The sequence below is a fragment of the Falco cherrug genome, chromosome 9 (assembly GCF_023634085.1).
Source record: "Falco cherrug isolate bFalChe1 chromosome 9, bFalChe1.pri, whole genome shotgun sequence".
Classification (NCBI taxonomy): domain Eukaryota; kingdom Metazoa; phylum Chordata; class Aves; order Falconiformes; family Falconidae; genus Falco; species Falco cherrug.
The window spans coordinates 42,623,709-42,767,887 of record NC_073705.1 but is presented as its reverse complement, the minus strand read 5'-3'; the positions used below and the strand labels follow the sequence as shown (position 1 = coordinate 42,767,887).

At 38.5% G+C, this 144,179-nt stretch overlaps 1 protein-coding gene across 5 annotated transcripts; it reads right to left on the bottom strand.

The window, feature by feature from the left end:
- Positions 1–65,803: 65,803 nt before the first annotated feature.
- On the bottom strand, positions 65,804–139,182 carry CCSER2 (coiled-coil serine rich protein 2). 5 transcript variants are annotated; one of them, XM_055720465.1, is made up of 12 exons: positions 139,056–139,182; positions 123,316–124,792; positions 122,211–122,413; positions 105,062–105,152; positions 101,751–101,913; positions 100,918–101,113; positions 91,647–91,727; positions 89,722–89,808; positions 87,997–88,095; positions 79,515–79,599; positions 74,809–74,848; positions 70,802–71,002 (listed from the first exon to the last, which is right to left on the bottom strand). In XM_055720465.1, exons 2-12 carry the CDS (start codon positions 124,751–124,753, stop codon positions 70,939–70,941), a joined length of 2,547 nt encoding a protein of 848 aa, XP_055576440.1. In that variant the 5' UTR covers positions 124,754–124,792; positions 139,056–139,182; the 3' UTR covers positions 70,802–70,938. The 5 variants fall into 5 exon arrangements, with proteins under 5 accessions (XP_055576441.1, XP_055576437.1, XP_055576439.1 ...); XM_055720466.1 differs by lacking the exon at positions 74,809–74,848 and having other exon boundaries at positions 65,804–71,002; XM_055720462.1 differs by lacking the exons at positions 74,809–74,848; positions 79,515–79,599 and having other exon boundaries at positions 65,804–71,002; positions 139,056–139,181.
- Between the last annotated feature and the right edge of the window lie 4,997 nt (positions 139,183–144,179).

Genomic DNA, 144,179 nt, shown 5'->3' with positions numbered 1-144,179 from the left:
TATATCCATTTAATACCTCAGGCAAGTCCAACCTTTTCTTTTTTTCCACTAGTATTGCAGGTAGCTCTGCCACCTTAGTTACTCTTTTGCACTATACCTAATAGGGAGAAGACAAAAACCTGTCCATTTACCATTTATAACAGATCCTACTTTTCAACAGAAAAATTCTATGTCAGGAAATTCAGCCCTGAAAATAACAACAACATAATTTTGCAATTAAAAGGATTAATTGACAAGAATCTTGCAGAAGCAATGCCACGTGCAAAAGACAAATTACAAATAAGGGGGGGTGGGGGGTGTTGCCTAAAATTAAGATTGTTTATTTTCATTTCAAACAAATGTAATTTTATCCTATTCAGCGAGATAATTCATAAAAGCAGCAAATCTTGAAGGTGAGAAAGAAATTGGAGCAGTTTTTTTTTAAATGATAAAACACCTTTATGAATGCCACCATTAAACTTCTAATTTTCTAATCACTGTTATTTTCCTTCATAGCATAATACAGTGACTAGCATCCTGCTTCACATGATCCAAAAAAATTAATATATTTTTACCTTCTCCTCTTGCTTTACAAAGTCATTTTCTTGAAGGCATTAACTAACGTCTATACCCTAGAAATCATCAGATTCACTGAGCATTTTCCATCAGAGATCTCCTCTATCTCCAGCACTTTGTAGGCTGGTCCCTGTCAAAATTGATAAAGAAAAATCTCAGGGAGTACAAGCAACAGTAAGATTGGAGAAGATGACAGATTTGAAATTGCATCTTGGATAACAAAGCAAATTTTCTTTGTTAAAAAGAAAATTTGCTTTGTTAAAAAGCAGCTTGCAGATCAGCTAATGCTCTGTTTAAGGACCTGATCATTTACTTCTGTTATTTATTTAAAAGGAAATCAGCTTCCCTTCCACACTTTCCACCACAGCATTTAGCTTTCCCTGTGTGCCACCTCTAGATTAAACCTGGCTTTCATTTCTGGAGTGAACAAATGACTATAGATCAGCAACAGTCATGACAATCTAAGTCAAACATATTCCACACAGAATTCAATTCACTTTGTAAGACTTAAGACTGAAATTACATTTATCAATCGTTAATTTTCTCTGTGAAACAATGAAGTCTAAAGCATTTGTACTCTGTGGTAACTTACAAATTTTACAGCATTCAGTTTAACAAAGCAACTTTTTTGCTACATGTTTTCTACTAAAATTGTGCCTTTTGCTATGTATTTGTGTTCTGCTTCCTTCAACAAGAATCTTCCTCTTTCAGCAATACTAGCAAATGTCAGAGATTTTAAGCGATACTCCAAACATCATTCAGGCAGAAGTTTCCTACTGAACAGAACCATCTGACATGTCCAAAGTAAAGACATTTAAATCTCTGAGAGGGTTCTCCTAGGCCAAAAAAGGAAACCAGAGAAAGGAAAGGCTGCTGATGCCTTAGAACTATATGTCCAAAAAAGAATCCAAGAGGAAATCCAGCATTAAGGGAAATAACTAAGATGTATCTGGGGATACAAGTCCTTCGGCTACTACAGAGTGTTGGGGACATTTACTTTCAAATCACAGGATGTGCCCAGGTCTTAGCAATTTGCATCCTCTGATGTTCTTGCAGCTTCTTGAACATCTTCCTTTGACTGTCTACAACAAACCCCTTTAGTTTCAGATGAATACTAAAACACTGACAAGTATTTTGTTAGTGCAGAGTAAGCATCTCCACCTCCCCACCACTGCAGCAACCACAAAACACAGTTTTCCTGTTAATGGTGAGCATGATCAGATGGAGCTAGCAGTGCTATATACTCAAAAGACCTCAGCCAGTGTTGCTGAGTACACATTTTGAGCTTGTTTTCAGGGCCCCTGAAGTAAGTACCAGAGAGGATTTCCTGCTGAAGACAGGAAAGTTCTTCAGCAAATTCTTCCTCTCCCTGACTCATCTTGGACGATCTTAAGGGACTTTTCCAGCCTAAATGATTCTATGATCTATGGCAGGAAGGACAAGAGGCAGAGTTGCAGCAGCCAGTGCAGGTTTTATCCCACAGTTTACAAGTCATTTTGCAGAAAGTATAAAGCACTTTAAGACTGCTGTTGCCAGAGAGTCACCATTAACATCAGTTTTTAATAAATCCAGGGTTAATAGAATCAAGGAGATTTAACTGTAAAGATTTAGATATCTGCTCATTTCCAATTCAAATGCGATTCTGATGAGGTCAGGCCCTAACTGTACAAGGACATTGAGACCTGCAGAATAATGATAAAATGCCCCGATTTCTTAAGAAAAAATAACAATAACGATTAGCATTTGTATCACACTCAGTGTCAAAGTATCCCAGAACACTTTACAAAACACGTGTCGGGACTCTGCCCCATGGTGATTATTCAAAAGTCCTTGAGGTTAGCAGCACAAGTGCATTATGCACCTGCCCTTCGTCCTTATTCAAAGGCAGCTACTGACAGAGCCAGACAGCACTGGCAGAGTCATGTGAATCAGAGTAAGTGATCAACAAGCAGTATTGTGGCTTTTATGAAAAAGCAAGTCCAAGAGCCTCTGAAAGTTCCTGGGACTATCTGGCACTCCCCATACCTCCCGCAAGAGTGACTTCGTATCCCCTGTCCCTTCGGCAGTACAAGAACATCCTCACTGGAACCAGAGAAGTCAGCTAGGTCTACAGAATGGCCTAGCCATAATCAGCTTTGCACAGCTCATTGTAAGAAAAAAACAAAACATGGCAGGGATGGAGGAAAGAAAGCTTGGCTTATCTATACTGATTTTGGTGGTGTTCTGACAATTCCTGCCAACCTAAATCTTGGCCAAAATATTTTTAAATGGTAGCACAAAGCTAAAAGGAAAATGTGGTGTTTGGCCACACCAAGGGATTAGTTTTGTTAGGACAAAGCCTCTTATCGCTGACTTAATGACTTGGCAAAAGCACTGTAAATAAAGGCAACACTGAACCTGCCAATTCCCAGCTTGTCAAGCTCCTCAACAACCAACAAACCACAAAAGTAATTACAGACAGTTAAAATGCAAAGAGCGGGAGACCGTTTTCTAAAAGGCACAATTACTGTGTCCCTAGAGGCTGGGTTTAAGTCTACGCCCTGAATTAATTTCCATTCATTTCCATCTGAAATTTGTTTGGCTTTCCCAAGATCTAAGTTTGAAGTGTTTCCAATTTATCTGAGACTTCATCACAAAGGAACTTGCAGTACATATTTTAGTGACATGTTTAAGTCCCTCATTCCCATGACATTCGGCAATAGCCAGCTTTCTGTAAGGCAGGCTTCTAACCAGCCCAAAATAAAGACCTTGTTCTCAGCATCTTAATTTACAGTTTTCAGTATCAATGGGTTGTGCTTTGTCTGAAAAAATTAACTGTTCATTGCAGGGACACGCTAAGAATCCTATGAATCTGGGGGCTGCAGAGCCTAAAGATGCTTCTATGAACATCTAATCTTATTTCCTGCATTAAAATGTTAGGAATTTCACCAAATGTCCCCAAATACAAACACATATTCAGCATGGAAAAAAGTTTGACTCCAGCTACTTATATGTTTCTCGTTTCCCTCTGTTGTTGTTACAAGATGTTATAGCCCTTTCCAGGGCTCATGCAGTGGAGAAAGTGTTGAGTTTATGGCAGTGCTTTTGTTCTAAGAACAAGAAGAAACAATAACAATCCAAAAATTATTAACAATTAAAAAATCTAAATAACTATCCTTTTAATTGCTGGCTAGAAAGCCTACAGTGAGAAAGACTAGCTCCTGTCCTGATTTGCATGCAGCAGCATCTCTGTGTGCAACTCCTCTCTGTCCCAGTGCAACACCAGAGCTGCAGCCACCTTGCTCAGCCACTGCTACCATGCTGTACCTGCGCTGCTCAATACCCTGATAACTGCTGACTGATGGGTATTCACACATTTGACTCCAGACATTCCCAGTTTGATACCTCAACTCCATATACAGCTCCTAAAGAGAGAGGCAGGTTCTTAAAATGGATTCTCTGTTTCACCCTCCAGAAGCCTCATTTTCCTCTAGGGAGCCCACGTTCTTAGGAACTATTCTAAGAACATCCTTTATTGTTTCACTTTGCTGGCTCTTAGGTAGAATATGTATCATTCTTTCACAGTAGATAATTTATTCAGAAGTATTTTCCAAGTCAGAGGAACTACTCTCAGCCTCAGCTGAGCTTCTTGGTAAATTTGCCCTATGCAGAACAGCAAATACAAAGAGGACAAAGCTAAGAAGTGTTCAGCCGCAACAGTAAAGCATACTCTGGGGCTACACAAACTCCTCGGTCTCACTTGAACAAAGAGTTTAAAATTAGTAGGTGGGGAGGGGGTCTTTTCTAAATCTGGGAACAGACAGTTCCTGTGTGTACTATAATTCCACCTAAGATCTTCCCAAGACCTCAGAGGAGCCCAGACAGATGCCAATTTGGAGAAGTCCAGACCATTTCTGTCATTCATTAAAATGAACAGCACTGAACAGGGTAGCAACTACAGCCATGCTGTTTTCACCCCTAAAGGCAGGGAATACACAAATAACACATTGAATGCAGATGCTTATACGTCATCTATAGAAATAACTAGGTCATTCTCAGGAATCACTAGGAATTGCACTGCCAGTGTCACACACCTTCACAGTGAAAACTGCTTTGGGATCAGGTAACACCATGGATCACGACCAAGGTCAGCAATGTTATGATACTTTGTTTCCTACTCCAGTACATAGAATCAACCAAAGTTTCTATAAGAGCTGTCCTTTCCAGACATTCTCAAGACAACCAGAAATAAAAAAAAAATCCTGTTGCTGTTTAAGTCCTCGAGGTCAAATCCTGCTAACATTTATCTGCATACTTCACTAAAATGCTCCATTACAGCTAATTAGATTAATGTCAGATGAGCATATGACACTGTTTCTTCCCCTTATGCATCCTTACTAGAGATATACCAAGCACCTTATAGAGAAATTCGTGTTTTGCATAACTTATAAAGGACATTAGTAAAAAAGCATCTTCATTATTCACATAAGCCTATATACATTACTAGGCTAGTCTTTCAGTTATCCAGTGTTATCTTCTGCAAGAAATACACAAGTTAATATGACCTTTTACAGCATCTACCCTTTAAAATGATGCCTCCAAATACAATGGGATTACAAAATCTGAAATCTGTTGAGGCAGATTTCCTGTTAGAATCGCCTGGAAAATACAGTGTATGCCCATGTATTCCCTAGAAATTCTCATTCAGTTAGTTTCAGCATTGGTTTTTTCCCCTCTCTGCTGATTTGCAGACCCTTAAGCATTTCCCTTTGGATCCCCCAATGTCAGCATACTAGTAATATCCTTGCCTTTCTTAATTACCTTTCTCAGATCTCTTAGAAGCTGCTAATAGACCTCCAGGGATCCATAGAGTATAATCTGAAAATGATGAGTTAATAACCTTGTAAGGACAGATCCTTAAGTGATTGCCCTTCAAAGGAGGACACACTTTAATAACATTGGATATATTATACACTAGTTGCCTATTCTTCTGTCTTGCATAACAGAAATAACAACTCCAATGTCTGTAATCCTTTGAAACTACGTTTGTTTAACCTGTCACAAAACCTGCCCAAAGCACATTGGGGAAGTCAGGGTCAGCAGAATAGCAAACCTCAGGCTCAGTAATTACACACAGCTACAGTATGCAAAATATACTTGATGGTAACTTTTATTTTTATATGGCTTCCTCCATGAGGAGGGTTACAAAGTGCTTCATGCAGAGCCAATCATTCATAGTTCAAGCAACCAGGGAAGGCACTAAATGAAACCTCACTTCAAAAGGAAAGTAATATAGATTTTAGTACTAGAAGTTTTAATGGTAATGCACACTAGAGAGAAATACCACTTAGAAAAATTTACTAATGATACTGTCTTTTCAATAGAGACATCAGAGCAATGATTTCTATGGCACTTTTGATCCTGGACTCTGAAGGTGAAACTTTCTGTTCAGGAAACAATGCATAAGTTTTTATGAGGTTCTCATTAGCCTTAGCTTGAAACTTTAGGTGGTGCAAATACTTTTTTTGCTAGACACTATGAAGAGGTAACTACAAGGCAGTTTATTAAAAAATGACAAGCTACAAAACCACTCATCCAATCAGGATTTTTTTATCTGAACTTTCATTTGGTAGCTCACAACTCGTCTCAAACCCAAAGGAACACTCACCTGGAAAGTCACATGAAGTATGTTCAGACATACATAACTCTAAAATCACGTCTAGGCAAGAGACTTCGCTAACAGGCAAAATCCAGGATAGCTTCCTATAGTGTTGGGACACTGATCTGTGAGAAAAAGACAGAAAGACAGACAGACAGACAGACAGACAGAAAAAAAAAGAAAGAAACAAAGGAGAATGTAAAACCACTTCTTAAGAGTGTGCAGAGAAACATGTTCAGGTGTTAATCCTCAACACCATTCACAAGGTAATGGCTTGGTTGTGACTTTAGCACCTCAGTAAACAAGAAAAACAGTATTTGTGTTCTTTTAAGTCTTGTCCCTTCTTGTGAGGTCTGAAATCTTTAAAAAACATGGTCCCTGTTAACTAAATGAACTGTGTAATGTTGGCTATAATCTGGAGTTGAAATGTGTGTTTAAATTATACACAGAACAAACTCAAATGCCATCCATGCCTCAAAGGGTTTTCAAGAAGGTATTTAAAGATTTCTGTGAACAATTTGCAAAGTAAAAAAAAAAATCCAAACCCGGTTCAGAAGTTCTTTGACTCAGGCACCAGCTCTCTCCCTACATTAAGTTTTCATGCCTCCATGCACAGAGATAGAGAGAAAATGGCCAGTGCAGACAGGCAGTTTTCAGTAGGGGTGCCTCAGTTTTTCATAGATTTATCTGAGCAGCATGTGTCATTCCCCATTTTACAGAAACATCCTGAGCCCAAAGATCAGGATTGCTTAACTATTTCACATAAAAGATGAGGAAGAAACACAGACAATATAGTAGTTCATTGAATGATGCTATTACTGCCAAGAGTCATCTGTCGACCTGCCACTGGGATGCCTGCTGAAGAGTAACAGAAAAACACATCAGCTGCTGGATCTAAATGACAGCTGGAGGAGGCTTGGAGTTAGTTCTCCATGGAATAAACCCAAAGTATTTAAATCTTCAGCATGTATTTTCAAACTGCTCACTGGTCCCTGTGCCTCACAGTGGAGACTGTGTGGCAGCGTTCATGTAGTTTGTGGTATGTTTCATCGCCAAAACGCTACTATCATCAAGGGGGCTCCCCCTTTAAACTAGCACATTGATTTCCCTCTTCATCTAGAGTTAGGCAGTTGCTCTAGCTAAGCCGGCATTAGTACAGACAGTGAGAGTAAGAGATGAAATGGAAGCACTTTCATAGTAACTTTCAGCATTCACACCTGTGCTATTGCACCACGGGTGGTTGAACTGGGGAATAATTTCAGAAAGCTGCTGGCCTAGGCAAGGCTATAACGAAGGGACTCTCATCACAGATGTTTCGTTACCCAAGAGGCAGTTTATCATGGGTTGGCTGTCATCACTGTCACACTGACAGACAGGAACACAGGAGACCTCAGCTGTAATCTGTTTTCCCTTGCACTGAAGCATGCCAGGCAGAGCAAATAAGTATGAACTGTCCTCTGCTCAGGGATATCTGCCATCTACCATGGGTTCTTAGCAATAATGTTTTTCAAAGACATTCATGATTGTTATACTTGCCTTTTCTTCCTGTCCATCAACCTGCATTTCTATTAAGCTTAAACAGTAAGGAAAGGGGACAAGGGATAATAAAAGAAAGGAAGGGGGAATTTTGAACTTGAAGGCTGAATCATTTTCCCCCCAAATGACAGTCTCCGTTCAGAATATTGAACATCTCTCTGAACACAACACACAAGCAGAATGTACATCCCATTTTGTGGGTAGCACACAAAATCATGCCAAAATCTTCAGCTCCATAAACCCATAAACAGAGACTGACATTTAAGGGGGGGGGGGGGGGGGGGGAGAGGGGGGCAAGAAGAAGGTTCATCTGAGGAGTACTTCCTCAGTATGAATGAGAATGAAAGTACTTCCAATGGCTTCTCAAACCTGCAAAAGACCTGTTTTCACAGTCCTGTGAAATCCTGATCATCATTTGCTCTGTGCTGCACATCATGTTACAGAGCTTCAACAGCTAAAATTAGCACTTTTATCTTTCAAATTTTTCAATTGGCTGAATTCTGACTTCCCAAGCATCACTTCTCTTTGCAACTTTAACTTGGTATAACATAGACGGAAATAGCGTAGAATGTTTCAAGCTGCCTGGTTTTGAAGGAACAAAACCAACGTCATCTTGGAGGTGGGAAAGGAGGAAAAAGGAAACGCCTTGTTGCAACACACTCCTCCTTGTTCAAAACACTGTGTGACAGGACAGCTCAAGTTTTGACAACACAGCTGCATTTATATCTACTTGTGATGAGAGTTCCCATCAGCTCGAATCTATTATGCCAGACTGGCAACTCATTATAAGGTAGAAGCACTTTTAAAATTATAGCAGTTCCTTTTTTATGTTATCTTTCCCCCCCTACCCTGGACATGCCAACTAGCTTACATGCCTACGTTGGCATGTGCACACTGCTGAGCTCCAGGACAGTGTCCCCTACCTGGTGATAAGAAACAGTGCATTTATTCCAAATAGGGACCTGAGATAGATGTTCTGAATTGTACTCTGAAGCAGCCTCTCTCCCCATCCACTACAGAGATAGCCAAGATACCTAAAATGAATAATGAAGGAACAAAAGCATAAAGCAGGGCTCCATTCAAGAATTGATGTGCTCATTTTAACTCAACAAGCTCGATCTTCCCTATTTACAGCCTGAATTACCTCCTTTAACACTGAAAAAATAAAGGAAGAATACTGTCACTGCTTTATTCGTGGTAAGGAGACAAGTGCATGCTGCTTGTTGGAGGAAAACATGAGTCTCCTAATAGGATAACATAGTTTGGATTATGTTAGTTATGGAAAAATTGAGATGAGAAAGCCTCAAGGGCATAATTATCAGGAGACACAGCGCTGATTACTACAAAGTGTTCAGCATCTGCAGTTCCAGATGAAGTCATTGGGTGTTACATGTGTTTTATAATATGCTCCCTACTGTCCTTCAAAAAATAATGGACAAAAGGTAGATTTTCCTACAGCTACACATGAAAGTTTCCTTCGCTATTTGCTTAAAATATATATTTTAAAACTATGCAATTCAATTTAGCCACTCAAACCTGTATGAGTGCACAGAACGACAATAGCACAATTATTTATAATCCATATTTAGAATGTAGAAATTGTATAGCACTCCATAAACAGGTACTATGACATATTCATACAAAGCAACAAAATTATGGAAACATTTCTTGAATGAAGATCAATTCTCTTGACCAATGTAGTGGAAAGAAAATTAGGGCTAATGAAAAGATCAATCAAACAAAATTCAAAGGCTTCCAGGTATTTCTCAAATTAGACATCAGAGGAAAAAGACTTACGTTACTGAGATTTTCCAGTATGTCTAATGGACCAGAACACTTTGTACTATTTAGCAGGACCAGGGATATATTCTGATAGTGGGTTAAACGAAGGATCACGGAATACTAGCTGCACCTACCAGTGTACTTGGAAAATTATACTATGATCCTATAGCAAAAATAAAATTACTGTGATGTAAAGGAACAAGATAAAACTTGGAGATTGACAACATTCTTGAAAAAACTTTGTACCTGTGCAAAAGCAACATATTTGCCGGTATAATACCGGACAGGAGCCCAGAGCAAGCAGGATGAAGAGCAAGAGACAGACATTCTAGCAGAAAGTCCATTAATGATACTTCAAGTGACTCAAACTCTGAGCCAAGAAATTAATGAATTATAACATCAAAGACTGAACTCATATAGGTAACAGGCTGCTAAATTAATACTTGTTTTATTTTGGGAGACCTCATTACCTACAGAAATGTTTATGTGGTCTCTTGCAAAAAATGCACTTTCTTTTTTTAAATTACTGTTATTGACATTTCTACTGACAGGGAAAAATACAGAACAATGCAAAACTGCCAAAATCACAATGTAACACTTCAACGTGTCCATCAGCTAATGATAATCTATAATTGAACATTATGTAGGTACTCAGGAAATCCATGAATCTATAACAGATTGGTCCTTCAGGATCAGTGCTTCAGGTTACTTCACGTAAGGAGAGTCATTCAAGGTCTAGAACACTGTTAAATATCCCATGGATTTTCAGAAATACTAGGTATTTCAAGACAGACATCTGATAACTAGGATGCTTGATAACTTAAGAAAGAATATGCTCACTGAACATGTCCACTTAGTAAATGTGTGTGAAAATATAAAAGAACTTGATGGATTTTCAAAGTCAGTCAAAACTTGTTCAGAATTGTGATCCCAAGGTTTACCTCTAGCCATTTCTTTTCTTTACACAGATGGCACTTCTGTTCAACTGTGAAACCAACTTGGTAAGGAAGGCAAATATATTAAAACTCAATATTTTAACAGTTTTTAATGTTATTTGCTAACCATATCTACTTACCAAAATGAAGTTCTACGGTAATAACATTGAGATAAACCCAAGAAATCACCATTGAAAACAACAAAAAAGGAAATCTTATCTCTCCAGTAGAGAGGTATTACTTTTACTCCCTGAGTCGAAATGCATTGCGGTGAAGACTACAACTCCCATCCGCTTTTGATTCCCAGCATTCCACAATAAGCCAAATGTCAGAACAGGTTCAGTGGTATGCCCAAATGACAAGCACAGGTGAATAAGGCACTGTCAGTACAATTCTGAACAGACTGAAATACTCCGCAAACAGTAATATTCTTGAATTCATTGAAAACCACAATTCTTTGCAATAGTACAATGTAAGCCAATCGTTATCTTTCCCAAGGACTCCTAATTTCACAACCACTAGTTTCCTCCACCGTCCTCAGTTGTTCATATGGTTTTTCACACACACAGTACTCTGATTTATATTTCCTTATTTTGTAAAAAAGTAGAGATGAGAAGCCTTTTGAAATCTTTTCACTGACAGAAGATACTGACCGATGAGAGCATGAGCTTGGCGCCATCCCAGAGGAGAAAAGCCCTGTCTGAGGATGCAGAGAATCACGTGCATGTGTGGCAGCAATCCAACAGATTTTATTAGTGGCAACGTAAAAATTTATTGCCATGCAGCTGAGAACAGAAAGTGCTCCAGTATTTGTACACACATGGTAGTTGAGAAGAGCCTTTCCTAACATGTCAGCCAGTGCTTGCTGTGAATTGTGGGTTGCTTGTTACGATGGATGGTTCAGGCTCACTATGATAAGACCACCGGGTGGCAAACCCTACCTGGAAATCATGTAAACCACTATCCCAAGTAATATGTCTACTCTCACTGAAAAGAACTAAAGCAACTGAACTGCTGCTGCTTCTCTTGGATTATGACTTAAAGAAAACATCATGGAAACAGTTTTTCAGTGCAAGTAAAAAGATGATACCAAATCACTACCTGCCTTACAGATCCACTGAGAACTTGAGGATGAGGTCTGATAAGCAAACAGAGTTTATTTTCCTTATTAGCAGAAACTGAAAACAAGTTGGAAAAGCTATATGCCTTAAAAGGGAACCATGTTTAGAATGCCTGGAGTACAGGTGCCATAAACACACTCAAAATTGGCACCCTGAGCTAAATGAAACTCAAATTATTAGTCTGCTCTGATATCTAAAACTGATGCACTTTAGCCTAAAAAAAAAAAATACCACACAGTCTGCAGGACAAAGCTGAAGCATATCAGCAAATATTTAACCTTCTTTACACTTCTTAAGCATTTTAAGCTTTTAAAAAATAACTGCTTATCCCATGCTTTGTCTGAAGGAGGCATGCCATTTCATGAGACCTGTGCATATTCCTACATGTGTCTAAATAGCAGGAGATCTCTAGAAAATACTGTTTGTAATGGTTAAGAATGCTAGTGTGCCTTGTTCCTCTTCTGCTTTGCAGTGTTTTCAATAACAGCCTGTATCTGAATTTGATTTCCCACTTCCACTGGTCTCCTTGGTACTCAGAGAGCCAAAGTCACCACTGAAATGCTGGCAGAGGCCAAACTTTAAGGTGGAGTAATTCATCAGTAATGCAACCCATTAGAATTGCAGATAAACTGCTTAAGTGCTGGGTACATTTATGCAAGCTATACACAAGAGCGTCTTGTCATTGATTTATCCTTTGCCAACCAGTTAAGCCCTCTGGAACAAAACACGGATTTTCAAAAAGCTACTATCATTCCATTCAGCAACACACCACCTGTGGGTGAAAGTAAATGTTACTGTTACAGGCATCCTTTCTTACCCTAAAAGGGAGAGGGGTACAGATTATTGGTATGGAGAATTTTTACTGCTTACTTTTATTTCATTTCTTGACTTCACAAAAGCATTAATTCATTGAATTTTTCAAGTCAAAACCACTGATGAAAGAGTATCACCCTTTACTGTACCATAAAGTGCTGCCTGCCACCCTCCAAAGGCACTACTCCAAATTAAAAGATGATTAGACTCTCTAAGGTGACCTTGTGAAATAGCTGCAATATGCTTACTTTCTCTGCCTTCCAAATCAACCTTGCTCAATTTAGAAGTAAGGAAAAACATCTTTTCTTAATTGCCAGCCCTGAAAACTCAAAACATTTTTCTGAGACTCCAATTGAGTCTTTCAAGCTTGTTCATCAGTAACAACAATAAAGATAGGGAAATAGTTAATGATTCTCAATGAAGATAGCAAATAACTAATGATTCTGGGAGCTACCTGCAAGCAGAATAGACTCTAGCTCACTCATCCACAGCTATGCTGAATCTGCAAGGCCAGCAAGTAAAAAGCAGTAAAAGCTTATTTTTGTCACCAGTCAGGCATAAGTCACAATACACAGATACTTCAAAGCTGCTCTGCAAGAAAGTGACTTATCTGCACCTTAATTTCATACAGCAACAAACCAAAGGTTTTCTCTGCCTTTTTCCTCAAACAGCACCCATTAGAGGAGATATATGTTAGCATGGGCAGCAACTCAAGAAATCCTCCCTGGGATGTGAGGCTGATTGGTTTTATTTTAATGGAGTTCAGCATGACCCCTAACAGCTGGCTTCAGTCATAGCCAATGCAATTGGCTCCCTAGACTGGAGAAAATCTTCAGTTCCCCTCCAGAGCAAAAGTCTGATCTGCATTCCCGGCAGGCTCACAGAAGATTACCAAGAATCAGCATTCTTCCACTGGAGAAAATAGAGCTAGAGGAACATGGCACTGAGTCACTAGTTAATCTCCTACTGAGACAGGAGCAGTACTTGTAGTAAAACCTGCTTTTCTACCATTGAAGCTCAAACACTTTGGCCATCACAGAACTGGCTTTAAGAGAACTTGGGTGAAACTGCGAAGTTGAAAGTGCAGAACTGATTGGATTGCACTCCCAAATGCTGCTAGCAATCCCTGGGGACACAGCACTCACTGGACCATCGCACCTGCCATTGTCCAGAATAAAACATCTCTAAATTACAGCCATTTCCTAGCTACAGAATCAAAAGTCTCAGCAGTATCTTTTCTGTGACATCACTTAACTCCCTTTGTCCTATGCTGCTCTGAGCAGCAGGAAGCAAGTTTCCCTTCACCGTTTAGAGATAGCCACTGGAAAAGTGTGCTGCTGAGTGGAAATTAAAACTGTAGCAGCCACTAAGCTGGGAAAAATACATTAATTTTAAGAGATAAATATGACAATGCATATTTCACCTTTTTCTACACAACACTTGTTTAAGTACTTTTAACAAGATGCATGTTTCTTGCTCACACACATATTCTTCCACATTCAAGTACACCCCCAGTCTGATCCCAAACTAGTGCTTGTCAGTGGGCTGTGGTGTATTTTGAGACTGGTGGTCTTTAACGCAGCCTTGTTGAGAAGGAACACACTTTACATTTCCATGTGCTGCATAGGTAGAAAAAAAAAGCATTTCCAACAAAATAAATCTATTATTTTGCTTTTGTTGCCTATGTTTGAAATGAAAGGTCACATGGAATATACCATATGGAGCAAAATGAGATATGTCAGCTTTATTTTTTTATTTTGGTAACTAGAACAGAATTCACACACACACAGAGTTGTTTGGTTGGTTTTGTTTAGGATTTTTTTTTCTTTTAATTTAACTAACAATCTGCTCAATTTTAGAGATGGCTGCCAAAATGAACTAACTGTAACAGCACTGATTACTTTCAAATGGCATCCTCTTAAAACCAGGTGTAAACCAGAAGCAGACCTCGACATACATTTTCTCTTTATTTTCAGGCAAGCAGGCCTATCTGCCTAACTTTATTCACCACCCTTGGGAGGTATTTCTGCTGCCTCAGTTTTAGGATGCCAAAAGGTAGTGTCTGTGAAGAGATTAATTTTCATGCAGATAAAGGAAAGAAAAAAGTTTTCCTGAAGGGCACTTGAGAGCAGGACCTGTAACTAGGCCCTCAGAGTATCGCTTCTGGTAAAACTCTTTCCCCCCACTGAGTAATCAGGGAGAGTAGAAAGGCTAACTTCTTAAATTATGTCCCTTAAATTAGGCAGTTTCAGTATCTTCTTATGGCTGAAATAGAAGATTTTGGATTTTGAAGCTTTTCTTGATTTTTATCCTCAAATTCAACCAAAGCCAATTTATTTGCATAAAAAGCCCATTTGAAAATAACTAGCTAGAAGTGCCAAATTATCAGCCCTGGAGGTGAAGCATTTTTTATAAGCAGTATGGAGTTCTCGTGAGCACAGGCAATGGAAAACTGTTAGCATAGTCCCACTTCATACATGCCTGGCAGGTAAAGGCCACCAAAACTGATGGGAGGGAAGGATTCATTTCAATTCTCTTTGAAATTGTACCATCTTTGCTAAAAATAGAAAGATAGGTGGAAATATGTATCACTGTCCATCACTAGGAACAAGAAAAAAACCCACCAATATCTTGACTCATTTCTCATAGAATTTTAACTGGTAATTAGCTTCACAGAAACCACAAGGTATGTATTGTAACTTCTGACTACTACCACCCTGCAATGTTTCAGAAAAACAGGAAACTTATGGTAGAAACATTTTGTAACTCTGGTTGGTTTCTGGATTGTTAGAGTGAAGAATGAATGCAGTAACTTAGTGGGAAAATATAACAGCAATTATTAATTTAACAATAACTCATGTACAGTTTCAGACTTGAGAATATCCTCATCCAGCAAAAGCAATTAAATACACACTTCACTTTAAGTAATCCCGCTGGATCCTACTACATCTAAAAAGTAAACAGTAATCATGAAGCAAAATGTTAGTCCTTATTCTGACAGAATATTTCTGTAACTGAATGTCCTAAATGAGGCAAAGGAATAAGTTCATTGTGAATTTCTCACTGTTGGAATTATTTGCCTAATCTTGGAACTATTAGTTTAAATGTATGTGTATATATCTATGTGAAAAATGACAAAGCATGCCTTGCTTTCATTCTGGAAACCACCTGCTTACATGTTGAAGATCCAGAGTTTCTGCAAAGTGAAGCATGGATTACAAGAGACCTCTGAATGACAACAAAATTAGTGGTTATTGCAAATAACTAAAATTGCAAACTGTTTTGTAATTATCTTTTTCAAGCACATTCCTAATTCTGATTCTAGATCAATCATCTTAAAGTCCACACACTGGCATCCTTCACTTTTTCGTCATATATCAGCTTTTCTGAGAAACAGTGTTTTTTGCACATTATCCTGTTCAGCTGTGGTTTAGTACAAGCACTGATTTTTCTCGTAGCACAGCTAAGATAAACAGCAAGCATCTCTCTTGCTTTTCTGTGATAGAATTGCTGGATGAAGAACTGGGGACACAGTGTGTGGACATCTTATTTAAATAATGGATGAGGGAAGATCCCCATGATGGATGAGGTGCTCAGTGGACTAGCTTCCCTAATAACTCACTGAACCCAAACAGCTCGTGATTTTTTTCCCTCGCAGAGCTTAGAAAACCATGCATAATTCCATCTTTCATTTCCTTTGAGAACGAACTACTGGGGGGTTGATACAAGGTAGTAAGTTGACATTTCTCTCAAAGCTTTCTGATAATAGCAAGTGCAGAGAATACCGAGGATTACAGAGAGGTTTCTAGTCTGGGCTATATGAGGTGATTACAGTCAGCATTTTTTATGCACTAAACAGATGACTTACCCAGGCAGTGAGGGTTGGTGACAACTGAGAACCAAAGATCATTCTTTTGGCTGCTGCTTGGACACAGCCAAGGTAAGACCTAAAGCACAATGTCTGCTTTAATGGCATAGTAATAACATCTATGTCCTTGCAAAACACATACCTTCTACCCTGTATCACAGGACTCCTGACTGGTGCACCTAGGCAGCCAACATTGCTGTCTGTAACCCAGTGACAGTAGTGAACAGGATCAGCACCACCAGCAGTCTGAAACAAAAGACAACTTTGCCATTATTCAGAAATTATATTTAAAATAGCAAACTGAAAATCAGACTTGTGTAGATTCTAGCGAGTCAAAAATCAGGCGCAGAGTGTCACAGTCAGATGCTGCTGTGGTGGCTTGATCTTGTAGGTGGGCAGAGCAAGTTCACAACCCTTGCTGACCTCTCTCTCTGTCCAGGCAACTGAAAACTCCTCTTTGAAAAGTGACAATTGCCTGATAACCAGCTTAGGATTTTGAGTTCTAGGAATCACACATACTGCTAACAAATAAGACACAGGGCAACCACCTTACAGACAAGGGTGCTTAGAGTTAAAGATCCTCACTTGTGCCAGACCTGTTCCACTCCTGTTATACCAACACACATCTTGGGGCTTTCCCCCTCTCCCCCTGTTAACATATTTTGAAAGGTATTGAGTCTGTTAATTAGTGTTGAAGAAGCCATGCAAACTAGCTGAAAGCAGCTTTTTTGCCACTGATCACTGACAAGCTATTAGACCTGACATTTCCTTCAGCAAAGTAGTTCTTTGATTAATGCAGCTGCACAATTATTTTTTTCAAAATTTTTGTATTTTCCCATGACAGGAATTGATTTATAAATATAAGACAAAGATTAAGAAGAGATGGACTTTCAATACAGGAAAAAGTTACAATGACATTCACAGTTACAGTTAGGGAGGCTTTTACACCAGCTGTGAATCTTGGGCAGTTTATTACTGACTAAGGTAATAGCAAGGATCTCTTAAAAGGCAGAGAGGGGTCAGCAGCACTTTGCTGTGATGGAGGCCTATTGTTAAAAATGCTCAAGAGGACAGGAGAAGCATTTCACTTGTGGCAGACCACACGCAGCTATTCTTATCAACCGGACTATGAGAAAATGGTAACTGGTATGGCAGGTTCCTTGAGAAAACTAAGACAGAGAGCAGCAGGCAGTGCTGCACAAAATGCCTCAGGCTCACAACCCGATATTCACCTAAGGCATCCTTACTCCCTCTCCCCCCTGCTATATACTGCTATGTTTCCTTCCTCCCACCTTCTCCTCTCCCACCCCTACCAAATGCTACAGTCCTGTAAGACGAGAGGTCCCTCTTTTTCTGATAGTTAAACCAGATCTTCAAAAATAACTACTGCTCTCTCTAAACCAAACCTCACATCAACACTTTGGACGCTGCCATACAAACTATGTCTATATGAACCATATATTGGCATCCTTATTTGTTCTACTGCTGCCCTTCCAATAGCAAAGTGGAAGGAAAACAACTGCCCTACCCACTGCAGTCACACAACGCACAAAGTGATCAGGATTCTTCTTCCTTTTCCTCCCTGCCAAAGTTTTTTTCTCTCTTTTTTCTTTTGCCTGTCTGACTTGGGCTTAGCATAAAAAAAGTGTATGAAGGTGGCCTCCTTGACTGATCCCTTAAACAATCTCTCAGGCTCTGTCTTATGTGAGACTGCCAACACTTCTTCAAAGGACTTGCACAAAAACAAAGCCCTTCTTCAGAGTTTCAATCTGAATTATTGAGAATAAGTTGCTATTTTTTATTTATCTTGTTCTCTGCTGAGTCAAGCTGCCTCCAGCTGTCTATCCCAAAACTCAGCATATGCTCCTGCTTCCTTTGAGCAAATCAGATTTTCTTGTCTTCATGCTTACACACATGAAATGTAACAGAGGCTTCATAATTATTCTGAACTTTGTATTTTCAACTCTGAATGAATTTGCCATATGAAATACTCAACAAAAGGGCTTTGTTCTGCATTTTTATTTCCAGCTTTTCTTCAGCCTAAAGAATAGCACCCTTTTTCCATGTAAACATGATCCCTTGTCCACAACCATCACCTGGAGATGTTGGACTTAAAAGTGGAACACTTGGCTGGTTGTTGTTTCCAAAGTTTCCTATATGTGTCAAAGTAAAACCAAAACCCTCTGATGACTCTGCTTGGGGTTCTTGAGGAAGTATACCATACATGACCTTACGGTATACTTGTGTCCATCTATCCTGCTTTTGTTCCTTCTTTTCCATGAAGTGTATTTTTAATCCATTATCAACTTTGAAGTACAAGCAGTTTCAAAAAGTTATATGAAAAAGGCAACCACACAGAAGAGCATTAGACCCCAAAGAACCCCAAAGAATTTTTTTCTTCCCTACATACTAAAGATATGCAAGCTATAAAATCCACTCACTCAACACAGAGAAAATCCAATCCACATGAAGAATTGACCATGAAACCCAGTTTTAGAAGACTAAAACACTTCACTAGACCCAGTGTTCATTGACCTATCTGTCTGAGAAAGGCAGATTCTGTTTGACAGGTGGGTATGTCTAGCAGCCTACTACATTTACAGACAGGGATATATTCCCCTTAGAGAGACAGTGTTAAATACCTTTCCACTTCAGTCCTAAAAATGAAACTTAGGTCTTCCTCTGTCCACACCGGGTACCCTTGCCACCAGGTTTCTAGATACAGCATCTGTCATTCACATTTACTTCTGGATCTGTGTAATTTCCTGGACACTAATGAATTGCCATGAAAGGTTTCAGTTTCAGTGAATCAGCTTTTTCTAGTGAAAAATGACACTGACAGAAATTTCTCTGCCAGCTCTCACATTGAATAACCTTCAGCAACTCAACAACTTTTCTTTTTCTCCATCTTGAAGCAGGATAATAATACTAACCTCTTTCTTATAGCCCTCTGAGATCTATGGACAAAAAGCAATATGTAAGACCAAAGTGTCATTATTATTTATTAAGCATCACAGAGATGATAAAGGAAAATCAAAACACTAACTATGATATTCATTCTTCTTGCAACACTTTTTAACTGCTACAGTTCAGACTCGCCCCCCCCCCCCCCCCGCCGCCCTTTAAGTAGCTATCTAAAGTGCTGGTATAATTTCCTGATATAAAAACAAACAAAAAAATACTTCATCCCTTAAAGTTAAACAGGTGAAATAAACAGAAAAAGAAAAAAAGTTGTAGGCATACAAACAGCCACCAATACTTTTGTCTCACAGCAAGATTGTTTTGTTGCCAGTATTTTCTTGAGCACACAAAGAATCAATCATGAAAAATATCTCCATATTGCAAACACCATATCCAGAATTTTACAATTTAGAAGTAAAATTCCTTGGTACCTGAGAATAAAACTTACATTCTGGGAACAAAAGCAAACTAGGAACTCAGTATCCTGCCACTCATACCATCAACAAAAAATCCACACAGAACAATATTTTATGGAAGAAATTTCCATACCAATAAAGAGTATGTATTTAAATATCATTCAGCAGAGATTGCCACCCAAAGTTACTTCTCCCCACATTTCAGTAAGATTTTAAAATTTTGCAACACACAGAAATGCTCAAGAGAAAAAAAAAATATTCTGTTGCCTTCTGCAGATAGTTCTGGAGGTAAAAAATGCCACCTAAGCTAGTAGTAATGACGCTTTCTAAACATCAGTCACATCAGGCTGAAGGGCCTGTAGTCACAGAGAGATCGAGAGCTGCTTGGTAGCGCGACTCTTAGAAAGAGTTAGATCTCTCCATTACTTAAAAGAAACTATTTTTCCAGTAATTGTTCATCTACTGTGTTAAATTCTCTGGAAGATGAGCTCTGGCAAATGTTGTTGCAGTAGTTTAAGCCAGTCCCTCTTCTTGCTAACTGTACCTGTCCTCACACCCTGTGCTGAGACTGTAGTGTGACTCCCAGAGATGCTCCTGTGTAGAAAGCATCAGCACTGGCCTTGGCTGCTCGGCTTGAAATCTGAACTGTTACCTGAAATCACCAAGAAGGACAGCTTTCCTTTCAGCGCCCAGACTGCGAAGTGGACTGGAAAAGTCACAAGTGCAAGTCCCATCCTAGCCAACCTGGCTATAGGAACTGGGACCTCTGCAAGAAAAGCATTAGCAAAGTCACAAGAGTGTGGTGACGTATGAAACCTTCACTGTTGTTTGGTGACATAAAGATAGGTCATTAGCCAAGATTGAAGCTGAGTGCCAGCAAGCCCATTAGTTTGAGATACCAAAGAAAGCACATGCCATTAAATCTCAAGAGAAAAGGCCTACTTTGCTTGATACAATCCTGATTTCCTCTGGAGCAGGACACAGACTCCACCTTATATTAGTAAATTTTGTCATGTGTCCTTGTTGTTTCGTAATAGATCAGGGTTTAAATGCATAGACTGTTTCCTGTTGCAAAACCTCTGCTCAGAGATGGTGCCAAAAAAGCCCCCAAGTGTCTGCAAAAGGAATAGGACGCTACATGTATCAAAATATATTTTGTAAGTGCAAAGTTCCAGCTTACATGTCAATATAAATACAGAAAACAAGAACACTGGCAAGTAAGGAGAGAACAGTATTATATTCACTGACAGCCAGGCTGCTGCAGTAGGTTTTGTCTTAATACTCGTCTTCCCCACAGCTCCACCGTTTTTCAAATAGCCAAGTACCAAAGTACAAAAACCTTTCTAGAACCAAGGGAAATAGGAAAAATTATGTCTCCTTTGCTACCTACGTCTTCCTTTGCTGCATGCTTCATTTCCAGAGCCTTTTTTCAATTAAGAGGCAATATAGCATGACCATAAAAATTATCGCAGGCTCCTAAAAGATCCACTTGGCTTTGGAAAGAGCCTTTAAAATATTCAATAATTTCTGTCAGTGTTCAAAAGTCATTTAAAACCTTTGGAAAATGTTCAAACTCAGTGCCTGAGAGAGAATTATTTCTGTAATTGAAAGAACAGCAAAACACAAGTTCTGTAATAGCACATGGACTTGTGCGAGATTAATCATCTACCTTGTCAACTCAAAATGTAAATTTGGGCTGCTTTTTTCCACATTTGTTGGTTTCAAGATGGAGACTTATTATTTAATAAAATACAGTTAGAGGGTTTTGCATAGGAAGTTCCAGATCCCTAAAAAACTGTGTAGAAGCTGGTGAATCTTGACACAGAGATTAATTCATGGAGAGAGAAAATGAAAGTTAGTATGAACCTACTTATGGGCTAGTGAGAAAGCTATCTACAAACTGAATGCATCTACTTCTGCTACTTTTTTTGTAATATACAAGTGTTTACTTGCATATCTCAGGCACAGAGCATGTCATTTAAATAGACCTATTTCTAGCTACCTGTCCTTTCTCCCTAAGATAGTTAAGTGGCTGCTTTGTAGAGTAAAAAGCCATGTATAGAAAGAAAGATATCTAAATGCAATGACCCGCCTAGCAAAAGATGTCAATCACGGTAACAAAATAGGTCTCTGATGAGCAGCAGCATTAAGATGACATTATTGGGGTATCTATCTTTCAATACCTTCAGATACTTTACTGAATTTCATTCGTCAGAAAAGTCCTTTGCTCTGCAGATCTCAAACACAAGTACGACTATTTCCTTCTCTCAAGTGGGTTAGTCTGTTTCATCATTTTCATTCCATTCTGGGCAGACAGCTAAATAAATGATGAATGAGAAACTGAACTTTTGCAAAGTTCAGAAGTAATTCAGCATCAATTTTAGACATAGGGAGTGTTGGTCCTTTCCTTGTTTTGTTGGAGGCTTTTATGTGGTGTTTGTTGTTGAGCTTTTGTTTGGAGTTTGGGGTATTTTTTTGTTGCTGTTTTGTTTGGGTGATCATCGGGGTTTTTTGTATGTTGGTTTTAAAATATTGTTTCAGTTTGTTTATCCAGCCCTAAACAAATCGCACAGCTTGGTCTGTCTTTTCTGAGTGTCTTTCTAGTGAATGTGCTCTCTTTCTTGGCTAACTTGCTGCAGCCTTCAGTCTCTAATTAGGCACTCAATCTATGGAAACAGTTTCCATTGACATTAACTGGAGCCATATTTGGCAGAACCAAAGACGAAACGCAGCCATTAGTGGCTCGTCTGGTCTTGTGGGTTATGTTTATTCACTGTTGATTGTCTGCAAGGCTGCTCTTGCATGACAGCGCTGATACAGGGGATCAAAGCATTGCTTTTTTTTTTTTTTTTAATTCAAAGCCTGTCTAGTGGTATTGCTCTCCACACCTTTTTATCCCACAATATATCCCTGCAAGACAGACACAACCATTAAGAAGTTTTACAGGGCTGCATACAATTGTTCCTGTATAACCAAAGTGAAGTTTGGTGCCTTTTCTTCATTAATCAGCAAAATTGGGGAGAGATTATTTAGTACAAAAATAAACACATCAGAAGTAATCAAAAGTGCCTCATGCTGAATCAAACATTACAGAAGGAAAGAGGGCAAAATTGTAGCACAGTAAGGATAAACTACCACCAAGCTGTCAGAACCATGTACAGGGAAAACCCTCATGATCCAGAAGACTTGCTTCTACCACAGGGCTATGTATTTGAGGTAGCTCCTTAGAAGAGTGCTGCTGTCAACTACAGAGAGAGCAGCTTGGCTGCATGTCTTTTATTATCACTTTTTCCACAGTGTTCTGTTTTTTCTCTCTTTCAAACCGGCAAGAAAAACTATCCAAAGCTAAGCTAACCACTTTTATTTTTTTTTTTTTTTTGGGGGGTGGGTTGGGGTGGGGTGGGTGAAGTGGGGTGGTTTGCTCCATGGTTATGCTTTTGAACATGTACAAATACCATTTGTACAGTTACCTCACTTTAAATCATAGAGTCACAGAGTATTAAAAGCACTACTCCATGGCCACAATGTTGCTATGAAAACACAACTATTTCTATTATAAGCAGAAGGCCTGGGAAGTCATCATTTCTTCTGAACTCTGCAGTAATCTGCTACCATTAAAATCCAAACTCAGGTAGTTTCAGATGCTTTAGTTTTGTAGCAACCAAAGTAGTCTCCAGCTTGTTTACTGTCCTCCCACAGGCTTCCCAACAGACCTTCACTTGCATAAAAGCTCTGTATCATCAGTATCCACCATACTCCATAAGATTAAGACCTAGCACCCCTCTTCATGCTATGGAAACAAACTGTACTTGTCAGGCTATCTGGATAGATGGGTTTCATATACTCAAATGCCTTGCAGGGGTTAAAAGACAACTCAGTCTACCTCCCTTGTCTCTACAGTGCAATGCGCGATAGACTTTGCTGACAGATGCAAAGATTATGAATAAAAAGAGATAAAAACATAACAGTGGCATACAGTCTCAAAAAGCTATCATGGAGAGAGCTACAGATTTCAGACAACTACTTTTTCAACATTTCTGTAAGTCATCTAATTTTTCCAAATATCAGAACACATTCCAGGAAAGATATATATACCCATTGCCAGACAGAGTTAAAATACATACATGTACACACATAGACAGATACAGGTACACATTCCCTAGAAATTTGCTATCATTTTATCCTTTGCCCACCATAGCTAGTTTTACGGAAAATATCAGATTTTTTGGTTAGAGATTGCATAACATGAAAATAATTAAAAAAAAGAAACTGAAAAGCAACTTTATTCCATATGCATGAAACACCATAGTCCCCAGGATACTTAGCATCTATAACCCTTTGACTATCACAAAACTTCAAAGACACTACAGCGTGGCAGGAGAATTTCAGAAAATATGAGAATCCCTGTCCTTAGTCTACTTACAGAACTCAAGTAAAATAGCATCACAAGGCTAAAACCATACCCAAACACTACACAACTACTCTAAACTCCTACTGAAATAATCAAACAGCAGCCTTAGACACAGCTAACACTATCACTACCCATTCTGCCAATTTGGTTAATAAAGGACACTCACTCTATGCTGCTTCTCCTTTATATCTTTAGATTATCAAGGCTACAACAACCAACAACTCGATTCTTCAAAGCCTAATGACAGAGATTATTCAGATTCTCACACTGGTAAGTATCAGTCCCAGACAGAATAAATCAGTAGTAGCTTAACCCTTTACCTTGTCCTAGGGCTTTACAACATATATGACCCACAACATAGTGCTTGCAGAGCCAGTTCAGAATATTCAGGTCTCATGAGCTTGTCTTAGTTGTTACGCTACTGCTGTATGACAGTAATTCTCAGGTTAATAACTTTTTTGGAAATCACAATATTCAGCTGCACTTCTGTAGTTGTCTTTCTCTAACATGCGTGGCCGGTAAGGTCCAAACATCTGATAAGAGTTGCAAGGAAGGGGGGTGGGGGTGGCGGGAGGGGGTGGAAAGTGGAATACCCACCAACATAAGTGCTGCTTAAAGCAGCTTCTTGCCTTTGAGAAGAGCAGCCATGTTTTTGAGAGCCCTTAGTGAATAGTGCTCTGTTTTGAGATGCTCCCTATTACGTAGAATGCTTTTAAGGCTGCTTTCAAAAGAAAGGAAGGGATCTAAAGTGAAAAGGTAATGAGAAGAGTAAAAATCCTAGCAGAGAAAACTCGAAATAATCTAATGGAAGAACTAGAATTACAAATTAGAAGATAAATTAGAAATCTAATAGCTAAACTAGAGAAGACTATAAAGAAGTAGGAAAAGACAAATGTAGCACAAGAAAGTAAGCGAAGAGATGGGCAATTTAGCTTTAGTAAAATATTGAGAAAGGGTTCATTTTTATCATCAGTAAATTATGAGAAAATGCAAATGATCCAAAATGTAGAAATGCGGGTAAACACATATGCAAATTACTGACTGTGGTAGAACACATACTATGTTACATAGCAAAAGCAGAGTGATGTAGCCTTTGCTCGTCAAGCACATGAATTCAAATTTATTCTGGCTTTGATTCAAGTGCAGTACCAGAGCACTCACAAAACTATCACACGTTAGCAACAATAAGGCTTCTACCTACCGAAATATTGCAGGGGTGGGGGAAGAATAACAATATGCCACAGCGTCCCTGCAACCCCCTCTCACACTTCTTTCTTTGTGTTCAAGTGAAAAAGGGTAAAGCAGAGGATTTTAAGGCCTTTACCAGGAACATTTCTTCTGATCTCCTTTCTCAAAATTCTTCCTGTAATAAATTATCTCAGTGAGATCCTGGGGTTTTATTTCTCCTTTGCAGAGATATATGTGGTACACAGCTACAGGACTTGCATATGTACTTCAGCATTTGCCTGCTTTCTTTCTGCCTCCATGATGCATGTGCTTGTACTGCTGAGGACACTGATGATCCTCACAGTGATTGCCAAGTACTGATCTCCAGTGCAGGAACAGTTACAGTGATAAGGAGGACCTGGAGCTTCTTGGGGACTTTTCTCCTTCACGTGTTTCTGGTCTTCATCTTTCCAGGCACAAATAGCCTGACCCCATCTTCCTTACTGCCTGCCTTCAGGTATTTGCACATATTGAAAAGATTTCCCAAGCCTTCTGTTCTCCAGGCTGAGCAGTCCCAGCCCTCTCAGCCTTTCCTCACAGGAGAAGTGCTCCAGTCCCTTCACCATCTTCATATTGCTCTTTGTTGGCACTCTCTTCAGTAGCTCCATGTCTCTCTTCCACTAGGGAGCCCAGAACTGGACACATTACTCCAGGTGTGGCCTCACCAGTGCTGAGCAGAAGGGAAGGATCACCTCCCTCTACCTGCTGATAACCCTCCTAATGCAGCCCAGGCTACCATTAGTCTTCTTTGCCATCCGGCCACATTCCTGGTTCATGTTCAAGCTTGCTTAACCAGAACCCCCAGGGTCTTCTCTGCCAAGCTGCTTTCCAGCTGCTCAGCCCCCAGCATATACTGAAACTGAAAATAACACTTCTCAGGATTTGTCTGAAGATTATTAGTATCATTTAAAATTCAAGTCAGTTTTCAGAGTGCTGAGTAAATCTGACAGGAAAGGTTTAATATTTTCGAAGCTTTTCTGTTCAAACTGAATTTTCCGTGTTAAGACCAAGACCTTTAGTAGAGTTTCATAATTACAGAAGCACATGCACTCTAGAGGAGTTAATCAGAATAGACAGTATTATTTAGGATCCAGGTTCAAGTCTCTCTAGTTCTTACCACAGACATTTTGGATTTCTCACTGTCCAAGTGAAGGCCCCGACCAGAGGAGCCCTGATTGTTCTACCTAATCTTTTCCCCTGAGACAAGCACAGGCTTTCTCACAAACTACACCAAACAAAAGAAACGCACGCAAATGTCCCCTAAACCCAACATATTCTTATGGAAGCTCTCCTAACCCACTCCAATCAGCATCACCTGAGTTCCTGTCTGATAGATAATCAACATTTTATTATTTAGCATAACTACGCAGTATAAATGACCCAATGAAGAGAAAAGAATCCCCAGTTGCAATTTACATTAAGACACAATTAAATCCCCTATCAAAGTCATTATCTGAACCACTGGTGCAGTCAAGTGCAAGATGCATCTGATCTGTAAAAGGAATTTGTTTATCCAGCAGGATTTCAGGTCTAAGACAACAGCATCAGCAGGAAAAGTCTCACAATTTAAATCCCAATGCAGAAAAATCTCAGATCCCAAGTAAACATTTTGCCAACAATTAGTTAAATTTAAAGAGGCATTAGAACTCTAACCATTTCTTTACCTCTTAGTAGCAGAGAAAACTTGTCAATGATTTTTTTCATTGCCCTAAATTAAATCAAGTAATTTAATAGTCTAATAGTGAGTGGCCTCATGAATGTACAGCTTCCATTCTATCCTTTGCCATTCAAAGCAGCACCAGGTTTCGCTGGAGAGCTTTATGAAGCACTGAGATGCACAGAGAAAAATCTACTCAGCTTAAAAACATACATGCTCTTCAAAACCTGCATTTCCTGCCCATTCTTTCCTTTTATTTAAGCTCATTGTTCTCATTTTATCAAACTAGAAATTTCGTCACTGCAAACATGGTCCTAAAGTGTACTGTTGCCAGACATGAAAATGTGTCTTGTTGATATATCAAACACGTGTGTACACAATGCATTAGGAAACTTCAGCCAAGCCACGAGGCTTTTTATTTCTTTACTCATTCTTTCTCTGGAAAAACTGAGCTCTAGAGAATTGTAAATAAGGATGTACAACTACCAACACTAGTAGTGATTTAGAAGAAACAGTAAAAATTAGGGTCCTCTCCACATTTGCATCCAGCAGACTTAACCACATAAGAAATCCATTGTGCTCCTAACAGACCACGTGCAATCAACAGGGAAGTCTGCTTACAGATACTTATATTATAAAAAAATATTTTTAAACCCCACAGAAAAGTACCTGGGTTTGGGAGTTTGATTAAAATGTAATGGAAAATATCTTTTAAATACCTTTTTATTTTTAAATTCGGATCCCATACTTCTGCACTAAAGCTGGGTGAATTTTCCAGAAGCCTGTGTTGCTTTTTAGATAATTGTTTATTTACCAGTACCAGAAGCAGAGAAATTATTGCACACATCTCCATGAAACCAGTCATGGAAGTCTCTTCATTGACTTCAGTTAACTTGGACTTAAACAACGTTGGGTGTATTTCTGTGTAGAGCACAGCCTGCCTGTTTTGAAGTCCTGAGAGCATTTCAGCATCAGTTTTGCATGCTTTCCAATTCAGGACTGCTGAAGCAAGCTAATACACTCACTTGGAAATTTTCAAAACCATTTTCAGCTTTGAATTGAAATGTCTTGGTCTCATTTTTTTCAGCTTAAAAATAATAATTGAAAGGTATTTGCACAAGTCACTACTTTGCTCAGGGGAACAGAAACAGGAAGTTACCTGTGCAGCAAATTAAGAGGGGGTGACATTAGCAGTTACGTGGAAGCCTGTGGAGGCCAGGTTTCAGGCAAGGCTGTAAGTCAGGAAAGTCCGCAAAGCACCTGCCACTTAGAACAGAGTTGTCTCCAGTGGCAGATATGGTGCCCCTCTCTTCCAATTTATAACTTCACCCACATATTTTACAAAGTGAGTAAACCCAAGTATTTTATTGACGTAACACATGAGATGATGGTCTGAGAAATCCAATACACTATTGAAAGATGACTATTATTGACAATGCCAGCAGCTTAACTAGATGCTTTTCAGAAATGAATCCTGAAACGGCTCATCCCTTGCTCCTTTGTTCTTTAAGTGCCCATTGATTGAGACTATGATGTGCATCCTCAAGCACAAAGGGTTAATTACTGTGTACCACTGTTTCTTAAAATAATTCCAGTTAAAAAGGTAACTGTAATAGCCTATTGTATACTCACTTGCAAGAAGTCTGACCACATTTTCTTTAGAAACCATAGCAATTTTAATGTTCCTGGCAAATAAAGAAATAATTACTCTTGCAGTCATTGGAATCAATGATATGCACACAATGAAAAAACATCTAGCAAGGGAAGTATCCATTTCAGCTTACCTCGACTGCCACACATTCCCCAAACTTAAGGTGTAGTCAACTTTAGCATAAAACTTGACAATCCTTTCTCTCACTCCCTCTCTTTCTTTCATTTTATTAATTCATTGGTAAAACATAGCTAACATTTTTGCGAAAAAACAAGACCTTATAAGTACATACAGGTGGTTTAAAAGCTACCTGCCTATATATTCTGAATCATAAAGAGGTAAAGGAAAGCATAAAAGGAAGACAGCAAAACAGAGGAAAAATTATAAGAAGTGAAATTCTCTGAAATAAGCTTCTCCACAGCACTTACTATACAACTGTTCATTGCTGGGTAGCTTGGAAAGCACTCCTGCTTGTTCACAGAAACAAAAAACCCTCTTAAACATGGGATTAATTCCAAGGAAATTCACAAATCCCACTAAGCAGTTCAGAGAAGACAAGGACAGGCTGTCCCTCCAATAGGACAAATGTTTGCTGTCTGGAAAGCAATGTTAATAATAATAGTAATAAATAATAATAATTCCCAGGTTTTCTTGGGTTTTTTCCCTTGCTCTGCAAACTTAGAAATATTGGAGAAAAGAAATGTTCAGATCTTCATTAATTCATTTGTAGTGATTCCTCCAGCCAAATCACAAAATATAAACGGAGGAGACAGAGAATATTGTTGTCTCCCAGCTGTGCCAACAACAGCATAGAGGCATGAGCTCAGCAGAGAGAACTGGATACGTACTACTGAAATTTAATGAAAAGCCAGGCTTCTACCACTGCAAAACTTCTGTTCAGCCAATGCCTGCCTCTAATGAGTATTTTCCCCCATTTTATCTCAGATGACCTTTTTTGCTGAGGATGAAGGGCAACCATTCTACCATGTTAGCAAAAAGTGCCCTGCTTAATAATAATAATACACAATAAGAAATTGCTCCTTGGTCCCAGCAGGCTCAGAGCACAGTGAGGATCAAATATGCTTTGCTTATATACAAGGTCAATGGTCAGGTGGACTGTGAACCTCTGAAGTCACTGGTAAGTTCCAATCAAACACATACACAAGGCTTTTTATACAAAGGAGAAACGGTCTTGAAGAAGCGAACAAAAGTAGGAATAGGAATAATTTCATTTCTTGGAGGAAGTGACTGTGTGCACATCATCTCCCTTGTACAATTAAATGTGAGGGGTTTTTTTCTCAGCACGCTAATAATGTAAAAGGATGGACAACCTAACAGAATGGTTAGCAGAGGGAATGGGAAATAAAAGACATATTGTATTTCAGATTAGCTATGCTTTCACAAAAAGACTGCTCCAGCGTACTGAACAAAACACCATTTCCTTGTGGGTTAGACCGAAGAAATTACCTTTTCAGGTTTTAATTTTAAATTCAAATCTGTGAAACACTAATCCATGCTCCATTAAAGATAGCATTTGCCAGTATAGCCAGCAAAGCAGGAATGCTTACGAGCTTTCAGAAGTGTATTTTTTTAAAGGAGAAAAATCATCCGAGTCAGCCTTTTCCATTGTTCACATTGTTCTCCATTTGGCAACACTCCAAAAGAACAGGCATAACAAACTGAACAATATGTTCTCCTTAAATCAGCCAGAGATTTTGCTTATTTTCTTATTCTTTGGTACATAGGGACTTTTTACAAGGGGAAGGGACAAAGTAAAAGTCAGAGCACTTTGCTTTTTTTTAATATACATCCAGATATAACATAGATCAGACCAAAGACCTACCATGTCTGGTAGCCCAACCCAGCCTGTCTGGTAGTAGAGTACATCACAGAACAACAACTACATAGGCAGGACAAATGTGGTGTTATTACCCCAAAATACTCTTTCAGTCTCCAGCAAATTGCAGTTCAGAGATTTCTGGAGCCAGAAGCATTGTCTTGATATTTACAAATCCTCAGTGAATTTGTTCCATTGCTTTCCTGAATTCACATAAGCTTTCAGCACTCAGAACATTCTGCATGTTGTGTGATGTACTGCTTTTTATCAGTGCAGGACTGACCAACTTCTGATTTTACTTGACATACCTTAAATTCTCGTATTGAGGAGGAAAAAAAAAAGTGAAAAACCCTACCCCATTTATACCTCTTCATTACATTCTTGCTCAGCTACCTCTAACCCAAAGAATCTTTCTTTGCATCATTGATTGTGCAGAAGTTTCAGGACCTCCTTAATGACCTCTTATGTATCTTTTCAAGTTATACCCAGAAGTCTATTGCAATGTTGATGAGAGAACACCAGGAATACGTACAGTATTATGGGTGATTTTGATTTGCTCCATTTCTTCCATAATATATGTAGCATATTATTTGCTTTTTAGGATAGTACTGAAAATTAATATTTTCACCACACCACGTAGCAGGATGCTAAAATCTGATTCCTAACTGGAAACAGACATCTCAGAAGACATCATTTCATATGTTCTGATAGGATTATTCTTCTTTTATGTGCTTCACTTTACATTTATCTACACAAGAGTTTCACCTGTCATTTCTTTCACTCAATTACTTCAGCTCATAAGATCTTTCTGCAACTCTTTGAAGCTGGCCTTTGTAGTTATCATCTTGACATTCTTAAGACTGTCAATAAACTGTCACCTGTCTATTCATTCAGTTTTCAAGAGTATTTTGGCCACCATCGTTTTCAAGATTATATGGTGTTTAGCACTAACTCAAATAAAAGCGTCTCTAATGACACCAATGCTTCTCCACTTTGAAAACTGATCATCCATTTCTATGTCCTTTCCACTTTTTAACCAATTATTTTTCCATTCAAGGTCAAGGACATGCAGCTTATGGCAATTCAGTGGGCAGCTTCATTCCTTGAAGCTCCTTTAGTGAAAATTAACTGCCAGGCATCTTTTCAATGTTAAGGTAATCTGCATCACTGGGATTGCCCTGATTGACTTGCTTTTTGGCTACTCAAACAACAACAATAAAAAAAGACGAATTTGTGAGGCATAATTTCCCATCACAAAAATTATGCTAATTCTTCTTCCTTCTGAACCCATTTCTGCAGACTGATTGCCTTTGGAGTCTTGTCAGTGCTTCTCGTGGTCACAGGGTCAATGGTTGGTGTACACTGAGGCAGGCCCAGCTTGCTCATGAGACCCCAACTAAAGTGCCACAAAACTAGGAAAGAGAAAACACTGCAAGCACTGAGAGGCAAAAAAACAAACAGCAGTTACAGAATCTTCCAAATGAGATACAAGGAAGGGGTGGGGGGTGCGGTAAATCAAAAATGTTTTCCCTTTCTACTACAGCTTAAACCCAGCTCCACTTTTGTGTACTATACATTCATTAGTCATGACAAGTCCTGGATCTTAACTAATAGACAAAGGCATAGAATAGCAGAGTATTTAAAGGATGCAGTTCGTTTCCAAGTAGTAGTGGTGATGACATTTGTCCCTCTATTACCATAGAAACTGAGTTAACAATAATAGTATTTGCAAATAATATCTCACCCAAATATACTGTATGCTATCAACAATCAATATTTGCAAAATATTTGACAACGACCATCATGCTGGACAATTTCACAAAAACAGGAGATTGGAGAAATTTACTCTTTCAAGATTGATACTTCAATGAAAGCAGTCAAAATTATGTATTTATCTGCAAATGCATATCTCAAACATGCCTAGAAATTATCTCTATACTTTTATAGCATGCTTAAATAGTCTCAGTTTGCTTGTAGTTGCTCACAAGTCTGATGAACAGCTGTTCAAAGCATGTTTGGAGAGGTTATTCTTCCCTTAACTATTGCAGGAGCATGGAAGTGGAACTTAATTTTATTTATTTATTTATTTATTTTGCCAGTTTTAAAATATTTAACTGGTTAAGGATGATGCACCTTATGACCACCCTCAAGCAATACAAACTCAGTTAAAGATTACATAAAAGGGGAAGTATCTACTTCAAGATACAACAGAGAATGCACAGAACAGACTGTTTCCATTTAATTAATGTTTAGATTTTTAATTCAATGCATATCTCAAAATATTCATGCCTCCATATGAAAACCTCAGAGAATTACACAGTCCCAGACAAGATATATGTTTTTTTGGAGTTTTCTGGGGCACAATAGCAGCCAGACAAAGGACACTGGAAAATTGACTATTCTTCTTTTCCTCTAACACCAGTGATATCTGAAGTCCCAGTAAAGTTTTCTGGTTTCATTTAAACGTTGTCTCTCTCACTTTTTTCTCCACTTCTGTATAGTTTCCTCAATGTTTAAAATGCATCACTTATCTGCTTAATAGCACCAGCTGAAAGATTCATATAAACTTTTGCAGAAAAGTATTTGTAAAATAGATGGTGTGAGAGCCTCCACCAAAGGGTTAACAAGAACCTTTCTACTCTAGAAGGTAATTCAGATGATTCCTTTTTGCTTGTGTCCTCCCAACATTATGAAGCTTTTTATACATCAACCACCCTATCCCCCATTCAGCTGGAATTTTAAGAATATGTGGTTTAAAACCACAAATAATTCCATCAACTCTGATAACCCCCACTCATGTGCTTAAAAGGTATGCACCTCTAAACCTCATGCTTATTTTGCATGTCTCTCTCCTCCCCTCAGCAACAGGAACGTCTGCATTAGTATTCAGGCAAACCAGAGTAAGATAGCTGTGCATGTTAAGTGTTCCACTCTAGGGAACACTATTCACATCTTGAATTATTTACCAGCATACTAAAAAAACTGTTCTTTTAAGATAAGTACTCTAGTCAAAGCAGGAATTATGGTTTCATGCAGAGATTACCAGGAGATACCCTTTGGTCTGTGTTGTGAGACAGTCTGATCAGACCCTTATGGCCTTCCCTTCCAGCAACACGTCTCGAGGAAACTGCTGGAAAGCAGTTATTGTTTTAATCACAAAATTCAATGTAAATAACCAGTCGAACTTATGGCAGCAGCTGTCCAGTAAGGATATAGCTTTAAACTCTTCCATTAATAAATCATTAAAACATGTGCATTTTGTGAAATATTACATTGTAAGTACCAATTGTCTCAGCTCCTTTTTGCTTTTGCAAAGCCAGAAAGCAAAGTTTGTCAAATATTCATACCATTATAATGTATCTACTCAATGAAGAACGTGAACCCAGAAAAATTTTTAAATGCCAAAGATAAAAACATTGTCTTCCAGTAGGGTTTGCAACAGTCCTGTGGCACGCAGTCGTCCTCTAATGGATCTTCCAGTTGCCCATGTGTCCCATTATCCCAGCTTCCTAAACTTTTAGCCATCGGTCCCCTCTGACTGGATTGGTGCTCATCCTACACTGACAGCCCTCAGACTCCCCTGGAGCCTGAGTGTCTGAAGGCACAGGCTGAAGTTGCAGCTGTAACACTAGTATACTGTGAAACCATCTGTGCAGTCTCACAGCAACTGTTCATCTAAATGTCTTCAAAATGCAACACTGATGAGTCTTTTCACTTCTGCTCAGTGGGTAATAAGAGAGCATTTTACCCCAAGCTGTGGCCCAGATGTATTGAACACTAAATGCATTACTTTTATTTCATTTTACAGTGAGTATTAATAAAAACTACCCTTTGCAAAGGATTAGCTCACTCATCTGTTAGCTATCATGGCATTTGCCATGTGGGTCCTTCTAGTCACTCCCTGACACTAAGCTACTGCAGGGTCATTCATAAACCTCCAAGGAATCTTCAGGCCACAGGTCACACTGCTTATTTTAAGACTGAATTTCCTGTCTGCATTGGAAAAATGTCTGTACTGTTCCCTGCCACCTCCTCTTCCCTCTTTCTCTCTGTCCCTCCCAGTTTCCAAAGGTGACCTTGTTAATGGGCTATCTGGAAAAAAAGAAAGCTTTTACAGGGAGTCATTCTTTCACCAAGTGACATCTCTGTTCTCCTCTGACATTGTCTGAACAATTTTATTCTCATGTACATACTTATCTTCCTATTGCACGTAATTGTGCGTCTATCTAAGTAGTTAATGCAAGATGCCAATTTCCAGCATGTCAAAGTTATTCCAGTGATACAGGCCAGTGGCTCTCCTATTCCTCCTCTTCACTCAGCTGATTGCTATAAACTCACCCTAGAGACTGTCAAGTTGGAGGAGAGCAAAGGTAAACCAGGCAGCAACTAAACTGGAAGATATGGAGAGCAAAAAGAGCTGGGAAGGCTGGCAAAGCAGTTCGCATCATCACAAGCAAGTGACTCATTGCACAGAGAGACTCCATTTTATGAAATATTTTATTCATTCATTTTAACTCCATTTACTGTTCCTACTTAGAGTTAGCTTTGCTTCTTTGGCTTTCCTTCTAATTGTGGAGGAGAAGGTGAGAAAGTAGTATGTTGTGCAACTAGAGATAAATGGGTTATCTGCCTAGACGCTAGAAATTTGTAGTTTAGCACCAGCAAAAGGACACTGTGTCTGGTTTCAGATTTCCTTCTTTATCTAGAAAGGCAGTAGAGGCTCCAGAGGACTGTTTTGCAGGAGCCGGGAAGTAAAACCATGAAAATGGGGCTACAGGGCATGAGGAATAGCAAGTTTGTAAAGTTCAGTGGCATGTGGAAAACCTCCAGGAAGTTTTTACCTCATGTTTTCCTACATGTTTACCATCACCTCATGGAGCTTAGAAAGAGCCGGTATCATTGCTCCAATAACAGAGGTAATTTTCAGTTCAGAGAGGAACCACCAGTGCACAGACTGACAGTTAAGATACCTAAGGTAAGAACTCGGACTGAGCACTGGCAGCTCTGAAGAACTCCAGCTACAACCTAGTACTGCTGAGGACTCCACAGCTGGGTGCAGTACCGCGGGGGGTGGGGTGGCGGGTGTCTCGCTAGAGCAGAGTGGAGGAAGAGAATCACCTCCCTCAACCTGCTGGCCAAGCTTCCTTTGGTTCAGGCCAGGAGACAGCTTTCTGGGCTGCAAGCGCACATTGTCACTCTATATAAATAGTGACTGTTCACAGGCATGAAATTGCTTAATGCTGGGGCAGCTTACTCCAATGCTTCTTTCACGGTCCAAACTTTTTGATAAATTAAGCAATCAAGACCAAAAAAAAAAAATAAATAAAAATCTTATCCTCACTACAGCAATGAGGTCCAGGCAAAGTAATGTAATATATCAGCATCACATCACACAGAGATGTGGAAACTGATTCCAGATTTCCAGGGGCCCCAATCTTGTGCTCCACAGTATAGGACCCCTTTTCTCTCACAACAAGCTTTGGCCTGTGAATTAACAGCAAGTCACTGCAATTCCACACAAGAGGCAGAGTATGTGCAACTGATATATCAGGAAAATTCATTAGGTTTTTGGAAGTTACTTGGAACAGAACTCAAGACTATATAAACAATGCAAACTCAGATAATTTCCCTTAACCTAATAAATCTTTTCCACAAGAGAGAGCACAAGTGTGTACAGTGAATCAGAATGTGCCAAGTAAATTGCATTTGTTTTCCTCAGACTAAGATAGCAGAGGAATATTTAGAGCTGATTGTAGACCCTGGGTTAATCTGATACCTGGGTGTAAGTTTATTGGCTAAGCCACTTTGGTTCTCCTGGATACCAGAAGATCTTTGAGTCTATTCCCTTTCCAGTCAAGAATATCTAGAAAGGCATCATGATGTCTTTTCACAACTCAGAGAAAGAAATGTTTTTTCCGCCTCTTATAATCTTATAAGGTCTAAACAATGAATTATACCTGATGTCAGAATTTAACCGCAGGTATGACAAAACCAGGTGGTCTCAAAAGCAAGAACACTTTAGGATGACAATCTGTTTCCAATTCCTATTCAGATTTGACATACGTATTTTTCATTTGCCCACACGGACTAAGATGCCACAAGAAAAAAAAAAGAAAAAAGTCTCCCTCACAGCCTATTTCAATTCAGGAATTGGAAGCTTGCCCCATTTTCATTTGCACTAAGCGAAGTAATAGCAAGATATCATCTAGTATGTTTGAGCAATCTTGGAAGATGCAGAGGTCAGACATGAGCATCTGGAAATATAAACAATGATCATGTTTTTGAAGCTGCAGGCTTTGACTTTCATTCCTCACTGTTGACAAGGTACTGCTTTATGACAACGTGTTAGAAAAGGCAACAGTTACCTGTAGGGACCACAGGAACAGAGCAGAATAATCAGGTTGAGTGTGAGAAGTTCTCTTCCTTTCGAAAGTAATGAATGGGATCACAGCCCTTGTTTTGGGATAGACTCAAGGTTCTAACATCCATGTCCCAAAAGTTACCACAATTCAGCCGGAGAAAAAAAAAAAAAACCAAAAAAAAACCCGTAGAGACATCACTCATGTGCTCCTACCCTGGCCCAAAAGACAAAGCACACCAATGCAGTTCCTTTGTTTGCTGCTACCCTTTCTAGCACTTTGCAAGGGAAGAACATGTCTTATCTGTGCTCACTTACAGAAACAAAAGACATCAATACAGATGACAATGACAAGATGCCCCAAACTACCAAGGGACATAGCTACACAGATAAGTAAAACCTAATGCCCCCTGCCTAACACCCACCCTTTGTAAAAACACCCATTGCTGTTTGTTTTTCTCAGCTTACAACCTCATCCAAGACACTGACTGGAAGAATACAGAAAGACACCTAAACTCATAGATTCCTTCAAAACCAAAAATTCTATTAACACTCAAGTGAAATGGCCAACAGACAACCAAAATCAGAGCACAGTAGCTATACCATGCTTTCTTGGATAAACCCATAAGAATGAAGGCAACATCACAGACAAGATAATTAAAAGCACAGTGCTAGGCGCTCTGGCCCCTGGCCAGCAGTGCAGCTAAGTGATAGGCTACGGTCTGTTGCAAAACAATTAGGTTAAGTTTTAGGGAGGACGGCCCAAAAGCAAAGCCTCTCCCACCCCAAAAAGAAAGACTAAGAGTATGCAACAGGTACACTAACTTTGGGGAAAGTGACGCTGTGCTAATGGGTTTTGCTGAATTCAAATAAATCTGCTAGAATAAAAGTTACTTTACTCCACACTGATAAGGGCTTAGTGATTTAAATGTTCAAAGGGACAGCCACTGAGGTCCTGAATTGCCTGTTTGGAAATAAGTTGAGGAAAGTGACTTACAGAGATCTTAAAACCTGCCTGTTTGGGGTTTGTTTGGTTTTTTTTCATTTGGGTGGTGTGCTATTTTGGCTTGGGTTTTTTCATTTGGGTTTTTTTTTTGGGTTGTTAATTTTTGGTTGGTTTGTTGGGGTTTTTTTAAAGCTAGTGGCAATTTAATTTTGTTATGATAAAATAATGGGGTTTGTTTGTTATGATAAAATAATGGGTTTTGTTTGTTATGATGGAATAATGTTTTGGTGTTGTGGGTTTTTTTAATCTGATACTATGTAGGCAGGTTTGTTTATTTCTTTAATTGTGTTTACCTTCTGCTTCCAAAACAATGACAGCCATACCTTACACTTTACACAGCCTTGTCTTGCAACCTAATACTTATAGCATTTGCATCCTTAACTTTAGATACCAGCAGCTATTGAGCTATTTCTCTACCCTTTACTTGACTGTACTACGCAGTGAGAACAGGGTGAATCCCAGGGGTATTACAGGTTTAGAAAAAAAAAAAAATCACAGCCTTTTTATTTCTCATAGGTCTCATCTCACATTTCATGTCACATGCAATGATTTGTGCATTTCTTTTTTGATTCAAAACTGCCTAAAGCCCATCCACTGATGTCCCTCCCCACCATCAGATAATTGTAGTCTAATGGGTCCGATACACAGAGCATAACTGCTGGGCACACTGATGTTCTTCACAGGGGAAAATGGTTTCTATGAGGTTAATTTTCTGCCAGTTAAGCTCTTGGAACCAAGCACCATTGCACATGTAGGACAGGATATCACCCGGGGGAAGGCTGGGAAGAAGCAGATAGCCATTCATTAGATGAGGTGTGTCATCAATCTGCATCTCTCAACAGTTTTACTAGAGACACAGGGTTTCAGGAAGACTCCACTGCACTTCCAGAAGGGACCTGGTCACCGAAACTTCAGCTTTACACTGTTCGCAGCTCAGAATGCCACCTTCCTTCTACTTGAATTGTCACAGTCATCACATGGAAGACAGCAAAATGGACAAAGAGACACTCTGAGAACTATAAATACTTCAGTGGTATGACCTTGCTTATCAGCAAAACTTAATTGATAGTAATTGGTGAATGATCTCTCCCCATCCTTCTCTACCTACAAGCCTTTCATTGTATTTTCCTTCCCCTGTTCAGCTGAGGAAGAAAGCAACACAGCAGCTTTAGTGGGCACCTGGTATCCAGCCAGGGTCAACCCACCACAATAGTGTTTTACAGAATCTGCATTTCTCTGCGCTCTCAAGAATCACTGAATAGCTGCCACTTCAGGAAACCATTCCAAAATGGCTTACTTTCCCAAGTAAAGTAAGTCTACCACCAGGACAATTTTCTTCCTTCTGTATTTCTCTTTTCTCTTTCCTTCTCACTCATCGCTTTACTTCCTGTCAAATGAAAATCACATTTTATGTTTTGTTATTACAGACATTACCTTAGAAAACTGCTAGATGGTGCTAGCATATATACATATGCAATACTATGCTAATACAGTGATTTAGTCTACAATCCTCTTCCCTTGATTTAGTCTTCCAATACACCTTGTGATTGCTTGTTGTGTATAAGCCACAAAGCTGTGCCCAGGAAAGCAGTTTTATTTCCTCATACTCTGGAGTGGGGGGGGTTGGGGGGAAGTGCACACAGACTCAGCTGTAATCTCATCAGGGCCCAGGTGAAGGAGATGAACTGACCCAATCGCTGCTCATTGAGAGCATGAAGGTCACAATTTTACACATACATAAAGCAAGTATGCAACTGTATGAATTCTATATTGCAAGTACAAGCCACCATGCATAGAAAAGCATCTTCCAGACACTGTTTTGTTCTTTCTCAATGTAAATATTCTTGTAAGAAGAAAGTGTAGGAAGCAGGAAAAGGGAAAAAACCCTAACAACAAAACAAAACAGGAAAAAACCTGCTCCAAAGCAGGTCTACAGCAAAAGAGAGTTTTGTCAACAGATACCCAACTGGTCTGTGACTCACTCACGTTACCACTCTAACTGATGTTAGTGACTTTGTAGTAGTTCGTGTGGAGAAGTTTAAACATGATATATCATAAATACATGTGATTATAAGTGAGAGATGCAGTTAAAAAGAAGTACCATAACATTCAGAGGAACAGAGTAACTCTGGAGCAATTATGATTACACAGTACATAATCCATCATAATCTATCTGTAATATACCAGAGCTTTTGTATGAAAAAAAAGTATTTAAAAATGGTATAATATACTTTATTCTTAACACTAATGGCTAAGCATGTGGACCCTGAAGGGAATAAAAAGCCCCAAGCAGACTAAACTCAGCTTTAATTACTGTTAATCTTCAGAGAGTTCCACATCGGAAATATCACCCTGGCATTTTCCTGTTTACCAGCTGCAGATCAAGCTCTGTAACATTTAATCTTTGTAAGTACTTGCCCTTTGAAAACTTTGCTTTCCCTCATCTTTCTCTCAACGAATCACCCACCCTGCTCATACTTCACAGCAGTTTCCTCCAGCCACTCTTTGACTCATCCCCCCACAAAGAGAGTTGGGGAGCCCTCCTTCCTAACTCCTCTCTCCCCTTTGCGGTTTTTCCTTCCTGGGATCCCACACCAGCATTGGGGATACCAGCTTTACCCTGACAACCGAGAAGCCTGGGAGGCCAGGACAGTCAAGGACACATTCCCGATGGTGGGAACCATATCTGGAAAAACAAGGAGAATTTGCCCAGCAGAACTGTATAACTGTCATTAAAGACAAATAAAGTGCCCAAAGAGCTGTTGAGATCAAAACAAGGCATAGACCAGCCTAGAAGCACACAAGCAACTTCAGGAGATCTAGAGCTATTTAGTTCCTAGATAAAGACAAAGTTAACACCACTTTAACAGACCTACACTTAATCAGATTGCAGGTACCAGTGACCACACTGGAGCAATGTTTATCCTTTAGGCTAGCAACATCTGAGAAGGCTAATACCTCTTTGCATTCATCTTTGCCGAGCTACTGTATCCAATAAGGTTTAGGATAAATTGATTTGTTTTCTGCTTCTTATGTACGGGAGAATCACACAAATGAGAAATGTTCAACAGAAAATTTCAGACCTTCAGGTGCCCCCAAAAATCTTTCAGAGTAAAATAAGAACAGAAATGATAAAGCTAATTCACTTCTCGGAAATAACAGTCTTTATAAGGGTCAATTGTGCAAGATTAATCCCCTTACATTTTCCTCCAGGAAAGTAAGCCTGTCATCACATGCATCCTCTCTCTTATGCTCTTTCAGACCCATAGGTAACTGGACCTACCTCCACAAGAGTGCTAGAAGTTTCAGTTGTGCCTCATACTTTCCAAGAATAAATTACATGGAACCATTTTCCCCTGACCTCTTCTTTTCAAGTATACTATTTCTACTTTTTTTAAGAAACCACATATAATCATGAAAAAACCCATCTATTAATGCCTATTTCTACAGGTATTTCAACTGGAGATTTTTAGTAAGGTTATGTGATGTTTGCAAGGAAGAAAATTACTGGCATTTATCAACTTTTTATACTTTCAACATAAAGCATAAGAGATTTAATTTCCTGGGAAAAAGAAATAAAAATCACTGCTGCCCTGTTGCTACTTAGGCTGAGGTGAGCATTTGTTCTTCACACTAAACACAAAAACACAGAATGGGGAGAAAGCCCATAAGATTAATACATTTCATCAAAAAAACCACAACTCAACAGAACTTCTGATCAAAAAGCATCTCAGGAGTATAACACCCTTATTAGCTTTATTGACATTGTGACATTATTATCTGCAAAGCACCAATTAAGAAAGATTTTAATTATATTTCCTCTGCAAAAAAAATAAAAGCCATTTGTTCAAACAAGTGAAATTGAGGATTCAGGTCTTTATTTAGCAAAGCATTCAAGCACATTTCCAGCTACCGCTCTTTACCTATAATTGTTTTTGCAGTAATGCTGCATCAACACATACTGGGCAATGCCTATTTCCTATACCCACTTTTTAGATCAATAGCTGTACCCTGAGATAGAAGCTCCTTTTATATACAGCAGAGAGCACTTAAGTACCAAAAAAAAATAATCCACATTCAGAGAACTACAGCCTCTAGATGGTCAACAGAAGTTTCCAGAGACTACAAATCCCCAGATAACACAGCTAGTGAAATCACACTTCATTATCTGCTTTTCCAAGTCAACAATCAAATCAGCAGAGGAAGTTCAGGTGGCAGCTAGTAGAAGAAAATCAAGCTCATCTGACATTCATCAAATGAAGACTATTATTCCCAAAACAGTCTTCATATAAGGTTAATTTGGCATCAATTTTAACACATTCATATTTCAATTGTTTCAGTCAATTCTGCCTGATGCATATCATTACCTCAACATCAGCTAAGCACAACTTCTCTTGCTCCCACACATCTGCACACCCTGTGGCTATGCTTTTTTCCAGGCGATTAAAAATCAAGTAAAAAATTTATTTTGCCACAGTCAAGTCTCTCTGTCCTGCTCCAGTCCATTCTTCCTTGCAATTTCTCTTAATACAAGTTTAACATGGATTAAAAAGCAGTACTGGGCTGTAAACACTACAGTCTGCTAGGTCCTACATTTATGTTCAGGCCCTGCTGGCTCAGAAGCTTACTGCCTTATAGGAGGCAGGGTATTATACTTCATTGCACAAAGCAGCTCTCTCCACAAAGCTCTCTGGACCCCCATCATGAACTGGGAGATGCGGACTTGCAGGGAGCAAAGAACTGTCTGTATCACGTGGCACCATGAGACAGCGTTGAAATGGAGCTGTCTTTTCAAGAATGCTTCTCCCACGAGCTGTGGAGCTCATCAGAGGCTGGCATGGCCCCGTGCAGAGGAAGAGTTTCCTTGTCTGAACAAAAGCATCAGGAGTTTGGAACCCTCCTGTTCCCCTATTCCATTTTTAACACCAACTTCCCACTCTCTTTTTCAGACCATGCAAAGAAACTTGTTTTCTTGGGTCAACATTCTTTAAAGTCCTACCTCTCCACCTGCTCCCCCACCTCCCCCAGCAGACCCACTGGCAAGAATTACTTATCGCTGGGCAATATGTAACCACTGGAGTTTTTCAAGTATCTGACAAAAGCTGAAATATCCAAACATGGAGTTTGGTTCTTTTGTTTTCCAGTGTGGAAACAGAATGCACTTAGCCGCATTGACAGCAGTAACATATTTTAACTAAAATTGTCTTACTCAAGTACTCCAGGCACAAATGTGCTTACTGCCTTATTGCTAAAGCTTATTTTGCCCACAAAAGTTCCCATAGCAGCCATAGGACACACAATGCGAAGTATATGGTCTGAAGGGCAGCAGTCCCTGAAGTGTTACTGAAAGGCCAAATCACCTCTTTCAAGTACTGACTTGGAAATAAAAGCCGGACCTGCAGGAGGAACGCTGAAAAGCTGGAGAAGCTCTGGGAGTATTCAAGGCTGGGAGGACACATGGAGAGGTAACAGGTACACAGAAGGGCAGGCTGGAAGCTGCTCACAGTGACAAGGAATGGTCTCCCTTGCACAGGAGAGAGTTCCTACGCGGGCTGTTGTCTAACCTGAGAGAAACAGGCCTGAATTTCTCTAGACCTCCTTACTCTCAACAGGGGAAAAAGTATCTGGATGCATGTAAGTAGTTACCAGGACAGCTGCGGACTGGAGAGGGGGCCCAGTCCGGACATACACAGTCCTCTGGCCTGTGCAGCCTGAGTCCTTTAGGTCTCTGGCAGGGAGGTATCACAGTACGGGGATTGGCTTAATTCAGATGTGTCACATCAGGGTTACCAAAGAAGAGCACCATTACCATTACCATCATGACTCCATGCCATGCACGCACACCTATTCCCTCTCAACTTGGGAAAGGTAAAGAAAACTCATCAATACAGAAATTAATTTGACAGTAACCTTGAGAGAGTTAGAGAAACTCTTTCGCTTGCCTAATGACTACAGAGGGACTTTTTGCATTGGGATTTCACATAATCTAACTGTTTGCTATTTAAACAAAAAATAATCTTATAGAGCCTGCAACTACCTGAGACTGAGTCCCCTTTCAATTACAAAAGTGATTGTGTTTGAATAGCTGGCTTTCTCCTTCACTGCTCTGCTTGTCTCCACTCTGGTGACTTCTACAGGGAAATCATCTTTCGGACATCATGGTTAGCTGCTCCAGGAGTTAGTGGATTGTCAAAAACTCAGTGTCTCAGCATTACTGCTAGTACTAGGAATGGAAGAAGAGAAATGGACTGTTGAAAAGAAGAGTAGTTGTTTAGATACTTTTGAGAGCCCTTAGGCACACCGGAGAAGTCTCCTTCTATCAGCACTCGTAACTAGGAGTCACTTAACCCTTGACTGTTTCATGCAAAAAAATTCCATGATTTATTGGGTTGCCACTGTAGTAATAATTAAGGAGCACAATGTAGGAAATAATAATTTACACTGGTATGTCTGCAATCCCAAGTTCTCAATGTGTTCTACAACTGTTAATGAAAAATATTCAAAAGACAATGGGTTATGTGTTTAGATATGATTAATGTTACAGTCTTTCCCAGTACAGAAATGTCATGGAGGGAGGATGACACCATCAAAACAGAGAAAGGAGAACGCCTGGGGTATGCACTTGTTTTACAGACGTTACTTGCTTAGTTTCACTTTAAACAGGAGCAAAAGGTATGAGGCTGTTATAATTTCATGCAAGCTTGCAAAGCTGTGTCCTTATAAAGAGAGTAATTATACACACACTTTAAGCACGAAGCAGCACAATAATTAAATGAGTAATTACCTTCCCACTTTTAAGCTGTCATGCAATTAAACTTAATTAAACATTCTCTATACTTCACTAATCTTATACAAACAGAAGAAGGTAAGAAGGGTGTGGTAAAGAAAGGGCATTTGGCAGAAGGTTGAGCCTATTATTCTGCCTATAACAAAAAAACAAACCCGCTGTACAGTCAGCACTAGATTCTCACATAATTGCCTTGTTTCTAGTGAGAATATAGCCTGGCCTGAGCTGCAAGACAAAAAAGACAGGCTCAAACAATACATTACCATTTAATTTTATGTAACATTCTTGTATGTAACATTGCAAAATGCTCTTCAGAAGTGACAATTTCAAGGGAAGAAAAATGTTGGCATTTTAGAGCAGAGAGAGCAAAGAATTCCATACAGAAAGGCCAGTGTAAATGTTAAACAAAACCTTTAATGTAAGCCCAAGTCCAAGGTTCCATTTTTCCCCAGGAAAAAAATGACAGAGGTAGGTCCAAAGTAAGACACCAGAATTTTGTTGATACAGAGACAAGACTGCTATGGTGCAAGAACAGTTGTAAACTTGCTCCTATCCTGGTCTGAACTTCAAATGAGCTTTGTAAGGGCACAGCACCCTACTTCTGTTAATTATTTATTCATTCACAGATAAGCTATATCACATATACCGTCACTAGCTGCATGTTATTCTTATGTTGATAGAATTAAGACCAAAAAAAAAATAAAAAAATCCTTCAAGTTACAAGGATTCTGCCTTGCATCACTTCCCGAGACAAAGGTACCAAAACAAGAAGATACAGAAGTAAAGCCTGACCACACTTGCAAAATCACGTTTGTTAACTCCAGGTGTCCTCAGATTCTGGCACCCTCATACCTACATGTGTGCACATGCCTTTCTCCTCCCCTTTCACCGAGCCCTGGTTCTGAGTGCTACAGAAACAATTTCAGCACATCTCAGCAAAACATATCTAGGAAGAGCAATTTTGCCATTTTCCACCCTAATTTCTTCCAGCACCGAGAGCAGTTCCACAAAAATGAAACCCGTCACTGACATTAGCAGAGGGGATTTAAACATGGCTTGAGCCTATCAGCACAATGATGGGACAAAACCAGGATGCTTGAAGATGAATGCTGCTGTCAAACACTATTAGGTGTCATTATGGACATGGGGCAGGGGTGTGTGTGGTGCAGAACCACCCTATACTAAGCAGCATTCCAAAACACTGAGCATGACTGAGTGCTGAGATGCCTGAAAAACAGGTGAAAAATATTGTGCCACACACCCGGCCCTTCTGCCCCATACAAAGATAATTTTTCATTTATTTGCCATAGCCTGATGATAAACACAAGTGTGGTTAAAATGTATCAAGTAAAATTTAAAGTTATGTTTGGTTTTCATGCCATCTTCCATAAAAAATGAAAAATTTTAGTTTGATGAAGCCTAATACACAAATTGTCGTCCACATATTTGGACCAGAAAAGCTTGGGGAGAACATGAAGCAAATTGTAATACAAGTGTGTTGACCCAGCATGAAGATCTAAATAAATATAAAAAAGTGAAAGACTTTCATCCATTCCTCTTAGTATTAACTCTAGTTCAAATCACAAGTAAGGGTACTTTCAGGATCTCTAACAGCCAGAGTCTGTTCACAGCATCCCAGCATAACAGCAACATGCAACGCCACCAGTATCGGCTATGCATTTCAAAGATATGTCACATAGAAAAAAACCCACTACTACACAAGGAAAATTACATTAGAGTAGCAGAACCCAGAAAGACTTTTAAACAACTCCTAACCACTCAGGACTTCTCATCCCACTTTCAAAGCACCAAATTATTTCCAAATGACACTTCCTAACATTGCCAGTAAAAAAAAAAAAAAAAAAAAAAAAAAATCACAAATATAAGGCAACTGGTAGAAAAGGTCTCTCATCTACCAACCAAAAGAGCCTTCTGTCATGTATTTCTCTCTGAAACACAATACTGTTTCTTATGCACTGTAGGCCAAAATAAGTAAATAAACATCCTGAAAAACATTGGAGGAGCAGCACTTAGTAAAAGACCGCTATGGCTAGTCCACGTTTGCTTGCAAAGAAGAATGGCAGCCCAGGGAACATGGCTTTGGCTGCTGTGACCCTGCTGTCTGTCAGTCCTCTGTGCAGAGGTAGGCAGTGCCATGTAGACGCTGCCAGGCATACAGCTGACAGAGCCATTCTCCCAGCTCCCTTGCTGCGTGGCCCATCTAGAAGCTGAGGACACACTGGGTCCAGTCCCAGTGACTGCACAACTGCAGGGAGCCTTCAGGAGCCTCCAGCCTCAGCTGCTTAACCCAATCTGACAAGTTCCAAAGGATATTTTATTTCTTGTCTGGGTCATTGTATCATTTTGTTAATGGAGTGGAAGTCAACAGTCCTCTATAGCTAACAACAGTTAAGTGCTAGTGACAACTGTGTTATTGAAATTCAGAATCATCAACACGGAAAGCATATCCAAGTTATTGTTTCTGCCTTATGATCCATTGCCCCACCCATACCAGCATGTCCAAAAAGACATTTCAGCAGACCAGAATTCATCCACAACTAACAAGTCCTTTGTTTTCTGTGATTTAGGCTCTGGTTTGGAGTTACTGGCTTTCAGGGGTTTTCCCCTGCTTGTTTCATTTGCACATTTTTCTGCCAGATTTGGTAATACTACCTTAACTCCTCCTACTGCTTTTCGACACAGATCCAGCACAGCTCCTTCCAGCTCCATGAGTGTAATTATCACCTGCTACTGAGGAACTTGGTTGAGGTGAACAGCTTCCATGTTACCTCATCTGCAGAAGCAAAGGAAATAGTCACATGAAACTAACTAGCAAATAGGAGCCCTCAAGGCAGTGCTACCAAAAAGCATGGTGAACTAACCCACACCATTCTGCAATGCTTGTTGTACCCAGCCCAACTCCTTTAAGTTCATTTTAGTATATCCAGAAAGGATGTGAGAAAGAGTTTCCATGGCACAATTTCCTTTTTGCACGGTTCCCATGACGGTACTGACATATTATAACTTCATATCTGCAAATATCAGAAAACCCACCCTCCCTCTGGACTTACAATGTGAAATGAGACTGAGGCACAGGCAGCACAGCATTGTGTTTAATGCTGTGGGGGCTGTCGCAGGGATGTGCTTAACCCTGTTGGGGGTGGTTGTCTCTTGCTGGCTGGGGCTAAAAGTATGGTGGGACTTGTTATTGACTGGGTTTCAAGGAGCACTTTGGTTTATATATATCAGTAAACTTTGCACTGCTACTAAAATACTTACACAAAAAACAGCTGGAGCCTGCTTGCACTAGACTCAGCAGCATGCCTCCGTCTCTGCAGTAGCTGTTTCCTCAGGATTGCTCAGAAGGTATAAGCACGCTGCGTTACAGATATCAGTGTTTATCATCAGCTGAGCTTTTCATACTGGTTCTCCAAAATGCACAGGAACTAATCAGTGTGTGGTTAGGTTGTATAGCACCATCGTGGGAAAGCTAGAAGCAAGAAAACAGAGAAGGTTAGTTTGGGAAGAATATAGAGCTCCTCTAGTACCACCTCCTACTCAATGCAAGGTCCTCTAAGGTCAGGCTAGTTAGCTGAGCTCACTTTCAGGGTAACCTATTCTGATATTTCACCTTATGATCAATTTTTCTGTCCTAATATCTAATGAGATTTTCCCATGTTGCAATTTGTCCCTAACGCCTTCCATCCTATCATTAAATGCCTACAGGAAGATGTTGACTCTGTTCTTTGTATGCCCTCCCTGCCATTAGATTGCAATACATTCTTCTCATCACCTTCTCTTCTCCAGGCTGGAAAAAACAGCTCTCAGCCTCTCCTGCTCCAGCCACCTACCAGCTTGATGGAAACTGTGGGCAGATGCTACAGTTTACCTCTGAAGAATACGAATCTATGAACAGAACAGGATTTCTGTGAGGCTTTTCTCCCTCTTTGTGTACCTCCGATAGCCTTTTCATCTGAAAACTTTTCTTAAGACTCTCAAGCTTTCAGATAACAGAGCTTTAGCTTCTTGTGGGAAAACACTGTGCTTCTGGGTTGAGTTCACAGCAAGACAGACTGTAAGTGAAACAACCTCTATTGCCACTTCCATCTTTAGGGTGTAACTGCCATGCTACCACAGTCTTGCCTCTAATGTATGTCTTTGCCATTGCACATGTAGGCAAGCCCTTTGAGTGTACTGTCCTTGTGACAGCTCAAGAGACAACCTCAGCTCTAATCACTAAAGAGCTACAATAATACATTATCTACCTTACAATAGAGAACCATTGCAACTTCACAATTAATAACCGCACTAAACATTAAGTGAGAAAACATACAGAAATGCATACGTTCTCTTTGAAACAGTCTCCCTGCTACATTTAACACGTAGAAAAACAAGACTCCTTCTGGCTTCACTCTGAGTGAGATGTGTATAAGCTGTTCTCACAATGTTTGTTACTGCAATAATAAATACAAACCTGAAAATGAGAAAGGAAAAAAATCCACTCAGCTCAGAGACTACTTCTTGGCAATCAATATACTCTGAATGACCTACAAAGCTGTGGTATATGAGTTCGTCAGTCAAGTCCCACTGCCCATCCTCCTTTAAACACTGATCTTCCTAACAGCTCTTCATTTAGAAATGTTCGCTTCCATCAGTGCTGCTGCTTAGCTCTGTTCTCTTTCCCCAAAAGGCAAGAGTGAACAGACTGAGACAGCCTTTGACTACACGCTTTCACTTACAAGGCAGTTCTTAACACTGCCTCTCTGAAGTCTCCTCTAAGCTGATTTGAGAACATCCAGGGGCACAGAAGATGCAGCAAAAACTACAGAATTACTCAGATAATTGCTGATAGAGCTCACTAAGGAGCGCAAAAGCTTCACAGCTCTTTTTTTAAATTTATTTTTTTATTTTAAACCTGATAAATTGGTCCAGGGAAGAGTTCTTTCCTTGCAAGTCAGTGGGAATGGATTATGCACATTCATTCTTCCAGTCCAGCCCAGGATGTTAGGACAGAAAAGCACACAAACTGAAATATCTCAAAATAAAACAGAGAAGGATTTAACTTTTCTAAACAGGCATCTAGAACTCTGTTGTTTAGTGTTGTTGGAAAAAAATGCCATTTCTGTAGAGGGAAATGACCCCTTACTCCAGGAAGTGGTCACTGCTAAAACAAGGAGGGCAAGTGTTTGAAATACTATTAGCGCTATTTGTCCTAACACCACAGTCTAAACAGGGGTCCTCAAACTTTTTAACCAGGGGGCCGGCGCGCGGATGCAGTGGCAGGCAGCCATCTGCGGCTGCTTGGTTTCCCCCCCAACCCCCGGTCTGTAAATACCGGGGGCCGGATTGAGGACCCGGGGGGCTGTATCCAGCCCATGGGCCGTAGTTTGAGGACCCCTGGTCTAAGACATGTGACGCATGAGATAAGAATTGTGAATGATGTTTCATACTACCCAGAAATAGAGTGTTTTCTGCTTATATATGCTGTACTTCTCCCAGAGTGCCTTCCTATATGACCTATTAGGCTGTAAAAGTTGTTTCAGAGATGCTAAGGATTGTTCCCTGCCACAATATCTCATATTGCACTTAAACCCTCAGTCCCACAAGCCCATATCTTACGGGGGAACTCCCTCCAATCCTTCAGACTCTGCTCTAGGTGCAGATTTCTCATATTTCTTGGCAGTATCTCCCACATAGTACCATTTCCAAAGCTATGAAAGTAGCATTAAGCTCACACACACTCCAGCAAATCCAGAATTCCCTTGTAGCAGTTCCCTACCACGATCATCAGACTACAGTGAGAGTCAGAAAGCCATCCTCAAGCACAGAGGAGTTTCACATCCAAAAGAAACTCACAGAGCCAATAGGGGCCATTGCTGAATGTGTGTTAGATGCCCACATGCTTTAATAACACATGCGAGCTGAAAGCTGTTTCGAGAAAAACACAACAAAGAAATGCCAAAGAGACAACTCGGGCTAAGGAAAGAATATTTTTGGGAAGCTTGCAACAAAAAGCTGTAGACAAGCAAAATTCCCTTGTGCCTCCCGTGGCCACTGGTTTGTTAAGTGACTGTTCTCTCCACCTGCTGTAGGAGTGTGGGCATCTGTGGACAATGACTACTCACTAACATCAATTCATTAGCTTGGAATTAAGGACATTGCTCATCACAGCAGCATAAAGGCTAAAGAGAAATCAAGCATTAGGCAGCATTTGCATTGATCACAAAGACAGGTTTAAGCTGCAAACAACTGTCCATGAAAGGACTGTCACAGGCCATAGGCCATGCCAGAGGCGTGTCTGACAAAGCCTGTGTATGCTGTCTGTCCTGACACACAGTTCAGCCATGCAATGGTGGCAGCAGCTGAAAACATGGCAACAGGTACTTCCTGAACTGGAGAGCAGACTATTTATGCCATAGCTGGCATCTTGCACCACATCAGTACTAAACAGCGAGGCAAGTGAGAAACATATGTATGCGGCTCACACGGAAAGTGAGTTATACCTAGTTGATCCACAGGGTGATGCAGCGATAATGGCCAAGTTGTAAAGCCCTGCCCTCGTGTTCAGTTGGATGCTCAGCTCTAAGTCCCTGAACTCCCTCCCATGGAGACTGAATAAATTTCTTCTTGTGAATGGAAGAGCATATCATCAGTAGTTTGCTGCTAAGGGGTTGAATACTAAAAATAAACATTTCTTGTTTTGACACTTAAACCTCGTTCAGGCATATTACATCCATCAAGGAAGATTGAATAAGCTTCTAGTACCTGTTTTTACTCCAGAACTGAGAACAATAATGTAATTAAATACAGACATGACTAGAAGTACCCTAGTATTCAAACTGCAAAAGGAAATCAGTAAGTAGCTTTCAGAGATGAGGTCATTCAGTGTCAATTCCAGTCATACAGTGTCAACTGCAAGATTTGAACCGACAAAATGGAACTGACCACTGATGAATCACACACAAACATGAAAAGATCCATAATGTCAAGCACAGGGAAAATCCTATAAACATTTACTAGCACTTTGCAGGCTGCTTTGGTTACCTTATGTTGATAAGTACACCTCACAGAGGTTTAACTTACTTATGTTGCAATTAAGATTTCAAAAGCAGCATGGACATCTATTAACTCTTCCAACAGTCTAATGGGGACTGCAAAATAAGGCATACATCAATAACATAATGTAAGTCTCAGTCAGCTAAAAGCAGTAGCTGGCTGAAAGAGATGACATTACTTTTTCTTTTTTTAAAAAACTTGCAGAGAAATCCTATAGGAAGCATTTCAACCTGGAATTTTAAGGTGGTACTTTTCAAAACACTTGGTGAATTAAAATATTTAGAGATAAAAATTTTTCATTGAAGTCATCTGTCTTGACCTTTTCAGATAAAATCCTAGTGTATCTATTAAGAGTTCTGCTGCAATCAAGTTACTCCATTCTAACAAGGTACAGATCTACCCTGTAAACATTCTTCCCCTAGAAAACTTCTCTTCCACCTTATACTAAGAAACAATCTCTCTGCCATTCATCCAAGCAGCTGAAGTCTCTCTGGTTCATTTTGTATTTGGCTAAGACACTTTTCAGGTAGAAAACCAAGCTGCAAGTGAATCCATATTCAGTTGTTTTCAGAAGCGGAGATCAAAGATTGCCCAACAAGTAGCTTCTAGGACTACATCTATCTGGATAACCTTGTGTCGTGCAATCCCTTCCCACAGCGACTGCACCAATACTGGCCCTGAGAATGTGCTATATTCAGTAGCACCAGGAATGATGGCCATGCTAATACGTTAGTACCACAGAGGCGCCTAAGGAAAGGCTCAGTAGACAGGCAGTTTGTACTAAACACATCGTCACAGTTGCTCCTGCTGTGCACAGGGACAATCCTGGAACACCACACAGCTGGAATTTAACTTCCCTTGACCTTCTCAGGTTTTAGCTGCTCGGCTCAAACAGGAACAGCAGGAAGTGAGCAGTTAAGATCCCTAAAAAGGCTTTGAAAGCTACTTGCAAGAGCAAAGTTTGGCTATTACAAAACCAGCAGCTCAAAAAAGACCTCGAGGAAGAGTCTAGTAGCTCCCCATCGTGCTTCATTACACAGGGCTCTATTCTTCTGCTAAGGTTCCCAGATGTGGGAAAAGGTACTCCAATTTCCAAAGCAGAAGTTTATTCTGTTCTTCAAAGACAGATTTAGGGGTTTTTTGCCAGCTTTTTGCCCACTGCATCATGCATTTTTACACTTGGCCTGCGAAACTGCAGCCAAAGCGGGGTGGATCCTCCAAACATCTCTGGCAGCAAATCAGCAGCTGGAAATCCTGCAACGCATGTCTTGACTAAGGCTGTTCTGGGATCTTGCTTCACAGGGTCAGTTAAGAGCAAGGAGGAATATCTTCCAAAACAACACCTTAAATCCCAGAAGGGTGACGTGCCATTTTAACAAGGTCATTATCTCAGATATTGACATGTGTATACACTCCTGGGCAATGCCTACGTTTTTCCTTTCACTGCCTTGGAGCCTCATTTGTCTCTGGTCAGTACAGCTCAATTATTTTCTTAACTGTCTGTAGTCTACATCAGTTCACCTGATTGATGTAGACTTCTGGATGCTGAGAACAAACTTAAAAAATTTGCATGGACACAATGGGTAGAAGAGGAAGGATAACATACTGCTATTGGCATTGGCCAGACTGTACAAAAAAAACCCAAAAAAACAACTGTAGCTGATTTGGCAACCGTCCTTATACCCAATTCTGAAGCTCCCCAAATATGTTCCAAATTGAGACCCCAGCAACAAGCTCCATATAAAGCCCAGGAGGCAGCCAGTAATTTCATATTCTGCACAGGGCTTGAAACACGTGAGGTAAGCAAGATCTGAAATTTCAGTATTAAGGAACAGATTAATTCTGTTCAGTGAGACTATCCTTGCAGTATCTCCACACCAGAGGAAGAAAAAAAAAATTAAAAAAAATGTGTGAGATCACTTAACAGACTACACAGGCAACCAGCTGCAGCATCTTCCTAATTCTGAGTGCTCTGCATTGCAGTCTCAAGAATGAGGGGAGGATGTTACTGGGTTTATTATTATTTTAATAAGCTTCTCTCATCACCAAGGAAATATGTACATGTATTTAAATCAAGGATTCCCTGCCTTCCACAAACACATTGGTTCCTGTATCACTAGGGTGGCAACCTCAGATACTTACGAGGTAAAATGAAAGATCTACATACTTAATGGATTCAATTGTCATCATCTCCCCTCCCACCAACCCACCCCCTGCCCCGGTTTGACAGGAAGAGAGGGAGAGTATGTCTAACACCGCTGTGGAGCCTCACTGGCTGTTCACAGGGTCATGTAAAGCTCTGACCTACAGAAGCTGTAAGAGGAAACTAGCTGCTTTGCAGTGTAAATCTTTGCCATCAAAACAGAGCTCAAACTGACAGGTTCCAGTTGATTTCCTTCCTCAGTCTCCGTTAATTACAAGGTCTTTTAATTATTACAGGGACATGAGGGGTGGAAACAACTTAGCTGCTTCTCCAAGATTTAATTACCAAGCTCATGCCAGCAGTGACCTAGCATGGCCCAGTGCAGCAGGAGCTGCTTACTCTCACAAAATCCTGTTCACTAACACAGCCAGTCTCCAACACAGCAGCACCTTCCTGCTGCACTCAACCCAGGAAAGCAAGTACTGGTGGTAGTGGGGAGAAGATCTCCTATCTGCCTTTTCCTCTTCCCATTCAAGCAAGAGGTAGGCACAGCTAGTCACCCACACAACTAGAGCGCTGTTATGGCAAGGAAAATCTTTGTAACCTTCTGGATGGGCAATGTCCATACTGATTATCCCTTCCCCACTTGTCAGATTCTCTCCTTATAACTCCCCCAAAAGATAGGGCACAATGATCAAAATGCTCTCAGGTCACTCACGTACAAGCCTGGCTTCCAACAGCATGCTTTTTTCCCTCCTGAAATACACCGATGGCTGGTGTCTGAAGTGGACTTGGGCAAGAGCAGAGATCCTGATGGCAGCTCAGCACCCTGAAACCAGCTGTACTTGGGAGAGTGGCACACAGGAACCCATGCCATCTCCAGGCCAGCAGCTATTTTGCTGTAGGTGAGCTGGCCCAGAGCCCTAAAGTAGGAACTGTAGCCCTGGCAGATCCAGCTGCCCTGACTCAACACACAGCCTATAAAACTGCTAAATAGTGGAGGAGGGAGACCAGCTTAGTCCACATCAAACATAGCAATGCATCCAGAAACCAGAAACACTGCAAATAATGTATTTCATTTTTGTCTTTACAGCATGTTCTTGCACACCTTCCACTCTGCCAGACCAGCCAACAATAAGAACACCCAAACAAAAGGCAGGGAAGAATATGGATTGAAAAAGCAAGCCAGCACTGCTCAGCCCCTTTGAACAGTCCATTTAAATCCAACTGCAGTTCTGTTGAGAAAATACTGTTCTGCAAACCTTCAAAACAAGCTTCAGGTAGCAGCTTTATGGGTCTCAGATTGCAACATGATAAACAGCAGGTACAGAAGCCACTATAGTCTATCAGAAGGATATTAATACCTGGTAGAAGAACTTCAGCAAACACTTAGTAAGCCTGAATTTACAATCTGATCCTTCAGTTCTCTGCTCCAGAAGTGACTAGACCTTGGCTTCTTCATACAATATATGCTCATTCCGAAGTACGGCTTTTGGAAAAAGGCAGAAGGGAACTGAGCTGAGTACCAGCTCAAAACTCTGTTGGTGTTTTACTTGCTGTTTTCTATTAATTCTTTCAAAAAAGAAATCATGTCAACTTCCTGCATAAGACAGAGGAAGAACAGAAGCAATAAGAAAGACAGAAGCAATAAAGGCTGCTAAAAGAATAATTCAGAGCTGTGAACAGAGGTCAATAAATAAATTAGAGACCTGTTCAGCCACCACCTCCCAGAGCTGAGGAGAATTAAAAACCAATTAAAAACCATGCATCTGTCTCCCAATCATTCAAATGGGAAGTGAAGGACAATCATAGGGCAAAAGTTGTCAAGAGAAAATGGATCTTACTGGGACACCTTTTATGGCTGATCATATAGCTATTAAGTTACAAATAAAATAACCCCAAAATTAGGTCTATTATAAAACTTTGGTTCTGGTTTTACAAAGCAACAGACCCCTCTCCTCGTTGATCATCTCAGCACAGTTAGCATTTGATTCATGAAGCTATGCCTCAGGTTGCCAAGAACAGAGCTGCTCATTAATTAATAATAATGAGCACTAGCTCAGGAGCCTCACACTTATCAGACCCCAAAGGAGCACCAACTGAAGCACGGACCTCAGCGGGCAATTTTTATATTCAGCCAGCAGCAGAAGCACGAAGAGATTAGTAACAGATAGTGTTTACAAAAGATGCATTAATCATCTTTGTTGTTCATCTATAGTATCACCAGCATTGTCAAAAGTAACACCTTTTTAGGTTTTAGCAAAGCATTTAGTACCAAAGCCCATGAAACTACCTAAAAGTGGTTGCATCCATAAGTTTAACAGCCGCAACTTGGTAATAACCTATCAGAGAATAGTGAGCAAGTTCACTGTATCCGAGAAACCAAATGCATTTGATTTTCTGTGGCAGAATCTTGTGGAAAGGAAGGAAGAATGAGGCTGTTGCATGAGCAAATAACATGACACAAAAACGTTTACACAAATACAGTGTGAAAGTCCATTGAATGTTCACATTAGGCAGGAATCATTCCACCTTCTGGTTTAGGACACCCAACAACAGCTCTATTGCATACACCAGATCACTTGTTTGCAGAATTAAAACCACTAAAGCACAGGCGACTGATGCTGGGTCAGAGTTTTGTCTCCAGCTCCATCCCCAGAGATAAACCAGCAAAAACTCCAAGTCTGCCAATAAGTCTGACATTCAGTAGTTTGTTTAGCTCAAACAAAGCGCTGGCACACAAACAGGGAAAACTAGCATCTTTTGATCAAGGCACTCATGTTGGTAAGCTTTTCAAGGATCCATGAGGTCCCATTTAGCTGGTGGTGAAATAAACACAAGTGTCACCAGAAAGATCGATGCTGTTGAAAGTGAAAGGAAACTGAACTGGCTTCCATGGAGCATCTGGGGCACCAGGACAAGAAAAAGAAAACAATTTTCTTTTTCAGAACTGAGCAACTTCTTTTTTTCATTCCCATTATTTAGAGGAGGAAACTAACAGCCATTCAAAAGTGCCAAGAAACCTTTCGTACCTTTCAAACCCTACATGAATCACGCCCACACACAGTAATCCTTTCCAATAATCTGTTTGTCCTAGCCTGGTTCAATACCAGGTGCTTCCACTGTACATTTTCACTTGAAAAAACCCTGCACAACAGCACCGTGCACCTCAAGACCACAGACCTGCAAGCAGCTCTTCCAGGCATCCCCAGGACCACCACCAGCCATTTATTTCCAGCTTTTTCCACAGCACAGGTGGGATTTCCCCAAGTCTCCTCTTGAGAGCCCCAAGAATCTTGAGTCCCTCCCTCACAGTGCCTGGCCCACCTGGCTGCCCCACAGCAGTGTCTCTAATGGCCAGCAGCGCACACACAAAATGGCCGGCGGCGCACACACAAAATGGCCGCCAAGGCTGTGCAGCAAGAGCACAGGGGAGACTTGGCTGCCTCCCCCGGGCCCGGCCTGGCTCCCTGCAGGGTGGCTGGCCTCAGGCCAACGAGGACTGTGGTTGGGGCCCATCACCCACCAATGCTTAGCAGTGACAATTCCCCTTCCAGAAATCTCCAGAGATGTGAAGGCAGCACCGTGCTGGTGCATGTTTTGACCTCATTTCGATGCGCAGTTCCCTTCTAGTCTAACAAGGCCTAACATGCTCCTAGGGATCACAGAAGTCTCAGGATCGCCTTAGGCAAAGCCACAAGCTCTGCAAAGGGTGAGCCCACAGATCGCAAAAATGTCATAGAAGTATAAAATGAAGAGACAGCCCCGGGCTGTGGGAAGGAGTTTCCTGTAATCCCTGGCACTGGTGCTGCTGGTCACGGTCAGCATCACAAGACTCACCAGGTCAGTCGTGACGGGTGGTCATTGGAACCAACAGAAAGCCAAAGTACTACCCTGCACCCAACTTAGTAACTGCTGAACAGGCAAATAAAGTCTGCAGGACATTCAACACTCGGGCAAACGGCCAGAGATATCCATGTATCTTCCATCATGGTAGGGAAGGCACATTACCTTTGTGCAGAATAAACATACTTCCAAAACGAGAGGAACGCAAGGAACCCAACATACCAAGCAACCAAAACACTTCTGAATAAATGGACCATCCTGGGAAATGGCCTGTTTGACCCATGGCCATTACCTTCCAAAAAAAGAGCAAAGAAAAAAGAAAGGCCACAGCTCTACGCAAAGCTATTGGCAGCTGGGCCAGCTGCTATGGGATTCATGGCTGTGCCCTTCCAGCGGAGCTCCCTCAGGTTCCCTGCCACAGCAGCAGGCTCAGCTGCACTCAGTCACAACACAGGCAAGTGCTAAAGGTGTGACAAGCGCTCATGCATGTTTTCATGGGGCAAATTAAAGGAAGAAAACAGAGGTGGAATCCTTATCAAAGCTGCAGCTTTAAAGAGACTTACAAATAGCTGACTTAAAATGAATTCAAACAGCATGTGTTTTGTTTCTCCACAAACCAAACCAAACCCCAAAGCTGAGAAGAATTATTCCCATACCTTTGATAGCGCAGTGGCTGACAATATGGCTTCAGACAGCAAGCAAACATCTCTGAGAAGCGGTCTCAGGACCGAAAAGTGATTTCCTTGGTTCCACTAGTAAGAGGTTAATTCATTATCAGCCTGCACTCTGCTGTTGAAGGGCTTGTGTCCTCTGTAGTTACCTGATGAAAAGATGAACTCAGTAACACCCATGGGTCACTATTGAAGGGAGGAACAAGGAAGTAGCTACCAATAATCAAATAAGCACCAAGACCAAATGTAACCGAGACTGACAGGAAAAGCAGGTAAAATGATGCAGAGATGAAAAGTTGGGGCAAGCAAATGGTCTGCAGATAGCTTAAAAAAAAAAAAAAGGAAGGAAAAAGATGCATAATGCTCAAAGTTATAAGGCTGATATACATATATATTATATATATATATATATAAAATTACAAATAAAAGGAATCCACATACGTAAGCAGCTAGGTGTACCGTGGAGATCCATAGCAGGCAACAGCCTATGTACATGTACAAAAACACCCTAGGGGAAAAACAGGAAAAGGATTAAACTGGTATGGTCATGTCTGCAGAGCTGCAGAATCCCAGCTGTTTCACACTTCTCCCAACTTGGACAAGACTGATCAGATCCATAGTGGAACTGGACATGTCAAAGGAGAAGCAACAGTCTTCTGGAAATGGAGTCAAAATACTTCAGCAAACAGAACTGAATCATTTCTTCTAGACCCTGCACCAGTACCACTTTGAGCTGTATCACTGATACAGCAGGCAAGAGGAAAAAAAAAATATTAAAATGATTCTTCCACTGCCTCGTTTTCCTTTTTGTTAGAAAACTACATACACATAGTGATCTTCCAGCTTGGCTAGGTACATTCTACATCTGTGTGTTTCCTTTAGAATTTAAAGAAGAATTGCCTTTGCGAGCTCTGCCCTGCTGTCCATGGTCTGTTTTGCAAGGGCAGAAAGGGGAAATAGAAATGAGGCACATATATGCCAGAATACGATGTGGTTAACAGGTGTCTAAATTAGCACCGGCCTGAGCCAATTTATTTTTTCAACTTCCACACATTGTGATTTGAGTGGGACAGGCATAGTTAGCAACACAGTTGTCCTGCTTGTGGTCTTGAAGTTAGTGCAATCTTAGGTGAGTCTGCACCGTCTTCAGCTGCACAGCAAACATGGCAATTGCATGGCCAGTCCTTCAAGAGATTTTACAAGATGTGATGTTACAGCCTTTTCACGCAGCTTCAGCAATGCAGTTTCCTTCAGGCCTGCAACAGCTACTGTCAAACCGTTTATAATGGTGTTAAGTCAGCACTGCCCACCTGTTCTTCATGCTTCTGGTATGTACCAACAATAACTCATATCGTAACATCTGCGGAACATAGGAGAAGAAGCCATTGTTACTTTTTAAAAAAAGACCAAAAAACTCCCTCTGCTGGATTCAGTCTGAAAAACTGCATTATTCTTCAAGAATGGTGCAAAACACTGAGAAGATCACACAGATTTAGCAATAGAAACCCTGTTTGCTGCGTACCATGTTGCATTTCTATAAAGCTTACACCCAAGGTATAAAGCCCTGATTGTGTATTGTTAAAATTAACATAAATTGTCATTTATGAGTGATTCGTTTGCTATCGGTCAAAATAAGAATTTTTTCATAGAAAAGAGGCCAAGAAAAAAAAAACCTGAATAAGCACTAAAAAGCAAAAGTTGTATGAGAATGCAGAGACAGGCTAACACAGATTCAAGCTACTTCAAAGGGAAATTTTCAAACAGTTCCATTTAAGGGGTCATTAGGAATCTATTCATGGTGTACTGGAGCAGAACTGGTAGTGAAAACAGTTGAGTCCAAGGTTTCCCTGAGCTACAAATCAAACAAACAAGTCACAACGTAAAGCCCCAGGTCTAATACATCACTAATTTAATTCCCTGAAAAAATGCTCGCTTGTATCTATCTTAATTAAGGGCAGTAACATGTAATTCTTCAATTCTTCCAATCTTAATTCATACTCACTCTACTTGTAGAAATGTTATCTTTAAATTAACACGAGCACAACAGGCCTCATGTTTCACAAAAATAAAATGCAATTAATCTTTATCCCTGGGTTTATTCCACATTAAATATTCTTATAGGATTCCAGTGCATTCTCAATGGTAAGCAAACCAAACCAAGTTCTTAAACATGTTCGTACGTAAAAACCTCCTCCTGTGCAGAATGGAAGGCTTACTGCAGCGGGGCTGCTCACTGCTATAGCCTCTGCATGTCAAGGTGCAAATCTGAACAAATCAACAGACAACCAAGACTGCTGGGAAATGAAACATGGTAGTATAAGCAGGCAACACAAGGGATAGCTTCCATTGCTGAAGGTCTGAGGAGGAACTGTTACCTACTGGATACTCAGATCAAGGAACCTTAGGCGTGAGTAATTTTTTTTATAGTTGTAATGAAAGGATGCTCAAGATATCAGGCTCATTTAAAGCACACTGAAAACTGAGGACCTAACAGCGATAGTGATTTCTGATTCTTTGATCTGTGCTATATACAGTAAATGTCATGCACAATTAGACAGGAAAGAAAACACATATTTTCCTCAAGTAATTTTCCAACAGTGACCACCAGCACAAAAAAGTGTTGCAATATAGTGAAGGGAAACACCTCTTCCGAGGCAAGAAGGATTTTCTTTTCAGGGCACGTTTAAGCACTGAAAGTGCAGTTAAAGATTTCTACTAGGGCTTGGGGTTGCAAACACATTTGTGCATTTAGTCTTTATCTCCCATACCCCTTATAGATTTCCAACCTGAGCACTCAGTGAGCTGAACGATAAATACAGCTGACTGAAACAAGACAAACCTGTCACAGAGACCAAGCAGGTAAGAACAACGAAGTGATTCCAGTTCAGGTTATACAGCTTCTTTTGCTAAGGTTATCGATATCAGTTTTACCCCCTCCGCCTCCAAACAGATATTGCTTCTTCCTACTGAGCAACGTTGCTTCTGCTCTCCGAAAATAATATTGCCTAGTTTGGGGCTGGCCCATCAAAGCAAACAGGACCGGGTGGAGACAAACGGTCTGTGCTAGCCAAAAAGACACGGCCCCACCTATGGCTGGGAAGGTGCTTTAACGGAGAGAGGAATTCCCGTTACAAACGCGCGGTCTTCCAGCTGCTTGCATTGCACTGCCCTCTCCCGTTCACAGGAGCGAGAGGCCAGCCCTCTGCCTGTGTTGTGACGGGGTGGCGGAAGGGCAAGAACGGCAGTTTTCGCTATCGAAACAGACCAAAAAAAAAGAATTCTCTTTTAAGCTGATCTGAAGAGGGAAAGGGAGTAGATGGAAGTATTTTTCCATGGGATTTTTTCCCAAAATAAGCATGTCATCTCGCTTGCTTTTACCCACCTGCTTTCTATGCATTTACAACTGAAATAATAACACTCAATTCTTGTCCTTTTCTGCCAGTAAAGCTCCAAGTGCTTTACCAAGAAAGCGCATATTACTAGACCTTGATATTTACCCTGCAGACACTAAAACGTTTGCTAAGGTCTGTGCAACTGCTACTCGGTTTAGAGCAGTTAGCACAACATGGAGACACATGCTCTTACAGTAACAGCTGAAAAGCCCCTCTATAACATTTATCCTGTGATCATTAGTATATTTCTAACATGCCCCCTCAAATTTTTTAGTTTCAGTTTGTACCTACACTAATCACGTTGCAGGATAAGACTCTAGGAAACATGCAAAACAGAGGTGATGCAGTGTTCTGTGTCATCGCTGTAAGACACATAATACTGCAGCATGAAAATAACCCCCATGACCCTTTTTCTCCTTTAAAAGAAATACATTTGTGTGAAATCAGTATTACACAACAGAATAATGACTGTCAAAGATAACTGGTTGAGAAAAATAAGACCCTCAAAGCAGGTAAAAAAAAGCATCATTAGAAGCATATTTTAAAGGAAATAGGTATTTTGCACGTATAAATACAAACTACTAAATACAGAGTATTTTTTCAATACCCTGCATGTCCCTGAAATGCTACACAACACACAGAGCTTTCAATAGCCATTAATATAATGCACACACATAGACCGTAACTAACTCTTTTGAATTAAGAAATTGAATGCCAGCATAAAATGTACAGGAGTATTATTAGCAGAGAGCTTGTGCATCATTAAGCTTTCCTGCACAGTAACACCAGATCTGCAACAGTTTATAAGCATATGGTTTGAGCATCATAGACTTTCTAGAAACATAAGTTCAGATCCTGACAGGATCAACTCAGCTTGACAGCCTTCTGTTATGCATCTTGCAGCAGTAACTACTTCGCTACTACTGTTTGGTACATCTCACACAAGAGGCTCTCACCTGTGATTAAGGGCTTCTAGGGTTGCTACTGTAGTACAAAAGAAAAAGCAAGCAAACAAACAAACCCCAAAGCACCAACCCACTTTACAGAACAGAACTTGAGAGGGGTTTATAAACCAGGACTGAAACCAGAGCTGCCTGTAGTAGTCTGAATAACACAGAAGTTAGTTGCTTAATTCACTTTGCCAAAGGTGAGTGGAATTAAAAAAAAACAAGCCACAAAAAAAACCCCAAAAAACCACAACCACCACAACAACAAAAAACACCCTCCCACAAACTCACAACTTTTTGTATAAACATGACATACACTTTTGGGATCCTCCAGGAAGATGGGGACATGGGTTCCTACTACCCCATGACTCTGTCAGCGTACTCTTTGGGATACATATTGCCAGGAGTAATTCCTTACACGTCTTTAGAGATTTTGTCCACTGTACTGCAATGTAACTCACAAGAGAAACCGTTCCCTCTCATTTACACTTAATGAATCCCTGCAAATAACTGCTGTGGAACTCTAGCAAGATGGCAATTCACTGGATCTGGTAACAATAACGTAGTTCCAATAAGGTCCACAAGATTTGCCTTGCAAGAAATTGCTTTAAGAACTTTATCTTATTTTAAAAACTTATCTTTGTACATAGCTCAAGCTTTTGAAGTCTCCTAAGCAGACAAATGCAAGCAGACTAATACTATGTCCAAGAAAAAAAGGGAAGACTCATCTCCTCAGGGAATTTTTATCATGCTGTCAGCATAGAATCCTTGCAAGTCTTGACTTTGCAAACACGGGTATTATTCTCATTTTATACATGAAGAAACCTAGGCACAGAAACTAAAGGCAGCATGGGATAATTAGCAGAGTTTGTCAAATGGAGTAGCAATTAAAATGGGATAAAGAACTGTAGGAGTCACTGGACTTTTATATTACCAAGCACTGAAATCTATCAGACTAAGTGATCCCAGTCTTTAAAGGCTCCCAGGTTTTCTATGCGTACACTTCAAATATAGCTAAATTAGCGTTATTTACCATCCCTAAACTTACCACTGTGTGCGCACAAAAGCTATTCTATGCTGATGATAAAGAAATTAGGGAAATTTAGACAGGCTGATTTTGAAGGGTGCCTCTCTTTTTAACTGTAACACGCAAGATAATGATGTATCTCTTCAAAATAAAATTAAACAATTGTTTTGATTGGAGAGGTATTAAGAGAACCATATTCTGTCAGAATGGGAAGCCTCATTGAAATCTAAATGTTTCTCCCAAATTGCAGCTTTTTAATGGAAAATTAGGAGAAGAAAAAAAAAAAACCCACCCCAAAAAAAATTCCTAAGTAACTGTTGGAGTGGCCCATCTCTGCAATGTTTTTAAATGCCTGTTAGTTCAGGTTATTTCAGAGGCTTGCATTGTAATAGGCTTTAAAAGTTAGCCTCTGTCACATAATGTTTCCAATAGCTCAAGTGATTTTCAGAGCCTGTGATTTAAGGGAGCATTTTGAACAGCTTTGAAGTTTTCAGATTCTCCTCTGCTTTGGAATAACCAAATTTAAAATTATTCTTATAACGGAGTTTCTGGTCTGTTATGTAAGGCAATTACTTCTGCCTTTAGCATCATACTAAGAACTCCCACTATATTCAGTGAGGACTTCAAGCAAACACGCAGACCTACCCACGTGTTGTACTAGAGCTGAGGACCCTTACTGCCCATGGTTTCAGAGAAAACAACTGTAACTCCTAACAGAAAATCCCCCTCTTACTTTTCAGATTGACTGATTAGCACTAAATACTCGAGTAACTCATTTTTAGAGCTCTGGCATTTATGTTCTCTGTTAAAAGTCAATTATTTGAAAGAGCAGCTAATATTCACAACAGCGACTAACATTCATAAATAGGGAAAGCAGCAACACATAAATCTGGTTGATGTTACATATGCTTTGATATTAACTAGTCTCGTGGTTCAGCCACATTCAACCATGCTCATAAAAATAAACCATTGGTATACGAGGAAAGATGCCAAGGGTATTGATTCTGGATTGCAAAAGGAGGGAAATGTCAGAAATTTACATCTAACACTTTCTCCTCACACGTAGCGTTCTGCCCGATGCCACTCCCAGCAGAACTGCTCCAGCATCAGGAGACTGTTGCTCTTAGTCCCGTAAGCAGAACATTGCTCATCACTACCACAAGGCCTTTGCTTCTGGATGGGAGGAGGCAGGGAAGAGAGGGAAGCTATGAATTACAGCTTTTAGGAACACTATCTACAAGGTCATTGCATGAGCTGTTTAACATCTGATGATCACAACGGCAGGACTGTAACACAGTCTTGTCCACCAAGTAACAAGGAGCACACTCACCCAGCAAAACCGCAAGGCAGGAGGATCCACAATACGTAGCTGCCTTTTGAGGCCTCAGTTGAAGAAGGCACCTAACACACTTTTGAACTTGGAAACCCTACACAGGAGTCCCGTCCGTCCGTCCCCCCAAAAAAACCCCAAACACCTGTGAAAGTCTACAGAGATTATCTTGAAGCTCAAAACAAAACCTTAACGTTTATAAGTACCCATCTGCAGCACTTCTTAAATGTTCTTACTTCAAACTCCAGGATTGTCCCTTTACCAGTCCCCCAAATTTTGACTGAGATTTCAAACTTGAACTTCCACCTACCGAAACAGGCCGGATTGAATTAGTGAGCTGATTTCCTTTTCTCTCAAGAATAAGGAACTATTCAAATCATCAGCAAAATACTGATACACAGTCTGGAGGTTTTTATGAACGTTTACATGCATGCATACGTTCTATCGATTTAGACTCCTGTGGGGAAATAACTTTCTCAAAGTAGTCTCTTATGGTGATAGCTTTAACTAGTTAATTGCATAAGAAAACTATAAATACTTTTCTCAGCTGAGCACTACAGGTGAAATAACATACCTTTTAAAACTAGCCACATAAGTCCTTGTTCCTCTGGAAACAATGCATTAGAATGTTTAGCTTCTCTATGTCTTTTTTTCTTTTATTAAAAAGAAGTCTGACGCTAAAAGCCTGCAAGTCTGGTGGAGAAAGACATTCCATGAGAAAACACTCCAAGTATAAGCATAATCTCCCCCTCCCCCAAAATTTCCTGTCTACAGTCCTATAATTCTGCACAATTAAAAAAAAACATACAAGTGAACAGTCAGGAGAAATGGATACTTATTAGAATTATGACTTTTATTTTTATTCACTAGAGCAACATTGAGGAAAGAATTTTTACATACAGGTTTTTTAATCAAATTTACAAGCAAATTCCAATATACAGTATTTACTCTGGCCTGGGTTAAAAAAACAAAAACAGCAAAGCAGAGAGTAAGGGTACCTCTTGTTTTAGCTAGTATTGTATTTTAAGATTTCACTGACACTGGAATTATATTGTTTTTATTGTGGTGCTTTTACAATTAAGTAGGCAGTGAGCAGCTTTACCACAACAGTGACTGAATTTCCTTGATAGCATAGTTGTAAGATTACTATACTGAGACCTACCACCAGGATCATCTATTAAATCCACTCTGCTCAGAAGAAGCCACTATAATGAGAATAGCTACAGAAGCCCAATTCAAGAACCGATTTCCATTTGTATGGCAAGAAAATGTCCATATTAAGAAGATTATGTGCTGTGCAAAACCAGAAATATTTCCCCCCAAACATGCAACCTACCCAAGTATGACACTTTATAATGTGCATATGGCTGTGACATGCAAACAAAGGAAATCACGCAACTGGTATTCAGTTTTCTAGCATCATTACAATAAATCAGCATTCAGATCGAGGATGAAATGAATTTTACTGACGTATGATGCAATCTAGTTGCTATGTCTAGTCTCAGTGCTATGAGACGTTAAGTTGAGGAACCCACATTTTTTGGAAGTTATGAAAAGATTCAGCACCTGTTTGGAATTTCAGGGCCTTTGTGATTATTTCAAGAAAGTCTAAGAGATAATATTGCACTTCTTAAACAAAAACATATGCTGGGAACATCATTAAGGGCTATGCTAGTCCTAGGGAAGTTTTGCCATCGGCCTTGATTGGCAGTAGGAAGTGCTAGCTTCAGGGAAAGGGAAGGTAATAATCTGGCTGCATCATCAGTATTAAAATTCCACAGTTAAATTAAAGTCATTGCACAACAAAAACTCAGTACATCATATGAATATTTTTAAACATGCTAGAGTGCATATCAATTCTGTGAAAGTGATGTGATGATACCTTGGAAACAGCAACACTAGCAGGGAAATTAGTTTCAAACAAAAGCCACACACAGCAGGAGGCATCTAGATTATTTTAGGCACAACTCCAAGCAATAACGCTCATTTAAAGTGCAATTCCATTTTTTTCTTTTGTGTTTATTCACTTGTTAAAATGCATAATTTTTTCTGTACACACATACGGAACAGTAGTTTAATACTTTTGTGAATATTCACAAAAGAATGAGAAATCAAAAACAAAAAAATGGCAAAAGAAGTTTTAGAAACCTAAAAAAAACCCTGAAGATATCATATCCTTTAATTGCCAACAATCTGCACCAGTACTGATGATATATCTGCACCTTCCGTAAGGTAGATAAATTACCTGAAAATACTTACTTAATCCCATTCGATAAGTTCTACACAGCGCCCTCTTATCCATCTCCCTCTAACGCCCGTCCTCACTGAAGTGAAGCTTCAAACTTCATTACTTCTCTTCCAGTTACCCATCTACTGACAGGCTTTGCTCATACTCTGGACTTACTGTACATGCAACAGAGCCTTCCCTGGTAAAGACTGAAGTGCCAAAATATGTAGTTGTCTTAGAGGGATGCAAGGTTAATAGTTGAATACAAATACAATTCAGGCTAGAATCTGTCATCAAATCCTGCTGTCTACAGTTCAATGTCTCGCTAATCTGTCAGAATAAAATGGGGAAATGCCCTAACAAGGAACAGAATCTACTCATGCTCCGTTGATACAGAAAAAAAAAACCAAACCAAAAAAAAACCACCCACAGAATAAGTAAATTTTTGTTCTTCCGGAAAAAAAAACCCAACACTAAGAACTATCTTTTTTATGAAATCCTGATCATCTCCTTGCTTCGTTCTTTAATTTTCAGTAAGGGTGCAGATAGATAGATATCTATACTTTTACATGTAAACATAAAAATTTTAACATTACTAAATCAGGCTGGCGATACCTCCAGAATAAGAAGCAAAAGAATTCATAGTGAAATCTTGTTGAAATAGCATCAAGTGAAAGTCACCTTTTTATGCAAAATCATATACAACTAGAAATAAAATCAGCTTCTATTGAAGGAAAGTAAACTTAAAAACCCCACCTTCCATAGAAATCTGTATGGACCAGAACACAAAACAGGAATCTGATCATTCCCTTAGCAGTTTTTAAACTCCTGAGAAACACAGTTAGCTGCCAGGAGCTAGTTTTGGGGAACACAAAAAGTCAGTTTTATTTTCTTATGGAAGGTAAATGCTTACACTGAAGGCCATCTAATTCAATGCTTTTCAAGGAAAGAATTTTTCCTGGAGAATAATTGTTACAGCAGTCTTGAATTGCAGTTATTTGATCCTTTATCAACTGTAACAATTAATGTCACTCTTGTTACTTCTTGCTTACATTGTCTTTGCCCCCGTTAACAGGAAGTCCTGCAGGTCTCTTATTACAGATTGACAGAAGCAGTTCTGAAACAGAACCTCTCCCCCCAGCTTTCCCCCCAAGCTTTTCATTTTTCCATTTCATTGTCAGTTAAAAGAATTTACAGTGTGACAAATCCAAAAACTTTATTGGATATTAGTTACGGACTGAGAAACTTAGGTGAGAGAATTGTATTTTTTCCTTCTCCCATCCAACTAAGGTATCCATCAGAACACCCCTAGTCAAAGGGCTTATATTACAGAAATTGAAATTATTTATGAAATGTCTGTACCTATTCACTTTAATCCTTTCAAAGAAAATACTGTCATATGCCAAAGTCCTATAGCCAAAGCCTAGAAGAAACTATGACTATGTTTTGTTTTACTGACATTATATGCTATTCAGGAACAAATCTTGAGTGAAGTTACTGTAACAACCTTCTGCTGATGATGCTAAACCAAATCCAGAAAAAAAACCCAGCCCAATCTGTAACATCCAAGAGACAGTGATGGGAAAGAAGGGGAAAAAAAGGAAATGGGACATAACATTAAGTTTCTGGAAAGCCTCACTGGATAGGCATGTATTTCGCTCACAGGACATGTCTCATGGTCCCATATAGCTGCACCACGATGGGCATATATTTCCAGACCACTTTCAGAAAAAATACTTCTCCTAGAAAGCAGAAAAATGTTTTTTGCTTTATTTCCCCAAAAAGCTCCTTCCCAGTTATCATGCACTTCTTTAAAAATTGAAAAAAAAAAAAAATACAAAAAACTCAAACCCAAAATAAACATCTCTGAAAAACTCTTAAGAGCACCAGCTCTGGATTAGGACATAATAGGATTGCTCAAAGCAAATAAGTGGGGCTAATTCATTCTTTCTTGTTTTTAAAAAATAGTCGCTATTTTGATACAAGTTTTATTCTGTAAAATAGTTTCAAATCCTTACACACATGGCAGATTTTGTGCAAAACGTCAACTCAGGTACTTCAGAGTCTTTCAATATTAAACAGAAATCAATAAATACAAGCAGTACAATAAAAGTTAAAATTCTAATTAAAATGCATGTTGTGCAACCTTGACGTAGGTGTTATGGACCCCTTATTCCCAGAGGCTCCCTACTTAACAATTTGTAAGAGCCTATATTGGAAGATTTTGCACAAGTATCCCTAGCACTGCGTTTCAACAATCTACCCGGTAATGTGTCTATTCAACACAATAAAAACATACCACATTCTTTCAGCAAATGATGATGCTTAAAAGAGAAGATCCATTTCACCCTGTGAAATCTGCTTATTGTCTGTGAACAGTGAAAATGGGATAAACAAAAAATAGAGCAACTTCAGACTACAGCAAAACAAAACAACACAACCCACCCAACCCAATAGATTAAATAACATTAAATATGTCAGTCTTGAGATAATGATAAATACAAGGATTTTTGCATAGGCCTCTGGAATACAGAGTAGGAATTATGGCCAATAAAACATCTGCTAGTAAGTCTAATTTTCCACCACTCTAACCTAACGAGTACTCAGAATCAAGAAATTAAACCAAATAGTAATTTCATTGTCTAATAACTCAAACAGAGGTAAGAAATAATTTCTGCTATCCTGAAATACACAGTGCAGCATTCTGGTATTCGTGGTCACCACAGACTTCAGTGTTTGCTTGATTACTAAAATCACTGGGCAATACAATCTTTAAGACAGACCTACATTATAATAAAACACTCTCAAGAAAAACTGCACAACTCGTAACATGAGCCTCAGAACATAACAGGATGGAGTATGCAAACACTGAAGATAAATGCTATTTTTAATATTCACTCAGGATTTGCAAGCTGCAGATAAAGCAGCCTCAAAGGCAGTCAAAACACAGGAAGTAGTTTAATTTATGGCATCATTCAAGGATATGTGGGTACGTTCTCAATGTGTCTTTGGTTTAGGGAGGCGGGAATGCCGATTAGAGGGTAAGCTATCCCCAGAATGCAAACTGGTATTCTGTATCTGCACATTTTCTTTTCTCTGTACCAGTGGCTTTGGGATGTTAGTCTTCAAAGAGGTGTTCTGGGGCTCTGGAGATATTGGTGTGGATTTCTGACTGCTCATTTGCTTAGATTTAACAAAGGACATAGTCGGTGGGCGAAGTTTAGACACTTTCTGACTCTGTTTACCCTTTAGGTTATCCTGACCAGACGTTGGCTGTAGCGGAGTTGAACTACTTAATGGTAGAAGCTCACGCTCCTTGGAAGCAGTGGAATGATTTGCAGATCGTGTGAGAACGGCCATCGTAGGAGGCACTAAAGCATTTGGGGGCTTTGCGATTCTTAAAGTCTTTGGCCGAGAAGCCTGGTTTGTGAACAAGAGTTGACTTTTCACAGCTAATTCAGTCTGCACCTCTCTAGCATCATGAGAACAGGAACGAGATGGTAATGTACCTTCTTTATTACTAGCCACCTCTCCAGGGTCTTCAGTATTTTTATTTTTCAAATTTTCCAAATATGATGCATTCTCTTCTTTTACATCTAACTGTATGCTCATTAAAGAGTTTACATCATTCGGGCTATTTGTGAGGGAGACATTTGCAGCATTTTGATTCTGATGATTGCTATTTTCATGCAGACGATGTTTAGGATATTCACTGTGGGCCTCGATATGTGGCATTTTTATTAGTTTTCCCTGGGCGAGGTCTGTGGAACTGGGAAGGCTGCTGGAAGGCTGTAGTACTTGAGGCTGTAAAGAGAAAATATAATAATATATTAGGCAAAGAAAACACCTGAAAACTTTCTGAATCCAACGTGTGCTGACTGGATGCTTGATAAGGGCTGTATATCTGTTTGTTGTTTTTTTTTAAATAAAAACTTTGACTTTGGCAAAACAGGATGATTCATGGGACGCGCACAAATGTAACTTGTAACTCAAATGGAAAAAAGTATACCAGCACTGAAATACACAACAACATAAAGACAAAAAAAGAAAATAATTAGTTTAAAAGAAACATGAAAAAGGCATGGTTGATGGTTTCACCTAAATCTGCAGTAAGAATGGCATGTGAGTACTCATCAATTCTGATTGAAGTGCTTAATAAACAAATGCAATGGCTATCAGGCTGTATCCATCTTTGAATTTCTGTTTGCCGCATATTCAAGTTAGCTATCCCAAATTTTTGTCAGTGTTCCATACTGTACGGTAGGAAGAGAGTTTAATGGACCACATGAACTTACAGTGCATTTTCCTTGCCTTACTGAGGTCAGAAACTTTGATACAGGTGTGTTGTAAATAGGCTACTGACGAGACCTACGTAACTTTTATCTTGAATGGATTTCAAAGTGGCTCATAAAGAAGCCATCTTCAGCAAGAGAGTACAACAGAGTACACGTGAAGCTAAAGTTCATATACTACTGCACTGATAACCGAGGGATAAAGATAACTTAATGAAGAATTGACATTTTATCAGAAGGTACAATCTAATCAGACATGGATCAGACAAAAGAACTGCCAGTACCTCTTCTGGGTCACTTCTATTTTCTTTGCTCTTCCCTGCAAAAAGACTTTGAAGATTATTGTGTGTACTAGCTCCACAAACATATCTTAGACCTCCAACTTGTATTCTTAGAAGACCTTAGAAGAATTATTAATGATTGTGCAATTCACGGCAAACCCCCAAACCTATTAAAACAAGCCGTAGTTTTAGCAAGTTTCAGGTTGGGATGATTTTCTCATTTTCTTCGTAAAGGAGGGGAACCAAACTATTACAAGCTAGTCTTATCCCTAAACTACTTGAATTCTTACCAACTGACAGATTGCATGTACGTAGTAAACAGGCATATATAACATTTGTTTACTAGTGAAATACAGTCAGAAAAAAATAAGCAATGTTTGTCTTTAAGAGATTTGACTAAAAAATATTACTTCAGTTGCTCTCTTGAATTATTCACAATTTCTAAATAAGAAAGCCAATTATTTGTCTGGTCTTTTTAGTTCTTCTTGGAATTAACAGGAAGAACGCAATGATAAATGTGCATGCCCAAGTCCTGCTACGTTTTCAGGACAATAGCATGTCTCAGGATTCTTTTTTTTTTTTTTTTCTTCTATTTTTCCCTAACAGAATTACTATTGAACATGGAATCCTCAAAATTCGCCCCCCCCCCCCCCCAAAAAAAAAAAGACAGAAATACCTAGGTTTCTCAATCTAATTTTAACTTATTAGCAGTTCTTCCCTTTAGAATATATCAGAGTTCTACCTGTAAGCAAAGGCAACATCTACACTGGACCAATGACATCAGCAAGTCATAGACAGGTAAGTGCAAATATATTGAGTAGTCTGAATACGATTGTTTTGGAAAGAGAAAGAAGGAAAAGACAAAAAAAGAAAAAATAATTTAAAATGGTGTCAAATGAATATCAAAACATTATTTCTTATGTGACCGAAACTAGTTTAACTTTGTGAAGACTTCTTAACCAAGCAATCCTACAATAAGGAAGTACTAAATACAATAATTCAATATATTAAGAGAGTTACAGCTTAAAAGGAAATGAATCCTCCAGATATTTTTGTCATTTTTCAGTGTTTATGTAATGGGTTACAGAAGACATTATCCTTTGAGCTTAGAAGTTGACAGACAGATGTTAGCCAAAATTATTTATTAACTTGAGACCTCACCTGCAAAACAAAACTGCTAAAAATGAATTCAGAAACCAAAGCATACCTGATTCCCATACAAATATTTCGACAAATAAATCAAATTTCCTAATCCTACCTGAAGTACAAAATTAGTACATTTATACCAGAAAGTATTATGTCAAATTCTAATACATAAAAATAACTGTCAGGGAACTTCCCTCCTCACCTAGAAAGGGTCTCTACATGCCAGTCTTCAAAAACACAGCTAAGTATCTCATCTGAGCGTTAGAAATCCTAACTTTATACCAAATAATCCTAGTTATACTAATCAGTAAAATGAAAAACTTGTCAAGTTAGAGAAGAAACTAGATTTGTATGGGAAGTTGAGTTAAACACAAAAACATCTGAAATGAGCAAAACAGCAAGCTTCCAATAACCTATTTTGAGGGTTTTTAACAAAAACTAGGTAATATTTGAGCTTTTCCACTCAGACAATTTTGCATTTTTACATACCAAAATAGCCAAATACACATTTTCCTCATTATCCTTCATACCCTAAAAAGGTCTAAGCAGCTTAACATCCAGAAAGTTAGAAATTCAGAGGTAGAAAACAGCTACATGCTCAGAATTATGAGGACACTACAGCTATGGTGTCACTTTTGCCAAGCTGTTTTAAGTACTGTACTGTTTTCTAATTTTGTATTTCTACTTAGTCAAAGTCTGTCCAATCATCACAATTCCAGATTTTCATCTCTTCCATTTGCTATATGCATTAACAATCAGATGACACTGCAAGCAGAAAAACACCACTTCCAAAATACGCAAGCAACAGTTCACAAGGCACCTAACACTGGAAACTGCGTTACCTTCATCCATAGCTTACATCTTTGCTCATACACAAGTTTTCCTTTTACTAGGGAAGTCCTAATACATTATGACCCTGTTATTAGTCAAAATCACCAGTCGGGAGAAGAACTAGTATTTGGTAAATTCCATCACAAGAAGGAAGGGGAATAGAAAGATAAAGAAGCATTCCACCTTCTAGACATAGTAATACACTTCATGGAAGTCTTGACACCTGCATTGTTTTGAGTATACTTCCGGTAATACTTCAGGGTGGGTCAAACCATGACTTGGTGTAGACTGTCACGCTAACCACACTTCTATTTTTGTTCCATAAAGAAAATATCCATGGGAGGAAGCATCCACATTCCTTTGGGATGCTCCTAAAATGTGAAGTTGGACTCTAAAACATTTTGACTGCAATATAACTGCAGAAAACTAGTTCTCCTCAAACCGAGAGTACATTAGACAAAACGCTTTCTGCACATGCTCCTTTTTGCACAAGAAACAGACTCTTCTGCACTGGCAAGAGCTTCAGAGACTTGCATGTATTGATGCACCAATCAAAATTACTAAATTACAGTCCCCACCACATTAGCTTAAGACACTTTTCTCTTATTTCTCTCAAGTAAAACTGGCTGTTACATCATCCAGAGAAAAATGACAACATATCCACAGAGAGGATTACCATTACTATGCTGTTACTAAACCACTGAGATCATATTAGCTTTGTGTTGGAAAACTGATTCAAGTATGTTATACTGATAAGGAAGTGATAAAGAAGTGAAATTGATGTGGTCATGACAGTGATATTTATCGCAATATCACCACTTTTGCTTTGGTTATTCTGTATCTCTAACTTCGATCCCCATCTCAATTCCCTATATAATACCTCTATAGAATTAAATAAAGGCATTTTCTCCCTGCAGTATTTTGAGGAATGAGGGAAGTGAAGCAATGAGAAATTTGAGAATTGCATGCACATCTCCAGTAGACATGCATCATGCATAGAAAAAAAAAAAGCGAAAATGTGTGAGGAGGAGATGGGAAGAAATCTGAAGTTGTACTGTACCACGCTTTATCACAGAAGTAATGGACTAACTTCTCAACTCCTTGCCAATGGCATAATGGGAAAGCAGAGACAAGAAAAAGACAAGGACAATGATGTCAGAGGACCAAGACAAAACAATGAGCAATTGCCATGACAGAACTGCAACTTATAACCATTTCATTCACGATTACCATGTCCCCCATTGGTTTTTTATCCACCTTCCAGAAACAAAGGTAGCAATAGTGTTGAAGTAATGCAGAACAAATATTTATAGCAAGACCTGCACAGAATACCTGTGCTCTTATAACTTGAAGTCTTTTAACACAGTTAATATCTTACACTTAAAATACTGCTTAGAGCTGTAACTAGAATTTGTGTGTATGATTACAACTGTACACATAATATTTGCATCCACGCACATACGAGTTAGATACCTGAGAATGAACACCAATGTCATAAGACACACTGTGTTACATGTTCTGATTGTGTTGCCCATACTGTTTAATAACCCATCTTCCTAGCAACTCATGAGCTTGAAGAGACTCCAAACTATCACTACATTTTTTTTTTTTAATTTTTTTTTTTATTTTTTTTTTTGGATGGGGGAACAGAGCAAGGGAAGCCCTGCCACGGAACTTTTTCATTTTCTGATCATTCCTGACACCCCTTATCTCACTGCCTTGGCACAGGATAAGCTATCATTTCACAGGCCTTCAAATGAAGACACAGCCTTGCTGAAAGGCTAAATGGGAAAGCTCTCATTTTCTGTCTCTGGAAAAAAAAAAAAAAATCAATATTTCACACCATCAATCTGTAGTATCTGCCAATACCTTCATTTTGGAACTTTTTTTTTTCCCCCCCCTTCTCCCTTTTGGCTAGCTATACTATCCCCATATTTCAACACTGTAAAATAGGATTCCACAGTATGTAATATGACTTCAAATAATTCAACACCCCCCCCCCCCTTTTTAAAACCACCATTCACCACAGCATGAGGGTGTAAAATAATTGCTAATACAGCGTATTGTTGGTTTTTTCCTGCATAGTCTGTATAAAATCCCCAACTTAAATAAAAATACCATCTTTCTCAAAGAAAAAATACTGAAATTAATATATAATTACATCAAGACAGGCATTTCATCCATAAATACAGAAATATGTGCAAACAGAAAAATATGACCATATGTAAAATTTTGTTGGCAAATATACTTAGTTCGGTACAAGAGATACTTCTTTTGTAGTCCAACCTGCAACTACCCAACTTTGGAGAAGAGAGTTTTTCTTAAGACACTTCTTCACATAGATGTAGACTTGTTTCTCAGAGGAAAAATAATTACGTACAAAGGACAGTAATGTAATGCTTCCAGGACATTTTTAATATTTTGATGGAGATTCAACATGAATTGTAGAACTTCCAAAAGAATACCTGAAGCAACTTCATTCTGCTAACACCAACACTGTACACCCTACGATGAACCTGAATCAGTCATAAAGGTTTTGGAAACATTTCATACTGTGAAGCAACATACCTTTGTTAAGAAAAAAAAACAACCCACAAAAACATGAAAAATCAAAGCCTGGACCTGTTCTAGTCGATGTGCATACAGCAGCTTTCTTGTTCATGATAAAAAACTATGTGTCACCTGCTAGAATTCTTATGTTATCTTCACTTCTAATCCTTAGATACAAAAAGTCTAAGTACTGTGCACTTCATGGAAAAAGTATGTGGAGATGTGAACAACTGCAACGCTTGAGTAACAAAACAGTTTTCATCAGTGTTTCTGTTTGGAGAAGCACTTGGGGCTAGGGGCCTAGGCATAGTGGTGTAATATTCTTTTATTACAACAAGAGTTTTTCATTGGTTCATTGACAATATGTATTCTAAATGCTGTGTTTCTAGAGCTGCATCATTAAAGCTCCAGAATACAAATGCTGAAGTTCTAAACTGTATTGAAGAAAGCTTGCTTTGTCATCAAATTAGATCTCATAACCAAGAGAAAAATAAAAGGACCGTTACATAAGAGTTGCGTTCAGGACACATACGGGAATTATCGGCATAAACACCATATCATTTTGTTAATAAAAATAACAAAAATCAATGTACCATTATTAAAATGTTTATGAAATACAAAACGCTGAGTTGTTTCCAAGGCTGTTGAAACAACATGAAGTTAATAAATGTGAAAGTATTAAAAATTAATTTTCATTAAAAGTGCAAAACATCCAATTCTAAAGTGTGTTAACAAAGTGCAACAATATGGTAAGTTCACAGGGAATTTAAGCAGTAGGCATGCTAACAATTCAACTGGTGCTAATAGAGAAGAACTGTAAGCATATTACAGTATTGTAATATTATGTAGCAGGGATATATTACCCGTCCTGTACAGCAACAGTAAAATTATTTTTAGTTGTTTATATACTGTAATATATTTAGATGATGTAATACTGTTTACAGATTTATACCCTCATAACCTACAGTGCTCGTAAGTGATCTACGTATCCATCAGCTACTAACAGCATAGTGAAGAAACCTGCAGTATTCCCAAGCGCAGATGATATTTTAGGTTCAGGATCCAGAAGTTTGAGAAGAAATGCTTGAATTCCAAGATCTCCAGACACAAACCACAGCCAAACAAGAACTGAGAATACTTCACATTCCCATCACCTTCTCTATAATATTGCAAAAGAAAACTAACACTGACTTTAAGGCTGTCTTTCTTATTATTATTCCTATTCTCGGTGATGATACCCAGCTCCCCACTTGCCTCAAAATCCCATATTGGGCATTCCATACTAGCTCAAAAACCAGCAGACCTAAAACCACTGAACCAAGGGAAGTAGTAATAAGGAGAAAGACCACCTAGTAATGTTCTTTATGAGACTCCTCATGCAGCGGCTGATTTTGCAAGAGTGTCAGTAGAAACATCCAAGAAACCTCCTATTTTATACCGTATTTCTTATTCTCAGTATTTACTATTTTATCAAATCTAAAATTTACAGAAAAAGGGTAGGATCACTCAGTTACAGGAAACATTTCTTTTCCTAAGCAATAGGTTATTTATAATTTAGGTTAATTAGTCAAAGGCCAGTTTTCATCTGCTTTATTTCCTTTACTAGCAATTCGTGGAATTTAACATGTAAGATTTATGCTAAAAAAAAAATAAAATCCAACCTGCTTTAATAATAAAAGCATGCTACAGAATCCCTGAGTAAGAAGCTACTGCCATTAGCAGAGGAATGAGATGGGGGCTTACAGAACTACTAAGAGATTAGCCAAGTTTTCCTCTTCAGTTAAGCAGTCAACATGAATGATGTGACACCAGAGGCACCCATCTGGCAGTTCAGACACCATCCTCCTATTCCAACTCTCCGATCAGTAAGCCCCAAACCCGTGACATTTATATGCCACTCAGGTCTAAAACTGATCTTAAACTCCGACTCCCTGCGGACAGGACAGCAAAGCAGCCAGGCTGCACTACTGCTGGGCCTCTACCCAGATAGAGAAGATGTGATGATTGGCTTTGGGGGTTCTACATTCATTACACACACACACACAAAGTTCCACATCAAACACCACAGGAAAATGAAGCACATACCTCGATTGCATAGAGAAAAGCCTATGAAACAGGCTGTGCATTCCTGATGGGTTGCTTAAATGAACATTGTCACAGAAACATCAAGAGAGTATTTGAAACACCATTTACAGATTACTTCACAAGGTATTTTTTTCTTGTAATTGAAATAAATTAGGATTATTGCAATGTAAGCTTAAGTTTCTCAAGATTCAGGTTACTCTTCCAATCTCCATTGGCCCTGGAAATCTTAACTTGATTTCCATAATTTTACTTTTCCCCTTTATTTCTTGTCCAAATACACTCTTGGGCTTTGCTAGGCAGTCAAACACACTGTAATTCTCAAATTACAGTACATTTTAAAAATATAACTTTAGCTTTATGAACTAGTTATATTTCTTCAAACAATTATCTGTTTATAATGCAATACCAAAGCACAAAATAAGACTTACCATTTCTCTATGTCTACGTAAGCATACAGTTTTAAAATCAGCAATTGTCTTTTGTTTTGCAGATCCAAGCCAAGAGAACAAATGCATCTTATATCAGCCCACATCGTAGCTAGCACATAAGGAATGTTAAGAAATCATGCAATTTTTGCAACAGCCACTTCAATGTATTAGAAGCCTTTTTTACAACAAATACCAAGGGGGGGTGGGGAGGAAATTAGTTTCAGGAAAGCCATTCTGAAAAGTTAAGGAAACTTCTTCTAAGAGGCAATGAAAATGATACTTTCATTTATACCAACATTTTTATGTACTTCCACAACATATGTAAATACATCCACATATGCACGCGTGCAGACTTATGAGCAAACGGGACACATACACAAACAGGATAGTATATTACAGCCATGAAAAAGAAAGGGGAAATGCAGCAAGCAAGATTTATGTTAAGACAAGACTGGAAACAAGGGCCTACTCAGGGTTGCCTGAAGAACTGCTGAAGTAAATCAGCATTTAATAACGGTTATGAAGCTTTAAGTTGTAGCTGCTTATACGCTGGCTGAAGGAAGCGTTTTGGTTAGCCACAGACTATTGTGTATGCCTGTAAATCTGCCTGAGAAAGGAGGATACTACGAGATGAACAGTGCGTGCAAAGGGGAAGCTTCTACTGGAACACGGTGAGGGAGATGAGTGAGAGGTACAGACTCACTCTGTCTGCGGTGCGGTGGAACAGTCCGAGGGATGCCCTGGAATGAGCCCTGCCAGGGAGAGAAGGAGGGAGCAGAATACCCACCCTGTGCAGAAAGAGAGAGGGGGAGAAGTATAATAAAAAAAGAGAACAGGGAAAAACAAGACACCAAAAAGCCACACCATTCTTTTTTTTTTTTTTTTTCTCCCAGAAATGTATCATTATATTTCCCAGTTGTTCCACTTTGTAAAAGTAAATGCTACAGCCTAAAGCCCAGCGGAAAAAAGTCATTATGATGCCCTATACTAGTCAGAAATCTTACAAAATACCTCCATTTTTGTTCAATATATATGCACACATTTCTGTTAAAGATGTTTTTAAGGGAAAAGTACAGGACCTGAGCTTTTCATGTTAAAAATACATACCAAAATTTGTATTTTTAGAGATTTCAAAAACATTTCAAAGATGCCTCACCAAGCAGTAAGTTGCTTAATACTAATCTACTGGAAAACCAGTCAGCTTTAGTTTACAACAAAAAAAATTTTAACGCATCAAAACAGATTTTCTAGCAAATCCTGGTGCTTTAGAGTCCACTTCACTCAATTTTATTGAATGTGAAATAGAAGAGGTGGCATAACTGTTTTCCTTGCACTTTGAGTCTTCTATTACAGGATCAGAGAACCGTGTACATCAACACCATGCTGGGTTTGCCCGTCAGGTATTTCAGATCACCACAAAAGTGACACATTGTGGTTGCTGCAGTCTCAAAACCAGAAGAACTAGCTTTACGCAGTCTATAATTTTTCTCCATACCCTTACATTTAAAAGAAATCTATCCAAGCTGGAACTGCCCTCTTAAATCACGCAAGTGTTGATTTCCTATTTCAGCAAGATAGGTTTACCATCCTTTACCATCCCTTCACCATTTAGCAGCTGAAAGCTTCCTTTTTCATAAGTTCAAGAACATTGGTGCTAACAACTGCCATCACCTCCTGGCTACCAGTAACCAGAAGATATCAACAGCGACCAGTTGTAGCTACTCTTTCAGACAGCAGGCTTAAAAGATCTGAATGAACATCTGTATCAAAGAAAACAGGAACACAGCTCACCCCTTCTCCCTAGTTTCTCTGCTGGCATATCTGCTGTAGATCATACTGCCAGTGCTGGACAAACAAAGTATTTTATTTCCATGCTTATTTGAAAGAATATTAAGCATCACATTTTTTCTATAAAGAACTATTCTGCTTTTATTTATCCTAGAAGAATTTGTAAAACTTCCCTGACCTTCCAGTTATATTAATCTAATTAGATTTTATCCACTGCTATTTCAAGTTTCAGTACTGCTAAGATGTAACTTAAGACATGCATTTAATCAATTCTTAGAATTTGCTAGCCAGAACACTTTTAAACTAGAACAGGAAAAAAAATTAGACAAAACTTCTTTATTCTTTTTCAGAAGTTGAGATAATTATTGGAGCAAAATCCAAGGAAAAAAACCCCAAGTTCTTTAATCTGATTATCTCTAGATAGAGGAGATATTGATTATTACCTAAATTGTTCTTACAGTCCTCCATCAGTAGCCATTAAGGTCAACACAATTTTTAGACAGCTGCATTAAAGGCCAACAGTACTAGCTTTAGTCATGTTGCATCAGCCAAGCAGGTATTAAATACGGAAATATGCCTTGGAACAAGATTAATCAATCAACGATTGATAAGACATTTACAAAAGGTTTGGATTTTCACAGTGCTGTACGAAAGAACACTTAATTTTTCAGGCTTGTTCACATTTCATCCGTAATGGTGTCAGGGTAGTGGAACAACAAAAATACTTTCCATTCTTTCAACATAACTGAATCTCTAGATAGTAAAAAGCACAGTATAATCGATTACAGGTCTCATCTTGTAGAGACTTGTTTGAGTTGCCAATAGGCTTTTTCCAGACTACTTGGAAATTTTTAACACATTAAATTAAGAAGGGAGGTGAAAGTTTTAGATACTTTCCCTTTCTCTCTCTAAAAAGGGATATTAGGACAAGTACAAGCCAGCTGAGCTACATAACAGTTAAGTTACTGTTGTGTTGTAAAAGCAGGGAAATATTTAGATGTCTTGATGCATTCCAGTATGTTTAAGCATCCTTATTAGCACTTCAAAGCACAGCACTACAGTACAGTCTTCTCAATAATTCTTCATGGTATTTAATCATTACTCTGACTGGAGAAGAAAATGAAAGTGCAAGTAACTTGCTTCAGTGTTTTGCCTGCTAAACAGAACTCCTCTCCAGACGCTGTTCAATTCCCTTCTCCTGAATGCTGGAGAACGGTCTATAATCTGAGAAGCAGAAGAACTAGATCTTCCTTTGGCAGCAATCTTGAGTTTACACCGCTCCATAGAGGTGTACATCAAATAAATGGCATATTTCTTATTTGTAAAAAAATCGTAACAGGTATCGTTATGTACATCAAATAAGGTAATTAAGATCAACATCAATTGAACCAAGGACAAGAAATACAGCACTGGGCATTTATTAAAATGGGTGTTATGACTTACACTGATTTTACAAATTATAAAGGTTGTATCAGTCCCATAAATATAGCACGTTAAAAGAAGTGTCTGCAGATAAACCTATTTCATGAAAAGATGACTTTTAACAGTTTTTTTACAAAACTCCAGCAAATTTAGTGCTTCCTCCTCTAAACAACTCACATCCATCCCCTTCTATTAGTTAAATGTGTGCTGAGGTTCCTAAGAAATGCAATAAAGAGGGAGGAGGGGGGAAAGAAATACACACTAGTGAGCACATCTCTGACTGCAGTACATATTAAAAATGCACAGAAAATGTTTCCTACTAAACATAGTAAAGAAAAACCTGAATCACAATTTATGCTTATTAAAAAACCTGTAAAACTCATAAGCAAGCAATATTAGAATTGAAAGATGACAACATTACTTACCTCAGCTTTTATAAAAAAAACCTAAAACATTCAATGGGATTCTGAAGCCTAGACTGGTGCAAGTCTTTCCACTTGCACTGTAAAGTTAAACAGCACTCGGAACAGTTCCTCCCCGAGCTGTTATGTGCATCCAGCCACTAAACTTAAATCCCATTCCTCTCCTTTCCCAGATACAGAGTTGTGAAATAGCAAAAGAATCCCGAAAGAGAAGCTATTCAGAATTTTAAACACCAGGCAAAACAGGAGACTGGGGAGTGGAAAAGCTGAAGTGGGAGCAGCTGAAAGCAAGCAGCCTACAAACCAGAACAAAATGATGAATGTTCTTCAGAGATGCTGATGAATTGTATAATTGCTGCTAAACACTTTATGGTTCTGACCCTAACTGCACTGGAAAAGCTGGTGGATTTTGTTTGGGTTATTGTGGTGGGTTTATTTTGTTAGTTTGGTTGTGGGGTTTTTTTGTTTGGTTGGTTTTTTTAAGGCTACTATGAAGATATTAAGGCCACAGTTTTCCATTGCAATGGAATGCAAAGGAATTGAGAGACCTCAACCTTAGAATAAGCAATCACATGAACATAATCAATTGCTTCTGTCAGAAAAGGACAGGAGAAATATTTCTAAGTTATTGCTGCACAGTAATTTTAGCCAACAGCCAAATATTTCAGCTCTTTTCCCAAGGATACACCAATACCCCAAAATGATACTGCTTTTAAAAAGTCTTTTCTCCTGCAGAAACGCAAATACAGGAAAGACCCATTTTTATCTGTAAAGCTAGAGCCCTCGAGCACTTCCATGAAAAGATTATTTTTGCTGCATCTCACCCAGCACTGCCAGTTCTTAAACTCAGAGCTACACATCATGACCAAACCTAGAACAACAGAGTTCCAAGTATCAACACAAACAAAATGTTTCTTTTCAAAAGTATTCAAGTCTAAAGAAAAAGAAAATACCCCAGTCATGTGCTGGTTTATAATAAACCAAAAAGAATTGCCAGTGAAAGGTTTAAAGGACCTCTCTTCCGTTTATATGCCTACATGTTATGCACTGTCACTGTAACAGTAAGAAACAGGCGCAGAACATTACTGTCTAGGTCCACCTATGGTTCTGTCTCACCATGAATGTACGTTTTAATGGATCAGCAAGCAAACGGCAGAGCACTGGACAATGACAGAAACGTAGGCACAACGGGAAGATAAACGCTCATGTAGTGACTAGGCTCCAAATGTGGAAGTTTAAATTCAGAGTTGCAGAGTCAAAGCATATAGGAAGTTTAAGGCTAAGGTGGTAGGAGATACCAAAACCAAGAAGACAACAGTACACAAAGACAGCTCAGATATTACAAAGGTTCATCAAAACAATTAATGTGAAAGGCTTTGGAACAACCAACTGGAACAATAATGAAACAGAAGGCAAAGAATATCTCAGTGCACAAGCACAAAAGAGATACAGCAAAGAACAAAAATATGCATGCTCCCATGCAAACTGAAAGGTTTTGTTGTCATTTTATCAGAGACAAGAATGAACCTATACACGTTTAGGAAGCAAAGCTTATTCTCGCTGTGTACTGCTCTGATACCAAGGAGAAAAATCAGCTTTTACTGTATGCTTTCTGCTATTGCAGGACATGGGAGAGCACCCATGGACTAGGCGGAGTTGTGTTATGCTAAGCAACTGGACCACAAGGGTCAGAATCTTTTACAGACACCTTCAACCAAATTCAGGACTTAGCAGTCTGCTTGCGTGTCTTTTAGTTCTCGCCATATGCAAACAACCTTTCAGTCTGAGAAATGAAATGATTTGTCAACATAAACTTGACATTTAACCCCTCTAGCCTCAAAATCTTAACAATATTATCAATAATTAGCATTACAGAAACAATACTGCAAAGGCTGCAGGACAAATGGAGCAATGGCTGCTCGTGTTTCTTCCCTCTAAGCTTTGTCCATCGACACTTATTTCTTCAGGTAATTTCATCTTCAATACCTTCTTCCAGGTTTGGGTTTTTTTCTTCCATGATAGTTAAACAATAGACAAATTAACAGGAAGTGAACGCCATATGAAAGATCTATAAGAAATCCTTCTAGAAAAATCATGGTCTATCTTGTCAGTGAATATGTGTACAAGCCTTTATCTTAAGGGTGGCAAAGAAAAAAAGTTTCCTTCTAAGTTACTGTCTCTAGAATCAGTCACTTAAGTTTTGAGCATACTGTCAGGGAACTACTAACAAGAAATACCATGCAATATACACAATAGCTAGATAACAGGTAGCTACCTATTAACTTTTAATATGCCAAATTTTCTAAACATTTTCAGCCACTAGGTTTTATTACACAAATACCAAGTTTCCAGTTACAGAGCTTCTGTTTCTGTACATATTTACCTTTAAATAGGAATGGGAAAAAAAAAAAAAAAAAAGTACTTTCAAAAATTGTAGCCCCTAAAGACAGTAACCCCAGACAAGTTTATAATCACATCAGGATGGGACACTTTCTAGAAATATCTGGTAAGAAAGAAAGAAACAGTTAAGAACATAACTTCTTAAAAAGAATACGACATTCACTTGTCTATTTACTGGGAGAACAATGAAGTGATGAGAAATACTGGGTATTTCAAATGGACAGCAGAACCACAATAAATTCTTGCAATTCACATAGTCTTAAATTCTTGACTGAAATCTTTCAATAGCCGATTTCCACTCTCACTGTTTCCTAGTTTATTCTAGCATCTATTCTTTATGAAACACTACATTAACAGTGTTCATTAAGCACATTTCTGGAAGCATTTAAAGCATTTCTTGAAACAGTAAATTACTGTGTGTTCCTGGACTGTTTTTTATACTTCAGGAATCAACACATCGTATCATTGCTGCTAGAATTTATAAACTGCCAGAATAATCTTGAAAGTTATGATAACCAAACTGAAGTAGCTTCCTGATATTCATCATCATTTAAAGTGACTAGCAGGTCAACACATAGGAAAAAATGAAAGAATTAAATATTCATCAAGTTTGATAACTATTACCAAACTTAAAGAAGCAAAAAGCTTATACACCTCAAAGGAGCTATTCTCTCATTGCCAAGACTTCATTTGTAATTTAAGTTTTTAAAATATGTACTCCATTCATAAACGTTAACTACATTTCATGATTCACACCACATTTAGGACCAATAAACCTGATTTCTCCAAGCCTGCACTCTCAGTTCAAGACTGTTCTATTATACTTCACAGGAATGTTAACATAGAGGAACAATTATTTTAAGCCTTTTTTTTCAGTGAGAATACATTTTACTCTGGTATCTCCTGCCGTTTCCATTTATCCTGCCACAAGAAAAACAGAACCAATTGTCTCTCCTTTCTATTGAAAGCAACACTATGTCATAGGGTTCCAGATCAAAAATTATTTCACAACAAGGTTTTTTCTACTTTTTACTTCTGTTAAGTCATGAAAGGAAGCATACAAATGCATGTTAGCAGAGGAACTATTAAACCAGAAAGTGGAGGTCTGATTATTAAAACCAAAACTTGGCTACAGCACCAAGACTATCGGCCTCCTTTAGCAGCTCTTTTATATGGGATTTCCTATCAATTTCTGTTTGCTTACAGAAAACCTGTAACTTACAGTTATGCAAATGAGAAGACATTTAAAAAATCAAACCCACACATCCAGCTAAAAATTTTTCCATTATCATTTACAAATAAAAGCTCCTTGAAAAGCAGTGCATTTTGAAAATTTGTCAATACTTCATGAATTTTCCTAATTGCTTTATAAATTTTCAAGAGAAGCTTCACATTTAGACAAAAATACTGAGATGGTTACAATGCACAACTAATGGTCATCTGTCTACAGACATATGTTAAGTGTATCATATACATACACATATCTATAACTACACACACCCACCCCTAACCATGAAAAACAGCAGAGGGTTTTTGGGGGGAGTTTTTTGGTTTAGTTTTGGTGGTGGTGGTGGGGTTTGTTTGTGGGGTTTTGTGATTTTTTTTTTTATTTTTTTTTTTTTTTAAAGATTGCCTCCCTTAACCTGTACTTGCTCATGACAAAAGAGCGTCTATTTCAACAAAACTACTGAATATTGTGAAAGAAATATACTGACCAACCAACCTGGCCAAAACAGTCAATTTGGCTAAATGACCCCTTTCCCCCAAGATACAAACTCACATTCCTCATCTTCTCCAATATCTTCGAACAACCTGCAGTATTAATTCATCAGACAAACTAATGGTTCTGTAGTTAGCAACTAAATTTCAATGGTTACTAATCTGTTTCTGAATTTAATTGGAAAATGAGAGAGGAAGAAAAAAGAACATGAAAACAACAATAGCCACTAACCTAGTAATAGTATTAATGCAGAAAAACATCAAATGAACACCACACATATGAAATGAAACCTTGGGAAAAAGACACAACAGAAGTGCTCAAAAGCTCTAAAGTAAGAGGAAAAGAGACAAATGGGATAAAGACACTACACACACATTCCGGAACAGGGGTGTTGGAACAAACTCAAACCTACTCATGGATATGATCTTTTTACTTTGGGTTCTTATCAGAGAGAAAATTGTTCAAAAGCATGGTCTCAACAGAATAAAGCTGTTTGCTAGTAACTGGTGAACATACAATGTGATGGTATTTCTATCCTAGCACTATATATTTAAGATTAATTATAGAAGGATAGCAAGTTTGATTTATCTTTACTACAATCTCACATCAAGTAACTCAGGGTAAAAACAAAGAAACAAAAATCTAACCCATTTTTAACCTTTCAAAGACATCTCTTCGGATCTTCAAACTATGTCTCTAGTTAGAAAATACTATTTGCTAGGGACTGACAAAAGCTTTGCTCAGAATTCAAAGACAATTCCTTATTATTATATAATGTCACATGTGTTACACCTCCCCCATCTGCAGTATTGAGTTCATGTTCCAGGAAGAATGTACGCTTTATATAATGGAAGCGAATGTGATCCATGCAACAACATATGGGAATGAAGATGTCTTTTGTCAAAGTGATTTTCACCCATTAATTTTTTGAATGAGTCAAATTATTTAAATAAATGATAAAAATAAAAAATAAATTAAAATTATAAAAATATTAACTTTTTTTTTATTCTTAGGGACTGAAACTGGCAACACATTGCTTTTCATCAACAAATGTGGGAACATCAACAATGAAACTTTAATCAGGAAAAAAGCCCAAAACCAAATACAGTTACCTATGTCTTGAAAGTCATGATACAGGAAAATATGTAGGATTAGATATACAGCTTGGACCGACTGTAATTTTAACAGTGCAAAGGATGATTATTTCAAGAGGAGACTTCTAAAGTTTAATTACTTATTGTAAAATAAATGTTTGTAATAAAAGTTCAAATAAAAAGGTGGCGAAAGAATGCAAGGGATGCACAGCAGGAAGGATACCACTCTCACATACAGCACAATCTCTTAAGTAAGGCCAACTTGTGTGACAGCAGAAGTAATAGAACTGGGGAATCAAACACAAAATCATAACAGAATAAATGGCACATATTACTCACAGAACTTCGCCTCCAGGAGGTTTGTGTAAATTTATCAGCATACATGCATGGTGCCCCTGCAGGTTTTTGACTGTCTTTCTGGCAGTTACACCTAGTGGCCTTAATCACCCCCAAAAAGAGAAAAAAGAACGAACTTGTAAGAAAACAACTAACCAAGGCTCTTGAAAAACACAGTCAAGGCCCAGTGTTCAAATAACATGCATTACTTGACAGTACAGCACAACACAATTAAACTGTAGAAACTAGTATTTACAGTACTGCACAACAGCTTCTTTTCCCAAAGTATATTCAGAAATAATCTAGAATAAAACGTGACTTTTGGAAAGTGTTTTTGATTCACTCGAATTTCTGAAACACTACACTCTCGAAAAAGTCACCTTTTAATAATCACAAGTAAGTTATACCCATCTTCACGGTGGAGTTCCTTAGCTGCAGAAAGGTTTTCAGTTACTACAGTTATTAGGTATATGACCTAGCAGGAAAGGAGAGATTTCCTTGAAGAAATCTTTAAAGGCTGACAGTAAGAATGAAACTAAGCATACAAAAAAAAAATAAAATCTACACTTACTGCAAAATACTAATAGACTTTATTAGACTTTATTAGTGTAGCAGACAATTTCTTTTGGTATGCTGTGATCTGGAATTATGATGTTTAAGCAGCAGAGCAGAAAGCCAAATCTTAACCTTTCATTTTTGTTTTAGAAGGAATGATCTCATGCTAGACAGGGACACTATGAAGATCACAGGTGACTTTCAGTGCGTGTATGTACAAAAGCACATTACAAACATTTTATTAGAGATTATAGTCACATAAGATTGACTCCAGCTATGATAAATAAATATGGTGTGCACCTTCCGGCATTTCATCTACCCTACCTTTCAGATCTTGCTGTGGCTTGAAAACATGGGGTTATTTTATGAGAATTGTCATAGAGGTGCATTTACCAAAACCAAATGCAGACATACGCATGGCAAAATCCAAAGTTAACTTAGCACAACAGTATAAAGCAGAAAGGCATACGTTACTTTTAGTCGAGGACTTACATGTTTGCCTGAACCTGATATATGATGAAAACGTGCCCATAATTTTTATTTCACCAATTTGATCTTACTATTCAACATACTTTATTTTATTGGGGTTTTTAGGTTTTGTTTGTTTGTTTCTGAAAGAGAATCAACTTTGAATACTACCTTGCTCAGCTTTACAGTCTATGGTAGAATTCTTTAGTGAACTAATGGACACTCGGGGAAAGGAGGAGAAAAAAAACCAACAAACCAAGTAGAATGATAGGCCCTATACTTGTTAATTTTTAAAATACTTTAAGCACAAAGTGCCTTACCTTTGCTCATTGTTATTTCTGAACAGCTTCTAGAAGTTTATGTTCAAAGTGTTTCTTTCAGAAATTAAATACATTTAACAATTGTATAAATGTCCTTGCTTAGTGCCACACATGCAAATCATAACTGGCCTACAGAATTAAAGATCCCAGGTGTACAGCTGCAAACGCACTGGAACATGTAAAACAGGTCTGCTAACTGAACCTTCACAGACCCATGAGACAGGTGGGTCTAAACAGAATCCAAACTTACCTTAGTTATAATGAAAGTGTACGAAAAAAAAATCAGATGCCTAGCCCTCTTAGAGCTTTCCTAAGAATTACCTATTGAAGTTACACTCTGCAGCGCACACCTGGGATTTTGTTAAAGATTTAGTAGCATACTTACAAGTTGGTGCTCTAATTGGTTGATTGTTTCGTCCTTTTTCTTCAGTTCATCTTTAAGCTGCCTGATCTCATTCAGCAGATCATCCATCTGCAACAGAAAAGTGGGCAATACAAGGTTTTCTATAAAGGACTACACAATCTAAATCAATGCCTATACAGAACATATCACATGAGATGTTCACGGAGGACTGGCAGTAACATTAGCAGATGTTTTCCTCTTATTCACATGGTGAGATGGGCTGTAGACATACAACTTAAAGAGTGAAGAAACTTGACTAGAAATCTCTTTAAGAGGCCCAGTTGAGCGGACCCACTAAATTTTCAGGCTAAGTCAGTCAGCTGCACTTCTCACGTGGTAGTTCATCTGTCATACAAGCAACTAACATAATGTAGATGAACATCCCTAGCAATCAAACACTACCCATAATCCTCTTTATCCAACTGCAAAAAATACTGAAGCTTAAAGGTTAAGTGAGCTGCTATTTAGAAATCATTAAACAAGAAACAAATAATTTAGAAACGTAAGCATAAGGACATTTATTGAATGCAAACAGCACAACCAATTCAAATACGTCCTACTGAAAACTGAAGACAAAATTATGCAAAGTTCAGAGACTAAAAAATTGGTAAGTATTCAAGAGTGATTTTTTTAAAAATATTTTCTCATCATAACATATTTTTAATGTATTTCATAACTGTGCCACTATAGCTAGGCCATAAATTAAGGGGCATACTTCCATTTAGTAACATACATCTACTATTTCAGTTTCACTGAAGATGTTACTAATTACTGCTTTGGGACCACACCTGATTGGTTGTGCAATTTTTCAAACCATATGCCATCACCAGTTCAAGAAGTGACAATTCAAAGTGTCAGTTAAGCCTAGCCTTTTTTTTTTTTTTTTTTTTTTTTGTTAAGAAGATAAAAAGCAATACTTTATCTTCTGGGAATTAAGACTAAGATTGAGAGATGTGACTGTAGGAAGACAAGCACAACAAATACATCAGACAACAATTAAAGAGAAAAGAAGGCCTAAATGTTAACCACTTAGAAACCAGGGTTGCTAAAGGATGATGTATATGGATATACAGCTTTGGCAAACCTCTTAAACCTGGAAAACAGGATTTGGACAGACAGCTTCCAAATAGGACTAAGATTGTAAGTGTTCTTCCCTTTTGAGAAGCATTTCCAATTTCATTGCATCTTCAGCAAGTATTGCTCCCCTCCCAGAAGTGCAGAACTAGTGATCCTTCCGTACCGATTTTACAGTAACAGCCAAGCAATGCTATAAAACCTTAGCGCTGTAGAAAGCACAACATTACAAATCTGTGACCACAGGAGATAATCTTTTTTGGAATACCCATTGTGATTGCTTCTTCCTTCAGTTTATTGTTTTAGAATGGCCATTAATCTTTGATTTTGTGGGGTTCAAATTGTTTTTAAATTATATCTGCAATACCTCCGTTATCTCAGGGAAAAATTACTTTAGATGAAAAATATTTTGAACTGAAGTCAACAATAGATGTAATGAAACAGACCAAGTAATTGAATAAGTATGGTACGATTAGACTTCAAAGCAAAAATTGTCTTTTCAAAATCCAACACTTATCAAGCAAGCAGAAAATTTTTGAAAGACGTTACTTTTCAGCTGTTAATTTGCATGACTGCTACAAATACCAAAAGGCAAAATTATTCTACCTAATTAACTGTGCTAGCAAGTACATATTTTAAAAGGTCAAATAAACCCTGCTATTTTAACAAAACTGTGAAGATTAAGTACATAAACATTTGCTAGGTTTGCATTTAAATATAAGAAAGAAACAAGAAGCAGCACTTTGTAGTGACACAAAAGTTTTTGGTTTGTTGTTGTTAAACACAAACAGGTTTGTGTCTCTTATTCTGTAGAGTAAGTCAGTGTCATTTACCTTAAAAGTTGACTCAGGTTCTTGTGGTTCTGGACTTGGAACTGAGAGTGGGATGTCCTGGAGTGACACATTTTCATCATTCTATCAGGTAACAAAAACAAGAACAAGAGGCTTGAATTACTGGCTGAAACTCCTCCCTTGCAAACCTGCTTTCAAGGATGGAGACACAATCTCTCTGCAGAACCTGTTACGGAGTCTGAACTCTCTCACCATTAATTTTCCTTTTAGTCCCCTAATAGGAAAGCTTCCCTTGCTGCAACATATATGTACAGTGCCCAAATAAGGGCCATCAACAGCCTCCCTTCTCCTCGCCAAGCTGTAGAAACAGCTGCAGCTATGTCAAGGCGTGTTGATTTTGCACAAAAATCCACTAAAAAACTGGCCATTGTGTTCAAATGTGTTACATCAGGAAAGAATGATGCTATGTGATTTTAAAAGCTTCGTTTCCTTTAGCATCCATTCAAATAGTATGTCTAAACAATATCAAAATAAACAGCCAAAACAGTTCAGCTAGGAATTCTTAACTAAAAGCAGCAAAAATTGCTACTGGGCAGACCAACACAACACAAATTCACAGCTACTGGAACTAAACAGCAATTACAAAAACTGGTACCACACAGAAGTACCCTTTCCCCCCTCCATGACAGTCATGAAATTAAGCACAGCAAGTAGAAACAGAAATACCTATCAAGGATGTCAAAATGTGTTTGCCTAGGTACGTCCTGAAGCACTTCCACTCTCAGGACAAAAAAACATATGCAGCCACTATGTGCAGTCCTCTAAACCTGTGGTGCTCGACCCTGAAACGTTTCAGTTACATTAGAGTCAGGTCAGACTGAACAACTGACAGTGTATTCTCGTGGTATGTTCTCAGGTTTGTATCGTGATGTTGTGTCCAATCTTAGTGCAACACAAAACTACAACGTAATTACAGCAGTTATTTTATGGTCATGGAAGACTGTAACCCTTCACTTCCTTGGTGTAAAAAGATTTATTCTCTGCCCTCTGCCCATCTCCTCCATCTGCTACCTTCTTAAAGTTAAAATAAATAAATTCTCTACCTTACAGTATTCTCCTTTATTTTTAGGGTTCTTAGAGGGGAGTTTCTTTACCCAATGACTCCTCTGCCTAGGATTGCATTTGTAGAACACAAGGGCAGCATGTCCCAAAACCTGTCTAAAACCAGTCTGAAGCCGAATCAGCAACTCCCCAAAACCAGAAGAGTAATACTGCAGCCCAAATGCTAAAGATCAGTTAAGGGAAAAACCCCACAATAGACCTATTTATGTTCTTCATGTTCACGAGGTATCTTTTTTGATTTTTAATCCATCAGAAATTTTTCTAATACATTTTTAACTAAACTGCAAAAAACACACAAAACAGTGAGACTGTCCAGATGCAAACAAAGCACAGATTACGTGATGAACTTTTAATTATTACATTTTTACTCTTTCCTACGGTCAATGCTTACTTGCAACTATGTACAACCATCATCAAACTTAAAGGATAAAAACACAAAGAACTACCACACAATTTCAAATCACAGTTAACATACTGTAGACAGTTAAATTTCATTTCCATCACTTAGATGTAATTTTATATCTTGCATTTTTTTGGTGTTTTGTTGGTTTGTAGGTTTTTTTAAAACTTGGCTTTTTTTTTTTTTGAAACCTATTAATTATGAGAGCAGTCAAATTTCAAGGCTACAAACTCCTTAACATAGCAAATCCTTCACCTTACACTGTCCGACACACAGTTTGTTCAATTCACAAATAGCCACTTGCCCCTTCTGGGCAGATCGCCAGCAAGTGACAGGCTGATGAAGCAGCAGTTTACAGTCTGTTATGAACAAATTCTAACAGTGTTTTGAAATAGTTTGCACAATAATCGTGTGAAGAAAAACCATTATTCAAAAACATTTATAAAATGCTAGAAGTGAGCAATTAGAATCATAGAAAAATTTACAGATTATATATTTTGTGTGTTTCTTTTATATTCTACAGCTAACAGATTTCCTCAGCATTTACCATTTTAAACAACTAATAAAATACACACACTCAGAAGAGAAGATACTTCAGAAAGTCAGTTATAATTGAGAAGGAGTAATCATGGGAACAGAAACACCACAAGACAAACGATTTGAGACAAAAGTATCTTGCAAGGCTTCTAAAAGCTCTATCACTGATACCTCTGCTATACTTTTTATTCCCATTAAAATGCATATAAGTGGAGCAATAAAACATTGTACAACAGCAGATTAAGACCTAATTGCAAACGAAGTCAGTATGTCACACATTCTCTGGCGATATAAATCAACTACTCCAGCCCTATGCTATATCTAGCTAATGCTCACTAGCAAAACAAGAACTGAGTTCATCTGCATCAATTCCCTTACCACTGCCTTCGTCATCTTAATATACATAATGAACACAGGGCAACTGAAAAAAAATAATAATCAGTTCTAATACTATCACTGGGAATTTAAGCATCCCATTGTGAATATATGCTTGGATGAATCAAACTTTTCTTGTTTTGCTTCTTTCTTGCTCATCACATTGCTAAAATGAGATTGAGGAAAGGGAAATAAACAGAAAAAGGCTACTTACATACAAAAAAGATTACAATTAGCAAAACAAATGTAACTGGTTATACCACATGTTATTTTTGGTAGCATAGGAATTATACGCTATGATATCACCAGACTTCAGGAACTTGGGAAGAACATACACTTTTAACCTTTAGGTAAAACTACAACAAGCTTTACAAAGGTATCATCACATTGCAATAAGCGATATAAAAAGCTGCTACCTTTCCGTTTTTACCTAACGTTCTTACAGTAGTAGAATACATTATTCACTACATTATAACAACATCTTAAAAGCAGTTGTACGAGCCTCAATTGTGCAAACGTAAAAGACGCTGGCAAAAACAAGAACTCAGGATAGTTTGTTAACCATATCAAAAACAAATGCTTATCAAATGCACAGAAAAATAATTTCTACTTATAAACATAGGCAGAAACAATACATTTTAATTGAATTTCCTTAGCAGAAGATTCCTTTTGAAAAAATAGCAGCATAAGAAGGAAGAAAAACAGTTAATATTTGTAATTACTTTCTAAACTTAAAACACTGCAACAAACAACTCAAACCTCATACATTCTGGCAATCCTGGTACAGTTATTTTTAAACATCACTGGCAGATTAGGCATGAAGATAACTTGCAATATGTAAACTGACAGATGACTAACATTGCAGACATTCACATTTAATTAGTTAGGTAGGGACAGTCTTCAGTTATAGATTGATTATTTTAACCCAATGTAAATCCATATATAACTATTTGCACGCAATATTTAAAAATGAAAAGCAGTCAGGTAATATGGCAGTGAGTGAGCATTCAACAGTCCTTTTCTTGTTGCTATGAAAATCAGCAACCAATTTGAATTGCTACCCGACTACAGTCATTTTCACCTCAATTACATTTCCTGGAAAGTTTTTGCTGGACTTAAGTCCGCAGCATACACTTTTGGCCAGTCATGGGTGGTGTGGTCCCTATGTAATAAACTGAAGTAATCAATAACTCAAGGTAAGTTTTAAAGTGGCTTATAAAATTACAGCAAACCTGGAATCAGAAACCATTACAAAATACCCCAGACAGAAAATCATCCCAAATTCACTATAGGTACATAAAGGGAACAGGTGGTTATGTCAGGAAAAAAAAAATCCACACATAAATTCCCTTCAAACATCTTTAGAATACTCAAAGACTAGCAGGTTGCTCTGAAAAAAAACCCCAACTTCACACTTGTCTTCAAAAAGGTAGTGTAATGAGATGTAATTCACCATCTCTCTAATAATGTGTTTGTATTTATGAGCAAAGTGCCTATAGAACAAATAGAGAGGAATGTCTCAAGCTTTACAATCATGACTATCAAAGTAACCTGATTTCAAGCTGAATATTATTTTAGCTTCATATTCCTTTGCAAACAGTATCTGTTGATAAAATTAATACCACCTTAGTTTTCTACAAACCAGTCGATTTTATTGTTTCAGGACAAATTCAGTGAGAGTTACAGATACCACTTTTAAGTGTACACAGAGGCAAAATATGTAAAAATACTTTCTTCCTCAAGTATTAACATTGTCATGCACCTTATTTCTCTGGGGTTTTTCTACATGTCCAATGTTTTTACATGTTTCTTACATGTTACAGTAACTGAAGCATTTTATTATGTTCTCTACTCTGCATCTGTCATTTTTAATCCATCTCAAGATCATGAGCTAAAGTTGTGGGAACAATTTCCATCATGGCTGTCACAGGTACACCACAACTCACCCAAATACAAAGAGAGCCACAAACTGAAACCTGTATTTTTGAGTGGCTGTACTTAACATGCTCTCATGCCAACATTTAACAAGTGTGAAATCTTAAGCACAAATGACACACAAATCCCTCTGCTTTTTTCACTTTACAAATCCCCAAGAACTGACTTACTGCTTTTGGTAAACAGAATACCAAACATAAATTTTTATTTAGTCCCAGATTACTAATTATGATCACATACAAGTATTTAGTCAAGAACAGCTTAATAATAATAAAAAAAATCTCACTACCTTTCTAACCTGAATATTAGGTAAACTGCTGCTATGTATAGATAGATTGTTGGGTTTTGAGCACTGCAATATTTCTGCTGATAAACAGTTCAGCAGCTCAAAAATGCTACATTTGCTTGTATTCTCTCCTATCCTCTCAGCAGTTACGTGTTCTCATTTTACATGCCTCTATTTTAAAAAGACAAAAACACAACCAAAAAGAACAGTCAAGCTCCATGACATAATACATCATAATAGTCCCCAGAACATATTTCAGTATTATAAACATGCACCTCCTATACAGCATAGAGACAGCTGTTCTCACTGCCTATGCTTTGCATCTTCCCTTTCCCCCTTGCTTCCTTTGGGTGCTATTACTTGCAGGCTTTAATTAAAAGCACAAGTAAAATAAAGGAAAATTGTAGAACTTCTAGAAGAATAGAAGAAGAGGAGAGATAAAGGGTATTCTCTCTTCAGAAGAAATCTCCCATATTGCCTCAGAGGAAGATACAAAGCTCAAAGCTTAAAGATAATTGTTTCATTATACTAACATAATTTAAATTCTTCAATTACAAAAATCAACCCATTAGAAGCAAATGCATTTTCCACAGCTATCTTGTGGTTCCCAAACAGCATAAGCTGCCTTTTAACACACAGGATTTTAAAAGAATTAACTACTAATAGCATACCAATAATTTAATCTTGAGAATTCTTTCAACATTCCAGCATCTACAGCTCACAAAGTTGAAAAATGCTAAACAAAGCTCTCAAGTTCATCAAGGTTTATTAAAGCTTTATCAAGATCTAGCCTTTGATTCCAAACTCAAAGTTTTTTTGTAAAACTTACTCATTTATTTGAACAGTCTCCTTTGCTAACAGCATTTTTACAAAGATGCAAACAGATGATTCATTAAGCATCCATAAAGTGGATGGTGATACTTACCTGCTGACTACTGAGCATTTTGCACGTAGGTTCATACAGATATCACTATGAATGAGCATCGTACAGTCTCCATTGCCCACTGTCAACCACTGTTACAGTGATAGTCTGAACAGCTAACCAACTGCTTAAACTTAAAATTTGTCTATTTGCTACTTTTTCTTCATTTCTGTGGTTCTGTTTCTTTCAAGCACAGTTAAGTCACTGAGGTGAACTATTTTGTAGCTAAGAAAAAAAATTCACAATTGTAGGTGTATTTTCTACAACTTAATACATGAAAAAAAATCTCTATTTCATTAAGTAAATATATTTCCTCCTTGTCTGCAGGCTTCTTAAAGGTAAGTATCTGTTACAGATTGCACCAGATGTATATCTTTCAAGTATTTATTGTGTTCTTTTTACAAGTGACATACTCATCTAAAGCCTCAGCAGAAACATCGTGCATTTTACAGTTTTGCACTACAGACTTCATTTCTTCATTCATACCTCTTCATACAAATGGGCTAGTCATTTCTAATAAGTTACAATGAAGATTTGTGCTTGAAAATATAGAATTTATTTCCCATTCATGAAAGGTAAGTTGAAAAGAAACATTTTTTTATGAAACCTGCCTCCCCAGAAGAAAAGGGCCTCACAAATCTCACAGCTGAGTGAACCCCTTCATGCTTCAGTACTCCTTAGGATATCAGCAAGTGCTTATCTGAGATAAGACACAGCGGTTGGGAATCAATGTGGCCAGTCTTGAGAGAAAGTTACTAGGGAGGATGGTCAATCCTTGCCTAGATCAAAGGCTCCAGGGCATCAGGAAAGAACATTTTGATTTAAGTAAGAATTGTACTAACACATTAGCTCTAGTTACCCTTATCTAGAGCAGCAAGTTTAATAAGTTAATTGAGGAGGAGAAAGACAGAAGTTTGATAAGAAGAAAACTTACTAACTATTAAGCATGCAAATCAAGTACCTTAGTCAATGTTTAAGAGGTATTAACATTTAGATGTCAATTATTACTAGAGTTAAGACTTCCAAAGCATTTTCTTCTTACAATACAAAGTTAGTGCTCCAGTTAAGCATGGAGAACGTTCACCAGTAGTTCAACGTCTCCCTGTAAATATTTACAGCTGCATTTAGTGCATGAAGAATGTACTTTTTTTTTTAATTCCATGTAAGCTAGTATAACAGTACTGCAAAATCAGAGAACTTTATACTTAATACAGTAAAAATCTTTAAAAAACCCTGCAGGAGAGACTCCTGCTTCTGGTTTCACTGTTTGAAGGTACAGAGAGATGGCAGCGTGTGAGGAGTAAACAGGCAGCATGTGTACTGCTGGCATTGTTATCCTGGTCACACGGAGTTCAGAAACTATTTGAGCTAGACTGCTCAAATAACTATTTATTTTTCCAAGAAGAGCTGGGAACACAACACCAAAACCATGCTGTTGCAGCTCTATTGCTAGTAATATTCAAGATAATTTATATATGGTTATGTGAGCTCCAGTCACAGCAATGAATCCCATATAGCACATGACGTCTCCCTAGGAATCTGTTAGGTATACATTCGTTACATGCTATGCTCTACAGTAAGCCACACTACAGTTAATTAGATCCATTTTATACAAGTGAATATAGATATTATATCTTACTATAACTGTTTCTGTGAGACCTCACGTCCAAGACCTGACTACAGCTCTATCTCTACCTATCCAAATTAAATAATAACACTAAAAGTCATAACTGGATAAGATAACACCTATACATTTAAGCTTACATTTGCTTCATCTGTATTGTAACAACTTCTGCTTCCTTTACTACAGCTAATGTTTGAAAGGAGCTGACTTAGTATCTCGCTTTTTTTACTTGGTGGGTTTTGTTTTTTTTTTTTTTTTTAAGAGGACTGAGATCAAGCCCTAGTCCAGTATTCAGACTGCTAAAGTTCATGTCACTGTTTTCAAAACTAGACTTCTGCTCTTCATGGTAAGCAAAAAAGAATTTCAATATTTTAACTCATTTCTGTTAGTATAAAGCTCGATATTTTCAGTTAAGGCTTAACACTTACAAATAATGAAAAACTATTTCATACAAAATTTACTCATTGTTTAGTAAATAAAGGTAGTAATTGTCTGAAGTCTTCCCCTCTGTAGCAGGTTACTTTACTTTTACATTACTATTCATATGTTTATCCAGCCTTTTAATCAAACAATAAGTCCAGCGACGAGTTTTGGAAGCAGTGAGTCAAAGCAGGGGGGGCTAGGTCAGAAAATATAGAGAAATATGCTTGACAAAGTTTGAAGGAATGAACAATGCTTGTTATTACAAAACTAGCTATTACAGGAAGGGAGGGGGAGAAGATCAAGCTTTTGACAAAAGCAGCAACAGATTTTGAAGAACATACATATTAGAAGTAACTTTCTCCCATGAATTTAGGTTTTTTAAAAAACTTAGACTGAGCTACTTGAGGCAAGGTTTGTGTTCTGTAACCTTTTAGAAAAGTCTGGCTGTTATAAACTAGATCAACATTTAAAATACAGTATTCTGCAGGGGCACACACTAATTTGGCTATAAAGTGCACACCTTTACAATTACAGTGAATTACACATACACAAATCATCTATCTAATTGTTTAATTGTCCTTGTGTTAAGGGCACTAAAAGCTCCAGATAACGAGTTCCCCGGTATCTGTTTCATGTACTAATTGCAAGCTTGAGGCTGTTGGGAGGCACAGTTCATGCAGTCCACTATGCAGTTATTTGGACCTAAGAACACACCTTCCATCCTCTCTGACACTATATTATTTTTGTTACAATAGCATTTCTGATTTTGTCAGTGGAAAAACATCTCCAGTCTTCTCAGTTACCACAGGAAGCAAATGCTCACATTTCTAAAAGGCAGGGTCATTCCCTTGAATTAGCCTCAGGGTTGATTTGCTTTTTGTTTTGCTGTGTTTCGTTTCAGTGTCTTACTTTCAGGGCACAAACTTATTCCCATTACATTATCCTGTTAGAAAAGAACAGCAGTAAATCTAGTATTAAAGAGAACATCACACAGGTACTTTTCAGTGCTAATCTGTATATACCACCACAGAAAGTCTCATGGACTTTTTTTTTTTCCCTAAGGTAACAAAGGAATTTTTGCAGCCGAAACACCATACTTCTGCTGAATCGTCCAGCGTTTTACCAAGTCCTGGAATTTGCCAGTTTTTGAGGTGAAATGAAAAAGCTCCTTAAAAGCTTATGACAATTCAGTGATTTTATACACTAGAAAGGTTAAATTTGAGCACTTCCAATCGAGATGACCCAGTAGGATTTGCTAAGATTTTTGTCAAAACACAGAGAAAAGATCAAAAGAACAAAGAAAACAAAACCTTAAGAAAAAGCTGTTAGCACTGACTTGCCAAATGCAAGTTTGATCAGTGGGATCAATTTTTCTTTTCTCTCAGCTTTTTAGGATCTTATTAAATAAAAGCTTGTCTTCACATCCACTGATTTTTTAAAATTTCTTTAGCGTTATTTCCTCAGAGATGCAGGAAAACATTATTTAGTATTTTTTGCAGACAGTAAAGTGCTGAAAAAGCAAAAGTAGTACTATTTTAAATGGCAATATAAAGCGCACACTTTCTTGGACACATTAATTCAACATATAAAAGAAATGACAGTAGCTTAATAACACCAAACAGAACATTAGCCCACCTAAGCTCCCCCTACAATATACTTTACTGCTTTTGTTCCATTTAAACAGCTCACCTGATGCAGTAATCTCTTCAGTTTCAATAACTGAGTTTTTACAGCTGTGCAGTCTTGGACCATGTGCCGAAGGGTCATTTCATCAAGCATCACAGTATTCTCCGGTAAGCCCACCAGCTGTCTAGGAGCCTGGTAAAAATTCGGTGTTCCATAGCTTTCATAGTGACCAACAGGAGATTCTAGGTAGTTTGAGCCCCTAAAAAAAATAATAAAATAAAGACTAAAAAAATCCAAACAGTGATGAAAAAGTAGAGCTACAGAGCATTTAGTAAAAAAGAAAGTGTTATGTAACCTGAGCTATATCCACATACTGTGGCATAGAGCAGAAAATAAATAAATCAGAAAATGTCAATGCTATTTCACTTAAGTGCTGGACTTTACTTCCCACTTGTACAAATATCTTGCAGACCAACAGCTACAGTACCCTAAAACCAGCCTGCCCATCAGGATTTCTTTAAACTTAGTCATGCAAGCTAGCCTATAAGAACTGTAGGATTACTAGTTAGTTTTTAAATGAAATGTAAGTAAAAACTGTCCAAACATACAAAATGCAAGTAATAAGACAGTGTAATGTCTTTCCATGGAACACATACAGTAATTTACTCAAGCATTTATATTATCTTACAAAAACAAGTAATAAATATTTAGATTAAAAAACACAACAGAAACAAAAGTTTTGAAAATAAATGGTTATAAATCTCAGTGATGCTCCCATGCAGTTTATAGATGTATATACAACACCTTGTACTCAGTACAAGACAGACCCTCTAATGACAAAGATTTCTCATTAGAGTATTTTAATGGCTTGGGAGAAAAAGAGGCAAGTCCTTTACCTGTTTAAATCATTTTTACTATGGATATAGTGATCAGTATGGCCAAGGTGATAGTGATCCTGTGTATTCCATCGCTGCTGTGGTGTTCTTTTCCAGAATCCTTCCTGATGTTGTCTAGCATTTCTGTCTTGTCTATCAAAACGGCTCATATTTTCACATTCCTCTACAGAGAGCATAAAGTAAAAAAAAAAAAAGAAAAAAAGTATTTCTAAGACCTTGTAAACAAAATATTGACTATGTGCTGGTAACTTGTAGCATAAAGTTTCGGGGGTTTAATTTTTTTAAACTGATCCAAAAAAAAAAAAAAATATGCATTTTAGAACTGTCAAACAGACTTCTGTAATGGTGTCACATTTTTAACAGCATATAAGCTTGTTACAAGATTAATCTGTAGCAGAAACTACAGAATTAAGCCTTAACAGTATTTCCACTTTAAGAAGAAAAATCATTTGAAGAGCTATGGGGAAGAAAAAGTAATCCAAAAGTACCATTTTTTGGTCTGACAGTATCTTCAGATCTTTAAAAAGTTCAAACACTTCACACAAAGTCGTTTTAGAAAAAGGCCAGTACTTTGTTCCAAAACAGAACAGTTTCAGTACTTAAAATACATATATATATATATATCCTCTTGTTCACCGTGTTTGTTTTTCAACTTGAGACACATTTAATCTTGATTTACCTGGACAACAAGCATGACTTAGAACAAGCAAACAAAAATCTTTAAAACACTGAATTTTGCAAAGCATATTCCACAAACTTCTTAAGAGAACAAAAACTATTTGGCAACAGCTAGTAAACCACTAGAAACAAATCCAAAACAACTGCTATCCGTGCAGTCAGACACTGGAAAAAAAGAAGCAGACTTTCTCCTTCACTTACCCAAGGGGTTTTTCCTCACACTGTCAGTCTTCTGCTAGAAAAATAACTATACAAGAGCACATTGTTTTATTCGTCTGCCTACTCAGTTGCACATAAGACGCTCATAAACAGGCCTTCCTTCCTGCTTAGTTCCCAGCCTGCGTGTTGTTGGGAAGTGAGCCCAGTTTTACCCTGTGATTTAAAACTGCTATCCTCACTCACTGCATACTTGTTGAGCTAGAACTGTTTCTATAAATAGTGTCCAAGCAGCATCCCAGACTCCAAAGTGAAACAAGGAGAGTTTCTAAGGACCTGGAAAGCCTTAAGAGTCTGACATCACTGAAGTCACACATCATTACAAAAAAAAATGTTGGTAAGAAGTGCTGTTAAATATGATTATAATTAATACTCATATCTACAATTCAGTTTTTATCACCAAATTCAATAACCAAAAACCAGGTGAGAAAAACTTGTTCATCTAAAGTAACAAAAGACTTATTTTCCTTTAGAAACATCCTTGTACGGTTCATAACATGGAAATTCAAGTGGGTCTATTCAAAATAAGCCTACAATAAGCTTAAATGATTATATTATGATGATTTTCAGCTTTGGAAAATGAAATTGAGATACCGAGTAAAAACACATTATATTAACAACAAACAAGTTTCACTTTTTCAGGTGGTCACATTCACTTAAGGGGAAACCTGGAGGTGGCTTCTGGATTCTTTTTTTCAGATCTTCTTTGCTAAAAATTCAGAGATTTCAAGATAAGTAGTGATTATAGCAGATCCCCAGTTTATGCCACGTTAATTTTATAAGGAAACTCAACTTCTACAAAATGCCAAAAATAGGAGTAATTAGCTAATCTCAAACAGTAAACTTCTCCTGAATCAGCAGCTTACACAAGATCATCATAATCACAAAACATATTCCAGCTATACAAATATTCTTGATACTTAGCTGTAGAAGTGAGAGTAGGTTTCTGTTTATTATATTGATGCAAATAAGAAAGAAGTGAATTAATGATTGCATTTAATCAATCATGTCTAGATTAAATGAAGTTTTTTATGGTTTTGTGGCAAACATTCACCTTAAAATGCATGTATTAACAGTTTTTTAATTAGTAACTTGAAATTACTCATGCAGATGTAATGCATGTTTTATAAACTAGGAATTTTAAGAGAAATTAATCTACCCTTCAAAATCATTTCTTAGTTTTTCCTAACAGAATTAAAGTTAACCTTATTGAAAGAATATCCCCTAGGCTTGGATTGTTACCCATTCTGGAAAAAGTAAAAAAATAGGTGTTAAATTTTTATCTGGGCTGTAAAGTTGAATACTAGCATTATTGTCAATAAGCACCTTTCACACAAGTACTTTGTAAAACTTCTTCTGAGACTGAAAATATTAAGTACTGCACTTCATACGGGCACACTCTTAAAACATGATGTGCCATCGTTGTGGTAATGGAAGACTAGGTATTTATTTACTGTTAATTTAGCTTCGAATCTAACATACACACAGGAGTCTTCACCCAAGGAACTCAAAAAGCTACTCAAAAAAACGTGCATTTGCCCAAACTTCAGCAGGCAGCTGAACGGTACACAAAATAATGAAAGCCTTTTTTCTTTCAGTGCCTGTTTGTACAGCCTAGGGGACTGCAGTGCTCCGTATTCAATGTTTCTATTCATTTGAAGATACATTAGCCTCCACTGAACTTTAAGACAGAACTAATACCTATAATCACATGACAGTGACAATTCTTACAAGTAGGCCACAAATGACCAAAAGCAAATGCTTCCAACTTTTCCAGGCCAGGATTTGAGGAAGTATGTCAATAATTTGCCTTACCTAGTTCATTCTAGTTTGAATTTGTATTATTTTAGTGGCATGCAGGTGCCAATATCCTTCCTGTGAAAGTTTGCCAGCTTCCTTGCTGATAACAACAGCGCATAAAAGACACCTTGAGAACACACATCCTAAATCTTAAGGTTCCTGTTACCCTGAATTGTATAAAAATATATTAGGAGATACTGTAATTTTGTAGAAAAAAATAATTATTTCAAAAAGATTACACTGTCATTCACCAAAGCTGAAAAGATGCCGTTCCAACATTTTCAAATATAGCTGAAGCCTGAGACTGAATGATCAACATAAAAGTTTGACATTTATCCTATTAAAATAATTTAAACAGAACAAACAGTGTGCAACAAGGTTGCATTTTTATAAAAGGCAGTACATTTCTAATTTTACAATTATCTAAATGCAAAGATTGTATCTGGGGAAACAAATAACACACTTTCAACATTTCAGATAAGAAAGAGCTGTTACTTAAAGAAAAAACAATTTGAGGAGTGCATTGGCTTATTAAAAGAGATGTCAGAACATAACTCAAAAAACTCTTAAGTCCATAATGCATCTTCGCAATAAGATTGCTTGGCTACTTTACTAACCTTTGTCATGAGGTGGGTCCTCAGGCAGGTCCACATCAAGCATGAGATCATCATCTTCAAGATCACATGAATCAAGATTATTCAAAATATCCTGCAAGTAAGAAAGCGTGAGATATAGCTGCTTTAATGATACTTCATTTACCCTACTATCATAACATTTTTATTTCAAACCTTTGCTACATTTGTATTGTTCACATTCCCAATGTTATCAGCAGCCTACTCCCTTTAGAAGCCAACATCAATCTTACTTGAGACCGTCTATACAAACAACAATCGTAATAACTCTAGTAATAGCATATAATAACAGTGCTAGATGAAATAACTATGGATAAAAACATTTTTCTGCCTGATACCTACGGAATACTCCAAAGATTTTTCTTCATTAATTCATTAATCCATTAATATACTGCCTCTTCCCCAATCAGAAACATTTTAAAACTAAATTACTTTGCTCACTTAGAATTCAAAAACAGCTATATGAAGAGAAGATGTTGAATCACCTTATTTTAGCTCTCATATCATACTATTGTAACCTAATGGAAAGGAAGAGGGAAACCTGTATTATCTTGATTTTTTTGGGCCAACGAAACTTAAAATATGCTGCCGTCACCACTAAACTCTGCTGCTTTTGACTTTAAGTTTATGGTTCATACAAAGCAGTTTCTAAAGGGACTAACAAACTCATGTTGCATGGGTGTACTAGTAGTACAAGAAAAATTCAGTCAAATGTTAGTACTAAATGGAATTATGCATATTGTAGATAGCAATGTATATTAAAGAAAAAGGACTATAATGTCGGCAAATCAAGACAGTGTTAGGAAGACAAAAACCAACCCCTCTTCCCTTAAGTTTACAAACATTAGGAAAAACTCCAGAGGTCAAGGCTGCAAAATATTCAGCTTATTGAGCGGACAGATGCTGCTAGTATCACGCTACTGAGAAGGCACATCAGGCAATGAAGTGCAGTACTTGATCAGAAATGCAGACGCTGCTTTACCTCATTATTCAAAGAAAGCTAAACTTATTAATACCAAGTGATTGTAACACAAAGTAGGTCTAAGGAAACTGTTACTAGTTATGCAGTTTTAAGTCTTGAGCTCTGTTTTCCCATACCCCACAGATAAAAGCCATAGCTTTAAGGCCCAAGATCAGACTCTGGCACTTGACATCTGCCTCTTTTCTAAGAGCAGAGATACAGATTTTTCTGTATCTAACAGCTACACCCAAAGATGATTCATGGGACCAATACTGAAAAAAGCTACCAAATCTAAGTAAAATATCTGTCTCTATTTCTCACTGGATAATAGTGTTCATTAAATACTTAACTGAATAGTTGCATATAGACTACGCGTGCACTGCAAAACAACATTCACTTGGAAAGCTATCCTTTTGCTGGCTACCGTTTCTTAGGTTTGCTTTGTCAGAGATGTATAGTTGAAAAGGAAGAACATAAACAGGCATTTGTCTAAACTGTTACTCCAACTGTTCTTCAGCAGTCTTCCTATAGTGTTCCCAAAGGACTACTGTACTGTTACAAATGGTGCCAAGAGCTAAGTATATTTTAAAATGTTTTTGTTTGTTTGTGACACAAAACATGAAAGATTCTACATTTCTGCAAGGGAAGTAATTTATTGGCTTAGGATGAGAGTATGAAATGAAAATAGTTCACATGCACTTTGTAAAACATGAGCAATATAAAGGAAAGATGGAACACTTGAGACAGAACCACCTCTTTTGGTTATATTTCAAAGTCCTACCTGAATTATTTTGTTTACATATTCTAAGTATTTACAGGAAAAAACAGAAAAACCTACATATCAGGGCACCGTGAATAATAATAAAACCAACTATGGAAAACTTCACAGAGAAATGAAAACCATGTAAAGCACATGAGGATTTAACATTTGGGAGAACAAGTTGTCTGTACATTTTTACTACTTCTTGTTTCCACTAATTTACATATTCCTAGGAGCTGGAAGACTTTTAATTAACATGCATTTTTAAACATTTTGTAAAAGGTAGGTGCATTTGAGAGGCAGCTTTGGTTGGTTAATTGATAAATTGTTTCTATGCCATGCTTTGATCTTCCAAATTAGTATGAACAAGCATTATTTTCTTCTACTGTAGGAACCTTAATGAGCATGACAAATTACAGTAGTCACAAACACGTAAGGAAGTTGAAAATGTTTCCCATTGCTTTGCGAAAGCATTAAAAAAAAAAGCACAATATAAAAACATAGTATGTCAGAGTGTTAACTATGAACCTAGATAAGCCACTTTAGACTTCTGAAGTTCTGATATAAAGATAGCAATGATGTCAAAGAAGGTGAGCATTCGAGATGCCAAACATACTTTTCTGTCAACACCACATTTCGTTATGCTTCCCTAATTATACATTCCTGCACCACACCGAGGCAATTCTGTGATAGAAAACACAACTGTGAATATGAAGTCTTTGTAATAGCTGAGCCATATGTGAATTCACTTTGAGTACTTCCCAAAGCTATCTACTTGGGAAACTTAATACACAAGTAGATGTCAGCAACGTTGCCTTGAAGTAGCTATAAGATAAAGTTCAGGTTTCATCAAATCATAAATTTGTACATACAAAGCCTGTATTTACAGATTTCCATTGTTGTTCTTACTACTGTATAATGAACTGAACTTAACTACATGGCAGTAACATTGTTAATAATGTGTGCTTAATAGCAATTATCATCGTGAAGTAATGCCGGGCAACAAGCTCAAACAGAACAGGAAATAAATTCTTCAGAAGTGCATCACTCCAACTCCACAGACTATTACGTGTTTCAGCAATTATTAGAAGTTACAGTAAGAGAAGAATCCTTTTTCATTCGTACAGTTGAAAAAAAGAATGGATATTAAAAGGGGTATGTAACTTCACAAGGCTGACTTAGCACTAGATTTTCAAGACAGTACAACCTGGAAAGAGATTAAAGTTTGGGACTGCAAAATTCCAAGTCAAACTACAATGCTGTCCCCGAGCTCTCCCTCCAGAAAGGTTTTCAACTAAACACAGCAGTAGTGCCTTATTCTCTTACTGCAATAGAACTGGAAAAGCATTAGGAAAGAAACTGATGATCTATGACTACTCGTGTAAGAACTGAGTAAATTAACCCCAGCAGCAGGGAATACCCATATTGCCTAAGGAGATGGGAAAAGACTAAATAGAGAGGTACAGGTAAGGCTGGCAAACAATTACACCGCATTCTGCAAGTTTACTTCAATGTTCTGCAAATTCTTTCTGTAGTGATTGCCCTCATGCGTTACGGCTTACCAAAGGTTAAACCAGCACATACCAACAGCTCACATACAACAGCCTGGGGGTTTTGCCTAATTTTTTGAATGAAAGAGATTCTGAACTCTACTCAAGAGGCATAATAATATTAAATTCTGAAGACTAACGCTTTGAACATTGTGGTACTGTAGAGCAGCTACTTTTGCTAAAGCTGAACAAGTTTCAAGTTCAGTATAAACTCATGACCATCATAATGAACTGGGGAAGCAAAATAATTTTTTAAAGAGTTGTTTCCAGTAATTCCTCATGCTACACACATCGTAAGTTCTCTGTTTCACTGAACACAGTATTTTTCAGTCCACCAACTTAAGTTCATTTTAGCTTAAGCATTAGAACTAGGCAAGAGGCCTGATTCTCAGCTTTCCCATTTCTTGAACTAGGTATATAATGCAACTAAAATTAAATTACAACGTGCCAGAATTTGAAGGATAGATGTCTACATTTTCTCCCTATTAAACATACAAGACGTGAACCAATGAAAGTTTGAAACAATGTATATTACACTGGAATTAAAGAAAAAAAGGAAGAAGTCAGGCACCCAGGTTAGTGCAGAAATACAAAGCAACACCAGATAAGCAACCGTTAAACAAATAATTTCTGAGTGTTTACAGAGCTGAGAGAAGTCTGAGCTCAAAACCCCAGTTCGGTACCCTACTTTTCCTGTCAATGTATGCTGTCTTGCTGAAAAGAAACTGCATTGGGGTAGTAACGAACTGTTGGTGAATATTAGGAACAGTGTTTCATCTTTTTCCACAATTCAAGATCTCAGACCTCATTCATTTGTTCTCCCTTTATAAAGCAGGCTGTTAAAGGAAAATAAACTTACTATTTTTGTTACTGATTTAGGGAGTTAGGTCTTGCTTCCCATAATAATCATGCACTTCTGAAGTCAGTGAAAACTAGAAGAAAAAGCTCACATGCAATTTAAACGTTCTATAGTGATTGAATTCAATACACAAATTTCTTTAATTTTACTTGCTCTACATCCTAATTTAAGCCTATCTGCACATTTTATTTCATTTTTTACTTTCTTGCTCAAAAAAGACCATATGAGCAATGCACATAGATCATTTAATACAAAAGATTACAACTCCCTAAAAAACTTCGAACAACAAAAATATTGAAGGATAGGTATCACCACAATGGAAAAAAAAAAAAAATAGAAAAAGCACGTCTACAAGCTCAAAATTTGAAAGTAAAAGATCACATATTATTTAGAGCATCAGTATATATCAGCATACCCTTCTGGCATGCCTAGTTTTGATGTTAGTATTCACATATTTTCCCAGATTACTGACATTGCGTTTCTAGAAGCTTTATTTAGTAAAAACTGTACTGTTAAATACGGTTGGATATTACAAACTGTAAACATGCTAGGCTATTTCCAGTATATGTTTTCAGAGTTGTTTACTTAGAGAACACATCAGTAATTACAGGTCACGTTGTTGAATGACAGCACACTAGAGCACATTCCATCTACTTAGGTGTGTTTTGATCTCTTTGTAAAAACAAATGATCACTAGGTTAGAATCAGACTTCAGACTTGTACTTAGTTATTCTTACAGTACCATGCTGTATCCCTTTTGATAAAAATGCATTCTAGCAAGTATCAGTAATTTCCATTATGAAATTAAGGTTATTTTATAAATTCCATTAGTTAAAGGTGCATTACTTATTTTGAACATTGTTACTCTTTACAGCCAAATTTTAGGCTCAGTTTTTCTATATTTACCTCAAGCTGATCTCTGGTTTTCTTGGCTTCATCTTTCAGCAGTTTTTAAGTCATTTGTCCACGTAAAACATTTCCTTCTGTTTTTATGTTAAAAAGATCTCAGACACATACCGGAAGAAAGCTTGACATTTAAATTTCTGACAGGTTTTTGAGATCTCAGTTTGGGCCAAATTTGAGTACGATTAACAGACTTGGAAGATAATGAATACCTAAAACATATCAGAGCAATTTAAGAAACTGCTTAAAGAATGACATTTAAGTCATCCTAAAAATAACAATAATAGAAAAATGAAAAGCCATCTGAGTAGAATTCTATCAGCATCTCCAAAATAACAGAATTACTTTTATAATTCCTTTAGGTAACTAGCATGAAAAAAACATTTTAAAAACACAGTTTTACATAAAAAGAACCCCAAGTCTTAGAAAAACTAGCATCTCTGTACTACAACATACTTCTCTGCAAACTTAGAAAAGCAGTTGTCAAAGTCAAATTATTTAAAGCAGGCATTTCCTTGTGACATTCCATAAAAATAAAAGTTAGAGATCCTTGTCATATGCCATCCTTCATTCTTTTCACACTACTGAAGAGACTATTTAAATAAAACATTTGCTGCCTATGTTCACATAACAATGAAGCCACAGTACCGTGTTTAACCTAAGTCTGATACTATGGCAATGAATATATTTTCTCCTAATACCACACAGGAGAAAAGAGTAATTACAGTAAATCCTCTGGGGCAGGGGGGGAACGAATTAAATAACCACCAAACAAAAAACCCTCTTGAAACATAAAAGGATGTAGGGGGCCGACACCGGGATAGAAAGCTCAATTTCTAGTCCAATGGTTAAGGATCTAAGACGTATCTGATAGTTTCGAGCCAGTTATGCAGTTGATTCACCCAGCGGCAGGAGTCTTCACACTCGCAGCATCAAAAGGACAGAACAGTGCTTGTACATAGGGATGATTCAACACACCCTTCTAATGCACAAGAGCATCCTTCAGAAAAGGACTATGGTAGTGCACTGTATCACTAGTTGTGTTTTTTATTGCAAACTCTGTTTCAGAAATTCCCCGTCCTATCACTTAGCAACAAAAAGGCCAAGCTCTTTTTGAGAGCATGTTATTCACAAAAATGTTGATAAGACTGCTGAACAGACATTGTATCTTTTGTCAAAAATTTCAAGTCCAACAGTCTTAAGAACTAGAGTAAGCAAAGCTTTTTCTGCCTTATGACTTCTGAAATTAAGTAAAACATCACAATACAGCCTTAATACACATCTCAATAGTAAAGTCCTATCACTATACGAAGCAGCCAAGATGGAGCTGAATAGGAGGCCAGTTACAAGATACCTAGCTTCCAGGATTTATTGGGAAAACGTATTACAAAAAGCATGAAGATTACCAAAAGCATCAAGCAAGCATTGACTCATAGGGCGCTAGTCCTGGACAACAAAAACCATCACAAGACAACAGACAGCTTTCAAACTAGTTTTGTAAAGGGAAACCTCTGTATGTCTTCTTAGAACATCAAAAAATACCTACTCTCAAATCAAACCTGCCTTATATGTTTTTGTTTTGTTTAAACTGGAGGGTTTAAATGCGATACACCAGAAGGGCAAGCACTCCAAAAATCTAATTGAGAAAGAGAATTAAAGTCTTGGCAACCATTGCTCCACAATTTGAATTCTTGTTGACAAAAAGCATCACTGGAAAACATGAAAAGTTCTCTTTTCCTCATACGTAAAAATATATACTAGACTTCTTTTAGTTATACTACAACATCTTTTCATAGATTACATTTTTCATTACATACCACAGTATCTGAATATTTTTATTTAAAAAATGCACACCATCAATAACCCTGCCAGCATGGTAGAAATACCTACAAAGACATGCTACATAAAAGAACACTACTTTAAACCTTTCTATTAGCTATTCATATCGACTTTCTTTGTATCATCTGCAGCTAACATGAGAGGAGTATTAAGACATCACAGTATCCCAGATGAAACGTACTCCTACTATTTCATTAGTAGTTGTGTCTCTGTAGTTGTTAAGAACTCCCAGCTGGATGCTTCTGGTGTGACATTTGAATACTACAATCAACATATAGTTCTCCTTCCAGAACAGAATGCCTTTTACTGTCTACAAGAGTTCATTCACCTGACTGAAAGTAGGGACCATTGCAGTGAGCTGTCATAATTTTGGAAGAACAATAAAAATATATACTGTCTGTATGACTCTCTGTAATTTAATATTTGAAAGGAGAACAATTTGAAATTGTACTACTTTGCACCTGAAAGTGATTCATAATGCCTGTGGTGTCAAAGTGTATTACAAGTCTCACGCTATGCTAAAGAGGTTACTGTTATTTCATTCTTTTGCAACTAAAACTTAGATGTGCTTTATGCTCAGAAAAACTAGCAGCTTCAGATGCATGAAATTCTACAGGTATTTTTACACCTGTTTTCTATGCAGTTGCATATGCTGCATCTCCTCTGGCAAGATGCTGAAAATTAAAAAATTTGGATTATCCAGTAAAAAAATATATTGAAGAGGAAAAAAAGTATAAAAAAACACTACAGAAGAAAGTTCAACAAGCATAAGTAAAGGGAGAGAACTACAGAATAATGTGTCCAAAAAACTCAAGGGAAGTGAAGAGTTTGAGAAAAGTACAGAAATTAACAAACTATCATTTCAGGTACTTCAAGACTGAAAAAAGGAAGTTGCTTTTAAAACAAACACTAAACACACTGGGTAAATCAGTTATCTGGAGGGCAGTTAAAAGGATAACTGTGAGTCAAATACGATTCAAGGATGTCAGTAGAGAAGAGGGACACTTCCAGGGTCTTTTCCAATGCTATTGTCAGCATTTGACAACATCCCAGATAGACAGAGAAGAGATAAATAGAGAAACAGGAATTCCATACAAGTGTCTGAAATAGCAACGTTAAGTAAGAACTGAAGAGAACTCTTAAGTGAAGGCAGAAAACTGACAGAAGAAAAAGACACACAAAGGCACATACCCTACTACAGGGCTGAGAAGTAAAACCCACTGAAAATAAAGTCATAAAAAGGATAGAATTCTGCAGGATACCAAAAACAGGATAAAAGGGAGTTATCTTAAATGCTGTACATTGAAAGTCACATTAAAGACAATTAAGCCCAACAGCCGAACAAGTATTTCATCATGCTCTGTAACAGAAGGTTGCCATGACAACAAATGCAAGAACTTTGTTCTGAAAATCCAAGACATTCTACATTTAACTATTAGACATAATGATCTTAAGATTTACTATTCTTGAAAACATTTATGTTCTATGTAGGTTTACAGAAAGTAGACAAGAAATAATTATTAGGTTATTACCTACTGTATCTCAAGAAGTAGCTATGCTTGCTGCTTTTTTTTAATTTTATTATTACAAAATCAGATGTCAGACTTGTGTATGAAATCTGAAGTTCAATAACATCGAGAAAAAGAAGAAAACCAGAAATATTAACTGTTCTGTTGAGACTTCACCAATTCATAAGCAACAGTACTTTCCAAACATGTAGTGCAAATCCCACAGCCACAAAGAACATTCCTTGGCTGCCATCTAGCCTCCATTAATAAGCCTACAAAAAAAGCAACTGAACAAGGAGGCTGGGGGGGTGGGGGGGCAGGCATTTTGACCATCTTCCTGCAGAATTCCAGCAAAATTTAAGAACATTTTCTAATTATTTTTTTCTAAATAGGCAGATGCTTTTAAGCAGAATTTCCACTGCACTGCCAAGCACAGTAACAGAAAGCCATCAGCAGTATGTATGACTAGTAACATAGAAGTAACACAGGCTGAAGAAAAGCTGTCCTTTCTACTCATTGCTTCCAGTCCATTTTCAGAAAAAAGTCTACTGATACCAGAAGTTCAGCATTGCTTTTTGTCCTGGTTTCAGCTGGTATAGAGTTTATTTTCTTCTTAAGCAGCTGCAGTGATGTCTTTCATATTCAGTGTGAGAATAATGCTGCTAACACACTGATGCTTTAATTGTTGCTAAGTAGTGCTTACTGTTAAGTCAAGGACCTTTCAGTTTCCCATGCTCTGCCAGTGAGGAGGTGCACGTGCACAAGAAAGTGGGAGGGGACCCAGCCAGGACCGCTGACCCTAACTGGCCAAAACAGTATTCCACGCCATATGATATCAGGGGACAGCTGGCCAGGAGCCACTGATCACTGTTTAGGGGACTGGCTGAGCATTGGTCAGCGATCACCTGTCTATCTTGGGGTTTATCTTTCTGTTTTCAAGACAGTTATTATAACAGTTATATTATTACATATTTTTTTTAATTATTAAACTGCTTTTATCTCAACCCACAAGTTTATCTTTTTCTCCCCCAATTCTCCTCCCCATCCCACAGAGCCAGGAGAAGGGGGGAGCAAGCGGCTGCATGGTACTCAGCTGCTGGCTAGGGTTAAACCAAGACAGTCCTTTCTGGTGCCCAACACGGGGCTTGAAGGGTTGAGGTAACGACAGAACTGACCCAAACATATTAAAAGAAATTTGTTATAAGCATTCATTGCATTAGTTTAATAGTCACCGATGACAAACTTGATTTGCTCTCAGAGTTGCATTACCTAACATCTTACTTGTAGTATGTGTCCCGTTGTGCTGTTTGTCATCTCTGGGACCTGGGCTAAGGTTATCATTTTGTTGTACTTTGTAACACTGGTTTATGATACAATAGAATTGTTAAACTAATCTGGTATTTGTAGTCACCACTGCTGTCACCCGTGTACTTTGGGAGCCATCTATTGGAAACTACTACTAACTACACCTTTTAACTTTCTTCCTCGAGAAAGACAGACAACCCGTGGAGGAGACATCTTCCTACATCTTCCTCTTCCCCTCCAGGGTAATTACAGAACTGTTTAAGAACTCTGAAAATTTTTAATATCCTTGGAATGTCGAAACCAGCACGGTCCCACTACTAGGAACCATGAAAGTGGTTCAGGTCTTGTTTATAGTGTTAAGCAACTATTTGCCTCTATTCCAACCCTGGTGACAGGCACTGCAGCTTCTCCAACCCCTTGGATTGGAGATTCAGCTGCTGGGTGATGCAGCTGAACCAGAGAACCAACCCATGCCAGTATCATTTGCCCCATACACAACAAGAAATAAACACAAAACCCAACTCATTTAGTAAAAGAGGATGAAGTAGGGACATCACGAGAACAGGACGAAGAAGCAGAACAAGTGGTAACCACTCAATCCCTACCCCCGAGTGAGCTGAGGGATATGCAAAAAGATTTCAGCTGTTGTCCAGGTGAGCACATTATCACTTGGATGCTCCAATGCTGGGACAAGAGGGCTAGTAACCTGGAATTAGACTGTGGGGAAGCCAAACAGCTGGGATCACTTTCTAGGGAAGGTGGCATTGAGAAGGTCATTGGAAAAGGGACACAAGTCCTAAGCCTCTAGAGGCAACTCAAGTGTGAAGGAAAGGTATCCCTTCAAGGAAGATGATGTATGTCACTCAGGCAAGTGGACAGCAATAGAGAGGTATCCAGTACTTAAGGGAATTAGCTGTGCTAGAGATAACTTATGACCAAAAAAACGCGCAGTCACCCACAGATCCAGACAAGTCCAATGCACACAACCCACAGGGTGGCAATTTCTGCAGAGCGCACCATCATTATATACCAACTCATCGGCAGCAATGACCTGGAGAGACGAAGAGGCACCGGTGATGGATCAAGTAGCTTGCTGACTCAAGCAGTATGACAAAAATCTCTCTTCCTCCCTACAGACTTGTATCTCAGCTGTGAAAAAACTGTCCAGGAAGTGGGAAACTGTTCCAGGAGTTTCAGCAACAAGAAGAAAACAGGTCCCACTCACCACCTGTGTGGACCAGTATCTCTGCTATTAACAGTAAATGCTCTTTTGCTCAAGAGAGAGGATCTAGAGGGTGCACACCATTGGGTACCCTATAGTTTTAACTGCTGGACCCATGGACAGGACATGAGGAAGTGGGATGGAAAAATCTACCTCGACCCTAGAGGCAAGGGTATGTGAATTGCAAGGAAAAACAGTCACAGATGGGGGTTCTTCCAGGAAAGTGGCTGCTCCAGTTTCCCATGGGCAGCTGCCCAGAGGGCAAGGGCTGATCTTACACCTGATCCTATGGCAAGGAATTCTAATCTGTTATGAGAAGTGGAGAATCCTATGATCAGGACTGGAGGGCCCCTGCATCCAGCCAGGTAGAAGAGAGGGACAACCAGGTTTACTGGACTGTCTCGATATGATGGTCTGGCACATCAGACCCACAGAAATACAAGTCTCTAGCAGATACTGGTACAGTGTACCATAATGCCATCAAGCTATAGAGAGGTAGAACTCATCTGTATTTCTGGAGTGACAGGAGGAACTCAACAGCTAACTGTATTGAAAGCTGAAATAAGCCTAACTGGGAATATCCAGTAAAAGCACCCCACTGACTAGCCCCGAGTCTCCACGTGTCCTTAAAAGACTTTTACAGTCTACCTACAAATACTGGAACATTTTGCACTATAAAGCAATATGTAATTGCTACAGATACTCTCAACTATCAAAAATAATTGTGAATGATTCTCATTTCACTGACTTGCACTTGTATTATTAGTCTGAGGTTCAGTTTAAAGGAAAATGAGGAGGCTTCAAGTAACTCCTAGCTGAGAAAGGAACCAAACCATAGCCTCAAAATTCAGAGGAACACCATGGGCAGGACTGCCACCAGGACATCAATTAAGTTTCCTCTGTGAGGTAAGTTTTAATCATACCCTAGCTAGATTTTTGGGGTAACCCAAATATGACTTGTTACACATCATTAATATGTCCTACTCTTATACAGTCATCTTAATATACTTGTTTCTAATTAATAACAAAACAAGCCTCAAATACCTCCCAATTATTTTCAAGTAATGCTATTTTGACCAATCTCTTAATTAACTGCCAACAACACAGGAAGCATCTTGTCACTTACTTGCACACATTGTTGCAAAAGTATATTCTCACTACATTATATTGATACATTTCAACAGCCTGAACCAAGAACATAAAAACACCAAAATGCTCTTTCCTCAGAATCACCTCACATGTGGAAAAGCAGCACTCTGATAAATTTCCAGTCTCAAAGAGGATGACAATTATAGTTATAAGGTGATAACAGATCGCAATTGGTATCAATATAGCCTGAATACAAAGTTAGGCATTCTTGAAAAGAAAAGTTAAAGTGCATCTCAAATTTAGAACTGTGGGGACAGTAAGATTCAAGTTTGAGTGTACACATTTTATCCAGAGGGACCAAAGCTGTGAGTACTATTAAAAAATTGGCCTCAACATGTATAAGACACTGCCCCTCCCCTAAAATTCTGATGCTTCGCCACAAAATAATTCAGAGAAAAGATTCAACATTACTGTCCTAGTATGTTATAGAAATGGTATTTTAGGTAAAAATTAGGTAAAAGGAAACTGTGTGCCAATCTAGGTAGTTTTAATCATGTTATACGTAAAACGTTCAGAAACCCCGTTAGATGGGTTAGATATATGTCTCAATTTGTTTTACATCAGTTTTAAAAACGCTTTTCTTGTTTATACTTACAACTTTAAAAAAATACTTCAAGACTACTGTTCTCTCTGGGCACATGTTTACCTGCTCACTATGATTTGAAGATTTCCTACAAGTATGGAAAACAACATGGGAGACTTAAAAATTCAGCAGTAGTTAGATGAGGTACACTAGAGTAATTCTGAAGTGCTACTGTTACTGAGAAGTGATGCAACTTGGTAGAATAAAAAAAAAAAAATCAAAAAGGAATAGCTATAAACTCAAATTAAAATTTAACATTGGTTATGCAGTTGCCAACTCATACAGGAAACGTCACTTACAAGCTTATGAAATAAAAGTAGTTCTAATTTCTACCAGTATTTATTCTCATATTTCATACAACACTACGAACTGCTGCTCTCTCTCCCTCTCTCCACCACAGAAATTCCAAGCTGTCATTAACAGCTACCTACCACAACTGAAATCCAGGAGTACAAGTGAAGTTCGCTTGATTTTACCAGCCAAAACTGTATAAGACTCACTGTGTCAGCTCTGAATCAAGCAGCTCTCAAAGGCATATATGCTTTCCTATCCCAAAGGAAAAAAGGTAATTTGCCATAAAAGCTTGTTCAAAATGTCATGCCTCTCAAACCAACATCACAAGAGGTTTGTGCACTGCATATAGTCATATAACCTCAATAATATTTGACAGCAGGGACGCTTACATCACACAAGACACAGAAATGCCATCTCATTAAGTAATTCAGTTTCTCACTGCCTCCCATTGCTGTAATAGTTAAGCTCTAAAGTTGAAGACTAGAGCAATAGTGGGAGGATAGACAGTGGCTATTTTCACTCTGAAGGCAGTACCTCTGAAATCACAGTCGCTGCTTTAATTAGAGATTTCCTTTCTCTGACATGAGCAGAAAACCATCTGCCAGCAAACTCTGTCAAAAGAATGGCTGAGGAACCCTGCTAACAAAACATACTGAGAAACAAGTTCGTACTCTTAGCTCTGTATTGACAAGTAATAATACAGACTGAGTTTTACATACCAGTTGCACAATTTTCTATTAAAAGCGTAACTGTGGCCATGTTAATGAAGGATTCTCTCAGATGAATTTGAGATGTCCACAAGTATTATCTGTTCATAATGGAGACTAAATGCAAAACAGGTGACACAGCAGAAATTGAACCTCACACTGTCGAGCAGCTTTCTGCCACAAAACAGTGAAACTGCTAGGTATTACAGTAGGTAGCTGAAACAGGACAGCTAAATGTTAAGAGAGAATACAAATAGACAAATTTAGTCTCTGCTGCTAATTTACAGAGCCATCACAACTGCTCCACTAAGCATCAGTCTTCTCTACAGAATTGAGCAGAAATAGCATCAGTGATTTGGTGGTCAGCAGCACAGACCAGCTGTTGAAAGGAATATAAGGAATAACAGTGAAATGACACTCTAGGAATTTAAGTCCTTTCAAGTTTGTAAGTGTTCAACCAATCTATTTGTTGCCTTCAAAAGTAGGAATAGTGGAATAAGTTACTTTGCTACACAATCAGAAAATTAAATCATTTTCACCCTGACAAGGTCTCAAAAAAACATCCATGTCCTACTTAGTTGTAAGTTCCCACGGCACCATCTTATGAGAGGGTATTTAGATGTCTATAGCTTTTAAACTTCCTACACCGGACCGCATATTTTCTCTGTAATTCTTGGCTGTTAGCGAAGAACATAAAGATTATCCTAAAAGAGGCCAAATTTACTTTAATCCCCTGCCACGTCCTTAAAACAAAGCTCTACTGAGCACAGCAAAGCTACCTGCTTTTCTTCTCCCAAAAAAAGGAGGAAAGAAATTGAGTAACCAGCAAGCTGCTTCCATTGTCTTTGTATTCTGATTGCCATTCCAGAAGCCTAGTTAAAATCCTCTCTGCTGAAATTGCTCTTCACTAGGATTACCCAGTAAGAGCGGCACTGCCATCTATAGAAAGGTTTAGGAAAAGCATTTAATAATTCTTGATACTAAGGATGATACAGCTTAAAAGACTAATGATACAGGATAGAAGTAAAATAAAAAAAGATGAATTTTGCACTAAACACTACCAATTACTCAGTTACTCGCCATCTAACTACCTGAACTGTTATTCAGCTACATTACTTCCACTCACCCCAGCCTGATGCCACGGAAACTCCAGAATCAACTATCTGCTCTGAAGATTTCCCTGGAAAAATATATTCCAAGGGGCAGTCAGGCTAGCATTAGCTCAAGCACTCAAAATTCTTATATCTGATTCTTATCAACTCAATTTTTACACACAGATATTAACTTTTACCCTCACCACACTAGAGGATAGAAGCCGCATAATTTGATCACGTATCTCCCAGCAATCAAAACATGTGATGTGTTGACTAATCACAACAATTATTCTCAACGCCTTCAGTTCTCTATTTTTTTAACCTGTCTTTATACTCACAGCCTGAAAAGAAAAAGAAAAACACGGAACAAAAGCTTACATTAACCTACCCAAGAATGTAATTCTTCAGAAATAATAAAAACTATCTTAGAAATTCTTCCACATCTTCAGATTAAAAATGATCAGTGTTTAATCTTTAGGCTAAAGAAATCAAATACATCATGCTTTCTGCTAAAAACAACAAGCACGGGGTTGGGGGTGGGGTGGGGAAGACACCACTAAAAGGCAATTCAACAAACATCTCAGAGCTACAATTTCCCCCCAAAACCCAAGCTGAGTGAAAATACATTTATGCCTTGTAAAAAATAGATGATTTATTATTGATGTTTCTCTCATTTAATATAAAAATTCACAGTACAGTAAGCACTGTAATTCTGGAACAGCACTAACAGGATAAAAATCAAAATGGGTGGAAAAAACATACAACTTCATAGATTCAACACTAAGTCTTACTTATACCTCCTCCTTTCTCCACTTCAAAACCTAGTAAGGTTTTTAAGCCCTCTCTAAAAGCTACTTACTTTTAATAAAGGAATAAATAAACCAAAACAGTAAAGAAAAATACAAAAAGCTTCTAACGTATGTCTGCTCCACAAGGCTTACAAGAGCTTCTCTCAGTCAGAACGCTGCTTGACTATCAATTCATACACATGCATAAATTAATGCATGGAGGTTGCATGTATTAAAAAACTAGATACATAGTCCAAAAGCATGGGAAAGCAGTGCCTTTGATTTGTTTGATAAGTTACATTGTATGTATAAGAGATATTTATATTTAAAATTTATATCCAGGACACAGTTTAACAAACTGCCATTCTTCCCCAGATACATGAACACACATGCCAGCAAAAAGGGTACTCATTTTTGCCGTGGCCTACGCTAAGCTTGTTTTGTCCCCTGTAAACATCAATACAGCTACAAAGCTCACACTGGCAAAGTCTCAAACTGCTTTTCCAAGCTGGCCACAATTACCACAAGAAGTTAATAATCATTTCTAAACTCTTTTAAAGCAGTACATCCCAACATCATAATTCAAGACAGAAAACAAACACCATCACAAGCAGCTGAAAACACATCAGAAATTTGTATGTAGTTACACATAAAAATAATTACGTAGCTATGCCCAATTTTCAGGGGAAATCCCTGCTGTTCTGCTCTTGGGCTACAGCATACAACCCTACTGAAAATACAAAGTCCAAGTAGGTGCCACAAACCCTGTCAAAGTTCAAAACTGGTGTCTACATTACTAAATTGGTGGTGGTGGCACAGCACATAACACACCTGAAACAAATGAAGCAAGACACATTAATTATACTACATTATTTTTGTTAGAAGTTTTGATTGTTAGTGTCATGTTAACGAAAATCTAAGTTGCTTAATTGAAAAGTCTGTTTGGATAAAGGAATATCATCAGTGAAAAGCGATTAAGGGCAGACAGCATTTTCCTTACACCCACTGAAATCTCCAGGTTGGCTCCCTGACCTCAGCTGGAGGGTCACAGCACCGCAACCACTCTCCATCCATTCTTCAGACTGGATGATGTTTCTTGCAGATGAGTTATAAGTTTAGCAATAAGGAAAAGGTTATTATACATCTTGTGTATTGCACTTGAGACATACAAAGAGTCCTGCTACAGTAAGCTACAGTCAAGTACATACTTTAAAGATTCTATGCTTGAACAAGCTGAAATACCAAAACAAACTTCAGTTCGAAAGGGTCCTACGTGTATACAGTATAGAAACAAGATGATGGACGAAGTCAGATAGGCAACAGCTATTTTCTGGCTTTTTCACTCCTAGGTTTAGAGATGGCTGGGAGATATTTACCCGATCATTTGCCAAAGTTCCTTCATTCTCTGTGATCACTACCACAAAATTGTGGAAGAGCAGGCCTGTTCTGTTCTAACTTGAAACTAAGGGGATAAAGTTTCAAAAAAATCTACCAACTATAAAGGATAGAAGAAACAATTATCCAGAAAAAAAAAATCATTGTTTTAAAAATATACTTAGTAAGCAATAAACACAAAACACTAATTCCGCAAATTATGCATATAAATACATACTATGCTGTTCATTTCTGAAGAGTCGTAACTTCCACATGGATGGACACTTCCAATAGGTTCCAACCCTTCTTCATCCCACATATACGTGCCATCAGAGCTGTCAGATGGAGAAAGTTCAAAAGATGACCCAGCTCTGTAATTCATCTCTGAAGAAATCACATTCTCAGCAGTATGCTTTGTGCTTTCACTGTTGTCATCCACTGCTTAAAGAAAACAGGAGTAGTTAAGACTAAAAATAATCCAATATTCCAAAAATAAACATTAAGATGTGTATTATTGGAGTGTTAACTCTTCTGAAACCATACTGTAAGAGAAGTATCTTAAAGCATTCTACAGTATTGTTCACTCATCCTAGAAAGAAAAAAGTTCAGGCTGCTTTGGTAGCTACAACTAAGTATCCTTCCAGCCTACACATTTGCTAGCCTTTTACACAGCAGTAATGCGCCCATCATGAAAGCTACTTTCTAAAATTACGCATCTTTTAAAAATATTAGAAAGTGCGTCCAAAAGTATATCCTTTGGATCCAATCTTTCAGCTGTAGCTTCTCTCAAAACAAACATGTACTATGAGAAGCCCATCAGAGACTTGAAAATGTGGCTTTTAAAAGCACCTTCTGTCTCCAATAATTTTTATGGAATTAATATAGCATGTGTCAGGAAAAACAAAAAACCAATGACATTCCTATTTATAATTTAACTGATTTTAATTAGACACCTTACACTTATTCACAGTACTTAGAAGCAGTTAAAGCTGTTCTCTGCCTACAGAGGTGTAGGGGGCAGGAGGGGAAGAGAAATTTTCCTAGCAGTTCATCAGTCCAGAGAAATGAATGGCAAAGCAAGGATATGACGAATCCCACAACCAATTCACAAGCGTGGTTGAAGGAGGTATCATTCATTCTCACCCCGAAGAAAAAGAGGTCTTCAGAATCATGCTTGGGAAAGATAACTATCTTGCACTGTAAGAAAAGAAGTGGGCCAGTATAGAGCCAAGTTCCATTCTGAAACAATTCATAAACAATTGTCAATTACATAAACCAGCTTACAGTTACAAAATCTTTATTTAGTACTTGAAATGTCAAACAGAACATAACAAAGTATTTACCAGACACGTTTATATCAAGCCATTCATCAGCATTACAGCAAGATCCTCCACTTTCCTTGAGAGAGGCGAATGGCTCGATCGACATTACACTCCCATGCTCTAAATCTTGAAGGCAGCTCTCCTTTTGCTGTATTTGTATAGTTCTGTTTGGGTCTTCTATATCTATGAAATCATCACTGAAGTCTTCACTCAAATCATTTTTTTCTGAGGATGACAATGAAGATATAGATATTTCATCTCCATCATCACTCATACACATGACTTTTGACCCATGTTTTCCCACACTTTCATGCAGACCCTCATCAGATTCTGTTCTTTGAGAATTGCTCTCTATAATACTGTTTTTCTCAATTGCTCTATTAATATTTGTTGAAATTTCAGAATTCCGCCCAATGCATGTGTCAGGAGTTGTACTTTTGCTGCCATCCACAATGATATTTCCAGCAAATCGCTGCCTGGTAGGCTTCAACAGAGAAGGTCGACTTAATCTGTATCCAAATGAAGGTGCTGACCCAGATCCATTTGATAGCGGGGGCTTCTTTGAACAAGGAGTTGACATGCTCGAGTAGGGCCTGGTAAATCCATACTTCACAGGTTCGTTTCCATTGGGTACATCCAACTGACATGCATTTCTTGACAACAAAGTCGACCTTTGAGATGTCCTGGCAGCTAGATTTTGACTATGATAAGGCCTTGTAAGATCCACAGCTTTATTAAAGGAATGCGACCTGGTTAAAGATGCAGTGGGAAGCAAAGAATTCTGAATAGAATGTGAAAAACTTTGTGATCTTACCATTTTTTCACAGGAGAAAGCCTTACTGTTGTCTGTAGATTGCGCCAGGCTTTCTCCCGAACTTGTCCTTGTGGCACTGGAATTAGCTCGAGGTCTCTGCAAACCTACCACTGGCCTATTTCCATAAAATCCATTTAAATGTGATTTTGAAGCATTGAGTCCAGAATATGAGGTCCTTCCTGACAGGGTACCTTTGGCGAATTTTGCTGAACTAGAGAGTCCAGGCAAAGACTTTGGATTTAATTCCTCAGTAGAAGACACAAACATACTGGTTTGCTTTGCTGCTTTTGATGTAACTGAAGCAGTACTGTTCAAACCCACCCTGAGCACATCATTACCCAATGCTCTTTGGGACTGAGAATATTTCTCAGAATCAATTAATTTTTCATTACAGTTATGTTTAGAGTTGGTCTCTCTCCCATTTTGATCATTAAGTTGATATTTATTTGATTTTTTCCAGTTGAAAGAAAAGGAAGACATGCGAACAGTGCCACTGTGCTTGCTGAAATTTTTGCCACCATTGTTCCCTGCTAAACTAACAGCCGTCCCATTTGGCATAGGTTGCAAAACACTTCCTAAAGTTTTCGTTCCATATTTCGGTAGCCTGGAAACCAAGGATGTCCTGCTTTGATTTTTTTCTTCCATGAGCTATTGGGTACATTGGTCCTCAAAGGGTGCTTGAATCTAAAGAAAAAAAAATATATATATATATTAGATCTGAAACAACCACACATTAAACAATTTTCTATACCTTTGCATCTGTATGTTTACTACATTCCTGTGCCAAATATACCATAGTGATACCAAGTAACCCATACACATTTTGTGAACTCCAGAGAAATACCTGTCACCAGCAGTTATTTGGTAGTAATGTTATTCACATTGCACCTCCCTCCCCCAACTTTCATTCTCTAGAGAAACTGCCTTTTTTTTTTTCTTCTCCTCCTACTTTTGAAATCTATGAAGTAAGCAAGCTTAAAAAGAGGTTGGAGGGGTGGTTTTTTTTTTTCATTTACTTATTTTGAGCAGCAAACCAAATTTTTCAACTGCATTACAATTATTAAATACCTAAAACTTCACACTTAAAAAAATTCCACAAATAGAACACAGCACAAACCTGTGGTCAGTAATGTAAAACTGCAAAAACTATAATGTAAAAATCTGACTACAAGCTAAAGTTTTGAAATATTTTTTCTTCCAGTTTCCCCAACGCCTATGTTACAAGATACAAAATAATCACTCATCATCCAGCTTCTCCACAGCACTTTTTCCCAGATCTCATTGATATCCCCAGTTCAAGATGAACATTCCTAGCCATTTTTCCTTCTGTATGGGAACTGTCGTCTATTTTGGTCATCTTATTCATGTACAAGAATTAAGTTACAAGGCAAGAGTTGCATAAGGTCAGTGTTAGTGAAAATTTTACTTCTGTGCCTTAGCTACAAAAGTATGACATAAAAAAATAATTACAGGATTCACACATTACTTTGTATCTTGAATTTTGCTCCTGTCCACCTGATTTGGAATACAGGGACTCCACTACAGCCTTCAATGAAGATCAATGAAGTTGTATCTCAACTTACAGTTGTGTCATTTTGGTCTATTTTATATCACATTTATTTTACAAAGCCATGACGGCTTTACAGACATAACTTTGCCTTGAGAATTTTTGCCTTGAGTATTCTGATCTCCTTGCTTTAACACACTGCTTTTTGTTTCTTCCACACTTATCTACGTATCCATCCTACTATTTGGACAACTGTGTCTGTATCACCCTTCTGTAGAGCACCTTAAGTCTGTTGTTTTCCCTGGCTATACAATACAAATAACTTATCTAAATGTTATTATTGAAGGCTTGCAATTTAGACAATAAGGCCTCGAAAAGTCTCCAAGTTTCAATGTTGCAACTTCTTAGGAAAAGTTTTATTCTTGTGTTAATTTGGGTGTTCACAAGACCAGGTTTCTGTTTCTTTCAAGACAGCTTTAAAAGTATATCTTGCTTATGCTAGCCTGGATTTTACATTTTCATCAGTTCCACCTCCAAGTCTCACAATAGTGTAAAGACACAGAATTTCAGTCATTCATATGTTATTCCCTGAAATTATTATCTGTGTTTCTCTTTTCACAGATCTACACAGAACTGGCAGAACTGAAAAGATATGAAAATTCTTTAACCACAGAAATCATGATAAGAATCAACATACACCAAGCAAAATGTTATTTGCTCAGGTTATAGAAAACACCTGTGTAACCACAGCAAGCACTACCTTAAGGTGAGTCACTCCCCAAGCTCCAAGACCTCACTAAGTAATACTTAAGATAAAATCAAGGTGGCATTAAATTTATGCAAAATGAAGTACCCTTAGGATTTTGTAAATTACTAAGATGCCCCAGAGCTGTACTTCTGGAAGTAGATCTATATTAAGATATGAAGAGAAACATCCTCAGAGACATGGCTTTTTAGGGGCTCCTAACCTAGCAAAAATATCAGAACATACACCCTACAGCTGGCAGAGTGCATTTCCATTAGGAACACACAAATCCAGAGTTTTCAAATACTAAGTGAGCTCTAGAACACCAGAGACATGACCCTCACCTAGGCATACAAATAAGAACACAAGTATTTCCCCCTGGCAAATTTAACTCATTTTGTATAGGCATGTGCCTGTATGTGAATTTAAGTGTCTCATGTCAGATGTATCTCAAAACCACTATGACCAACATAATTACTAAAAAAAGCATTCACAGCACCTCATTCACTATCTGTACTCATAAAAAAAACAATAAACCCCCATGCCTACAGTATACACATGTATACCTTGCAAATGAAAAAAAACCATTATACTTTAATACCAAGTGTATCTATCTTTGATGTTGGCTTTATGTCAAATATATATAGTAAAGCCAATGAAGTACACTTTTAAAAAAATCTCCCCATGATTAAAAAATGGCCTTTAGCCTCACAATGAATTCATTCACAGCAAGCATCATACTGTAGATCCATCAAAAGATACCCCGACTAACAAAAAGGCTCAAGTCGCAAAGAAATCTTCCAAATTAAAGAAGTTAAATTAGAAAGCTGCTAATGTAACTTCCATGCTTTATAGATAATTCCCTTTTCACATCTGTCTAACATCTCTTAGGTGACAGCAAAATTTAAATGAGGCCATTTAATTAGATTACTTCTAATCCTCCACCAAGTGCTGCAAATTAAACTTAAAAAGAAGAGCTTTCAGTTCTTTAGGAAGGGTGCCTGCTCATTTATTCTTAACTAGGGAAAGACAGAATATTATCTGTCAAGAAAACTGATTACTTAAAACATTTCAGATAATTAAACAACATGCAATACTTGTTTGTGTTTTGTTAGCTACATCACTAACTACTGCGTCACCTTTCCTATTCTAGGTTGTATTTGTTTCTTTGAAATACAAAACACCCCCGAAATTTATCAGTATTCTGTCTGGCAGGTGTTACTTTTCCCAGAAAATGGGAAATTTTCTCACCAAGTTCTCTTAAATATCCTGCATCTTGACATCTAGTTACCACTAGAAATTACACTACCCTAACAATGGAATTTCCTTATCAAGAAGCACAGCACCTGCAAGTTAAAATATTTCTGCATTCCACAAAACTCAGGTTGAATTCAACTTCTGTGACATTCAGCTGTATTATGAAGAAATTCAAAGTAGCTTTATACCTCAGCAATCTATAGAATTTTTAAAACAGACATCTGGGCAAACAAGTCTTACATGCTTTGCCTTGGGAAATACATTATCTAGTGCACACAAGACTAATCAGGAATTAAGCTAATTATAAAGAGCCTCGTCTTACATAATGATCCAGGGAAAAGGAATTAAAACTCACAGACACTCTCTGAAGTATAATCTGAATCAACTGAAAAGCTGCTACATCCTTACCTTCAAGGATATTCAAGATCCTGGTGATAAGTAAAACTATATTCACTCTCCTTTGTGCCTTCTGTATAAGATTATTTACACCTCGGGATACTCCAATGTTAGTTTCAATTAGCAAACACAACATTCACCTTCACTTTATTTACAGTCTGTTTTAACACCAGAAAGGCAGTTTCCTATATATTAGCTTCTCAACAAAGTTTAATTTTACACCCGAGACTCCACCTTACATGTTGAGGAATAATTATTAAAGCAGAAGACAGCTTAAGGCTCATATATTTAATGTTTGGGAATCTTAAAATATTGTGATCCCTACGATCCATGCCACCAGAGGGCTAAAAGCATTTTCAGGTTCCAAACAGATTACAATGAGTGGGACCAAATTCCCCTCCTATTGTCATAGCAGTATGGAATAAGCAGCTGCGCGATTAAATTTATCTGACAGACTAGGGCAATTCTGCAGAACTATTGCTATGCCAACAGTTTCAGTTGTATGTTTCATACTTCTTCTCAATTTCAAGACCACCTAAATAGAAATGCTGAGTAGTAACTTAAGCTACTTTTCTTAAAGCAACTTCCTTCCCAGAGTGAAGAAATTTTTTCTTGAAGCAGAGACAAACATAAGTTTGTATAACAAGATTGTGCTGGAAAAGCAAGATCGTCACCACCTCCTTGCTGCTTCTGGGTAACAAAAATGGTACTTTCCTGTAGGTCTGTAAGGTGGCAACTATAGCAGTACACAAGCTTCCTTCCCTACCCAGAAACATTACATCCGTCAGTGTCCATATATCACCAAACACCAGCTATTAATCAGTCAATTTTGGGTTTGGTTTTTTTTTTATTTGGTGTGGGCAGACTGTCAGAATAACTACTATGAAGCTATGCATAAATGGATTATTTCTATCTGCCATCACGTGCTGGATGTTACTGAAGCCAATTAAGTTTAACAACCACATTTGCCAAGCCAGACCTTATACTCCTATCACTTGCCTTCTGCAAAAGACCTAAGAATTAAGATACTATCCAATTTACTTGTTTGGCTCAGTGACAGGTGAGCTGAAGCAGAAGTTTACCCTTATGCATGCATATTTATCTTGCCAACTCTACAGTGCAACAATTTCCAGGAACCTTCATGCTTTTTCCTAAAAGCAGAAGTACATTTCTAGTATACAAACAGCACGGACAGGAGGGTGAGAACACTCCTCCAATGGCAGCCTGCGTTATCTCCTTTAATGAAAAGCTTACTTGGCCACAGCACTACATTAGAGCGGAAAAAAGAACTGTTAACTACTGCCCAAGCAACACAGAAAATGAGTGAAGCCCACCCTTGGGAACTGAAGAGCAAACAGCAGGCAATGAGCAGATGGCTTCAGGCAGGCACAATCTACTTACTACCTCAAGCAACAATTACATCCTGTTTTCTGCACCACACTTGTAACAGGAGAGCCCTGCTGAAACCGGAGACACAAGACCAGCTCTTCAAGGTGCTACGGACATGCTTCAAGGCAGCTACTCCTAACTTCCCACTGGTTTTCATGGTAAATAAGATACGCGCTTGCCAATTTGTTGAATAACTGCAGTTTACTTCTAGTTATCATCTGCTGAAACTAGATATACCACATGACTTTTGTGAATTTAAGCACATGCCTATTTCACTTCTGTCCACTGTACACGACTTATAAAAGCAACCTCTGTGCACCTCTGGATTTTAGCATCACAACTTTTATTTATTTTTCTGTTCGTGTCACATAGAATGCAGATCTCTTCACTACTGATTCGTGCTGAAACAACAATAACTAAAGAAGTATTTTTCTTAAAAATGTAATTTAAAAATGCATTAGGGGAGTTATGTGAAAATACCTTCTTTCTTCCAGTGTAGGGAGGCATTGAATGACATAATGGAAAAATCAGGAAGGCCCCTGTAACAGATGCAGCAAAAGGCTTCTTTAGCAAATACTTAAGAACACTGCAAGATGGGCAACATGGCTGCAAGTCAATTTTCAGCTTTAAAAGGACCATAGGAGCTTAAGAAAATGAAAGAAACTGGCAGGAGATCTAGCTAGAAAACACCTGCTCTGAGCAGGACAAGCCCTGCGGAATTAAAGATGATGAATCCCAAGGAAATTGTGCATGTTTAATGAATTAAACTGAATCAGAATACAACTAGAAATTCTGATGCTCCAAGACTGAACTTCTGGTATTTACAACTGTCATATATTCGTTTGTGCTATTTACCCTGCACAGACTGGCTCCAGTTCAGCCAGAAAAAAAAAGCGACCTCTCAACTCCAAGATCCAGCACGATTTATCAGCTCTGCAGCATAATCTTCCAAGCCTGCCTGCCTTCTTGTCTTCAGTGCCTCAGAAATGCCTGTTCTCGAGTCAATTCCCAGTGCTTTAGGAAGGCATCCATGAATTTTAGCATCTCTCCCTTTCCTATGTCCCAACTGCACAGTGATTAATACTAGCATCCTTGACAGTCTGCCTTTTGAAGGTACCGTAATTATAAATTATGGTAAGAAATTCCAAGACACTGAATGCTTATTCTTCTGTTTCTCTGAAATCACTTTGGCCTTCTACATTCAAAGCTGTCAGATTCTGTTCCCCAATCTCAGAGAGCTTAGAGGTAAGTCTTTTCCTCTTCCTCCTCCCTCACACTCAGGCACGTTGATGTTCTACCCACTTGTAAAGTTTGATCTATCAAATACCAACCAAAGCAGTTAGCCAAGCTGATGTGCTGAATTTCAGTTAGTGTTGGTCAGAATGCACTAGATCAAGGAAGATAAGCACAGCATGATAGCAAATGGAGTTAAAGGGAGCAGAGAACAAGAAAGAAACGATGAAGATATCGGGGCTTCTGTATTTCTAACATTGAACAGTATCTTTTGTCGATACAGTAAATTGATGTGACATTCCATGCAGTCTTTAAAAGCATTGTTGATATTCATCAGAATACGGTTCCTTAATGCTTTGTAAGGCTAGAGGACACAAGCACTTACTGGAGAAAAAGAAATAAGGAAATTCAGCTCTACTTCGTAGAAGAAAGCTACCAGAATACTTCCAGAATCAAAAATTCCACTCACATTCCTTAGGGCCACGCTCTCAGTTCACTCTGCCATTAATGCTATTTACACTGAGTATCAGGCACCTCAAGGAAGAAGAAAAGGGCTAAGTGCTATCTGCCCAGAAATGTATGTTTTGTAATAGTTTGCCCATAGAGACTACACATTTTAAGCCCCAAATTTTTACAACAAACCTTACTAAAAGGTTGAAATAAGACAGGAATTGAGTTATGATAAAACCCTGAAGATTTTATTGGGGTAGGAGCTGGGGGGGGAAGTCATGCAAATTTTAACTACAAGTAAGACCTCCGCTAAGGTTTCTCAAGTAGGCAAATCTGTCCTGATTTTTCACATTCTTACAAAACTAGTAAGTCAGAAGGCAGTCAAGGTCCAGATGCTTAGCCAGGGAACAGCTTCAGGACAAAGAAAAGAAGATGGAAGAAGAGATACTTGGGGGTAGGGATATATTATTTCTTCCTTTTTGGCAGGCCTGATACTCTCTTTTATTGGGAGTAGACTTTAAACAGTGCCCTTTCACATTCCTCTTAAGTGTTAATACAGGTTATTATAGTTCATTCGTAAATGAGATATGAAATGCAACAACACTTTTCTGTATCAGTGCTGACAGCCTAACTGTTCTTGGGGACAGAGGTCACCCAGCAATCAGAATAAAGCATTGCAGAAGCACACAGCCCCTCTGCAGCTGCCAAAGATCTGATGCATCCTCACGGAGGAACTCATCAATTCGCTTCTTCAAAAGATCTACTCTTCTTGCCACAACAGAGACAAAACATAGGTCTACTCTGACTTTGTCAAAATTCTGGAAAATGCCTTTAATTTAGAACTGATGGGGGCTCAGAAACCGGTGGCCAATGTCTTCTCTTTCAGTTTGCTTTTGCGCACTCATCCACTCACTCATCCAAATGCAGCAGAGATATATCCTGTTAAATCTGAACTAGCAAGGTTAACTACCTGCAGATATGAACACCACGCACTTCCTGCATAACCAACTCTTCAAACCACAAGATCGAGAACATAGTAAGGCTTTCACTGGAAGTCTAGAGAACACTGGGTGCAGCTGATGAAAAACACTCCATTAGGTGTCCCGATCCCAAGAACAGCTTTCAAACATTGTAACAGGCAGATGAGATACATTGTAATAAATCAGAAGCAGAAACAATTGACATAATCAGGACTAATATACCTAGCTCCAATGCAGAAACCCTCCTGATAGAAGGAATTAAATTATGTGAGTTACTTAATTTGTTATGCTTTACAAGGAACAGCCTTCTGCAGACAGAACCAATTCAGCAGATTCAACCTTAGCAAGCAAGTCATGCAGACCAAGCTTCTTCAATAAGGTAGCTTAACATCTCCTAAACTGCAAAATATGTATTGTTCTCAAAATTTTTATTGAAGAGATACAAAAAGCCTTTATTTTCTTCAATTCTTTAATGACATTATTCAGTTTTAATTGTTACTGAATCTATGAGGATAACAAAGGGGAAAAACAAACTAAGAAGAGCCATACACTGCCTGTCTGCCTTACAGATCTAATGCTCTGCAACCTAAAGACAAAGTCATGCAGCTACAAAGAAGAAAAAACCTAAATTATCATATTACTCAATCATTATTCACACACGTGTACAAAAGTACTGCAACTATAAAGCACATCTATATCTAGATTATTCTCCTATGCTGTCTTAAAGCTTGCTTGTATTTGGCAAGATTTCTGTCCTGGAAGATAACCCATAATTATGTCTATGTGTGTACATATATATTTGAAAAACTCTGATCTTTCCCACTTGACATAATAGCTGCCTTTCAGAAAAGTTTTTAAACTGACATCACTATTTATATCATAAAGGCAAATTAACTTTTATGCCATAGTTAAGATTGACTAAATAATCCTAAACATCAATCGCAGGCTAGAATCCTAGTTTTCTAGAAGTGAAATGATGGATCTCAATCTCTCCTTTCAAAAATTTTGTGATTATGTCTGCAAAGCAACTGACAGCAAAAACAGGCCACTGCTTTTGCTCATGGCGTTATTCCTTCAGCAACAGCATTTCATGCTAGCAATTTCAATCTTTCTGATTTTATTCTTACAAAACAGACATACAATTCGAGTTCAGACATACAAGCAACGTCATTCTGCAAACAGGTAGGAATTACCTGCTGTTGTCAGTCAAATACTTCGTTTAACAGAGGAGCCACCCTCTTCCCTCAGAACTATCCACTGTCACCAAATGATTCAAACACACCACTCCCATCTCTAACTCTACTAGGAAATATTTACCTCACCATTGATTCACTTAAACTTAACAGCTTCCAGTTATCATTTTCTGTTACTTATTTAGTAACACATGCTACCTGGAGCAGGATTTTCTTGCTGATAAGAATAAGCAGGCTGGAAGCCAAGTGAAACTTTGAATACAACTGATTATAAATGGAAATATCCCTTTTTAGACTGCCACCTTGTCCATCCTACTCATCTAGTTTATTTATTCAACTGGTTCATCTTCTCCTTAATAAGGACATAAAGCTATCTTGAGCTAATACCTTGTTATGGTGGTACAGAGTTCAATATGTTTTTGTATTGATTGTACAGAAACAGATATTACATACTACCCATCTGAACCACTGCTAAACAGCTTATTTATGTAGCTATCTTAAGATTAAGAATTCCCATTAGTTTAAATCTGCAACAAGACTGCCCTTACCACCAGTACCTAAGATACTTCCCCCGCCCCCCGGCTCCAGCCACACGTGCTTATTCTTTCTACTGCTGCCTGAGTAAGGACTCCAGTTATAGGCTAAGCTGAATGACAAGCAGAGATAACTGAAGGAGAATGCATGTAATTCATAGACTTACTGGTACTGAGAGTAAGTCTGAAGAGGTTCACAGGTGATAACTGAGCAAGACTAGACAAGCTGAAGCAGAAGGAAGACGGAACAGTTCTGGGAATGCCTTTTCTACATATTATCAATGCTATTTCAACATAGTTTAGGGTTTTTTCAGAAGATCATGACCTTGAGACAATAACACGTGAAACCATTGCTACAGATTTAAAAAAAACATATCACTAAGACAGCCACTGCTGGATTAAAAGAAGGCTAGAAAAAGGACTGACAAAGAAAACTTTTAAGACTTAAAGACAGTAAGTAAACCCCAGATAAGCTTGAAATATTATATAAATCATAATGTTTCTCTGGGTCTGGATCATGGTAATTCAGTGTCCAGGTTCAATTTTCCAGCTCAGCCATACAGTTCCAGCAATCAGTCTTATTTTAAAGGCAATGAAAAAAAGTCACATTGCCTTCTGCAGTAGCTTTAAAAAAATGCACAACAAAGAGGATGAACAGGGCAAGCATAGAATGCTACCTCCTCAATCTTCAACTAACTTCAATTCATAGTATTTCTTGAATTTGGCAGTTTGTTTAGGAACCCTCCCCAGATCTCTCCTCCACTATCTTGTCCAACCTGTCCCTGAGCCCCCAAAAACTCTTTCCATCCATGACTGCCTTAAGCAAGGAGTTCCAGAGCTCTACTAATAATTCTTTTAAAGGTTATTTCATTGCCTTGCACAGGATCCTGAGGAAAACTATTTGTAAACTCCTTACACAGCAAGAACTGGCCACTGATGTCTGCTCTCCTTGCTACCCAACATACCAGTTATATCGTTCAGTTTGTTTCATACCTACGTGCTTTCAAGAAGCTACTGGATTACTTGTATTCTTCGAAGCGAAGTTTCACTTCTCTTCAACATCCATCCTTAAACAAAAATACTGCAACCATATACTGCCATACCATAGCTTTCAGCTGAAACTTTCTTATTTTTGAACCACATCTTCAAATTATCATTTTCTTGCTATTAAATTTCATTTCATTAGTTCTGGACACTACAGCTTCTGTCTACAATTCAATCAATATAAATCACTTATCTATCTCAAAAACAAACTCTCTAAAAATATTTCAGTACCAAACCACCTCACTAGTTTGCCACAGCATAACAAATATCAGTATGTTTTTAACCACTGGCAGGCTTTTGTAAGTATTTTAAAGCATGCTTTGTGTTTTCTTATTTATTTGCTGACAGCTATATCTGAATGTACCTATCAAGGTCCATTTTCTGCAATGAGAAGGCACAGATACTTGTATTATTTGCAATTGAAAAAAAAACATTCTCAAGAAACTGACATGTGTAACTTCAGTTACTAGTGACAGTTTGTCCACAGGATCAGTTTCTCCCACATGAGCTTAAAGAGTTACACAGACACAGTGATCTATGCTTGCATTTAACTTGAATGTAAAGGAAGTTGATACATACAATTTGTTTTGTTTAATCAAGATCTCAAATTTAGCCATGGTAAAATGTTTTTTTTTTTTCCTGTTGGTTGGGATTTTTTGTTTGTTTGGGTTTTTTTGTGTTTGGTTTGTTGGGTTTTTTTATGAGCCACCATTCCAGAGAGCTTTCATAACTGAAAGATCTACATAGAAAGGGATTAGGATTTATTTATTTTTTAACTCTGTTTAGTGATGTACAAGGCTGTGCAGGATGAAAGATTCTGCTCCTTTCCCCAAGTCTCCTGCAACTAACAGCAGTAGCTTTGGCTTTGCCAAGTTTCCACCTATGCAAGTTTACCCTACTGCAATGACGGTTAGTTAAAAGCCATAGCTTCTTCCAAATCATCAAAAACACATGTATGGAATAATTTCATCATGTGAGATCAGGAAAAAAAACCCCAAACATTTACCTAAAACCTATCTTTAATATGATTCAAAAAAAGAACATGGGTCGAAGTATCATACACATTCACACTGTAGTGAGAATCTCTGTATCTAGAGGAGATACTTCAATCTCCAGCTCAAAGTACACATGATATTAGTGAGACAAGAGAACACAGGATATTCAGTTCTCCCTTGATGCTTCATTTGTGCTCGTGTGTCACAACCCATCTGGGCTAATTAAGCTAAAAGCATAGGAGTTCTTTCGCTTCAGGGAATAAATTCAGGAATTGTTTGCAATTTAAGGGTTATTCCAGATCTATAACTTGTTCAACCACCACATAAAAGTAAAATCTTATCATCAGCCATTTCCCTTTGGCTAAGAAACCAAGTCTCCTTGCAGCAAGAACCTTGCCAACATTAACCTTCCTTCTCCTTCCATCAAAGCCATTAAAATGTACTCTGCAGAAGGCTGCCTCAACTCATCATGGACTAAGTGCTCATGAAAATCCCAACAATCTGTAGTGAAAAAGGCATTTTACTGAGAACTTGTGACACCAGTTCCCCATGTGACCAGGGATAAGCATCCCCCACACAGAGAAGACTTTCTCGCTTCACTTATTATACAATACTATCAGCTGAACTGCTCTAGCTGAATCCTCCCGTTAGAATAGAAAACGGCTAGTGAGCAAAGTTCAGATCTCTGCAAATCAAGCTACTTTTGATTAAGGAGGAAACAATATTCTCAGAATGTCTTCCAAAATGCACCTATCTGACAGAAGTTTAAGAGCGAGCTAGAATATGTGTTCCAAAGGTACAAAGAAATGCAAAGACCTACACTGACTAGCTAAACTTAAACTTTGGAATAATTATTTTAATGCTGTTGGGATTTTATTGTAGTATACATGTGTTCAGGTATCCAGAGATTTACATAAGCTTTTTTTATTACTCCAATTGAAATACAATACAGGATTTTAAACCTAATTATCAAAAGCACCATTAGTATTTTGAACTTCTTGGCATGGAATTTAATCCTGCCTGAAAACTTCCAATTAAAATGATGGTGCCGCTGTTCACACTTCCAAATAGTGGCTAAAAGACAACACCACAACCACTGCTGCAACTGGCTACCTCTTATTCCATTCCCAGAGATCTGCGCTTTCTAACAATTTTAGGCAAGCAACGTTCATCTGAAGACTAATGGCATGATGGTTTTTAATCTAGACCGGGGTCCTCAAACTACGGCCTGCGGGCCAGGTACGGCCCCCCAGGGTCCTCAATCCGGCCCCCGGTATTTACAGACCCCCCCTCCGGGGGTTGGGGGGGAAACCAAGCAGCCGCAGATGGCTGCCTGTCACTTCATCCGCGCGCCGGCCCCCTGGTTAAAAAGTTTGAGGACCCCTGGTCTAGACAGCCAGTGCCAACACTTCTTTGTCACCGGTTTATTCCAAATAACCAATACCTCTTAATGGATGATCGGGTCCAAAAGCAATACGTTTTACTCCAGTGAGCTTTCACATGAACAGTTCCATTAAACAGGATTAGTCATTAGTAAAACAATACATTAAATTAGGTCATTATGTTGATTGATATCATTACTATTAATTTTTCCTATATTCATATATATTATTATTTCAGTTCAATAACATCAAATACAGTAATCTCCTAAACCTGAAACAATTCTACCATTTAAACAGCTTTACAGTTAGAAGACAGTAATGAGCAGCTTTCAGAGACCAGACATTGAGATTTCTATAATAAGAAGCACTAACTGCGAGTAAAGACTGAACTTCAATTTAAAAAAAAAAAATCCACTGCAAGTTGTACATTCATGTAGATCCTTGGTTAACATTTAGGTAGCGGGTTATTACTAATGTTCATTTGTTATGCATTTACCTCTTCAGCTTAGATGCACTAAGTTCAAAATGGGCCCACAGAATATGGTTACGTGATCATTACATACACGATAAAACATCTGCCAAATTTCACTCAGTACCACCAACAAACACAAATATTTGCTGCCTCATGCTAATATGATGAAGTTTTGTATTTTCGACTACTCTACAAGAGATATTTTTAAAGTTTCAGAGTATACTTGATCAAATGAGATGTTTCGCTTTCAATACCTTTGTAACAAAAAGTTCTATTTTGCATCAAATTGAGGCTCAAAGCCCATAAACACCAAGAACAAGCCTGCTATGAGCATGAAACACCAACCCCATAAGTAGAACCAAGTCCCCTGAGAAGTGGTAAACATCTTTATATGGCAGACCTGATTGACTATTAAATCTACAATCCTTAATTTGTTGTCTGGCCTGGACACTACTGTTGTGCTACCACACAGCTCCCTTTCAGCTTTGCTTTCTCAAGATAAACAGCTCAATTTCCTCCAACTCCAAGTTAAAGGCTGGAGTTGCCTATATTTCATTGTGTGTCAAAGTACGTTTGACAAAACATAACAGCAGGCTCCGGATGATGAAAGCAAAGTCCCAGTGTCATTAAAGCAAAATCATCATAACATACAATAATGTTCCCAAGCTGCTATAAGCAAAATCCAAACAGATTATAGCTGAAGTAGATATTGCACCATTATATACGTATTTTTTTTAAAACTGTTGTCTTCGCACAGCCACATACTGGGTATTTTTGCTTCTTCCTCTTTTTGGAGCTACAAGTAAATCTCTGCGACCCGGTCCCCTTCAGCAGCTGTTTCCGAATACCCCTGTAGATACGTCTCAACAAAACGGAGAATTAAAAGACGCATAAAGCACTGCAAAACAGGCGCCGCCGGAGGAGCAGCGGGCAGGCCTGCCGTGCCAGGCTGCCCTCCACCCGCGGCAGCGGCGCAGCTGTCGGAGCCGAGCGCCAGCCCCGGCCGCGCTGGCACCGCCGCAGCGCCCTGCCGGCCGGGGGGCACACCTGTGGCACGGCCGGCCGCCCGCCCGCGGCACTGCGGGAGCCGCCGCTGACATTCAGGCCGCCCCAAAGGTGAAGGCTGCGCCCGGCGGGGACACGCAGGAGCCCGCCCTCCCCGGCCGCCCCGCCGCCCTGCCCCAGCCCCCCGCGGCCTGCCGTGCCGCAGCATCCCCCCGGCCGAGGCGCCGACCCTAGCCCCAGCGGGAAGGCGGCCAGGGAGGGGGGCGAGCGGCAAGGAGACCCCCAGCGAGGGGCGCGGCGCGGCCCGGCCTGAGGGGACGGGGGAAGAGCGAGGGGATGGCGGGGCGCGCCCGCCGCCGCACTCACCGCCGGGACGGGCGCAGGCCGGCGCTGTCCCCTTCTCGGGCAGGGCCGTGGCGCTCTGCGCCCTCAGGTACCGGCCGCCGGGCGCCCCGCCCCGCCCCGCCCGGCCCGCGGTGGGAGGGCCGGCGCGCAGCAGCCACCGCGCATGCCCCGGCCGCCGCCACCGCCCGCCCGCCCCACGCCCCTCCGCGCCCCTCGCCTCACTCTGACGTCAGCGCGCCCGCCCGCCCCGGCCGGCGCCCGCTGCAGTTCCCGCCGCGCCGTTCCCGCGCAGCGCCCGGCCCGCGCCGCCCCGCTCCCCGCGGCCCGCCTGAGGCGGCAGGCGCCGCGCCGTGCCCGCCGGGCTGGCTGGCTGCCGGGCTGTCGTGGCGCGGCCGCACGCCGGGCTCGCAAGGCCGTGAGGCCTGCGGGGCCGCTGGAACGTCTTGCGGCCTGCCCTGACAATTCGGGGACGCGTTGACTGAATCACATAAAAATTGAATGGAAGTTGTTGAAGGCGTTAGGGAAACGGGGCTGCGAGTGACCTGGCTCTGGGACAGGGAGAGTGCTGTTAGGGGAAGGAGGCCCAGCCTGAAAAGCCTGGGAGGACCCCAGCAGCCAGTAGCGAGGTGCAGAGCCAGAGGAGACCCAGCCTTTCTCTGTCCTGGTGCTCGCAGAAGGACTGGAGAGTTTAATTTCCTCAAATTTCCTGTCTGTGCCAGGAATAAGACACTGACATAACATCAGAAACTCCTGCAAGGGTCGAGAATTATTTGCCTGGGGTTATGTGAGATGGTTCAGGATCGTTTCACTGACTCGGCATTTACACCCCCACGCTTTTCCTAGCCGCTGTGTTTGGTGCGTGTGTTTCCGCATCTCCCATGGTTTGGGGCCTCCTTGTATGTGTGGCAGCATTTCAGCGCCTGCATTGCTGTGCTTCAACTTCAGATTTTCAAAATTCCACTTTTTCTCAAAAAGTTTTGACTGCCAGCACTTCTAAATTTTTGCCTGCCTGTTTCACCAGGTCTCCCAGAGGAAGAAAGCTGCTCAGTAGCTTCAAGCTGTGTTCGTGTAGGGGAAAAAAAAAAGCCAAAACCCACTCCGTAATTGGTAAGCATAACTTGTCGCAGCGCAGCCTCCTGACTAGAATTTGGGCGCACTGCCAGGGTGTGAGACCTGCTTACAGATGTGGGCCCAGGCACTGAAGGTGCTTCCTCAACTTTCTAGACAACGGGTGTGAAGACTCCAGTACGTTTGCCTCACAGATAGCAGAAAGGCCTTTTCTAAAAAATAATGAACAAAAAGTGAAGCTTGTGTTTATCTTTTTGTCTGAACCTAAATGTACCAGCGGCATTAATGCATTTATTCTTAGAACAATCTGAAGCATAATTACTCCCCTGTGGTAGAGGGGATGGGGAAAGGCAAGGAGAGAGATTACATCTCTTACGCAAAGCTAAAGAGATAGCAAAGCCAGGAAATGAACTCAGATTTCCTGAGTCAGGCGTCATTGCTTTAACCACACAGTCATGCTTTTTTAGTCGTTCTCAGCTTCTGAGCATTAATGTAAACATCAACTGCATTAGCATAGATTTGATTTTTCCCTACTTTGTTCATCAGGATGACTTCACTATGTCATGAAACTTGGAATTTTCCTCCGATTTAACTTTCTTCTCCATTTCTTTCCCAAAAGTGAAAGAAATTGTATTACAGACTCACTGGGAGGGTGAAATGGTATCACAGACTCCCTAGGAGAGTTTTACATTTCCCAGTGCCTTTCTGCAGGCCCTGGCAGGTGTTTCTTCAACCCCAATACTTCAAGTATCAGCTCACAAAGCAACGGTGGAGCTTCCATGGTGCATCTCTTAGGCAGATACCCAAATGCACAGTGAACAAGATCAAGGAACAAATTGTTCCCTGTCATCGTACTTCTCAGCTAGATCAGAACACTTGTAACCAACACACAGGAGGTACATAAAATGGAAGTGGTGATACAACCACCCTTTTTAACTCCAGCTCATGCTTTTATTATCTGAAAATGATTATAAAACAAAAGTCTAAAAAAAACTACATATATAAAAGAAGAAAACAACCCAGAGATATTTTAGGACAGGTTTGAGAGCCTCCAATATCTGTTTAGACATTTAACAGATTTCCACAATGCTTATATAGCCTCAAGATTGAGATCTAGTCTTTAACCAGAATTACTATTTTTTGAAAAATGACTTCAAAAAAGGGAGGCATTACATACACAACTCCAGCTGCTAACCACTTAAAGCCTGTCAATCGTACTGACAGACTACAAACTAAGATCTAGCTACGATCAAGTGCCGTATCTTTTATTAGTTTAATAGTTGATATGCCTTCAGCTCGAGGACTTCACATTCCATTGATTTTTATACTAAATTGATTTAAATGGACTTTATATTACACTGGGAAATGGACTAGAAGCTTATTTTACCCACTTCACTCACTGACCCGGTATTTTGCTGCCTCCAAAAATGCATTGGCAGAGACATGCCAATGGATAACACTAGCCACCCAGAGAAGGGTTTAAGATAAGAGCTGGATGAGAAGATAGTGATAATCACACAAATATTCTCCCAGCCCCCAGCAGTTTACAGGCCAGGGACCCCTTCCTACAAATTTGCTGAAGTGTGAGCAGCTTCAGTGCAGGGAGTGTTAGGGAGGCCTAGTTCTCCTAGTAGTAGTTGAACAGGTATTTTGACAGTATCCAGCCATAACCTTGCTGGCTTCCTTAGTTTCAACGAACTTGCAGACAGCTAGTGATAATGAGAAAGGTGCAATCAGCTGGCCATACAGTATGAACCTTGTTCGTTATTGTAAGTAAGAGTATTTTCCAGTCAGTATCTGTATTATAGGCTGGTTTGAAGGGAAACCCTGTTCATTCTTTTGACTTTGGATTGGTTTCAGTTTTATGTAATTCTGCAAACTGGAAGTGCATGTGTTTCCCTAACCAGTGGAAAATGAAAGGATTATTCAAATTTGTCCATACTCTTTACAAAATCTGAACTTGATATTTCCCATCCCCTGCATTACAATGAAACTGAGTTAGTCTGCTTGCATTAAAGCCATCCTCAAAGCAAGGACAAACGCCTTCCTCACATCACTTCATAAAAATCATCTTTGCCATGATGTCCACACAAAAAATCCTTGTTAGGTAGCTCATATGCTGTGACTGCTGCTAACTAATCTGTTCACAATAAATTTGGGTTTACTTTGTGCATCCACTTTCTGTTGCTGTATTCAAATACTTTCTACTTACACTCTGATTTTGTATCATCTGATACACAACCCATGTTTTATCTGTTTGCATTGTTTCTGCTTCAGAAGGGCAAAGCAGCCAGATGCCATCATTCTTCCCCACATATAAATAATAATTTATTCATTGCAGGCATTTTACTTTTACAAAAAAAACTGTAACATGGACTACCACTTTCTCACAAGCATTCAAAAAAAGAGAAAACAGAGGTTAGAATTAGAGAGTGTATGCTTCTTGGGGTATAGCTGGACTTTTGATGAAATCTATGACAGTGCATATAGTTGGATGGTTAGGGCTTGAAATTCTTAACTTCAAAATGTCTCATTGTGTGAAATATATTCATTGACAGGTATCAAAAGATAAATTGTCATCTGTTTTCTTAATCTGTGTTTCTACAAAAATTTCTTTCATTAAGGAATACATCCTTTATATATTCCAAGTTTTAATTTGACACTAGAGAGTCACTGTCTCCAGAATAACTGATTTTATTTTCAACTTCTTGTACTTTCTAAACTATATGAGTAACTTCATTTTTGTACTACCTTAAAAATATGTACTAAAATGAGTACTACAAGTTAATGAACTTGTTTGCTGAGATAACAAAGAAGGAAAAAAATGGGCTAATGTCACATACAAAAATACTCACATGACTGTGCTCGTACATGTGTATATTTATTATTTCCATGCATGGTGTCCACAGGTCACTAAAATTTGTACCATTCTGAAATAAATAATTGTTTAAGAAGTAAATAATTAGTAGGAGATTCGGCTTGGTGCAAGCTGAGGTCTTTACAATGGTTCACCATCACTGCATCTTTTGTGTATGTGAGGGGGAACACAGAGATGAGCTCAAACTCATTCTGCTGAAATACATTATAACCTAGTCACATGTAAGACTAAGTCCTGTATTTTTCTTAATCACTTAAAAAAGAATCGAAATTAAGTACTTGAGCATTTGATATCTTTTCAGGCATTAGTGACATCTACCATTTCTGAATAATAGTTAGATAATATTTAAAGAGGATACTGTGTAAATGAAGAACTGTTCATTACCAGTTGGCAGCTGCTTCATTGGATGTGAAAAGAATGTTGCTATATTCATGGTTTTGGTGGATGAATGATGAGCTGACCCTTCCTACCCTTCTTCTTTCTTTCTTTTCTTTTTTGCGGGGTTGTTTTTGGTTGGGGTTGGTTTTGGTGTTTGTTTTTTTTCGGGGGGTGGGGCAGGGGGGGTGGGGGGGATGGTCTTGTTTTAAGTCAAACTTTTCTCCTGAACATTAATTAAAGAGTACTTAACTATTAGGCCAGGACATTACTTTTTAAAACTCCATAATGTGTTACTCTCTGGCTAGCACTGCTGACATTCAGAGACGCTCAGAATGCATTACACTGTCTATTCATGCTGTGAAAAACAGGGATGTTACACATTTTAGTATTTCTGATGTAAATGAACAAGTGGGCAGAAAGCTTTCCTCTCTGTCCCTCTCTCAAGGCAGGTGTACCAACTGTAAGTTAAAGTCATGTGGATGAAGATCACGTGCTTGATGTTACCTTTTCTGTACCCTGGCAGTGCTGCAGTAGAAGTAGCCAGGATCTGTTCAATAAAATCTTCCATTAAAACCTGCCTCGGGCAATCTTTACACCTTGCTGCTGTTGTGGCCCTTTCTTCTAAGGGCTGACCACGTGTCGTGGTTCAAAACACTACATTAGTTTAAATAATTTAGACCTGCTAAGGTCTAAATTATTTAAACAGACTGTTGGTTAAACTATTTAAGCAGCCTAGTGAAAGCTACTTCGTAAAATACTGCCAGGGTTTTTTTCTGCATGTCTTCAGTGGCCATCCATATTCCTACAATACATACCACCTC

Bases quoted from the DNA above. Each gene is read 5' to 3' on its own strand.
- CCSER2 (XM_055720462.1), bottom strand. From the start codon at position 124,753: ATGGAAGAAAAAAATCAAAGCAGGACATCCTTGGTTTCCAGGCTACCG. The intron at 122,414-123,315 runs GTAAATACTTTG...GTTTTCTTTAAG, and splicing joins GCTTGATATAAACGTGTCTG to CAGTGGATGACAACAGTGAA. The intron at 89,809-91,646 runs GTAAATGACACT...TTTCTGTTGCAG, and splicing joins AACCTGAGTCAACTTTTAAG to ATGGATGATCTGCTGAATGA.